The sequence below is a fragment of the Aquarana catesbeiana genome, linkage group LG11, assembly GCF_042186555.1.
Source record: "Aquarana catesbeiana isolate 2022-GZ linkage group LG11, ASM4218655v1, whole genome shotgun sequence".
NCBI lineage: Eukaryota > Metazoa > Chordata > Amphibia > Anura > Ranidae > Aquarana > Aquarana catesbeiana.
The window spans coordinates 109,004,481-109,148,659 of record NC_133334.1 but is presented as its reverse complement, the minus strand read 5'-3'; the positions used below and the strand labels follow the sequence as shown (position 1 = coordinate 109,148,659).

General features: G+C 44.1%; 1 protein-coding gene across 1 annotated transcript; it reads left to right on the top strand.

Annotated features, from left to right (window-relative positions):
• The first annotated feature begins 51,240 nt into the window (after window positions 1–51,240).
• EHD1 (EH domain containing 1) lies at window positions 51,241–120,499 on the top strand. Its single transcript, XM_073604868.1, has 5 exons — window positions 51,241–51,919; window positions 70,177–70,274; window positions 110,170–110,582; window positions 116,433–116,597; window positions 118,535–120,499. The coding sequence occupies exons 1-5, from the start codon at window positions 51,516–51,518 to the stop codon at window positions 119,057–119,059; spliced, it is 1,605 nt and encodes a 534-aa protein (XP_073460969.1). The 5' UTR covers window positions 51,241–51,515; the 3' UTR covers window positions 119,060–120,499.
• Window positions 120,500–144,179: the final 23,680 nt, after the last annotated feature.

The following is a 144,179-nucleotide window of genomic DNA, read 5'->3' as shown; positions in this document are numbered from 1 at the left end:
TTTAAAAAGTGTGTTTTTTCCCCAAAAAATGCGTTTGAAAAATCGCTGCGCAAATACTGTGTGAAAAAAAAAAAATGAAACACCCACCATTTTAATCTGTAGGGCATTTGCTTTAAAAAAATATATAATGTTTGGGGGTTCAAAGTAATTTTCTTGCAAAAAAAAATAATTTTTTCATGTAATCAAAAAGTGTCAGAAAGGGCTTTGTCTTCAAGTGGTTAGAAGAGTTGGTGATGTGTGACATAAGCTTCTAAATGTTGTGCATAAAATGCCAAGACAGTTCAAACCCCCCCCCAAATGACCCCATTTTGAAAAGTAGACACCCCAAGCTATTTGCTGAGAGGCATGTCGAGTCCATGGAATATTTTATATTGTGACACAAGTTGCGGGAAAGAGACAATTTTTTTTTTTTTTTTTTGCACAAAGTTGTCACTAAATGATATATTGCTCAAACATGCCATGGGAATATGTGAAATTACACCCCAAAATACATTCTGTTGCTTCTCCTGAGTACAGGGATACCACATGTGTGAGACTTTTTGGGAGCTTAGCCGCGTACGGGACCCCGAAAACCAAGCACCGCCTTCAGGCTTTCTAAGGGCGTAAATTTTTGATTTCACTCTTCACTGCCTATCACAGTTTCGAAGGCCATGGAATGCCCAGGTGGCAAAAAAAACCCCCAAATTACCCCATTTTGGAAAGTAGACACCCCAAGCTATTTGCTGAGAGGTATCGTGAGTATTTTGCAGACCTCACTTTTTGTCACAAAGTTTTGAAAATTGAAAAAAGAAAAAAAAATTTTTTTTCTTGTCTTTCTTCATTTTCAAAAACAAATGAGAGCTGCAAAATACTCACCATGCCTCTCAGCAAATAGCTTGGGGTGTCTACTTTCCAAAATGGGGTCATTTGGGGGGTTTGTGCCACCTGGGCATTCCATGGCCTCCGAAACTGTGATAGGCAGTGAAGAGTGAAATCAAAAATGGTCCCCCCCTTCCCCTACGGGGAAGGGGGGGGGCCAGGCCACGTGGAGGTGAGGAGTTAGAGACACCGCACAGCATGTAGTCACTGGTGTCGCTGGACGCCCCCTGCGGGGAGGGGAGCGTGCCAGACCGGAGAGGAGGGATGGAGGAACCATCAGGAAGAAGTAGCAACTAAGCGGAAGAAGACTGGGCAATCGGCTGTTTGTGAGTGGCATATGGACTGTTGATCAAGTGAGTGAAAGCCCAGGGGAGCAATACTACCAGAGGCTGAGGGATGTTGGTACACAAGTCAGTGAGACAGGTGACGATGGCCTGTGACTTTTGGTTCAACAATGCCCCAGGAATCCAATCAGTCAGGCGGGAGGAATTATTCAGAGTAATGTCTTCTTTAGCCAAACTTGGAAGTACTGTACAGACGGGAAGTAGTGGTCAAGAGGCGGAGGTAGAGCTCCGAGCATAAATAGAGATACATATTGTTCTAAAAAGGTCTACGGGTGAAGAAGTTATTCAGAGTGACTTTTTGCTACAACAGCCTATGTATTCTCTAAAGTAAATCTACCAAAGCCTATGGGCAAAGAGTTATTCAGAGTGGCTCTTTGCTATTCACTTTAATTATTCTCAGATGACCATACTACTCCAGTACAATATGGACTGTTTCTATTTCTATGGGCTGCGATGTGCTTGGTGGTAAATGTGATTTACAGGTAGAACACAGAAATAGCAGCTCCTACGGGGGTAGTTCGCTATATATATATCTATATATATATATAGATATATATATAGATCTATCTATATATATATATATAGATAGATCTATATATATATATAGATATAGATATATCTATATCTATATATATATATAGATCTATCTATATATATATATACATACACATGCACACACACACAATACTGTGGAAAAGTTTTAGGCAGGTGTGAAGAAATATAGTAAAACCTTGGATTGCAAGTGTATTTTGTTTCGGAAACGTGCTTGTAATCCAAAGCACTTGTACAGTATCTCTTACAAAACTGAGTACACCCCTCACATTTTTGTAAATATTTTATTATATCTTTTCATGTAACAACACTGAAGAAATGACACTTTGCTACAATGTAAAGTAGTGAGTGTACTGCCCCGAACACACGGTCGGACTTTGTTCGGACATTCCGACAACAAAATCCTAGGATTTTTTCCGACGGATGTTGGCTCAAACTTGTCTTGCATACACACGGTCACACCAAGTTGTCGGAAAATCCGATCGTTCTATACGCGGTGACACGTACGTCGGGACTATAAACGGGGCAGTGGCCAATAGCTTTCATCTCTTTATTTATTCTGAGCATGCGTGGCACTTTGTCCGTCGGATTTGTGTACACACGATCGGAATTTCCGACAACGGATTTTGTTGTCGGAAAATTTTATCTCCTGCTCTCCAACTTTGTGTGTCGGAAAATCCGATGGAAAATGTCCGATGGAGCCTACACACGGTCGGAATTTCCGACAACACGCTCCGATCGGACATTTTCCATCGGAAAATCCGACCGTGTGTACGGGGCATTAAGCTTGTATAACAGTGTAAATTTGCTTTCCCTTCAAAATAAGTCAACACACAGCCATTAATGTCAAAACCGCTGGCAACAAAAGTGAGTATACCCCTAAGTGAAAATGTCCAAAATGGTCCAAGTTTCAATATTTTGTGTGTCTGCCATTATTTTCCAGCACTGCCTTAACCCTCTTGGGCATGGAGTTCACCAGAGCTTCGCAGGTTGCCACTGGAGTCCTCTTCCACTCCTCCATGACAACATCACGGTGCTGGTGGATATTAGAGACCTTGCGCTCCTCCACCTTCCGTTTGAGGATGCCCCACAGATGCTCAATAGGGTTTAGGTCTGGAGACATGCTTGGCCAGTCCATCACCTTTACCCTCAGCTTCTTTAGCAAGGCAGTGGTCATTTTGGAGGTGTGTTTGGGGTTATTATCATGTTGGAATACTGCCCTGCAGCACAATCTCTAAAGGGAGGAGATCATGCTCTGCTTCAGTATGTCATAGTACATGTTGGCATTTATGGTTCCCTCAATGAACTGTAGCTCCTCAGTGCCGGCAGCACTCATGCAGCCCCAGACCATGACACTCCCACCACCATGCTTGACTGTAGGCAAGACACACTTGTCTTTGTACTCCTCCCCTGGTTGCCGCCACACACGCTTGACACCATCTGAACAAATTAAGTTTATCTTGGTCTGGTTCCATGGTTCCAGTCATCCATGTCCTTAGTCGGCTTGTCTTCAGCAAACTGTTTTCAGGCTTTCTTGTGTATCAGCTCTAGAAGAGGTTACCCCACCCCCCACCCCTTCAATCTCTGCAGCAATGCTGGCATCACTAATACGTCTATTTCCCAAAGACAACCTCTGGATATGACGCTGAGCATGTGCACTCAACTTCTTTGGTGACCATGGCGAGGTCTGTTCTGAGTGGAACCTATCCCATTAAACCACTGTATGGTCTTGGCCACCATGCTGAAGCTCAGTTTCAGGGTCTTGGCAATCTTCTTATAGCCTAGGCCATCTTTATGTAGAGCAACAATTCTTTTTTTCAGATCCTCAGAGAGTTCTTTGCCATGAGGTGCCATGTTGAACTTCCAGTGACCAGTATGAGAGAGTGAGAGCGATAACACCAAATTTAACACACCTGCTCCCCATTCACACCTGTGACCTTGTAACACTAATGAGTCACATGATATCGAGGGGGGAAAGTGGCTAATTGGGCCCAAATTTGGACATTTTCACTTAGGGGTGTACTCACTTTTGTTGCCAGTGGTTTAGATATTAATGGATGTGTGTTGAGTTATTTTGAGGGGACAGCAAATTTACACTGTTATACAAGCTGTACACTCACTACTTTACATTGTAGCAAAGTGTAATTTCTTCAGTGTTGTCACATGAAAAGATATAATAAAATATTTACAAAAATGTGAGGGGTGTACTCACTTTTGTGAGGTACTGTATATCAAAGCGAAATTCCCCATAAAAAATAATGGAAACTCAGATGATTTTTACCACAACCATTTGTAACCATATTGCTAAATTTAGAGGCACAAAAACACAGCTTATTGGCGCACTCCAGCTGGGGTTGTTTCTGTTAAAAAGTCCTAATCAGGTGACACAAAGAACAAAAAGAGCAGCACTATCTTAGTGTACTGTAGTATGATCACAGTTTTAATGTAAATAAAGTGGAATGACACTCACAATGTTGAACAAAATATCCAGCGTTAAGGAATCTGGTGCTCATCCACATAAAGCCACTGGTGTATATGTGGCCAGAGGTCCGGGGGCGCTGGTGACTCCCAGCGCTTCCTGGAGAACTCGTTGACACTTGGAGACACTGAGGAATTGTGGACGTCACTTCCGGGTGCTCTGAACGTGCGCTACGCCTGCCCCCGGCTGGGAGTGTCTCAGAGTGTCTCCAAGTTCTCCAGAAAGCGCTGGGTGCCACCAGCGCCCACAGACTTTTGGCCACGTATACACCAGTGGCTTTACATGGATGAGCACCAGACTCCTTAACGCTAGATATTGTTTTTAATATTGTAACTGTCATTCCACATTTTTACATTAAAAATGTGATCATGGTACACTTAGATGGCGCTGCTCGGTGCTACTTGTATTGCAAGACCTATATCAAGTTAAAAAACCTTTTTATATTTTACTCGTCTTGCAAATCACTCGCAGACCAAGTTACTCGCAATCCAAGGATTTACTGTACTGTAAAGTAAGAATGCTTTCAAAAATATATATTCAAAAATATATTTTTTAATTGTTAATTTCGAAAAGCAAACACCACAAGGTATTTTCTAAAATGTATAATGAGTCTTTTGGAAATGTCATTTTTTGCCTTAAGTCTTTCAAAATGCAGGAAAGAAAATGAAATATATTTTATACACAAAGTTGTCAATTAATTTCTAACACACAGTATGGGCATTCTTCGAATTACACCCGAAAACCCATTCTGCTACTCCTTCTGAGTATGGGGATACCACATGTATGAGCCTTTTTTACAGCCTAACCACATAGAGAGGCCCAAAATTCGAAGAGAACTTTCGGACATTCTAGGGGCATAAATTACATACGTAATTTCCTGACTATCTATCACATTTTTGGAGGCCCTGAAGGATCAGGATAGTACAAACACCCACAAAATGACCACATTTTTTAAAGCAATCACCCCACCTAAAGGTATTTTTTAAGAGACATGGTGAAGCTTTTTAAGACATTTTTTTTTGCCACAAAATTTTAAAATTTCATATAAAAAAATGTATTTTAGAAAAAATAATGTTAGAAAATAAATGTCTTTAAATAAAGTTGTAATTTAATTATTTGTTTTTTAAACACAGCATGTGCATACTTTCAATAAAAAAAAATAAATCTTGCACTCAATATTATAAATTATAAGCAAAAAACATAAGAAAACATGTTTCGCTGTTCCTTTAGGTGCACAATTTCACAATAATACAATCTCAGTGCGAGATTCACAACAGCCACAAATGGGACAAATTAAATCGTGATAAACAAACTGTGCACTAACACTAATTAACACGCAAAACAAGTGTCCATCAAAATACAGTGCATCTGGAAAGCATTCACAGCGCTTCACTTTTTCCCCATTTTGTTATGTTACAGCTTTATTCCAAAGTGTAATAAATTCATTATTTTCCTCAAAATTCTATTCTAATAATGACAACGTGAAAGAAGTTTGTTTGAAACCTTTGCAAATTTATTAAAATTAAAAAACGAAAAAAAAATCACATGTACATAAGTATTCACAGCCTTTGCTCAATACTTGAAGCACCTTTTGGCACCAATTACAGCCTCAAGTATTTTTGAGAATAATGCTATAAGCTTGGCACACCTATTTTTGGGCAGTTTCTCCCATTTTTCTTTGCAGGACCTCTCAAGCTCCATCAGGTTGGATGGGGAGAGTTGGTGCACAGCCATTTTCAGATCTCTCCAGACATGTTTAATCGGGTTTAAGTCTGGGCTCTGGATGGGCCACTAAAAGACATTCACAGAGTTGTCCCATAGCCATTCCTTTTTTATCTTGGCTGTGTGCTTAGGGCTGTTGTCCTGTTGGAAGATGAACCTGTGCCCCAGTCTGAAGTCCAGAGCGCTCTGGAGCAGCTTTTCATCAAGGATGTCTCTGTACATTGCTGCATTCATTATTCCCTCAATTCTGACTAGTATCCCAGTTTCTGCCGCTGAAACACATCCCCACAGCATGATGCTGCCACCACCATGCTTCACTGTAGAGATGGTATTGGCCAGTTAATGAGCGGTGTCTGGTTTCCTCCAGACATGACACTTGCCATTCAGGCCAAAGAGTTCAATCTTTGTTTCAACTGACTGATTTTGTTTCACATGGTCTGAGAGTCCTTCAGGTGCCTTTTGGCAAACTTCATTTGGCTGTTATGTGCCTTTTACCGGGGAGTGGCTTCTGTCGGGCTAATCTACCATACAGGCCTGTTTGGTGGAGCGCTGCAGAGACAGTTGTTCTTCTGGAAGGTTCTTCTCTCACAACAGAGAAACTCTGGAACTCTGTCAGAGTGATCGCTCATTTTGTCTGGGCGGCCCGTTCTAGGAAGAGTCCTGGTGGTTCCAAACTTCCATTGACAGATGATGGAGGCCACTGTGCTCATTGGGACCTTCAATGCTGCAGAAACTTTTATGTACACTTCCCCAGATCTGTGCCTCCATACAATCCTGTCTCAGAGGTCTACAGACAATTCCTTGGACTTCATGGCTTGGTTTGTGCTCTTACATGCATTGTTAACTGTGGGACCTTATATAGACCGGTGTGTGCCTTTCCAAATTATGTCCAATCAACTGAATTTACCACAGGTGGACTCCAATCAAGTTATGGAAACATCTCAAGGATGATCAGTGGAAACAAGATGCACCTGAGCTCAATTTTAAGTATAATGGCAAAGACTGTGAATACTTATGTACGTGGGATTTTTTCATTTTTTATTCTTATTAAATTTGCAAAGATTTCAAACAAACTTCTTTCACATTGTCCTTATGGGGTATTGTTTGTAGCATTTTGAGGAAAATATTGAATTTGAATCCATTTTAGAATAAGGCTGTAACATAACAAAATGTGGAAAAAGTGAAGCGCTGTGAATACTTTCCAGATGCACTGTAATGCCCCGTACACACGATCGGATTTTCCTGCGGAAAATGTTCGATGGGACCTTGTTGTCGGAAATTCCGCCCGTGTGTAGGCTCCATCACACATTTTCCATAGCAATTTCCGCTACACAAAATTTGAGATCTGGATCTCAAATTTTCCAACAACAAAATCCGTTGTCGGAAATTCTGATCGTGTGTACACAATTCCGACGCACAAAGTTCCACGCATGCTCGGAATCAAGCAGAAGAGCAGCACTGGCTATTGAATTTCATTTTTCTCGGCTCGTCGTACGTGTTGTATGTCACCGCATTCTTGACGTTCGGAATTTCCGACCAACTAAGTGTGACCGTGTGTATGCAAGACAAGTTTGAGCCAACATCCGTCAGAAAAAATCCATGGATTTTGTTGTCGGAATGTCCGATCGTGTGTATGGGGCATAAGGGTAAAGTCACCCAGAGCTGTGTCACTGCTCAGTGTTAAACTTCGGTGTTCCACCAATCACACACCATGAGAGGTCTTAGAAAGCTTAGATATTATTAGGGCACTGCAAACAATGGCTCAGACGCCGTCTCTGCCACCTAGAGCTCCAATGGATTAATTACTGTAATAATAATAATATATAAAGTGATATCCAGCATAAAGGATACAACAGAGGTACTCCAAAGTGTAGCATACAATTTATTTATAAAAGAAAGGTACTCACATAAAAAAATAAAAGAGACCAGCATATCAAAAGACCACCGCTCGGCCAAATGGGCACATTGACGTCACCACTAAGCTCCAACTGATTGTTACAACAGACTTCCAAGGGCATAGGAGACTCCCAGATCAAACCTGCTCAACTGTAGCAAGCTGTTTAATCCTTCCCCGCTAAGTGTAGGTGTAGATGCAACCTCACTGAGCTGGATTTTTATGAGTGACACAGTGCGCTTCCAGCACAGATGGAAGCCCGTACTAACAATCAGAAACTGGGAGGCCTGATTTCTGATCACCTAATCGCTGTGATAGCCTTTGATTGGCTATCATAGTGATCAGTCACTGTTCAGCCCACCCCTTTGTTTTTATCTCCTATTGAATAAAGAAAAAGATGCATTGGGGGTTCTTTACTAAAGGAAAATCCACTTTGCACTGCAAGTGCACTTGAAAGTGCACTGAAAATGCACCTGGAAGTGCAGTCGCTGTAGATCCGAGGGGGACATGCAAGGAAAGTAAAAAACAGCATTTTAGCTTGCACATGATTGGATGATAAAATCAGCAGAGCTTCCACTCATTTCAGATCTACCTCTTAGATTTAGAGCGACTGCACTTCCAAGTACACTTTCAAGTGCACTTGCAGTGCAAAGTGGATTTGCCTTTCGTAAATAACCCCCATTGCATCTTTTTTCTCCTTTCTAGAGGAGAAAAGTGTAAACAAAGAAGTGTGTGCAAAAACCAAAAAAAAGAAAGAAAAAATAGCTAGATCAGGGTTTGATCTAGGTCAGGGTTAGGGTCAAGGTTAAGGTCAAAGGTAATGGTAAGTGTATTTTAGATAAGATTACAAAAATCAAAAACAAATGTGCACTATTGTTTATGGGCCCTGCTATGGGTACAAACAACAAATCACATACACCTGTGTGGTGTTGCTGCGGTTGTCAGGAGCAGGGGAATTTAACTGGGGTTGTTTTTGGTAGGTTATTGGAAATGAAAGACATACACAGCTAAATTTAAAAAATATATATATTTTTTACTGTTTTGTGGCAGCTTTCCTTTGATAATAATAATTAAAAAATCAGGAGATACAGTGTCTATTACCATTTACCACCAAATGAAAACCCAATTTGTCCTGAAAACAAAACAAGGTATAATTAACCAGTAGTTGCGATGATATGTACAGTTTTACTAACACATGTCAAAATTACAAAACTGTGCTCAGGTGTTAGGATTTGTTTTACCTTCCGTCATGAAGGAGTTAAAGAAAGAAAAAAGATAACATATAAAGGGAGAGAACTAGGTCCCTCAATAGACCCATTGAGGGACCCAAAAAGCGACCCAAACAGAGGGGCTGGCACATCACAAGAAACACAGAGGAACCAGCACAACAAGTGAAAAGCCAAGGCAAAAGAAAAGCCAAGGGCGATAAACAGCCATTCTTCAACCAAAACTATTATCTTCTGAGGCAGACACATCGACCCTAAAGAACTTAGAAAATGTATGTACAGAAGACAAGGCTGCAGTCCTACAAGCCTTATGATGGAAAACACAAGAAGCACTTAGTGCAGTGGGCTTAAAGGGGAAAAGAGACACTTATCTCACAATTCATAGATTTGCACAACATCCTGTTGAAACCATTTGGAAATAGTAGATCTGGAAGCTGGGAAAATCTTTTCGGATTTTCTGGAATATCAAACAGGGAATAAATTTGCCTAAAAAAGCAATGACCAAGGAATTAACTCTGAATGTCTTCACCTCATCCAGGCAATCTATGGTGAGAGATCTCTTTGGGGTAAACCAGTGCCCGCCACAAGAAAGTTAATAATATACTAATTAAGGTGGAAGGGAGGACCACTGTAAGACTCAAACCAATCTTGTCTCTGTATAAGATCAAATTAGGCTATTTACATGACAATGCTGATAACTCAGAAACACTGACCTATGTAGTGGCCACAAATGCTACCTGGGATATAGTAAACAAAATGGTAAAAATCACCACTTCAATAACCACATGCTGAAATAGAGGATCACTAAATACATGGAATCATCCATGTATCCTGGACCCAGCCGGTGTCTTGGGTCCTGATTAGATAAATTGATAGCAGCGCACCCATTGATGCCCGCTGCTGTCAATCAAATTCAATGACACGTGAGCCAGGGGGTGGGGCCGAGTTTTGCTGTCTGTGTCAATAGACGCAGCAGCAGGCCACGGGAGCATGCCCACATGAGTGCCCCGAGGGAGAGCGGCTCTCCAATGGGGCATTCGAGAACAAGAGGAGCCAGGAGCGCCGCTGAGGGACCCCAGAAGAAGAGGATCGGGGCCCCTTTGTGACAAACCAACTGGACAGAGGAGGTAAATATGATATTTTTTTTTGTTTGTTTTTTAAACCGAACCTTTAGTTACCCTTTAAAAGAAAAATAAATACTTTATTGAAAACAATGTAGCAAAAAGTAACATTAAGATAAAAATACCACACTACCACCAGTGTAAAAGATAAAAAAGACGTTGTCAATGTGGGTATATAGAGCTGCTAGCAGCACTCCTCAATCATGCATATCTTTCATTCACACCACCAGGACATGGGGAAAAGGGATTAAACTTCAATGGAGCTGAACGGTGTAAAGCACATATTGCACAATGAAGATTGCAAGATAGATAATCACTGCTATGAAGCCGTGTATAGGCTGCTGTTCATGGATCTGTCATTGAATGGTCACCCCAAGGACAGGAAGTGCCCGTAATTCAAGGTGGGTGTCACAGAAAGCTGAAGCTTGGATGGATTACTGCTGCAGGATCAGCGATGTGACTGTGCAATGAAAAGGCTGGAACTGCACTAAGATAGATGATACAGACAATGAAATCCTCCCCAGAGAGACTCAACTGTCTCTTGGAACGGGGAATATATGTCCAGATCAGGTGTCAGTTGTCAGTAAGTCCACTTAGTGAAGACAGGAGGAGGTATAAGAGAACCATCTTTGCCAAACCTTGGAAGGTAAGATCTTTACTCACTGTCAGTGATATGACACCTCTGCTTTCTCTATGTCTGTCAGTCCCGTATTAATGCAGATAGTCCAGCCAAAGAAACAGTTCGTTGTTTCCCGGCTAGTGTAGATCCTTATCCAATGGCTATAATATCAGCATGGGTGTCTGTATAAGCAGCTCTCCAACCATGGTGATGATGTCACGCTGACATGTTTGGCCTGCCAATGAGTGCGAGCTTTTTCAGAGCCTCCAGGCTTCAACTTTCTGTGACACCAACCTAGAATTACGGGCACTTCCTGTCCTTGGGGTGACCATTCAATGACAGATCCATGAACAACAACCTATACGTGGCTTCCTAGCAGTGGTTACCTATTTGCAATCTTCATGATGCAATCCGTGTCTCTATAGAAGGTTACTGTGAGGATCTGTTATCCTCAACTTTTTTCTACCTGGGATAGTAGCATCAAATTGATATCATATATACACACGACCGGTTTAGCCGTCGGAATAAACTCTGAAGGTTTCTCCGACGGAACTCCGACGGAATTACATTCCAGCGGTCTTGCCTACACATGGTCAACCCAAAGTCTGACCAAAGTCCGACCGTCCAGAACGTGGTGACGTACAACACATACGACGGGACTAGAAAAAGGAAGTTCAATAGCCAGTAGCCAATAGCTTCCGTCTCATACTTGCTTCTCAATATGCGTTGTTTTTGGTCCGTCGGAACAGCATACAGACGACTGGTTTGGGATTGAAGGTAGAAAACTCTACCTTCAATCCCATTGCAACACTTCTGGAGCCACCTTCTTCTGGATGATTTTTCAATGTTCAGAATGCATTGGAAGTTCCCCAGCAAGGTCAGGGATGTCTGTTCTCACAGCAGCAGATTGTTTAGGCATCTAATGTCTGGAATGCCTCTGAAACAAAGAGGACCTGGTGTGATTATAGACTCTCTTGAATCTGAGGTAAAGCCAAGGGGAATAACCAAGAGTGGTTGTCACATACAGCAAAGCAAAGACTTGTGAAGACCTAGAAAGATAGAAATCTGTATATACACATCTCTTTTGATGATGAATGTAAAGCACGATGAAGGGAGACGATAACTGACAATCAAATAGTTTCCACTTGAAATTTTGAGGGTGTACGAAGGCATTGAGAGGCTTTACATCCAAAATGGGTCTTTGAGTTTTGGAACTATAAAACAGGTTTAAATAAAAACACCGAAACTTTTCGTTTTGGGAAATGGATCTGATAACACCCTGGAACAGCAGTCTCTAAAGGACTGAAAAAAATGTCCTATTTTACTGAGACACTGGGAGATGCAAAGCAAAAAATCAAGGTAGGGGATGAAGGTTTTGTTATATTTGATACCACCTCCCACACCTATGAGTTGGCTATGTGAAATTCCCGAATCTCTGTAAAAACAACCTTCATGTTCGTCCCCACTTCTAATGGAACGGGTGGGGACGGACATTTATGCGGTAGCAGATTTATCCATAGGCTTGGATCCCTAATATTGCCGTGGATGCTTAAAATCCTCTGAGCTTGAGTGCATGGAAGAGGACTCATGGGTTTAGGCAGGGCTGCTGTTAGAAACCACAGGGCCCTGTACAGTCTATCTGATGCTGTTGAGGGTGATTTCGTGAAATTCCAGGGGTTTAAATAGACCCCTGAAATTTCACTTTTGAGACATAGAAAGGAATTGAGGACATAGATCCCCAATACTTTCTTTGCAGCCTATGTACAGAGACTCCTGTTCATTTATACACTGAAGTTATAGTAAACAATGTTTACAATGCTCCAGTTATGAATGAACACAGTGAGTGATCGGTACTGATCACTCACTGTGTTCATTCAGAAAAAGAAGGAGCTGGTAAATATGACATATTTCGAGCCCCCAGCTCTCCATCCTGAAATTATCCCCCTACGTGTCCACAGCAGCCTGAGGGATGCAGAGGAGGGGAAGCTAGCAGTGCTGTAAGGTAAAAATGCACACGGGGGATCGAGGCAGCAGGGGGAATAGGATCATGGAAGGGGGGTGGTGATCGGTGTTGCGCGGTGGGGGGCAATTACAGGAACTGATCCCCTGTGTGGCTCTCCTACAGCAGCTGAAAGCTTGCAGGAGGGAGAAGAGGAGAAGCTGGCTTTCAGCTGCTACAGGATAAGCCACACAAGAGATTGGTTCCTGTAACTACCCCCCCCTCCAATTACCCCCCATCCATGGTCTCATTCCCCCTGCTGCCTGGGCCCCCCTGATAGAGTGATGGGGCCCAGACCCTGTACAGGAGGCTTGGCTGTAGCCCCTTATCAGCGGCCCTTGGTCTGGGAACTGGAATCTGAAGAATTGAATTAACATTTTGATGCCCTGCGTTGTTGATACTTGGCTTTGTGTAATTGGGACAAGTGAGTAGTCTTACCCTCCTGTCATAACTTTAAAAATGTTGTCCAGCGATGTTATGCTTTGCGTCAAGTGAAGAGCCAAAAGGACAGTCTCCCATGAAGGGTAGGTGTAACAAGACCTTCGTACACTGTTATTCTACATATCCGTTTTGACTATTGTAAAATGTCTTTCACCCATCTCTTTATTTACTCTATGGATCCACACTTAAAGTAGTTGTGGTAAAGTGGTTGTAAACCTGGAAAACATAAAATAATTTGAGCAAACAATTAAAGGAGAAGTACAGCCAAAGCTCGCGTGGCTGTACTTCTCCTTTGGATCACAGCAGTGCATATTGTTTGCACTCCTGTGACCCATTTTCAGCGTACAGCAGGCTGAAGTCGGATGTCTGCTGACATCTCTGAGCCGGTCTAGGCTCAGGCAAGATCGCGACTATAAAGTCAGGATCTGCCCATGTGCCTGGACCGAGCCACTGAGAGCCTGAGCCGGCCGCTCCCCTCCCCTCCATAGCCCAGGGCTTCAGTGAGCGCAGGGGGGCAGAGCAGAGAGCTGTGATGACAGTCACCAGATCTCTGCTCAGGGAGCAGAACGCTCGGTTGTCAGTGATAGAGACGGCTGGAGGACAGATGCAGCATCAGACTGATGCTGTACCCAGTTAGGTAAGTATGATTTAAAAAAAAAACGGATTGCTATACGTCTCTTTTAAATAAAGTTTATCTGCAATAAGTGCTTGAACTTAGTTTTACTTGGAGAAGCACTCCCATTCTCATCCCTTACCTTCGCTTGTGATTGACAGATTGTGCACACATACAGTCGTTGGGGAGCTGTACTATGCTGTACCATCAGCCAGTTTTGCTAAAGAGTGAATATAGCTGGGTAGGGATGAGCTTGAGGTTTGAGTGGAGCGTACAGTAAGTTCGACTCAAACATCGGTTGTTCGCCCGTTCGCCGAACAGTGAGTATTATGGGGCGTTTGCGGGAAATTCAAGCGCCGCGGAACACCCCATAATGCACTGTGAGATTACAGTGCATTGATGTCTGATGGCCAATCACAGCGCGCTCTGCTGTGAGAACAAAAAGGCAGGGTTCCTTTGGCCAATCATGGCTTGGGGGGACTAAGTTCAAGCCCCACACTATATAAGGCTGCTTACATAGCCCGGTGGTTGTGGGGGTCTGCGGGCGGGGGGCCCCCAGATCCCAGCCCCCCCTATGTGAATGTACGAAAAATGGCAAAAAAGTAAAAACGACAGAAGAGGAGAGTTTTTGACAATTCCTTTATTAAAAAAAAAAGAAAGGAAAAAAGTGTCCCGCTATGTCAATCCATCTTCAATCACGGCGCCCGGACACGAAAAATATAAAAAAAAAATCTCCACCTCAATGGGAGGCGTCCTGCCGACTGCTGTCTCTTGGCTGTGAGAGCTGTTATATAGGCAAGGGCAGGGCCCCCTGGCGACATAACCGGGGGACCCCGCCCCCCTTCTGACGTCATGTAAGCTCTTTTTCTTTTTTCCAGGTCCGTTGGACGCTGTGATTGAAGATTTTTTTTTTAATAAAGGAATTGTCAAAAACTGTCTCCTCTCGTTTTTACTTTTTTGACACTTTTTTTGGCGAATGGGTAGGGGTACAATTTACCCCATACCCATTCACATGGGGGGGCAGGATCTGGGGACCCCTTGTTAAAGAGGGAATCCAGATTCCGAAAAGCCCCCCTGCCCACAACCCCCCACAACCACCGGGCAAGGGTTGTGGGGACGAGGCCCTTGTCCCCATCAGCATGGGGACAAGGTGCTTTGGGGAGGACCCCAAAGCACCCTCCCCATGTTGAGGGCAAGAGGCGTGGTATGGTTCAGGAAGGGGTGTGCTCGCTCATCCCCCCCCCCCCCGCTTTCCTGGCCTGCCATGGCTACTTGCTCAGATAAGGGTCTGGTATGGATTTCAGGGGAGGCCTCACACCATTTTTTTTTTCAATTTTGGCGCGGAGTTCCCCTTAATATCCATAACAGTCCAAACCAAAATACCAAGCACCTGATATGAACTGGGGGGAGGGGAACCCACGCTGATTTTTTCATTGATTTTTAGCTATATTGCCGGGGTTCGGCAATACATTACAGCCACAAGCAATTTTATATGACTACTTTTCCTTTGGAAATGTCATTTTGCTGCGAGACACATGAACACATGAAAAAGATGGCCACTTTACAGGCAGACCAATGGGACCCCCCAGGCACAATATTTAAAGGAATATTTAATTTTTATTGTTCCACTTTAAGCATTATTAAATCACTGCTCCTGAAAAAATGGCCATTTTAAAAATTTACTGATGTTTGCACAAATTTTTTGTCTGTTTGCATGTTCTTGTGCGAACCAAACCTGGGGGGGGGGGTTCGGCTCATCCCTATAGTAGCTGGGGGGGAATGTGTGACATGTCTCTGCTTCCCAAGTCTCCAGTCCTAAGCTACATTCACATATTGGCGGTTTTAGGAGGGTTGTGACACGCTAAGGTTGCATTTTTAAGATGTATTTACAATGTGATTTGTGTTATTACAGTAATAACTATTAAATGGTGCTAGAGATTGTACTTTTTTTTGGATGTAGGTTTACAACCAATTTAAATTTTAAACCTCAAATGCATGTCGAACACAAGAAACAACACCAGTCAACGTGAGGCTGAATACTTGCAGGGGATAAGCAGGGAAGCAGCCACTTGAAGGTAAAGTATACTGTATTTTCTCTCCTGAAAATGGTAGTTGCCTAGCTGTCATTCTGATGCCTTGTCTTTAGTAATTAGAATCAATGATCCACAGAAAGTATGCAGATAAGGACTTTTATTCAACTTTCCTTTATTTTGTTACTGGTCAGAAAAACTACCAGAAAACTTGCATTTTCAGCAGGAGGTCAATGGGAGCCACAATATTTCTCTCATGACAAGTTTACTTTAAGCCTGCGATTGAATTTTTTTTTAATCCAGCAATAGATCACCACACTGTGCTATGCTTTGCTTAAGTTGCTTATTTTTGTAACCACCTGTGTTAACTGCAGGGGTGTAAAACCCCTTTTAGAAAATAAGTGTTTCCCAAAATCAGTTTTGAGCATGCATGGAATTCTGTGTCTACAATACGCATTGGGGGTTATTTACGAAAGGCAAATCCACTTTGCACTGCAAGTGCACTTGAAAGTGCAGTCGCTCTAAATCTAAGGGGTAGATCTGAAATTAGTGGAAGCTCTGCTGATTTTATCATTCAATCATGTGCAAACTAAAATGCTGTTTTTTATTTTCCTTGTGTGTCCCCCTCAAATCCACAGCGACTTTACTTCTAAGTACACTTTTAGTGCACTTTCAAGTGCAAAGTGGATTTTCCTTTAGTAAATAACCCCCATTGCATCCATCTGTAAATCCTTTGTACAATATACATTGCAGCCATCTTTTTTTTAGTAGCGCATTTTCCTCTTAAAGTGAGAGTAAACCGCAGTTGATGGGAAAAAAAAATCCCCTGCAAGGCAATGTCATATTGTGCTAGTATGCATCGCACACTAGCACATTATGAGAGACTTACCTTAGACCAAAGCCCTCCAGCACCGTACTGTCACCTCTGAGAGGGTTGATATCTTCCCCTGGTCTTCCTTTGGGGTTTGTGTCCTCCGGCTACATGAGTGGCTAGGGGCACAATTATGTCACTCCCACACATGCACACGGGAGCCGCCACTTACGATACGGGCTCTGAAGGTCCGGCACTATATGCCGGACCTTCAGAGTGCATTCGTCGGTGACGTCGGCGGCGGCGTGCACTCTGTTTTTCTCCTAAACTGTGCAAGTTTATGAGTTATTCACAGTACCTACAGGTAAGTCTTACTAGAGGCTTGCCTGTAGGTACAAGTGGTAGAACAGAGTTTACTACCACTTTAAAGAGACCCTGTCACCAGATCATTCATTTCAACAACAACCTTCCCATAAGAATATATGTGCATTTAGCATATTTTAGGCATGTTAAAGCCTCCCTTGTGTACAGTAGACATCCAAAAACCCTAAAACTGCTTCTGGGCACCACCATCTTGTATATTTATTTCAACAGCTTAAGCACACTCAGAGCTGTTACTCAAGTGACAAACTATAGTATTTCCCTTTGCTCCTCTCCTGGGTGCAATAAAAAAGGTTATGTAGAGCGGTGAGGGGAGAGGCAGAGGAGCTGGGCCAGCACAAACAGTAACTACAAAGCCAGTAGCAGTAACAGTAGTTACAAACCCATCCACAACTCTGCCCCCAGCTACATCACTAGCCTAGTCTCAAAATACCAACCTAATCGCCCTCTCCGTTCCACCCAGGACCTCCTGCTCTCTAGCTCCCCCATCACCTCCTCCCATATCAGCCTCCAGGACTTCTCCCGAGCCTCGCCCATCCTCTGGAATTCCCTACCCCAATCTGTCAGACTGTCTCCAAATGTATCCACTTTTAGGTGATCCCTGAAACTTTCCTCTTCAGAGAAGCCTATCCTGCCTCCATCTAACAACTGCACTATTTTCTCCATTAGATCATCCCCCACAGCTATTACCCTTTTGTATAACTTGACCCTCCCTCCTAGATTGTAAGCTCTAACGAGCAGGGCCCTCTGATTCCTCCTGTATTGAATTGTATTGTACTTGTACTGTCCTCCCTAATGTTGTAAAGCGCTGCGTAAACTGTTGGCGCTATATAAATCCTGTATAATAATAATAACAATAACTAGACATTCCCAGAGGAGAAAATGTGTTATGATTGTAGTAGGTGATTGGTTCTCTTTAAAGTGAAGAGAAAGGGAAAACTCATAATTTTTATTCATATGTGCAAAGTTTACACATATGTACCAGCTAAAACAGGGAAAAAATTCCCTGAAATTGCTTAATGCTTAAATACAAGTTCCTTGAAATTCATAAAGACTGGCACAGACCCATTTTGCGAAAGTGTCTCACGGTTGTTCTAAAGGTAGTGCAGCATGCACCAAATTCATGTACCTGTGTAGAACTTATACTTAAATTTGGCACAATGCTTTTACAATTGTTGTTAATTAAATTGGAACTAATTTTAAAATTAGAACTAATTAGTCCTAACTAAACAAATTTGAACTGACTGAATTTCATGCACAAGTCACTTGCAAAACAGATGTTTCCTGAATTAGGTGCGACCTTTAAACAAGCAATCGGCACCAGAAAAATGGTGCAGCAGGTTTACTGAATTCCCCCCATTTTGAGAAATTAGTTCCATTTTTACCGAAATAAAAAACACTACAAGCAATACATTTGAAATATTAGATTTTTTTGTGCTTTTACCTGCAATTATTTGAGTAAGTGACTGGTTCTCTTTAAAGTGAATTATAGGGTAAAAACACACAATTGTCAACTGTTAATTATGCATAAGCAGTACTCTGAAAGTGTCCCTTCTCAAAAATTCCCCTTGGAAAAATAGCGGTGCACTTCTTTGTATGTGAATGTGCCTAGGCACTTCTGTCCCTACAAACAAAGCAAGAGAAGGAACACAAGCACTCTAGTGTAAAGACATTTATTGACTGGATGATTAAAACCAGCATCCAATGCACTCACATTTAGTTGGATGGTATAGGCACATAAATGCTTTCCTTGCCACCTCCATGAAATGGTCACACTTGGCAGTCCGTGGGGGAGATGTCCAATCAGATGGTAACAGACGGCTGCTGGCACACAGCCTCAAACCTACATCCACCACTGCCACACAACAGAGCGTGAGTGGCCTAGTGTGTGGCCGAGATACAGGCTGGCACCTTATGGAGACACACTATGGAAGCTGCCAGCAAAGCAGGAGTAAAATATGTGTGTGGTTGCTATGACTATGTGTTTCTGAGGCGTGGCCTCCTTTTTCATGTCCCTATAGTCAAGGGACCTCTGTCCCTACAGCCTCATAAAACTATATCTGCAGTATGACATCTAATGCACTACTGTCTCTTACTGCCAACTCTTTGAGATCTGGAGTGAGATTTGGTGATGTCAGTACTTTGCTCTTCATTGTTCTCCTTGCTGGAAGCTCTGACAGGTCGCCTGACTGGATCACTGCATGAGCACCTTCACACATGCATAGTCCTGCTATTAGCATTGAGCATGTCCGCATGCTCATCTTACGGCTTCTGCTTGGGCATGTGTGCATGCTCACTGTGTATTGTGGTGCTAAGCGGGCTATTTAGGTTTGACCAAGTATAAACAGAAAAAAGGAGAGAAAGTGTCACTACCGTATAGAATTTATTAAAACATATTGGTAAAATGAAAAACAATAAGTATGCACTCACGTTTAAAAGACATTAAAGCGGGGGTTCACCCACACCGCCAAAAAAAAAAAATATTAAAAGCCAGCAGCTACAAATACTGCAGCTGCTGACTTTTAATACATGGCCACTTACCTGTCCCAGGGTCCAGCGATGTCGGCAGGGGACGCCGAGAACCCGCTCGGTTCTCGGCAGCTGCCGCCGCCATCCTAGGTGAGGGAATCAGGAAGTGAGGCGTTGCGGCTTCACTTCCCGGTTCCCTACTGCGCATGCGTGAGTCGCGCTGCGCGTCCCAAGTGGTCCCCGTTCTCTCCTGGGAGCTGTGTGTTCCCAGCAGACAGCGCAGTGGGGACGGGAAGAGGCATAGACTCCCATGGGAGTCTATGCCGAAAGTGGGTGCAAATACCTGTCTTAGACAGGTATCTGCACCCCCCTCCCCCCTGAAAGGTGCCAAATGTGACACCGGAGGGGGGGAGGGTTCCGAAAAGCGGAAGTTCCATTTTTGTGTGGAACTCCGCTTTAAAAAGTGTATCAATAGGTTTCCAGCAGGTGGCAACCTTCTTTTCAATGGTGCTTAATGGTGAGAAAGCCCCTCCACGTGGATGTAATGTAAGGTGCTTGGAACCAGGAAGTTGACCAGGGGGGCACCAGGAAGAGCAGCAGAGTGTGTACTGTATATCACATGGATAAGAACCACTGTGGACAGCAGTGAAGTGTGGCAGGCCCACAAAATGGCCATGATGATGTCATGTGTGAAAATGATGGGCGTGGTTATGCATTTCAGGGTGTGGCCCCTTTGTCAAAAACCTCTAGGTTTTTCAGGTCTGACACCCAAAGCACACCTAGTCTACTGTACTGCATTGACCCCGGTTTGCTCACGATCATGACTTCTGCCCGTCACCCTGGTATTTCACAGGCTCACGAGTTGCTGATCCAGTCTGTCCCTGACTGCTGTATTGGTACAATCTAACCAGACTGTTGCTGACCATGGCTCGTTTCTGGACTCTTCTTACCTGTGACATACATCTCCTTTCACCTTCAGCCACAAAAAGACAGCCATGCATTGCAGTGTCCTCATCATCCACTGGCACTTGTGCTACTCCTTTGTCCCTTTCACTCTTTGCCTGGGTACACATGGGGTGAAAATCAACCAAAAACGGTTGGTTCGGCAGGTACTGGCTGACTTTCAGTCCATGTGTACAGCTCCCTGGCCTATAAAAGCTGGTCTCGGGGCGTGGCCTGGACATGGCAAGGTGAGGACGCTTCTCCTTTGAGCTCCCGACCCCGTCCCGGCTGACCGAGCCAACTATGCTCTAAAACACACCCGATGATCGAGGCATGTACTCTAAGAGGAGGAGGACAGGGGGGAGAGCCAAACCAGCAAAATCAAAAGACTCAGGAGGAACTTTAGACCACTTCTTGACTCAGCCCCGGACTCCCCCTTTGGAATCTAAGATGGCGGAGACACGTGGAGTGGTGAGTGGGACTCGGGGGAGCCACCCGGCGTCCCCGGCTGCATCAATGGACTCAGACTCCTATTCAGATGTCCCGGCCGCCCTGCAGTCTGGTTCGGGGACCCCCCCCTATTGGGCTCAGGGGGTGCCGAGGGAAATGCGGAGATATGGGCACTTCTTAGAGCACTCCCCACTAAAGCGGACATTGAATCCCTTATTGACCGCTTAGAAGCACAACACCGTAAGGATATGCAGAAAGTGAACGGAGAACTGAGCTCACTTTCCACAAGACTGACAGCGGGCGAGACCTCAGTGACAGACCTAGAACGCAGGGTCTCAGAGTTGGAACACCTCCAGGAAGCCCATGTGGATGCCGCTACAATGCTCCAATTGCACCAGGAGGAAATGGAGGACCGAAGCAGACGCAACAATCTCCGTCTGCGCGGCCTCCCAGAAGCGACAGGACAGGAAGATCTAGCCGCCACTGCAGTGGCCATTTTCAGTAAGCTTCCGGGAGACCCGCTCCCGCAAAATATGGAGTTCGATCGAATACACCGAGCGCTGGGTCCAAAATCGCAGGATCCTAACAGACCGAGGGATGTTATCTGCCGCCTCCATCATTACTCCCATAAGGAAACGATCATCCGCCGAGCATGGGAGGCGGGGGACATAGACTTTGACGGAGCAATAATCAAAATCCTACCAGATGTTTCCCGAGCCACCCTGCAGAGAAGAGCCGTGCTCCGCCCGGTACTGGAGACAGCCCGCCGGCAGGGGGCCACATACCGATGGGGATATCCTCTGTCAGTGCTTTTTAAAAAAGGGCAACAATCATTCCAACTTCGCTCCCCGAGAGACTTACCAGCCCTCTCTGCGTTCCTGGAGACATCCCCCTTCCAGATCCCGAACTGGCTGACATTCCTTCCACAAACAAGAGGACGATCCGGCCCACAGTCTTCGCAGAGGAATCTCCAACCAAGACCGCAAAGACAACGACGGAGATCCCGACCGCCTACTCCGGATGGGACACGTGAGTCATGAGGGATTATTCCCTTCCCCTGATATCAGCGATTTCATATCACTACATGGCTCTGCCTTGCTGAGGTCCCCCCCCCCCTTTTTTTTTTTTTTCTCCCCCCGGACCCCTTGTGAACCCCACTGCCAGAACTCTGGAAGGATCAGTCCAGCACCAAGACACCTCACGAGTTGGAGGGGGTGATTTCTCACTATCCTACCACCACCTCTAGAGGCGATAGACTCCAGATGTGTCTCACCCGGGATACGGTTACTGGCTACACATTGGGAACAATTATGGTTGCTGATAAGACTTCCTCCCCCCCATGGATATCTATGACTGTAGATCCTGAATAGACGGGGAACCTTTCCGATGTGGGACCCGGGAGATGGGGGACCCCCCTCCCCCCCTCTTTTCTCTGCTTTCAGGGACACTCTATGCACGGTATAAGGACGCTACTGTTCCAATTTTGATTTGTTGTTTTTTTTTTTTTCTTTACTTGTTTATAAGGATACTATATATCTGCCATACAGTGGATTATACAGTTTATGTTAAACAAGGTTACAGGTGCGTAGGGGATATGCAGGTTATTGACTAACCCTTAGCTTATGACTCCCTACGCTTTGTCATGACACACCGGCTCTCTCTCACACCAACATACCAAACGCAGATAACTTCAATTTATAGAGGGGCTCCAAATGGAGACCATGGGTGAGAGACTTCAGTCCCTCCTTCTCCTTTCCGCCCTCCCTACGGGCCCCTCCTAATGGGGGCGGCTGCGGGGGTCCGGGTGGGGGGGATGAGGGGGGACGTTTTAACGCTGCTCCTAGGGCTCGGGCTGGGCGGGATGGGTCGGGAGCACCTCCCCTTCGCCTTCTCCAGTTACTCCCCCACATAGGCCAGCACGTCACGTGTCTGTTATAGACAGAGACGTGCAACGCAAGCATTTTGCTTGCTGTAGTAGTTTACCCCCCCCCCCCTTTTTTTCGTTTTCCTACTGTACCACATCTTATTGTTTGTCTTTCCCCCCTGCTCTCTCTATACCAATACACTGCAATAACTGCAGTTTCCCAGATATAAGAAATCGTTTCAGAGGTCACTTTTAGATCAATCTACAGCAGGTCCCCCCTTCCCCCTCCTCTTTTACCTTTCCCTCCCTTGCTCTGGTTGAGGATGGACAATCTACAGATATTTTCGGTTAATGCGAAAGGCCTTAACAAGCCGGAAAAACTACGTATTTTGATGACTGACTTGAGACGGGCCCAGGCCGACATAGCCTTCATTCAGGAAACCCATTTTAAGGAGGACAAATTGCCAGTCCTTAAGAATAGATTCTTTCCTCTCACCTACCATTCTACCAACAAGACTAAATCCAGAGGAACATCCATCCTCCTATCAAGTAAAATACAATGGTCCCTCCGCGATATTTTAGTAGATAAAGAGGGCAGATATACATTCATTAAAGGTCTTATTGGAGAAGTACTCCTGACGTTAGCGACCATATACGCCCCGAATGACGGCCAAGATACTTTTATGCAACAAACTTTATCCAAACTAGCTAACTTCCAAGAAGGCCAACTGATATTAGGGGGAGATTTTAACACACCCTTAGCCCCATCAATAGACACCTCCTCGGGATCATCCTCTATTTCGATTAAAGCCCGCAAACGCATCACCAAAACCTTACATGAAAATCAACTGATCGACGTGTGGCGTCTTCAACATCCGGGCGAACGGGACTATACGTTTTATTCCCCCCCCCCACAAACTTCATACAAGGATAGATTATTTCCTTATCCCCCATGGCCAATTGCATGCGGTTAGGGAATCGGCTATAGGCCAAAGGACATGGTCGGATCATGCTCCTATAACTCTGACCTATGTGCTATGCAATACTCCCACAAATAAAACTCCTTTTTGGCGACTAAATGAAAGCCTTTTACAAAGACCGGAAGTCCTTGAGGAGGTGAATAGGGAACTAAAATACTATTTTTCCACAAACAAGACAGCAGACTGCGCCCCAGGATCGGTGTGGGAAACCCACAAGGCGGTGATCAGGGGGATATTCATAAAACACGGGGCATGGATAAAGAGAGAGAATAGGAAACAGTTAGAATTACTCCTCAACAAACTCCACATCACTGCGTCACAACATAAAATCTCACCTGACCCTCTAGTGGAGGCTGAACTTAATACCATCCGCAGTCAAATAAATGACATCCTCGGATATAAAGCAAAAGCAGCGTTGCAAAGATGTCGCCTCATTTCTTATGAATCAGGAGACAAATGCAGTCGGATCCTTGCTAGGGCAGTTAAAGACCTGAGGATGCAGACATACATTCCCCATATTAAAACGACCACAGGCACGAAAGTCAGTCTACCACGTCAGATAGCCAACTCTTTCAAAGACTATTACAAAACCCTGTACAATTTACCAACCCTCCCAAATGCACAATCCCGGATTGAGGCATATTTGTCATCCAGCCAGATACCTACCTTAACACCAGAAAAAGTAGCGGAATTAGAGACTCCAATAACGCCAGAAGAACTGACAGTAGCTCTTAAGTCGGCCAAACCTGGTAAAGCCCCTGGACCAGATGGCCTTACCCTTATATACTACGAAACACTATTCCCGTCCCTCAGCCAACACATGGTATCCTTTTTTAATGAAATAGGACAGAAGGCAGCCTTTGCAAACGACACCACACGGGCACATATCACGGTCATACCCAAAGATGGCAAGGATCCCCTACTCTGTAATAGTTATAGACCCATCTCCCTATTAAACACAGACCTCAAGTTGTTTACTAAGATTCTAGCGACCCGCTTAGCCCAGCATGTGCAGTCCCTAGTACACTTAGATCAAGTGGGCTTCATCCCCACTAGGGAAGCTAGAGACAGTACCACTAAAGTCCTAAACCTGATACATGTAGCCAACCAGACCCATACACCCTCAGTGTTTATAAACACGGACGCAGAAAAGGTATTTGATAGGGTCAACTGGGGGTATATGTTTGCAGTCCTCAGGCATCTAGGACTGGGAGAGAAAATGTTGGGATGGATTACCCAAATATACCAGACCCCCTCCGCTCAGGTTAAAGTGAACGGAATCCTATCAGACCCTTTCCAAATTACAAATGGGACGAGACAGGGGTGCCCACTGTCCCCCCTCCTTTTTGCCCTCTCACTAGAACCTTTTTTGTGCAAAATTAGAAATAACCCAGACATACAAGGCCTAACGGTTGGGGATACCCAGTACAAGGTCTCAGCTTATGCTGATGACATGATGTTTTCCCTCTCAAACCCAGCTATATCTCTCCCAAACCTCCTCAGGGAATTCGAGGAATACGGTAATATCTTCAATCTTAGAATCAACTACAGCAAATCTGAGGCCATGAGTATAGAGGTTTTGCAACAGACACTGCAAACACTCCACTCCAGTTTCAATTTTAAATGGACATCTACAGCCCTAACATACCTAGGAACCTTAGTCCCAATGAACCTCAACCTTATCTTTAAGTTGAATTTCCCTCCCTTATTATCCAAAACACGGAACCTAATGACATCTTGGGGTAAGAGTCTTCATTCCTGGTTTGGGAGATGCAACCTTGTCAAGATGTGCATCCTACCTAAATTCCTCTATCTGCTACAGGCACTTCCAATAACGATTCCCACATCATTTTTTAGAAAAGTACACAGTCAATTCAACAAATTCATATGGGCAAATAAGAAGCCGAGACTATCTCAAACTCTCCTCTCTTTACCTAAAGTCTCTGGAGGTCTGGCTATTCCAGATGTGAAAAAATATTACCAAGCAGTTCACCTTGGTAGAATTATAGATTGGTGCCGTCATCGGGACCTTAAATTATGGACACATCTCGAACAAGCCCAAATGCAAATACCTCTACAAGGAGCTTTATGGTGTTATGAACACCTTCGGGCACAAGACAAAAGGCACCCATTGATAGGGACGACGTTTAGGGTGGGGTCACAAACCTACCTCTCACAATCATTATCCACGTATAATTCTCCGCTATATCCCATTATAGGAAATCCACAATTTCCTCCAGGCCTAGACCCTCAAGTTAAGAATGTCCTCATTAGCCTAAAACGTACACAAGCGCGACACTTCCTAATAAATGATTCCTGGCCTTCAGTAGAGACACTAAGCAATCCAACGGGTCCCTTTCGGTTATCATTCTGGACATCCGTACAGTTGAGACATTTTCTCGCGACTATACCTAACCCACAGGGTTTCGCCAAACCCCTGACTATGTTTGAGGACTATTGTTCTGGGGAGGATGTACTCGCGAGAACGCTGTCCGTAATGTATAACCTTTTGATCACCCCGACGGATGATACACATCTAACCTTTTTAGGTAAATGGGAGAGGGACCTGAACTGCACGTTCACTTTGAGCCAGGCTCAGCGTATGGTAACTTTTGCATTAAAATCCTCCATCTGTACAAAACTACAGGAAACTAATTACAAACTCCTAACGAGGTGGTATCTAACCCCTCAGGCGCTGCATACCTTCTACCCAAACACCTCAGCACTTTGCTGGAGATGCCGAGTAGAGAGAGGTACGCTGTTACATGTATTTTGGTCCTGCTCGAAGTTATCACATTTCTGGTCCACTATCAGGGTAACCATCCAAAGGTTCACGGAATACAACATCCCAGATGACCCGGCTTTCTTCCTTTTACATTTAAATACAATATCAATTAAAAAATATAAAAAATCCATCGTACGCCATTTGGTTAATGCCGCTAAATCATGCATTCCACTTCATTGGAAGAGCCAAATTCCACCAACGGTGGCGGAGTGGGTTCGGAGAGTGGAGGAGATTGGTAGAATGGAAGACCTGGTGCTCACTGCGAGACACCAACAGGAACAATATCAAAAAACCTGGGCAATGTGGAATCAATTTATTTTATCCTCAGAGGGCATCGCCCTTAGAACTACTTGATGAGTTTAATTTACCAGTTACCATAATACGTGGAGTTGTCCTGAATCAACCAGAGCCCCCCCCCCCCCACCTCACTCCTGTCTCATTTCCCTCTCTTTCTTTCTCCCCCCCCCTCCTTCCCATATGTATTGTCTAGATCTGTCTGATGCCCCCCCCCCCCCCAGGCATTGAGGTTTGGCCTGGGTGGGATGGGAGGTGATCGGGGGTTGGTGGAGGGGAGAGGGGTGTGAGGATATTCTATGTTCGCCCCTTACTGATAGAAATTATCCGATACATGCTAATAATTTTGAAATGGAGGTGTGCTCCCCTTCCCTATCCTCCCCATGATGGTCGAGTGTGCCCCTCCCCCCCCCCCCCTTCCCTCCCTAGTCAATCCTATTGTGTGTATGTATTGTACTGTAATGTTTTGTTCAAGCCCAGGTTGGGCATGCTGAAAAAATAAATAAAAGCTATATTTGAAAAAAAAAAAAAAAGCTGGTCTCACCATCTGTACGTTTATTTTCATTCAGCCCACTGGGTTAAATGAAAAAAAAACCTTATAGTGTGTACCCATCTTTTGTCTCACTACTCAGGGGTGCTTGGACTGGAGCTGTAAGGGAGGCTCCCCTCGTTGACTTAGGCTCCCATTAAGGAATGTGACACATGCAAGCAAAACCCTGCCTCTACCAAGATGGCCTCCTCCACAAAGAAACACGGTACTGAACAACGCATGATAAGTCAGTAATTGGAAAAAGATCACCCATCAGGAGACCACAGAAAATACTAATGACTAGTCCTTTGCACTCTGACTACCTATTTATAGGCACAGCTTTCAGTGTTTACTTCCTCTTTAAACCAAAGATGTTGTTTGTATTATTCTTATACTGTATATCACTAACTTATTTTCTCTAGGCAAAAGTGCCCTGTAAATTTTATTAGAGTTTGTATTGCATTTTCCATGTATTGCTGAAACAGTATATGCTGTATAATGGTCATGTGCGTGTTGGGCCTAAAATAAACGAATCCATGAGAAAAAGCTCCCAAAAACTCCAACAGAACTTGAGTCAGCTGAATCTCAATGTTATTTTCCATTACAGTTCTGCTTTAACAGCCATACCATGGCCTATTCATATGCACATCAGCAGAAATATTTGTTCATTCATGCTGATTTATGAAAATTTTTCAATAGATACATCCTTCACACTAGTTTTTTTTAGACTGCGTGACCTTAACACACAGAGCATGGTCTGAATTTATAAGATGACCAAAACATTCCCATTGTTAATCAATCAGCTACATTTCCTCATTAAAAACAAATAACAGAAATGTTATTATTATGTGGAAATGCTACACATCTGTACCAACTAAAACAGGGGAAAATTCCCCTGAAATTGCAAAATGCCTAAATACAAGTGCCCAAAGACATTCCTTGAAATTTATAAAGATTGGCGTAGACAGATTTTGCGAAAGTGTCTTGTGGGTGTTCTAAAAGTGGTGCAGAATGCACCAAATTCACGTACCTGTCTCTAGCTTATGCCTCATGCACACAGGACTTTGCAAATTCTCTTAAAAGGCTTTTCCACCTGGTAGCAGCGTTTTGCCAGAAAAAAAACGCCTGACGCCTGTAAAAGTGTGTAGCTCGTCAAGGCATGTTTACAGGCGTCAAGCTCTTGGGCATTAATTAATTTAATTGGCCAGAATAATAATTTATCCTGGCCACTGAAACTGCACTGGCAGTGTTTTTTTTTTAGATGAAACAAATCCTCCTACATAAGTAGTATCTATCTGCATTGTTCTCTTGTTTACATCCATTCAAAGACTTTATAAAGCTTGTCTGAGAGTTCAGAAAAAAGGGGATGGAGAGCTGAAATTACATTCTGCAGTTTTCAGTGAGGAGAGCTCTGAGAGCTGATTGGAGGGAAGAGACACACCCCGTTCACACAGCACACATGAACAGAGCTGAGGCTGTCAATCAGCTGGAGCTCCCTCCCCATCACCATTTTTCTACTGTTGTCAGGAAAACTTGTTAGAAGTGATTTATGCTGATAGCAGAGGAACAAAGCAGCAGACAGAAATGACACTTAGTGCTCCTAATTTAGACAAGTACACACTATATGCTTATGCATATATTATGTGTGAGGTTTACAACCACTTTAAATTTGGCGCAATGCTTTTACAATTGTTGTTAATTAAATTGAAACTAATTTGAGAATTAGAACTACCCAAATTTTACGCACAAGTCACTGTCAAAGCTGTTGCAGATGTGTCTTGAATTAGGTGAAACCTATAAACAAGAGCAATTAGCGCCAGAAAAGTGGTGCATGCGTTATTGAATTCCCCCCATTGTACAAATGAGTCTGCTTAGAATCTTAAAGCCCACTAATAACAGAAAGAACTTCATGTTAAGTCAGTAATAGATGGATCGAATTTCGGTCAGTTAAGAATGGACCAGCTGAGATTCGATTCATGTATGGGCAGGCTGGTTGTACTGAAGTCAATCAATTAAAGTGATTGTAAAGTCTTGTTTTTTTTTTTTTTAAATAAGAAACATGTTATACTTACCTGCTCAATGCAGTGGATTTGCACAGGGCAGCCTGGATCCTCCTCTTCTTGGGTCCCTCTTCGCTGCTCCTGGCTCAGGTAAGTATTAGGGAGGCTGAGAAGGGCTGCTGCACACAGTAGGCTTTTTATCTTAATGCATAGAATGCAGTAAAGTGGATGTAAACCCACTGTCCTTTCTAAACTACTGCCATAGTGGTTATCTATAAGGATATACATGCCTCCTGTATGTATCCTTACCTGTCAAATGGCTCCCCTCTGTCTGTTATGAGACCCAAAAAACTGCATATTCTGTGTGTGGGTCTGTTGTCCGGAGCTCAGTCGGTGGTGTCGCGATGTCAATAGACTCCCCGCCCACCTCTACACTCTCCTTGTCAACATGCATTTTCTCCTGTGTATTTCTAACACTGAAAGGGGTTGTAAAGGTAAAAATTTTTTCACCTTAATGCATTCTATGCATTAAGGTGAAAAAACTTTTGACAGTACCGCCGCCCCCAGCCCCCCCCGTTTTACTTACCTGACGCCTCGAATCTTCGCTGCACGTTCTTGTCATCTTCGCTGCAGCTCAGCCTGGTCGCTGATTGGCTGCAGTGGATGGATTGAAAGCAGCGCAGCCATTGGCTCGCGCTGCTGTCAATCACATCCGATGACGCGGCGCGCCGGGGGGCGGGGCCGAGTGATACAGCGAGCGGCTATAGCCGCCGGCTGTATCACGGGAGCGCGCCCGCAAGCACTCACCACCATGCGAGGGAGCTCGCATTAAGGTGGTGAATGCTTGCGGGGAGGAGCTGAAACAGCCGCCGAGGGACCCCAGAAGACTAGGTTCGGGGCCACTCTGTGCAGAACGAGCTGCACAGTGAAGGTAAGTATGATATGTTTGTTATTTTTTTTTAAAAAAAAAATTACCTTTACAACCGCTTGAAGTTCTGCTATGATCACTGACATTCAGTCAAAACCCAGAAAAGTCACCACATGACTTCAGCATGCCCAATCATGCTGAGGTGTGGAGCAGCCAATCCTGGGAGAGCTGGAGAAGAGAGGAGGAGCGGTACACAGAATGTCTCACTCAGGCTCCTGCATGAGATATGTAAATCACCTGTCACTCGCAGCAAGGGGGAGAAATTGACTCCTATTTCTCTTTCTGATCATTTTTATCTCACTGAAAAAAGATAAGGACTGCTCAGAGCTGGATTAACTCTTTGTGGCAAGACTGGGCACAGATGACATTAAATCCTATACTGTACAAGGTGCAAGCCTTAATTAAAACTTTTTTTGGGGTTTACATCCACTTTAAGATAAAAAAACCTGCTTTTACAACCCCTTTAATCGATGGACTGCTGTCAGGAAGGGCATACCAGTAAGCAAGATGGTCCCTCTGGGTGGATTCCTATGTGCTGTCACAGGCCAGTTCAATGCCCTTCACATTCACTTAGAAATTGTGCGCCTGGACATGTGGGCCCATCATTGTGTGCATGCAAGTGCATCTGTTACCTATAGTGGCGCCAAATGGGCTATTTAAACTAACCCAGCACTCTTCTCCAGTGCTGTCTCATCCAGTACCTGCATCTTTTTCCAGTTACTGACCGGGCTTGTCTTGACCATTCCTTGAACTCCGCCTGCACCGACCCTGGCTTGTCTCCTGACCTCTGCTTCTGCCTGCCCCCTTTGCCCCTGCATCGATGATCTGTTACCGAGTCTAGCCTGTACCCTGACTACGCTCCTGCTTGAGCACTTACATCTGATACGACTACCAGTATCTGATCTGGTTTGCCTGCCTTCGCTACTGTTATATCTGCTGCTGGTCCTCCACTGCAAGCATTTGTCTGCTACCTGTCAAGTGCCTACTCATCACCTGTCTGCTACCAGTTGGTGCCTCACCACAGTCTGCTGCCGCCAGTGCCAACCTGTTCCTGCCTACTGTTGACCTGCCACTGTCTACCTAACCTACTGCACTGTGGTCCACCGTCGGCTTCCTGTTGCTTGTCCTGGATATCCTATCAGCTCCGCTGCTAGCAAGCCCAACAGGCACTCATGCAACTCTGCGCTGCTGCGCCACCTGCCTACCCTATCCGAGGCCCGGAGCCAGAAGTGTAAGAGAGGCCTTCTTGAGACCACCAGGCTCTTCCACCAGGTTCGTGACAGCTGTCTATGACCAACCCATAGTAGAGTGACCTGATTTTTAAAATAATTTCCCATTCACTTGTTGTCAGGGCTGGGCTCAGCCCTTCCTTCTCTAAGCTGGCCGCTCAGCTGTTGGCTAATTGCCAGCTCCCATCTCTCTCCACAGTTACCTAGCTGTTGTTGATTCTGCTTGTCAGTCCTGCCTACTTAAAGTCGTCCAGCTCACTTGATCTCTGCCTTCGCCTTTGACAACATCACAGAGACTTTCTCCTGCGTTCCTGTTGAAGACTTCTCGGCTGACGTTCCTTCTGGCTCCTGATCCTGCTTGCTGTACTGCTATGTTTATCTCTGGCTCTCTGACATTTGCTTGGCTGACTACCGGTTACTGAACTCTGGCTTGTTTTGACTATGCTTACTCTGTTTACCTTATTATTATATTATTAAACAAGTGTGATTTAACTATACTTCTGTCTCCATCTGATTCATGGTTCCTGTTACTTGTATAGCAAAATCTGACAGATTTGCATGTTTGGCTAAAAAGTCTACATTTATTTTGAAGATGACTAGGGGCAAAGTTTTTCTTTATACAAAGGTTGAATCTCAGAAGAGATGCGAAATCTGTAGGGGTATGATCATATGTGTTGGGCTGCATTGATCAGCATTGATCAGCATCATTTAATGCAAGGACACAGAGAAAACAATTGTTTTCTGTGTGCCCTGTTCACACATGCAGGTGTGTTGGCATGTGTTTTTAGGCAGTGCAACACACAACAAAGCTGCATGTCACAATGCACTGTTGTGCATAAAGTTGAATCATGCAACACACACCAGCTTGTTTGCATTACACAAAGTATAATACTCATGGGTTGCTCTGAATGGGCCATAATGGTTTTAAAGTGGTCGTAAACCCCATTCATGAAATCTGACCTGGGCACATATATCTGTAGTGTTTACTTATCTCTCTCAAAATCTCTGAGTCAAATTTCTTTCTGCTGCTTTCTTCTTCTGCTATCAGATTGATAACGTCTGACAAGTTCTCCGACACACAAGATGAAAGCAGCTGGAAATTTGTGTCGGGAAGGGTGCTTAGAGATCGATAAGCAGAGAGTTGGTCTATTCACAGTACAGCTTTGCAAGTTTCTTTGTTCCTCTGCCTATGTAGGGGGGGGGGGTGCCTTTTCTCCAATCAGCTGTCACACAGTGTATGCCCAGACTCCACACCCAGGTATTTCTAAACACACCCATAGACCAGCACTGAAATTTTCAAACCCAATGGAACTTCTTCTTTAAAGTGTCATTAAACCCACATCATTAAAATATATCAATAAATGCAGTGATACATGCTGTTCATACTCACTCAGTTACTATGGGATTTGCTTTCTGGATTCTGCAAAAAACCTGGTTGAACCTGCTGCTCTCTGTCTCCCCCTCCTGTCCATGTCCCCACGAAAGTTGGGGATTTTTCAGAGCAGTGTTGGCAGCCAGTGCACATGCTCATTTTTCAGTGTATTTTTTACCCTGAGTATTTCCTTCCTATTACATCTGAGCAGCAGAGGTGGGGGACTCGAGTCACATGACTTGACTCGAGTCGGACTCGAGTCACCTGTTTGAGGACTTGCGACTTGCTTGACAAAATTAAATAAATGACTCGACTTGACTTTGACTTGCCACTAATGACTTGCGACTTGACTTTGACTTGGGCTATTTGACTTGCAATGACTTGCAATGACTTGGCACCACCAGTGCTGTGTCAAGAAAAAAGCACTAAGCAGTTTTGTTAATGTTGAAAATGAAACAAAACCTTTCCTGAAAACTGACTTTTAACTAATTTTAAGGATGGAAATGGGGTAGATCAGTATTTTGACTTAATTTGTGACTTGACCAAAATAAATGACTTGACTTGACTTGCTTGACTTCTAGCAGGGACTCGACTTGACTTGCTTGCTTTTCGCCACAGTAACTTGGGACTTGCTTATGACTTGAAGGTTAAGACTTGAGACTTGCTTGTGACTTGCACATGTGTGACTTACCCCCATGTCTGCTGAGCAGCCCATGTGACTATAGAGTCACACATGTGGGGGTATACACAGTGGTAAGTGACAGCCCACTCCCTCCCTCCTCCTCCTCCATGCCCACTAACCAGCTAAACACAATAGGGTGGGATATTACATCTTGATTGATGAAGGCTTCTCCTCCCTGTTTTTCAAAGACTGACAGAAATCTGCCTACACTATGTTATTGCCAAAAAATAATAAAGATTTGATTTCAAATATGCAAAATGTATTTGTATGACAATTTAAAACAGTTTATTGATATTAATGATTTATTTTACTCTGCATTCCAAAGGCTGTTTTTTTAACATGTGACCATCAGCAGTGAACTAGAAGCTCCTCCTGCCACTGTTTACTTGCAGATGGGCTGTGTAAGAGTCGGGTCATGTGACAGCTGTATATCAATTAGGAGAGAAGGTACTTAGATTTTTTTTCATTAAAATAATTACAGTGCCATCATCCACATGCAGAAAGAGAAGAGATAATGTATATTAAACAGTGTGTGTTTAGTACTGTATCACTTTAAGGAGGTATTATTCAGCTTTAGAACTGAGCAAATGGTGGGATTTGGAAGCCCGCAACAGATGCTTATAGAATTTTGAGGCTAGCTGTCAAGCTTGCAACCCAGTGAGACCCACAAGCTTGAAATTCTAAAATTCCTGACCATCCCCATGCCACTGCCTTTGCCATAGCATTCCCTTAGGATAACAGCAAAATGCTGTAATAAAACACGTCTCAAACGTGAAAGCCTGCTGAGTTAAGCAATATATAATTTTAAATATACTATATTTTTGGTATAGAAAAGGTAAATCTACAGATTGGTAGCCCTTCAAAATAAAGAAGTAGACCAAATGGTTATAAACTAAAAAGGTATAGAAATGATTCTTAGCAAAACTCGTGCACAGGAAATCTTCAAAAGATTGTAGTCACTTCTCATTTTCTGACTTTCAATTTAGCAACATTTTTCATCATATGTGCAAAGAGACAGTGATACTTCAGACTTGGGGAGAAAAAAAAAACAGTATTGTGGTATGAATTCTTATTACGGAAACCACAACTTGTCATCTGACTTGTCTTTTAACCTATTATTATTGCTGTTTATGTGTACTACACCCTTGGCAGTCTCTGAAGCATAACGTACACAATCATATGGGTATAATGAGATAACCTGAGTGTACATGGGCAGACTCTAATGCCTTGTGCACAGGATGAGATTATCAAACGAATGATCGCCCATTTTTTTTTTGCATGCATCTCATATTGCAAATGAAGAGGTTACCAAAGTTAGGGAAATTCGTGTACGACAGAATTAAAATTTGGAAGTGATGTAATGTATTGCATTGTATCTGTATTGTATTTTCGGACGAAAACTGTACTGATTAAACCAAAATTGTATGATCTGGTATCGTACAAAAAAATTTTTTGTGCTTGTCCCATCGGGTAATATCGGATGAACTCTCATGATGGACTCTCTTGAAAGCTGTGTACGAACGATCAGATTATTGTATGATCGCTTTAAAAGCGGTATTTTTCATAAATTTTCTGATCGTGTGTACGGGCCATTAGACCCATGTCACACTGGCAACTCTGTAGTAGAGATGTGCAGCACCTACACTGATTATTTTTGTTGCAATTTGTAGCTAGTTATATCATTACTCGTGAAGCTAAATACATGCCTATACAGTTGCAAACATTTCGTTTGCAAAAATATTGTATCATAAACATCTATTTGTTTTTTTGTTTCTTTTCTTAGAAAATACTTTTATTGCTTATTTTCATACTTTTTTGTACCTCAATACTGCTAATCTCCTGTAACCTTTTTACAACCATAAGCATCATTAGAGCGACTTTTTGTCTCTGCTGGAAGTACCTGTGAAAGGATGACAATACAGATGAGTAATTAAGAGACCGGAACAGAGCTTCCTCACCCTAGAACTGGAAGTGCCTGAACAAGGCCATATACAACAGGATTACCAGGTATTATTTTCATAAAATCTGTACATGTATAGAAATGTAAAATTACGATTGTTAAAATTGCATTAACATGTTAAAGATTATATGAGATTTTAGTCACTGGATTCAGACCTAATATAAGTACTATTAGCAGTCTTAAAATAGGTGTATGCCAACAATATTTCATGTAAGCAAATCACGTTAGTTTATTGCACATGCTGTCATTCCTTTTCTCCTAATGACATAGGAAAACATCTACAATTGTGCTTGAGAAGGACATTTCTGTGTCAGAGGTCATGCCTAAGGGAAGCAGGATCAGGAATAAGGCCCCATACACACTATTAGATTTTCAGATTTTTGTCTTCAGATTTACCAAAACCATGTAGTGCAAGGGCCTGCCTGATTCCATACAAATTGAAACTCTTAAGGTTTGACCTCATATTATATGGTTTTGGTAAATCTGAAGACAAAAATCTGCAGAAAATCTAATAGTGTGTATGGGGCTTAAAAGGGGAAGCAACAAGTGGTGTAACCACATCAATTTCTGCCACCAGAAATGGGAAGTGGTTTTCTAGAAATGAGTAACCGCATGGAGTTTATACAATACAGAGAAAAAGGACACAACACCAGACTGGCACAAACCAAATAGATCATGTTACTTTGGATAATACCCTAAAATATTTATTTAAATACAGGGCACAAATAAAAATGTCCACCACGTACAAAGGAGCGGGAGGTTCACCCCATGTTTTCTCCTGTCAGCTACAAATTAGCATATCAGGTCATTCAATTAAAGATGGGATTTCATGGTGCTAAATCTGGAAAAAGCACAGTATGCAGGTGAGAGTAAGGCAAGCCATATATGAATCAATTTTCTTAATATCCACCACAGGTGGGTGCCTCCAACAGCGCTATTTTATTCTGCCAGACGGTTCACAGGAAACCTTTCTAGCCAGTAGAATACAATGATTACTGCTAGTGGCTATAATCGCTTGTAGAAAAATCAAACAGGCTGGTTGTACCCAAGTCAATCAATGTATCGACTTGGATTCAATCAGCCTGCCCATATATGGATCGAAATTCGTCCGGTCCCTGTTGAACTGGACGAATTTCAACCCACGTTAATGTAGCGCTGGTAGATTTTTTTAATCTACCGTTTATATGTAAATTTAGTGGGTCATCTGTTCTGTGCATAGTTCAGATTCAATCTATTGTTAAATTAGCCTCTGTTCCAGTTTGGCTGTGTTGCATGCAGTTCCACATTGTGCCTGCGGGTGTAGTTGTCACCGTAGGTTGGTGTTGGAAAGCAACAAGCTGAAGTATATGACTGCTCTTCTTTCTCACAAGTAATTCGGCAGAGGTTGTCCCCTGCGGTGCATTCTGGGAAGAGGTATTTAAGGGACAGACGCCATATTTCTTGGTCTCTTTTCTTTCTACCTGCTGGCCCTCCTGGCCGACAGGTATGTGCTAGGAGTCCTACCTCGTGGTCCTCCGGGCTGGAGGACTGCGTTGCTGCAGCGTGTGGGTGGGCCCAGAAGTCTGTCTGGGGCCTACTACAACTGCTGCAGAGCTGGTCCTGTGCTGTCTGTCCTGCGGGAAGAAGCCGGACAATTGGGAAGAATCCAGGGGAGGACCCGTCTTGGAAGGATCATGCGGAGCGCTAGTCTGGAGAGGGGCCTGGTGACTTAATTGGAGGACGCATCTTAAGTTAACCTACCACATAGTACTGCCGGGTCGGCTTACAGGTTCTGGTACTGTGTTGCTGTTCTTCTAAAACTACTACCTCCTGTGGCAGAGGATCGTACAGTTTTGTTCTACCCAGGTCTGTGGCAGAGACTTTTTGTTCGTGCTGCGCTCCGGCTGCTAGGTTAGTGAGAGAGACCTACATGGGCGGGCAAAGATTTAATCCTGAACTGAAGATACATTCATCCCTGAGATTGCAATTCCTTAGTGCTACACTAAGAAAAGGTATTTGAACTTCCCTGCAACTCTTCTTCTACCTCTTTCCTGCTACTTCTTCCAGTTATCTACCATTAAAGCATTGGAAAAAGTACTAAAGTGACTGGTGCCTGCATTGTCAGATAATAAGCTCAAAGTGGACTCTAAGTCTGGTATTGGTGAAACTACAGGTAAAAAGGTGACGGCAACAGCCTGCTTTAAATCAGCAGCTCCACTGTGAGTTATTGCTACATTAATAACATGCAAGGGCTCATACACTTGAACGAAATTAAATCACTTAAATCCACGCAGGATCTTGCTGTAAGAGCATGGCAGAAAGATTTCAATTTACACACCAATGTATATATGCATGTAACCACATTACATATAATATTTGAATTCTACTTGTACTTTGAAGTACACCTGCCATTCCCCTGTCACTGGATGTTGGACATGGACATAATAATGGTTGCCTCACTCCAGGGTTGAGACAGAACCACCTTGTCCATGTAAATGAGGTGCCCATAATACAACTCTATAAACAACAGTGGAACTTCTTAGTAAACAGCAGATCCCTTTCCCTGGTCCACTGAGAATCATAAGTAGTCTCATAAATTTTAGGGTGCTCCATTTCCAAGTATTTCAACACAGCCTCTGGGATATAGGAGAACTCCAAGCCAGAAAATTTCTGGAACCTACTGTACAAAAACATTATGGATCCGGGAGCTTCCCTCAACCCCATTACATTCTGGGGCACTCAACAGCATACAAGCCGACTCCTTCTGAGGCTCTGCAGCTGTCAACGCTTGCCTTGGGGTGTCCCACAATGCTCCCAGCCATTCCTCAGGCTCAGCTGTACTATGCAGATGGAACTAATTCCTCCTTCCTTGGACCCGGAGGGAGCAAAGCCGGTGGCTCTGTCTCTTGCTCTGCTGATGTAGCTGTGGGGCAGGACTTGGCTGCTGACTTACCCTTCTCTTCTGAGAGTCAAGTAGTCGACAGCTGGCAAAAGAGTAGCTGTTTCACATTCCTTCTCCCAAGGTTCTCAGTAAACCAGCTCAACCTGCTGCCCTTGGGGGAGCTCTGGTGTGGAAGGCCCTCCTCCCACAGCACCAGGTTGGGAGAGCCCAGATGCACCTCCTCCGGCTGCTGCATGGAGTCTTTTGAGTCTCTGAAAATCTCCCAAATGGCATCTTCCTTCCATGGCACCCATTGCTCACATGGAGAGTCACTGGCCGGGAGCACCTTAAAGAGGAATGCACGGCATCCTCCGCAATGGGCCCAAGATGCCAGAACAGATGTTAGTCCCTGACCCCCGACCGACTTACAGCATAGCCTTGCCTAACATCACTCGTAGCCCAAGGTCCACTGTAATGTCCTTGATACGCAAGGATAAGAAGCATTGCACATCAAAGCCTGCATCTTTACAGCTATCCACACTGCCACTCACAATTTCAAGCATATGCAGCAGACCATTTCCAATCCCTTGCTCTCCTTGTCTCGCTCCACCTTCCAGCTCTACTCCAACCAGGTAGTCCAAAACATACCCACACGCGGTGAAGTATTCCATCCTGCTGACTAGGCCAAGTCAAAGGGTCCCTGATTGGACAGCTGTTTGCACCATGCTGACTCTAGACCCACCTCACTTCTTCTTGAAAGGAATAGTCACCTACCCGTTGTTTGGAGATACTCTGCCATGTTGTGTCACTCACATTTCCCTAGCTTGAAACTCACTCACTTACATATTCCCAGCATAAGTCCAATTACCCAGAATAAAAAAGAATGTGCAGTGACAGTCCAAAAACCTTTACAGGGCTTTACTGCAACATTTGTGCAATACACGCTGCCAAAATGAAACTTCTTCTTTACAAGACAATAAACAGTTGACAACTTCCTGACAGCAGTCTCTGTTGCAGAACACCATACCTCATTACATTACTTCCTGACAGCAGTCCCTTTAGTGCATAACACTCTGAATCATCTTAGTGTGTCAACTTAGCCATTTTCAACAGATGTTACCGTCTCCTTTCATAGATGTTTCACACACACAGGGTGTACTTTCCCTCACACAAAGGTACTGTAGATCCTCACATAGGCCCTGAGGCCATCCTAAACCAAGCCAGAGGATCTTCTAGAAGGGGCAAGGGTGGCAAGATTTCTCCCCAATGTCTCCTCCTCTGAATACCCCAGTGGTTCAGCCCCATAGAGGACCCTCTCTCTTTCCTTCAGTATTGCTCTACATCATGCTGGTCAGTGGTATCCTGCTCAATACCCCATCTCCACTGGGCCCCACCCACAACTGGCGTATAAGGGGCACTAATTCTACTTACTACATCACTACAGGAGGGGCTGCAGATAAAGGGACAAATGTTTATATGTGTACATGCCTAAAATACTGACAAGAGTCACGGATGTTTCTATTTTAATACTACCGATCTTAATACAGCACACGTTTATGGATATAAATGCAGCAAGTGCATTGGTCATAGCACATAATATACTTGGGTTCAGATCTGTAAAAAAAAACATTGAACTGATGAAAATGCAGCATTTTTCTATGGCTGTGTGAGGTTTTTTTTCTTCTACTGAAAGGGCTATGTATCCCATAAACCATAGACAAACTCATCTATGTATGCTTAGTGCTAAGTGAAATTAATCAGAAGAGGGTGTGGGATGGAGTCTTTCTTTTTGTCTATACATTGTAGCATTTATCAGACAACAGCTGAAATGACATGACTTCTTGCTGATAAGTGACAGGTCTGTCTGGAATTTCCACCTGTTTGATGTAGCTCCAAACTAGAGCAATGGAATGTGTCTTTATATATATTTATATCTCATATGCTTCTTGACACACTTGATTAGTTTTAGCAATGTATACCACACACTGAGCTATTTACATCAGCCCCTGTCCTCAAAAGAGTCTGAAGGCTAGAGTTCCTACCAAATTTACACACATTAGGATCACACAACTTGGTCTGGACCCCACATTGCAGAACCACACATTGTGCTTAAAGCTTAGCTCCGGGCACCTTTTTTTTTTCTTTGATCCTCCCAGTGCAAGACTGGTTCATTTCTGAGCAGGAAGGCTGAGTGAATATAAGGAAATATAGAACTTCCACTAGGAGCTAGTTTGCATATCTTTCTACTTAAGACAATTACAAAAATATAATATAAAAAGCATTTATAAATGTGAAATTCAAAATAAAGCCCAAGCCCGCTGTCAATTTTTTAAACAGCATGGCTGTGCACACTTCGCCCGCACACACAGCTGCATCATTCATTTACAGAGATCTGCAAATAAATCAATGAACTACAAAGTCCTGTCTTTCACCGTGGCAGATGGATTGTAGCTCTCGGTGAGCTATGAAAGAGCTAATGAGCACCCCCGTAATTCATTCCTGCAGTTCAGTCATTATCTGCCTGTATGAATGTATGGGCAGACAGTTGTACTGAGTGTCTGCAGGAGCCTGGCAAAATAAAAAAAATAATAAATGAAAATTTTTTTCACTTGAAAAATCATATGCTTTTATTATGTTCCTTTAAAAGGTGAACTGCTTTGTAGCCCTCTTTTGAGGGGCAAGGATTTCAAAGCAGACTGGGGTTTCAAGATGTGCTGTTCAAGTTCTTTTGAAGAAGCACTAAGAAACGGGCAGCGGTGAGGGCCGTAGACGCAGTGGTCATCCAAGGAAACCTAATGCAGCAGATAAAAGACACATCATGCTTAATTCTCTTTGACATCAGAAGATGTCCAGCAGTGCCATCAGCACAGAAGTGGCAGAAACCAGTGGGACCCAGGTACACACAACTACTGTCCAGAGAAGGTTGACCAGAAGTGATCTTCATGGAAGAAACTGTGGCCAAAAAGCCATACCACCAACGTAGAAACAAAGCTAAGGGACTCAACAATGTACGAAAACATAGTAAGGAAGGTGCAGAAAAATGGCAGCAGATGCTCTGGACTGATAAGTCAAAATTTGAAATATTGGCTGTAGCAGGAGGCAGTTTGTTTACCAAAGGGCTAAAGAGTGGTACAATAATGAGCGTCTGCAGGCAGCAGTGAAGCAAGGTGGAAGTTCCTTGCAAGTTTGGGGCTGCATTTCTGCAAATGGTGTTGGAGATTTGGTCAGGATCAATGGTGTCCTCAATGCTGAGAAATACAGGTAGATACTGTAATGATCCATTATGTCATACCATCAGGGAGGTGTGTGATTGGCTCCAAATTTATTCTGCAGCAGGACAAGGACCCCAAACATACAGCCAATGTCATTAAGAACTATCTTCAGAGTAAACCAGAGGAATTCTGGAAGTTAGAGTTTGGACCCCACAGAGCCCTGATATTAACATCATTGAGTCTGTCTGGGATTACATGAAGAGACAGAAGGATTTGAGGCAGCCTACATCCACAGAAGATCTGTAGTTAGTTCTCCAAGTTTTTGGGACAGACTGCAGAGTTCCTTCAAAAACTGGGTGCAAGTGTACCTAGAAGAAATCATGCTGTTTTGAAGGCAAATGGTGGTCATGCCAGATATCAATTTGATTTGGATTTCACTTCTGTTCACTTTCCATTTTGTTCATCGATAAGAATAAACTATCATCACTTTTATTTCTGAAAGCATTCCTAATTTACAGCGTTTTTTCACACTTGCCCATAACTTTGCACAGTAGTAAATATATATACAACCAGAAGCTATGGGCAACAATAGTAAACGATTACACATAGAAACACTTGCCTTACAATCTTTGGTTATGGCCTGCATTAGTAGCAGCTCCTTCCTAGTAAGACGTGTGGTCTCAGACCCTCTATCTCTATTTATTTCCTCTCTCTGGGGTTTCTAACCCAACTAGCAGGGACAAGACAGATCTGTTTATAACTCTGTGATAATTAACAAGCAACAGGTATTTACAAATACAGAGGGCAGCAGATCCCTACAGCTGAACTCCAGGAATTCAGCCACTTTAAAAATGTGCTGGATTACTATGGGTTAAGTCCAACATGGTGCATGCCACCTGGAAGACTCATCTCTGTAATTTACAATTTACATTTTTACTAAGTGTAGCTTAGTAAGTGGAGCATAGCTATACTTTTGTGCTCTGACGCTGGCCCCTATGGTCCCAGCTCCGACAGCTGCAGAGTTGCATTCAGCTGCTCTGCTTGTCCCTTCCATCCTCCTACCCAATCACAGAGCACTTTGTATTATGTGGAGATAGCCAGCCTAGCTGAAGAACAAGCTGGCTGGTATCCCCAAAGACAAGAGGGCTGCCTGTAAGAACCCTCAGCCATTGTGATACCAGATCACATGTTGTTCAGCATTCGGGGCGATTTGAGATGGGTTCTCCAAAACAGGAATGTCCATCCCAAAACAATAATGTCCAAAAGAGCATCAGCATGGAGGAGGGCTGAATGTACCACTTACCTGCCCTTCATGGGGGACAATAGTTAGTCACTGCCTCCTTGGTGAACTGGAGAAAAAAAGCATGCTGTTTTTTTATGTGTTTTAATGTATTAAAATAAATATTCTAGAAATGTTGAACCTGTTTTTAAAGCTTGGGTTTAGTACTCCATAGGCAATATTTGGACATCCATTATAAAATGCAAATACATTTGAAATCTCGGCCTCTTGAATTTCATTTTCAAATGTATTTAGTGAAAGTTTGGTAAATATCCAGGGAAGGTAATGTTCTCCTTATGTACACTAGGAGCAAAAAAAAATGCAAACACCTCTGACAGAAAAAGCGACATAAAAAATGCTCATGGTACCTCATTTTGCACAGGAGTTTAGGAGAGTTTATGGGCATTTGCTTTTACAAGCTTTTTTTTTTTTTATAAAACTTTGCCTTCTGCTCATTTTTCAAAGTACACTTGAAAACGCAAATGCTTCTAAATGCCACATTTAGGAGCGTTAATGCGTTTTTTTGTGGGTGAATGTATGCCAAATGTCCAGATGAATCCTTTACAATTATACACTTTACACTGGCTTCACACCTATTTATTTTACAGAGTATTACCACAACACATGGAGCTACGTATGGGCATTGCACAGTGTAGCTGTGCGAAACTAGTCCACCTCTGTTCCGGCCTCTGCAACCGGTGTGTGTGTCATTGTTTGCATAGAATATTCAATAAATGGGTTTGCACCCGTGTGAGGAGTCTTACACTATTCATTGTGCCTGGAGTCTCTCACCTGGAGCTGCGATTTTCCTTTGCTGTCTACTTCATGGGCATTGCACTGCCATTCATTTAAACACAGATGCAATAGCTGCCAATGAATGCTGCAGATGTGGTTCATTTCATGCATTCGAGTCCACTGCCAGCCCATTCAAAATGAAAGGGCTGCCTTAACGCAGTGCACCTAATAATACCTATACTTAAACCTACTCCCACCCCTCATTCCAAGCCCTATTCTAACTTCCATGTAGAGCAGTGATCTCCAAACTGCAGCCCTTTGCTTGCCTTTTTCTGGCCCTTGGGGCACTGTTCCTCCCACTGATACAAGGCACTATTTCTCCCACTGACAACCAATGATGAGGCACCATTCCTTCCACTGACAGCAACGACGAGGCACCATTCCTTCCACTGACACCAACAGTGGGGCGTACTACCTCCAACTGACACCAGCGATTGGGAAATATTCCTCCCACCTCCCTCCACTGTACACAGGCATTATGTATTTTTTTTTTTTACTCCCACTGTCGCTGGCCATTTTCTACTACCACTGGGTACAGTCCGGCCCCCCTAAACTCTGAAGGACAGTAAACTGGCCCTTTGTTTAAAAAGTTTGGAGAACCCTTTTGTGGAGGAAAGATGCCTATACTTACCTATTCTGAGGGTGCTCCGGTCTGGTCACATGATCGTCTCCCAGCGCTGGCTTAAGTGTAGAGGAGGGACAGCCGAAATGGATGATCCATAGTAAGGCTAAGGGCATAGGTGTGCACATCCTATTGCATTAGGATGTGCACCCCAAAGCTCAAACACACATGTGCGTGTATGTATGTATGTATGTGTATGTATATTACATATACACACACACACACACTCTTATGGCAGAGCCAATGCAGTGAAAGAAAGGTATGGTAGCACTTTATTAATGTCAGAACTGAGCAGAGGGAGATATTTCCCATCTCCCCGCCAGCACACAGAGTGATAATGCTAATGTGCTTGGGGTGATTAGGGTGTGCCCAGGCACACCTGGCACACCTCCTGCACACGCCTATGGCTAAGGGTGACGTCTCTGCACAGGCTTTGCAGCCATTGTTGGAGATCTCTCCTGTATATTGAAGCTTGCTGCTGGGAAGATCATTCGACCGGACCACTCTCAGAATAGGTACGTACAGACTAGTTAGACTAGGCTTAGAATGGGGGGTGGGAGCAGATTTAAGTATAGTTAATATTTAAGTGGACTTCTACTTTAAGGCACTAAAATTTGTGCATTGTGTGCATTCGTTTTTTGGATACGGAAGTGCGAATGAGCCCACAATGTTTATTTATTGAGAGTTTGTGCCGGTGGTTATAAATTAGCTCCCTATATGTCTGTAGGCATTAGTAAATTCATGTTTTGTTTATTGCTGCATCAAATGTCTTTATGGGCAATGCTTAGGTGTGTTTTGCATTACTTACCTTTTAGTAGCAGGCAAGTTTTATTTTCTGCTGTTGAAATGTAAAAGGTACTTTGCCAGACAGTACATCTAAAAATAAAAAACAAAATCAGTACATTTCAATTTGCTCCACTTGCTAATTGTGTCTGAATGCAGCACTTTATTTTTAGTTCACTAGGAATTTTCATAAAGCAAAAAGATTGCCCCTCCAACCTCTCAAATCTGTAACAAGACACCCACCCTAGTAGAACTCACCGGTGCTGGCTCTGCACAAGCTTGAGGAAAGAAAAGGATCTTGGACGGAATGGAATGTTCACTTACAATGGGGCCCAACAATGTAACAGATACAAGCAATCATTCCAATGGTAACTTTACTAATAGCAATATGAATTGGAAGTCAGTATTGGACATGACCACACACACACACATATATATATATATATATATATATATATATATATATATATAAAAATAACAAACATTTTATACTTACAAATCCATTGCACAGAGCAGTCCCAATCCTCTTCTTCTGGGGCCTCCCGCCAGTGCTCCTGGCCCCTCCTGCCTTCCAAGTACCCCCATAGCAAGGTGTTTGCTATGGGAGCACTCTTGCTGGCTCAATCCTGAGCTGCACTGTGTGCGTCTATTGACACACACAGGGGTGGATTTACTAAAGGTAAAATAGTCTGTGCACCCGCAAGTGCAGTTGCTCTAGATCTAAGGGGAGCATGCAAGGAAAATAAAAAAATGCATTTTTGCTTGCACATGATTGGATGGCAGAGCTTCCCCTCATTTCAGAGCTTCCCCTCAGATAGAGAGCACCTAGTGCACAGTATATTTGCCTTTAGTAAATCAACCTCACAGTGCGGCTTGGCCCTGTCCCGCTCCTTCATCACTGGATTTTTTTTACATAAGCAGGAGCCAGTGGACCCCGCTGCTCTCACTGAGTCCAGTGAGCAGGAACAGAGAGAGTAAGCCACTGCTCTCGGGCAAAGTGCTAGATCGAGATAGGTAAATATTTACGGGGAGCTGGGGAGAGCTGCACTAAAGTTTTTTTCTTTTAAATCTAAATGCAGAGAATGCATTAAAGCGGTAGTAAATCCAGTGAGCACAGTAAAGAAATTGGCCCACCTGCAGGTTTTAGCCATACTGTACTACTGTACTTCTACTACTGTACTACTGTACTGCACTGCATACTAGCATATTATGACACACTTACCAACAAACAGAGCCCTCAAGCACTGCGTTGTCACGGCTTCCCAACGCTTTCATGTTTGCCCGTACTTCTTTTCAGGCTTTGTATCTTCGGCCACTTGAATGGACCGGCTAGGGTGGTGTAACTTCAACGCATGTGTACTGGAGTCACATTGTCATTACACAGAGAGCGGGCCATAAATGTGGTCTGAGCTGCGCATGCGCAGCTCAGTCACATTACTCGCTGTCAAGCAGGGGGTACATTTATTACAGAAGAGACCTCTAGGGTCTCTTCTGTTATAAAAACCCTGCCTGTCAGTGGTTTTTCGAATTCATGACTTACTACCACTTTAAGGTAAAAACCTTTCCAATCACTCTAACCTACCAAACAGATAAGTTTCAGTTCACTTTGGGGCCTGCAATGTTAGGCCAGCTGCTAATCAAACTATAAAATAATACACTGTGTATCTTCTATTGTCCAGTAACAGCACCTGAATGGTATTATCTTTTTAAAATGAAGGTTCTTAATTAGGCTTTGTTCCTAAATGTAATTAACCCACAATAGCCTATTGTTCTTCACTATAACTCTAGTTAAAAAAAGAGAAATTGCATTAGCTGATCTAGTATAGTGAATTTCCCGGCAAGAATAATCATAGAGTACAGTCAGTTGGCATAATGGAGCAGTGGTAGCTATTTTTAATCATGCCAGTTTCACTTTGGTTCCTACTGGCAATGAAAAAAATGGGTGTTTTTGGACCGTCTCATGTGACTGCTGACCAATTGTTGCTGAATCAGATGCTGGAGCTGGGGGAGTCCAAGAACTGTGTTTACCTGCTGTATGCATACAGGTGTTAAAGCACTCTGTGAATCCCCTGACCCCTGAGCTCTACCATCAGCTAGAATCTGAGCTTTGAACAGAGTGATTCCGGGTTCTGACTATTGACCTCTGAGTCACTTACTACTAACCCCTGAACTCACTTCCTTTACTACAGACCACTGAACTCGCTTCACTTACTACTGACCCCTGAACTCGCTTCATTTACTACTGACCCCTGAACTCACTTCCTTTACTACTGACCACTGAACTCACTTCCTTTACTACTGACCACTGAACTCACTTCACTTATTACTGACCCCTGAACTCACTTCACTTATTACTGACCCCTGAACTCACTTCCTTTACTACTGACCCCTGAACTCGCTTCCTTTACTACTGACCCCTGAACTCACTTCACTTACTACTGACCCCTGAACTCACTTCCTTTACTACTGACCACTGAACTCACTTCACTTACTACTGACCCCTGAACTCACTTCCTTTACTACTGACCACTGAACTCACTTCACTTACTACTGACCCCTGAACTCACTTCCTTTACTACTGACCACTGAACTCACTTCACTTACTACTGACCCCTGAACTCGCTTCCTTTACTACTGACCCCTGAACTCACTTCACTTACTACTGACCCCTGAACTCACTTCACTTACTACTGACCCCTGAACTCGCTTCACTTACTACTGACCCCTGAACTCACTTCACTTACTGCTGACCCCTGAACTGACCCCTGAACACGCTTCACTTACTACTAACCCCTGAACTCACTTCATTTACTACTAACCCCTGAACTCGCTTCCTTTACTACTGACCCCTGAACTCGTTTCACTAACTACTGACCTCTGAATTTACTTCACTTACTACTGACCCCTGAACTCGCTTCACTTACTAATGACCCCTAAACTCGCTTCACTTACTACTGACCTCACTTCACTTACTACTGACCCCTGAACTCGCTTCACTTACTACTGATCCCTGAACTCGCTTCACTTACTACTGACCCCTGAACTCGCTTCACTTACTACTGACCTCTGAACTCGCTTCACTTACTACTGACCCCTGAACTCGCTTCACTTACTACTGACCCCTGAACTCGCTTCACTTACTACTGACTTCTGAACTCGCTTCACTTACTACTGAACCCTGAACTCGCTTCACTTACTACTGACTTCTGAACTCACTTCAGTTACTACTGACTCCTGAACTGGCTTCACTTACTACTGACCCCTGAACTCACTTCACTTACTACTGACCCCTGAACTGGCTTCACTTAATACTGACCCCTGAACTTGCTTCACTTACTAATTACCCCTGAACTTGCTTCACTTACTACTGACCTCTTAACTCGCTTCACTTACTAGCGACCCCTGAACTCGCTTCACTTATTAATGACTTCTGAACTCGCTTCACTTACTACTGACCCCTGAACTCGCTTCACTTACTACTGACCTCTGAACTCGCTTCACTTACTACTGACCTCTGAACTCGCTTCACTTACTACTGACCCCCGAACTCGCTTCACTTACTACTGACCCCTGAACTCACTTCACTTACTACTGACCCCTGAGCTCGATTCACTTACTACTGACCTCTCAACTCGCTCACTTACTACTGACCCCTGAACTCACTTCACTTACTACTGACCCCCGAACTCGCTTCACTTACTACTGACCCCTGAACTCACTTCACTTACTACTGACCCCTGAACTCGCTTTACTTGCTACTGACCTCTGAACTCGCTTCACTTACTACTGACCCCTGAACTCACTTCACTTACTACTGACCCCTGAACTCACTTCACTTACTACTGACCCCTGAACTCACTTCACTTACTACTGACCCCTGAACTCGCTTCACTTGCTACTGACCTCTGAACTCGCTTCACTTACTACTGACCTCTGAACTTGCTTCACTTACTACTGACCTCTGAACTCGCTTCACTTACTAGCGACCCCTGAACTCGCTTCACTTATTAATGACTTCTGAACTCGCTTCACTTACTACTGACCCCTGAACTCGCTTCACTTACTACTGACCTCTGAACTCGCTTCACTTACTACTGACCTCTGAACTCGCTTCACTTACTACTGACCCCCGAACTCGCTTCACTTACTACTGACCCCCGAACTCGCTTCACTTACTACTGACCCCTGAACTCACTTCACTTACTACTGACCCCTGAACTCGATTCACTTACTACTGACCTCTCAACTCGCTCGCTTACTACTGACCCCTGAACTCACTTCACTTACTACTGACCCCCGAACTCGCTTCACTTACTACTGACCCCTGAACTCACTTCACTTACTACTGACCCCTGAACTCACTTCACTTACTACTGACCCCTGAACTCGCTTCACTTGCTACTGACCTCTGAACTCGCTTCACTTACTACTGACCTCTGAACTCGCTTCACTTACTACTGACCCCTGAACTCGCTTCACTTACTACTGACCTCTGAACTCTCTTCACTTACTACTGACCCCTGAACTCACTTCACTTACTACTGACCTCTGAACTCGCTTTACTTACTACTGACCTCTGAACTTGATTCACTTACTACTGACCTCTGAACTTGCTTCACTTACTACTGACCCCTGAACTCACTTCACTTACTACTGACCCCTGAACTCGCTTCACTTACTACTGACCTCTGAACTCGCTTTACTTACTACTGACCTCTGAACTCGCTTCACTTACTACTGACCTCTGAACTCGCTTCACTTACTACTGACCTCTGAACTCGCTTCACTTACTACTGACCCCTGAACTCGCTTCACTTATTACTGACCCCTGAACTCGCTTCACTTACTACTGACCCCTGAACTCGCTTCACTTACTACTGACCTCTGAACTCGCTTTACTTACTACTGACCCCTGAACTCACTTCACTTACTACTGACCTCTGAACTCACTTCACTTACTACTGCCCTCTGAACTCGCTTTACTTACTACTGACCCCTGAACTCACTTCACTTACTACTGACCCCTGAACTCTCTTCACTTACTACTGACCCCTGAACTCGCTTCACTTACTACTGACCCCTGAACTCGCTTCACTTACTACTGACCTCTGAACTCGCTTCACTTATTACTAACCCCTGAACTCGCTTCACTTACTACTGACCCCTGAACTCACTTCACTTACTACTGACCCCTGAACTCACTTCACTTACTACTGACCCCTGAACTCACTTCACTTACTACAGACCTCTGAACTCACTTCACTTACTACTGACCTCTGAACTCACTTCACTTACTACTGACCTTTGAACTCGCTTCACTTACTACTGACCCCTGAACTCTCTTCACTTACTACTGACCCCTGAACTCACTTCACTTACTACAGACCTCTGAACTCACTTCACTTACTACTGACCTCTGAACTCACTTCACTTACTACTGACCTTTGAACTCGCTTCACTTACTACTGACCCCTGAACTCTCTTCACTTACTACTGACCCCTGAACTCACTTCACTTACTACTGACCTCTGAACTCTCTTCACTTACTACTGACCCCTGAACTCTCTTCACTTACTACTGACCCCTGAACTCACTTCACTTACTACTGACCTCTGAACTCTCTTCACTTACTACTGACCCCTGAACTCACTTCACTTACTACAGACCTCTGAACTCACTTCACTTACTACTGACCCCTGAACTCTCTTCACTTACTACTGACCCCTGAACTCTCTTCACTTACTACTGACCCCTGCCTCAATGTTTGTTTTTCTGGGGCAGGAGGGCCCAACTTATGATCTTACACACAGGCCCACTGCTTTCACAAAATACCCTGAAGACAATGTTGGACTCCATGGACTAGTAGTTTCAGAACTAGTGTTAGGGATATAAAATGTGATTTTTGCCCCTCTTCCTGGTCAGGCCCCCCGGGTACTCTGGCTGGGAGTAGACATGATGATGATGATGATGAGAGTTGTGTTCTGTAGAAGGTTCCAGTCATCACATATAATGAGACAGATTAGTAGTGACGTCACACATCCTGTGAACAGAGGGCTCTGACTTCTCCCCCCACGTGTCACCATGAGTCAGGGGCGGGGTGGGGAATCCTTCCGATGATGTCATGGCTGAGGAAGGTATTGGGTGGTCCCCTCTACTCCCTGCTGACGTTCCGTGGCTCAGCGCTAATCACTGACTGGACTCTGAAGGAACCCGGCCAGTGTGCGCGCCGCTCTCCGCTCTATTCTCTCCATACCAAGGCGCGCTCCCGAGGTGTCCCTGCGCGCCCCGCACCACGCCCAGCCCGTACCCCGCCCCTCCCCCTGAACCCAGAGCCGGGTCCGTTAGAGAGAGCCGTTCGTTCCTCCGTCCGTCCGCCCGGTGTGCGCAGCCATGTTCAGCTGGGTCAGTAAAGACGCCCGCAGGAAAAAGGAGCCCGAACTCTTCCAGACGGTGGCCGGAGGGCTCTGCAAACTCTACCAGCAGAAGCTATTCCCCCTGGAGGACACTTACCGCTTCCATGACTTTCACTCACCGGCCCTGGAGGATGCCGACTTCCATAACAAGCCCATGGTGCTTCTGGTGGGCCAATATAGTACGGGGAAGACCACCTTCATCCGACACCTCATGGAGCAAGACTTCCCCGGTATGAGGATCGGCCCCGAGCCCACCACAGACTCCTTCATCGCCGTCATGCACGGCCCCGTGGAGGGGGTCTTACCCGGGAACGCGCTTGTGGTGGACCCCAAGAAACCCTTCAGGAAGCTCAGCGCCTTCGGGAACGCCTTCCTCAACAGGTCAGTGTGGGGGGACTACAAGTCCTGGACTACCTCAGGGACTACAGGTCCCAGCATTCCCCATCACTGAGGCATTACAGGTCCCAGCACTCCCCTATCTGAGGGACTACAGGTCCCAGCATTCTCCATATCAGGGTCTACAGGTCCCAGCATTCCCCATCACTAAGGGACTACAGGTCCCAGCATTCCCCATCACTGAGGGACTACAGGTCCCAGCATTCCCCCATCGGAGGCACTACAGGTCCCAGCATTCCCCCATCGGAGGCACTAAAGGTCCCAGCATTCCCCCACGTCTGAGGCACTACAGGTCCCAGCATTCCCCCATCTGAGGCACTACAGGTCCCGGCATTCCCCCATCTGAGGCACTACAGGTCTCGGCATTCCCCCATCTGAGGCACTACAGGTCTCGGCATTCCCCCCTGTCTGAGGCACTACAGGTCTCGGCGTTCCCCCTGTCTAACCTCCACAAGAGGGGGGAGTGTCAGAAATCTCTTCTAACCATGGTCCTTGTCTGAGTGCAGACTTCCTCCTAGGTTCTGATTTGTACCTTTTGTATAACTGGGGTTTTTCATTAGAGAGGTCCCTGCCTGACCTCACACAATGAAGGAGACCTCTCAGGTATCCATATGAATGCCTCACAGACCATCACATTGAAGAATTACTGCAAGTCACAAACCTCCATCTGATTAATATCGGTGAGTGTTCAAACAATTTTGACAATGACAAGTTGATCGGCTGTGGCAGAATTGTATAATTTCTGACTGATCAGATGAATATCTGTGTGTCAGACAGCCAATCGTAACACAGATTGATGAAATAATATTTTTTCATAGATCATTTCTAATTGGTCATGTTTTCAATTTGATACCGTATGCGTTTGATTATTTAATCAATGATGAATCACTTGTTTGGCATCACTCATGCTTGGATTGATCACATCTCAGTACATGGCAGCCAACTTTAGGATAGGTTATGTATGTAGTGCAACTTGATGAGATTTAGACACGACTTTTATGTCTTGCTGTCCTTGTGTTTTTTGTGTACTGAGGCTGTGAGAGTATTCCAGTCCTCAAAGTATATGCGGGCAATCTGCAGCCAGGATCTATCTCCCTTGACCTGGTCCGTGCTGTCAAATCTATGGCTGCTGATGAATCTCCCTAATGGACACAGGCAGTAACACAAGCTGACAAGAATTCCAATCCCTTTCCACTCTATCCAACATTTAAAATATAAATCACCTTTAGTGACACTTGAAGACTGCGTTGTTTGGGGAATGGAGTGAAATCTAAGTTATCTTGCCATCTTATGCTGGGAACACTGCTGCACGTTCTTCACTCTGCCTGCTTGACTGCAGTCCTAGGATAATGATTTAAAGTGATTGTGAAGGATCGTTTTTTTTTTTTGTTTTTTTTCTTCTTACAATAACAAACATGTCATACTTACCCCTGAGTGGCCCCCAAACATCCTCTTCTGGGGTTCCCCAGCAGCTATCGCAGCTCCTCCCCCTCATCAGATAACCCCCTAGGAGAAGCGTTCTCCCGAGGGGGTTACCTTACAGGCACGCTCCCGAGTCCAGCATTTTGCCTCCACAGACACGAATGCTGGACTCAGCAGCGGGAGCCAATGGCTGCTATCAATCTATCCAATGAAGCTGGTACCCCGTGGAGAGAGGGACAGCGCATCCCCGTCGAAGAGATGAAGGGGCTCAGGTAAGTAAAACGGAGGGGCTGGTGACTGCCAGATGTTTCACCTTAAAGTGGTACTAACGGATTGTTTTTTTAAATAACAAACATATCATACTTGCCTCCACTGTGCTGCTCGTTTTGCACAGAGTGGCCCCGAACATCCATTTCTGCGGCCCGCATTAGATAACCCCCTTGGAGAAGCGCTCTCCCCAGGACGCTGCCTTGCGGGCGCGCTTCCGAATCCAGCATTCGGTGTCAATAGAGGCCGAATGCAGGACTCAGCCCTGGCATCATTGGGTTTGATTGACAGCAGCGGGAGCCAATGGCTGCGCTGCTATCAATCTATCCAATCAAGAGCTGGGAGCCCATTGAGAGGGGGACGGCGGGTACGCACCGCCGGAAATTCGGACCTCAGGTAAGTAAAAGGGGGGGAGGGGGGGGGTTTCTAGGGGGGCGGCGACTGCAAGGTGTTTTTACAACCCTTGGAAGTAGTTGTCCTAATAAAAGTCAAATATGGGATTTACCCAGCACAAGAAACCATGGAGGAAAGTTCCCCTTTAAGGTATTAGGACTTGCCTTAGTTTGGCTTCTAATCTATTTGTGGACAGGTTTGGTTTAGGTGTAGCAACTTCTATTGGGCAATCAGGTTCCATCTTCAGCAGAGTGAATGTTTACTAGTTGCTATGGTTATATTATTTAAAGGGGAAGTACAACCAAAACTCATTTGGCTATCTTTCTCCTTTGGATCACAGGAGTGCAGTTATTATTATTCAGGATTTATATAGTGACAACAGTTTACGCAGCGCTTTACAATATAAAAGGGAGACAATACAGTTATAATAAAATACAAGAGGATTAAGAGGGCCCTGCTCAGAAGAGCTTACAATCTAATAGGGTGGGGCAGGTGGTACAAAAGGTTGTAACTGTGGGGAATGAGCTGTTGGAACTGGTAGGAGATTAGTTGGAGACGTGATAGGCTTTCCTGAAGAGATGAGTTTTCAGGGATCGCCTGAAGGTAGCAAGAGTAGGGGATAGCCGGATAGATGGAGGTAGCGAGTTCCAGAGGATGGGAGAGGCTCTGGAGAAATCCTGGAGACGAGCATGGGAAGAGGAGATGAGAGAGCTTGAAAGTAGGAGGTCTTGAGAAGAGTGGAGAGGATGATTTGGGTGATATTTGGAGACAAGATTAGTTATGTAGCTCGGGGCAGAGTTGTGAATGGCTTTGTATGTTGTGGTTAGTATTTTGAATTTAATTCGCTGGGTGATTGGGAGCCAGTGTAGGGATTGGAGTAGAGGGTTGGCAGACACTGAGCGGTTGGTAAGGTGGATAAGTCTGGCAGCAGCATTCATGATAGACTGAAGAGGGGATAGCCTATGGAGAGGTAAGCCAATGAGAAGGGAGTTGCAATAGTCAAGGCGAGAGATAACAAGGGAGCGAATGAGGAGCTTGGTGGTTTCATTTGTTAAAAAGGGGCGAATTTTAGAGATGTTACGGAGGTGAATTCTACAAACTTTTGACAACGATTGGATTTGAGGCTGAAATGACAAGTCAGAGTCTAGGATTACACCTAGTACCCTGGCGTGAGGGGAGGGACTGATGGTTGCATTGTTGATTTTGATGGAAAAGTCGTGGAGGGGGGCACGGGCGGGGGGGGAATATTTATAGCTCAGTTTTAGAGAGATTTAGTTTAAGGAAGTGGTGCGACATCCAAGCTGATATGTCAGTTAGTAAGTTAGTAATGCGAGAGGAGACTGAAGGAGTGAGGTGAGGAGTAGACCGATAGATTTCGGTGTCATCAGCGTATAGGTGGTATTGGAAGTTGTGGGCGGTTATTAAGTGACCGAGGGAGGAGGTGTAGATAGAGAAGAGAAGGGGTCCAAGAACTGAGCCTTGGGGGACCCCCACAGAAAGGGGCAATGGAGAGGAGGAGACAGAGTTGTAGGTGACACTGAAGGCGCGCTGTAATAAATAGGCAGAGAACCAGGATACAGCAGAATCTCGGAGGCCAAGGGAATGTAGTTTATTGAGAAGGAGCGGGTGGTCAGTGGGTGGGTGGGCAGTTTGTTCTACACTCCTGTGATCCGTTTTCAGCAGGCTGTAGCCCACTTTCAGAGACGATTCAGGCTCGGGCAAGATCGTGACAATGAAGTCGGGATCCGCCCACATGCCTGAACAGGCCACTGAGAGCCTGAGCCAACCATTCCTGCCCCTTCCAGAGTCCAGCACTCCAGTGAGTGAGGAGGGGCAGAGCAGAGAGCCAATGACTGACAGTCACCGGCTCTCTGCTAAGGGAGCTGTGAGAACTAAGCAATCAGCGATGTTCGATTGCTCGGTTCTCAGTGTTAGAGGCTCCAGGGGACAGATTCAGCATTGGACCAATGCTGCATCCACCTTTTTTGAAAGCCTAACTTTAGCTTTGCTATCACTTTAAATAGGCCCAATTGAACGCTTACTAATACATGAGGCCGCTGTGAGCATTGTGTAAACTGTATGACATCAAGCATACTATACTCAGCAGTGATAAAGGGACCACCCTGCATATTCCTGGAACAATATAGAGTTGGGCAGACTGCTGTGAGCGGTGCTCAGTCAAGGCAGTGACGCTTCATCTGGGTATGCAGAAATACTGAATATTGTACTTGTAATAGTTCCTCTGCAATCACTGAGATTGGGTAGGTCTCCTCACCATTTATAAGATCGACCTGTCTGTGGCATTCTATAAAATATATACAGTGTTGTGGGGTTTTAGTATTGTAATTCTGCAGCAGCTGGAGGGACACATGTTGAGCCATTGTCGGTAATGTCAGCAGCTGACTTTGTGAATATATAATTCAAGCATTCATTTCACAGATAACCATTAACTTCCTATTAGTGGCAATTCTTGGCTGTTTCTTGACACACTGTATACAATGTGTGCAATGATTTAACTGTAAGGGACATCATTCAGGCCAGTGAAGTGAGCACTTGCCCTGTGTAAACACAGATCACACATAAAGATTTCCCAGCTATTTAACAAAAGTTCTCCACAGGGGACTCTGTGTACAGTCACTCTTAGCTGTTGGTGATGTGCAATGCTATGAGGATCAGCTCAAGATGAAGGGCATGTAGCTATTCAGTAGAAGGCAGGCTTTAAAGTGGTTCTAATTAAAAAAAACAAACCTGTCATACTTACCTGGTCTGTGCAATGGCTTTGCATAGGGCAGCCCCCTTCCCCTAAATGGCTGCAGCACCGATACCAGCTGTAGCTGTCCCCCACTGGCTCTACCCTGAGAATTAAGTGATCAAATGCCGCTGATCGCTCAGGTCTCCCCCTCTTCTATGAGCAGAGAGCTGTGACTGTCAGTCTCCAGCTCTCTGCCCTGCTCTGCACCTCCAGCACTCACTGGAGTGCTGAACTGTGGCGGGAGGCAGGTGGGGCTGGCTTAGGCTCTTAATGGCCCTCTGTCAGCTAAAAGTGTGTCACCGGGATGCAGAACAAACTGCACTCCTGTGATCCATAGAAGTATGGCCCAAAAAGCTTTGGCTGTACTTCTCCTTTTAAGGCCCCATCCACACCTAAGCATTTTGTAGCTCGAAGCTACAAAATGCTGAACCTGGAAAATCCCATTGCTTTAAATGATGCCTATTCACACCTAGGCACTTGGATGCCTGTCGCTTACAAAGAGCTTCTTTTTAAGCAGATTTGGTTATTTTGGGCCGCGTAGATTTCAGTGGGAGCTCCTGGAAATTGCGCAAAAATGTGTGATCCTGTCCTATAGATGCTCTTATATGGCACATTACTCCTAAAAGCGGAGTTCCACCCAAAAGTGGAACTTCCACTTTAAGCATTCCTCACCCCCCTACATGCCATGTTTGGCATGTCATTTTTTTTTTTTTTTTTGGGTGGGAGGTGGGGAGTGGGTGCCTGGTTTTGATTAGGACTTCCTGTCCCACTTCCTGCTTCCGAGTACAGGCCGCCTAGGCAACTCCGCCTCTCCCCCTAGGCATCCCCTCCCTCTCGGCAATCTTCTGGGGCACGTCGCAGGTCCCAGAAGATTGCCTGTCCAATCGGAGAGCGCAACTCGTGCCGTGCGCGCCTGGCTGTGAAGCCACAAGCTGTCAGGGCCGGGTGCCCACAGTTTCAATGGAGGCGCCTCGGAGAGGTGGGGGAGAGGAGCAAGGCTGGACCGTGGGACAGGTAAGTGGCTGTTTCTTAAAAGTCAGCAGCTAAACTTTTTGTAGCTGCTGACTTTTAATAAACAAAAAAAAAAAAGCCTGGAATTCTGCTTTAAACACAAAAAAAATGTGCAAACACAATAAAGCTAAACACTGGGCCATTGCAGAGAGCAGGTGAATTATGACATGTTTGTTATTTGAAAAAAAAAAGTCTTAATATCACTTTAACTGCTTTAAAGAAATCTTTTTCTATTTGCCCGGAATATCACTAGAAGAACCGTTATTTATTTTTATTTTTTATTTTTTTGGAACATTGATGCTTATTGCTTTGCCTATTCATTTTTATTGGGCAGTCTGTCAAAAACTTCCCTATTTTGTCTGTGTTTGAACTATTTGTATTATCATTGCTTGTCCAGCTGAAGGATGTTATTTTATCGTTCAAACCTGTCTTCAGGATATCCTTACATGAATAAAGCAGGAACTGTATGGACACATTTTTCAGTGTGTAAAAAAAAAAAAAAAAAAAAAAAAAAAAAAAATTTTTTTGAGGGGAAGTGTATGTCATTCTTTTTAAACTATTGCTTACTCAGGTTTTTTTTAATACAGCCCCATTGTGCAAAACGGCCATGTACAAGAATGAAGAATTGTAGTTAAAAACAAAGTGAATGGGCACACTCCTAATCCATGATATTGGATAACACACACTCATATCCTCTGACAGCCACAGCATTCCCTGAGTTACCGCTATAACCGCACCCTCTTGGTGTGGTTTTTGTTTTTTCACAAGCCATTTATCCCAACTTTTCTCACTTCAAAAGCCAGGGAGCGTTTAGTTAGTGCGCACAATAAACCTGTGATCAAGGCCTTGGCAAATGCATGACAAGGGGATCTACTTTCTGTAACGCATATTATGTCTTTTCTTCTTGCTAATGTGGACTCTAATATAGTGAATGGGGGAAAAAAAGGAGGCACATCAACCCATGAAGTTCTTCTTGCTGACTCTTTATAAACCTTGCAAAAATGTTTACCCAGCTGCTATATTGTGTTTATATATATATATATATATATATATATATATATATATATATAATGCAACTGTAATTGTCATCAGTTACTTTATTTGGTTTGTTCTCTTTCTGTGGCTGTGTCGTAAGCATGTTTACTGGAAAAAAAGCAGTTATTGCTGATATACAAAGATAGATTCCATGTATAAAAGAAGCTAAAGTATAGTTTCCCTGTTCTTGTTTTGCTGACTGTACCCACAGATTAGACAGTCTGAAGTATTTTGAGAAAGCATAATTTGGGGATCTCCAGCATTGCTATCACACTGTGTTCTGTTCTGAGTCATGGGATTTTTTTTTTCTGGGAATGCCCTTAAATTCTTTACAATGTGTACTTGAAGGAGCTATTGTTTGTGGAATATAGAACCAGCGGTAAGCTGGACTTAAAGTGTTTAACACAGGAAAAAAAAAAAAAAAAAGATATCCTGGTCCCTTAAAGCAGATTAAACAGCAGAGTGCTTGTCCTATGTAATCTGCTCCCCTCTAAACTGTAAATAAATGTGGCTGAACCTGCCACTTCCTGTATCCCCCTCTCTCTGTACTCACCACGAAAATCTGGGCTACTGAGCCCTGACCACCATGGTCAGCGTATGTCCTGTCATCCGCAGCCCTGCTATCAGCTCTCTTCTATCTTCCCCTCACCCCCTCCTCCCTGCCTGTCGGCTCAGTGTTTGTCTCCTCACCCCCAAAATCCCCGCCACTATTTCTACAAATAAAATTGTATATATAAACAATACAAGTAAACATACACTACAAACAGCGCTATTGTTGAGAAAAAAAATATATATATAAATATCATGCGGCCAACTACGCACAAAAGTGATTACACAGAGAGGTACAGAGTCTGTGAGGTGATCAGGAAAATGTCCATAAGTGATAATACAGCTGAATCGCAGTGTGCACCTTCCACCGGTCAGTAGGATTTCACCCTGTGTTGACACTCTCTCCCTAGGGGGTCAAACTCACCAGAACTGCAAGTTAAATAAGCCTCCAAGAGAAGAAGATCTCCTAATCACATCTCTCTCAGCACCACTCCAGGGGGTTCAGGGGGGGGTCACAAATATTACAATGGCAGCTGGTGTTGCTACACAACAGCTTCTTTTTTTTGGGCAAAGTCCCACATCAGTACTTCTGGCTTTGGAGGTCTTGCTGCTAATACAGTGACATTGTTTTTTTGGGGCAGCAAAAGCCAGAAGTACTGATGTGGGACTTTGCCCAAAAAAAAGAAGCTGTTGTGTACCAACACCAGCTGCCATTGTAATATTTGTGACCCCCCCCTGAACCCCCTGGAGTGGTGCTGAGAGAGATGTGATTAGGAGATCTTCTTCTCTTGGAGGCTTATTTAACTTGCAGTTCTGGTGAGTTTGACCCCCTAGGGGGAGAGTGTCAACACAGGGTGAAATCCTACTGACCGGTGGAAGGTGCACACTGCGATTCAGCTGTATTATCACTTATGGACATTTTCCTGATCACCTCACAGACTCTGTACCTCTCTGTGTAATCACTTTTGTGCGTAGTTGGCCGCATGATATTTATATATATATTTTTTTTTTTTTGCTCAACAATAGCGCTGTTTGTAGTGTATGTTTACTTGTATTGTTTATATATATATACTATTATTTTGCAATTTTATGATCTTTAAAACGGCTGCTGTCTCTTTGGTCACTCAGTGTAGAAACTGAGTGTTTTTACCTCCCTCATTCTCTAGTTCTGCTCTCTTAACTTTGGACGCTGACCTATCCTTCTGGCGCTGAGTGGTGTGCTGCAGGCCCGAGCAGACCTCTTCCTTGTTTACCAAAATTGTATATATGGTCACTGCCAGCCCCTTTTATTATAGTTAGGCATAGCACACCGTATAAATCTTTTATAAAAACGAGGCTTGTAAATACCGTTTTTAGTGCGATCTTCAGGCCTCGTGACTCTTGACCGGTTTCCAGGGCTACTGCAGGAGAGGCTGAGCGACCATGTGACCTCACCGGCTGACGTCAGAGGGAGATCTCGGCCCCTCCTGCAGAAGCCATGTATCGGAGGTATACAGCGGCCGCGAGTCATGTGACCGGCCTGAAGATGGCTCTAAATCAGTATTTACAAGCCTCGTTTTTATAAAAGATTTATACAGTGTGCTATGCCTAACTATAATAGAGGGTCTGGCAGTGACCATATATACAATTTTATTTGTAGAAATAGTGGCGGGGATTGGGTGGCCATAGACATTAGACTAGAGCAGGGATATGCAGTTAGCGGACCTCCAGCTGTTGTAAAACTACAAGTTCCATCATGCCCCTGCCTCTGGGTGTCATGCTTGTGGCTGTCAGTCTTGCTATGCCTCATGGGACTTGTAGTTCTGCAACAGCTGGAGGTCCACTAATTGCATATCCCTGGACTAGAGTATGGTGAGATGTCTGCACATCACAGCTTTTATTACTAACAGGAACCCAAGTGTTCCCTTTGTCCCAGTGGAGAGGGACAGGTGTGCTCCCTACAGACATTCCAGAGTCGGTTTATCTTGGGGGAATGGTAACCATCATACAAGACTGTCTGAGGTTTCCAGACTGAGCATTTTAACCACAGGTGACATACACAGTAGTTGGTCATTGAGCATGCAAGTTTTTATATACAGAAGGAGCTGAGCGAGTAGAACCTTATTGGTGCTGGTCTATTGTGTGCTTCCAGCAGTGATCACAGCAGGTAATCACTGGCAGGATGGACAGCCACGGATAGCTGCGGCTATCGCCGAACTGTCATTGAAGTTTACGTGACTTGGTGGCAGTAGCTATCGGCTCAAATGTGGATGAAACATTTGCAGGAATTTGTAGATTCCAGCTTCTTCCATTTGCTCCGGTGCAACTTTTCTGTGCAAATGTAGCTTTGAAATGTCACGTACGTTAAATGTCTGAAACAATAAATACAACACCCCTCTCCCGACTTAAATTTCTATTGTAGTAATTTAATTCAAATCATCCTCTTGTAAAAACAGACTGCTGTTCCTGTTCATAGATAAAACTGGGGGCAGTTGCAATATGCCTTATCTGCTTACAGTGGCATCTTAAAATCTGTTATTTTCTTTTGCTGAATGTTGTGAAAATGGAAGGTTGGAACATACATTTGCTTTTGAAAAAGTATGACTTGTTTCTTCCACATTACCCTATGCATTGGCCTCTACATTTCCCTTGCCCTCAGATGATTTTCCTTTGCTGCTCCCACCCTAGAGAAACATGTGTGAATCACCAGTAGGGACCAGGGCCAATAATGACTGTTTTAGCACACCCTATCTTGAAGACCAAATTGCAGCTATTTCTTTTCAAAGAATATATTGATTTTCTTTAAATTGAACCCTGCAGTACACAGCACCTAAATGCTATATTGTAGCATCCCCTTCTATATTGCAAGTTGTTAAAAAAAAAACAAAAAAAAAAAAACAATCCGGCCTACATGCATGATCCTGGGAAAGGATCCTTGGCTTTTTCAGTATCCTGTCCTGTGTTAATTACGTTAATGCATTGCCTTAATGCATTCTATTCTGCTGCAGGATGCCCCTCGACCCTCTCTTATTCTTACCTGAGCCAGATCCAGTAACGTGTACTGTCGCTGCTCATTGGGCAGATTGATGGCAGCGTAAGCCACTGTCAATCAACTCTAGTGACGAGGGGGCAGGGGCTGAGTGATTGTGTGTGTGTGTGTGTAGGTTTCCTATTGGGGACACCAGCAAGGGAGGAGGAGCCAGAAGCTCCACTGGGGGACTCGAGCAGAGGATGATTTGGGCCTCTCTGCAATTCTATTGCACAGGGCAGGTAAGTATAGACATGTTTGTTGTTTTTAAAAAAACAAAAAAAAAATGCCTTTACGACCACTTTAAAAAGGTTCATTTTTATTTATTTTAAATAACAAACATGTCATACTTACCACCTTTTGTGCGAGGGTTTTGCAGAGTGGCCCTGATCCTCCTCTTCTGGGGTCCCTTAGCGGCACTCCTGGCTGCTCCTCCTCGAGTGCCCCCACGGAGAGTCGCATTTCATGGGGGCGCTCGTGCGGGCGCCAGTGTTAATTTTGGCAGCAAATTTCGATTTAGTTTTTCGTCTTAGGACTAAAATGCCATTTTAGTTTTTAGTCCCATTTTAGTCATATTTTAGTCAACTAAGATCTCCAGTACATTTTAGTCAACTAAAATTGAATGTGCACAATACACAGCCCCCCCAAAATACACAGCCCCCCCCCTGCACTGTTTCCTGGGACAGCACTGCCAGCATACTCTAAAGTTAAGAATAAATCACTGCCAGCCCTTTCTCATACACAGCTCCCAGAGGGAGGAAGATTGAGGTCTTTTCTCCCACAGTTTGCAGCAGTCACCTCAAGTCCATTCATCCTGGACCCAGTGACCAATGGGTACAGGCTGGAATTTTCTTGCCAGCCACCAGAGCGATTATTGGTCACCTTCCCTCCCCAAGATCGGGTAAAAGCGAGGGCCCTGGGTCCCCAAATTGGAGACTTGTTAGATCAAAAGGTCCTGATTCCGGTTCCCCGGTTGGATCAGGGCAAGGGATTTTACTCCCATATATTTGTCATCAGAAAGCTGTCAAGAAAATATCAGCTTATCCTGAACCTCCGGTCTCTAAAACGTTTGATCAGGTACAAGCACTTTCGTATGGAGACGGTGTCTCAATCAAAAGCCTGCTTTACCCAAACTGCTTCATGGCCCCTTTGGATTTGAGGGATGCCTATCTGCACATCCCTATCCTTCCAGCTTTCCACAGATTCTTGAGACTAGTGGTCAAGATGGGAACAAAGATTCAGCACTTTCAATTTCAAGCCCTCCCCTTCGGTCTGTCCTCAGCCCCACGCACCTTTTTAACAAAGGTGTTGGGGCAGGCGCTGGCTCCGCTAAGGTTAAAGGCGATAACCATTATCCCTTATCTGGATGACCTCCTAGTGGTGGCGGAGTCATACCAAAAGTTATTAACGGTTCTCCAGACTGTACAGGACTTCCTTCCATCTCTAGGCTGGTTAAAAAACAAAGAGAAGTTCCTTAATTCCGGCCCAGAAAGTGACATATCTGGGGTACGAATTTTGCTTAGTAGACCAAAAAAAGTTTTTCTCCCCAGGAAAGGGTCTCAAAAATTATGCGAACAATGTCAGCCTTACAGACCAATCAGTCGATCTCACTGAGCGTGGTTTCAAGAGCAGTGGGTCTGATAACCTCTTGCTTTCCCACAGTGCCGCGGGCAAGATTTCATCAACGCCCATTACAGCTGTTTCTACTAAGGAACTGGGATGGAGATGCAAGTTCCCTGGAATCAAGGCTCTTGTTACCCTGCAGGGTAAAAAGAAGCTTGTGGAGGACACACCTGCACCTAAGAGGTCTACCATGGTCCATTCCTATATCCCAGAGGATCACAATGGATGCGAGTTCCTGGGGATGGGGAGCCCACGTCAGCAACACAATGGCACAGGGAGAATAGTCCTCAAGGGAAGCAAGAGCTTTATCGAATCAGAGAAAGCTTCTAGCGGTTCAGAGAGCCTTGCAAGCGTTTCAGACGGAAATCAGGGGTCACAATCTCCAGATTCTATTCGACAATATTACTACGGTTGCGTACCTCAACAAACAGGGAGGTACGAAGAGTCGGATACTTCAATCTGTCGCCCAGGCGATTTTTTCATAAGCAGAAGGGAATCTAGCCTCAGTTACAGCAATGCACCTGAAGGGGACACAAAACTATCTGGCAAATTATCTCAGCCGCTACCGGGTATGTCGCGACATACGTCCCGAAATCTTTGCTGGTTTCACCGACAGATGGGGATGTCCCGAAGCAGACCTGTTCGCAGAACAATCGCAAGACCGAGAAGTTCTTTTCTTTGAACCCAGCGGATCGATCATTAGGGATTGATGCTCTGGCGAATCTGTGGCCATTCAGCCTCTGTTACACCTTCCCGCCCATCAGGCTAATTCCGGACGTTTCTTCTAGAAGAAACAGATCTTAACAAAATAGCCCCTTTCTGACCCAAGAGGCCATGGTTTTCCCTGTTACAGACTCTGGTCTCGGAGCCTCCACTGAATCTTCCAAAGAGAGAAGACTTATTATTGCAGGGTCCAGTGTCGCACCCACAGGTGGTTTCCTTAAGCTTGACGGCCTTGTATCTGAAGAAAAGTTACTAGGCGCCCCCAGGGGTTCTCTGACAAAGTAGTCAAGACCCTGGTAAATTGCAGAAAACCAGTCACTAGAGCCATATATTCCAAGGTTTGGAAGAAATTTAACTTGTGGTTATCTGAAAATCAAAGATTAAGACAAAGGTCTTTCAGTTAGTGCCTTAGAGGTACAGGCGGCAGCTATCAATGTTTTTCTCCAATTTTCTCTCTTAGAAAATCCCACTATAGCTAGATTCTTCAAATTCATTTCTAGGTCCAGGCCAGTAGTGGTTAGAAGTTGTCCAACCTGGGACCTGTCTCTGGTGCTTCAAACTCTGGTAGAATTCCCTTTTGAGCCCCTAGAGGATATTTCAGTTAAGTTACTTACCTTAACTATTTTTCTTGTGGCAATTACCTCAGCTCGTAGGGTAAGTGAGTTACAGGCCCTATCAGTGAGGGAGCCTTTCCTCACAATTTTTGAGGGTCGGGTTGTTTTGAAAACTGATCCAGGATTTCTGCCTAAAGTGGCCTCAGGACATTGTACTGCCAAACTTTTGTAGTTCGCCAAAGGGCGACCAAGGAATAAAATTTTACTTTTTTAGACATGAGAAGAATTCTTCTCGTCTGCCTTGAGGTCACCAAGACCTTTAGAATAACGGACGCCTTGTTTGTCCGCTCTTCGGGAGCACACAAGGGAAAGAATGCATCTAAAGCCTCCTTGGCTAGATGGATAAAGCAAGTGTAGCAATAACTCTCGGTGGAGCTGCTGGTTTAAGCGGGCTTGTTACCTTCACTCTCCTTCCCTCTGTTTCACCGGCACCGGGTCTAGGGTTCCGTTGAGTTTACCTCCGGACGATACAAGCACCAACGCTTGAGTACGTTTTCAATGCTTTATTGAACAATTAACGAAGGAAGTAGCAGGAAAGAGGCAGAAGGGAAACTGCAGGGAAAGCTCAAATACCTTTCTGTAGGTTCTTGACAAATGTCCTTTAGAGTTGAGTATCACAATAGAATATGTTCCCCTCGTGGGACACACTCTTTGCTCGCCTGGATAGGCCTCTCTCACTTGCCTAGCAGCCAGTATGTAGCACGAACAAAAGTCTCTGCCACAGACTTGTTTGGGATGAACCCGTACGATCCTCTGCCACAGGATGTATTGGTTTTGTGGTGAATGTCAGTCACAGTGCTTGAACCTTTAAGCCAAACCCGGCAACACTATGCTGTGAAGTTATTTTAGGATACGTCCTCCAACCGAGTCACCAGGCCCCTCTCCAGACCAGCATTCTGCGTGATCCTTCCATGACGGGTCCTCCCCCGGGATCTCCTCGGTTGTCCAGCTTCTTCACTCTGGATAGACAGCTCAGGACCATTCCTCGGCTGCTGTGGTAGGCCCCAGACAAGCTTCTGGGCCCACCCATGCGCCGCAGCGGCACGGGCCTCCGGATCGGAGGACCACGAGGTAGCACTCTAAGGCATACCTGTCGGCCAGGAGGGCCAGCAGGTGGCTGTAAAACGAACCCCAAAATATGGCGTCTGTCCCATAAATACCCTCTTCCAGAATGCAACTCGGAGGACCACCTCCACCGAGTCGTCTCCGGTACAGAGCTTTTAAATAACTTGGATAGACAAAGAAGAGAGACAGTGGAAAGACATTATAAGACATACATCTACAAAACATTATGTTCACGTCCGTAAACAAAACCATCCTATGACTGTACATAACCTCACTATCTATCTAGCTGAAAAGCCTCCCAGCTTGATAGGAGATCCAATAGTTCCTGAAAAGGAAAACGTATTAAACACACACATATACACTGTACAATTTCAGGAGCAAAGTCTCATTTTAAAAAAAATGAGCCTCTCTTTCCATCATCTAGTATCAAAAAGAATCTTAAGGAACCATCCCTGTATAATAAAATGTTTTTCAAATGAAAGAAATCCGACTAGCAAAAAGAAGTCCTTGGATTTGAACAGAACTGAACAGAATATGCAGATCTTGATCACGAAGATCTCTTTATACTGACACTAACTAACTATCTAACTTCAAAGTTCTTTTGTCCATAGTTACCAATAAAACCAGGGATCTGGCAAGGTCAGTGTCTTTCCCGTTTTATCCACTGTGGTAATGAAATAGACAATGTCATCTTTTCCGGGCCTGCAGATGACTACTTTGTCAGCATAGATGTGCCGACCGAAGTTCCAGTGCATAAAACATCCACTAAAACGTTCATCCATTTTAACAGACCATCCAGTCTTTCGGAAAGGCTTAGGCACAGACAAATAGTCCCAAATAGCTTCACTGTACCAAAGTTCCCGGTTAAGTTCAATCACTTGCATTATATCCTGGGGCACATAGGGGAACTCCAAACCATACTCTGCAGCCACACGCTTGTTTAACATTCTCTGCAAACGTGCAATTTTGGGCAAAGATCTGTCTTTCCCTATACCAGGAGGCACACAGGAATCCAATGATTTGCTCACCATAGACCCAGCCAGTGTCTGTAGTGAACTAGCAACTTTCGATAAATTCTCAGTAACAGTACTGTGCAGCTCCACACAGGGTGACGTCTTCCCAGAACTCAGGGCTGTCCATTCAGGGAAAGTCATAGCAGAGGCAACGTCTTTGCCTTGTGACCACAACAGCTCTTGTGACATAGTCTCAAATAAGTCATCATCACCGGAAAGATCCGGCATGGATTCTATTTCCAAATCTCCCAACTCTTCCGCTGCAGATATTCATTTACAGTCCCAGATACATTCCCCATCAGTGGCTTACCCGTTCCTGACGTGGACTTTGGTAGCTCCGTTTCAGGTAACCTCTGAGGTAGGCCTCGACCACGGCCCCGGGAAGCCTTCACATATCCCACCTTCCTTTGAACAGGTACAACAGGTGTAGGTGTAGTGGACGCAGAAATCAAAGTAATGTCCCCTGATGAGACGGCGACAGCAGTGTCTCTCTCTGGAACATTGCCAGCAACAACAGGCAAAGTGGTGGCCTGCCGTTCTCTCTCTGTAGTAGTAGTAGCAGCTTCTACTGTGGCGACACCTGTTGCCCAATCCATCCGATAAGCAAGGGGCGGCGTGGTAGGTTGCTCCACCACAAACAAGTACTCTCCACATTGCGGAAATCGGCCAAATGGACGAAGATGCATGGCCAGTCCTTCACATCGATGGCAGATCATGCCCAGTCCCTCAGTATCTCCTGAGGTATACAGAACAAACCTCCCCTGCGGCTTCAAACGAACTCCAGTATCCGTAAGCAGGGTTCCGGTCAGCATAGTATTCAACAAGGTGTTTGCAGGGAACAATCTCGGTCCCACAATTGGCTGCATCGCCAGAAAAGACATGGCCACACTCTGATCTTCTCAGCACGATCATGGGGCTTCTCTTTTCCTCTGGCGCCAAACACATACACGGCTCCTCCCACTTGTTCCTCTGGTCACGTAGTTCCCGGGCTTTCACAAGTGCCCGCCGCCTACGCACTCAAAAATAAAGTCCTGCAGCTTTAACCCCTTCTCTTCCTGCAAAATTTTAACAAAGTCCAGCTCTCATCGTAAACTCCCAGTGAAACACTTCTCTGGGTTGCGAGAATTGACAGTCAACAAATCCCGGACGACGCCCCCACATGTAGCAATAACTCTCGGTGGAGCTGCTGGTTTAAGCGGGCTTGTTACCTTCACTCTCCTTCCTTCTGTTTCAACGGCACTGGGTCTAGGGTTCCGTTGAGTTTACCTCCGGACGATACAAGCACCAACAATTGAGTACGTTTTCAATGCTTTATTGAACAATTAACGAAGGAAGTAGCAGGAAAGAGGCAGAAGGGAAACTGCAGGGAAAGCTCAAATATCTTTCTGTAGGTTCTTGACAAATGTCCTTTAGAGTTGAGTATTACAGTAGAATGCGCTCCCCTCGTGGGACACACCCTCCCCTCGTGGGAACCCAAAAATATGGCGTCTGGCCCATAAATACCCTCTCCCAGAATGCAACTCGGAGGACCACCTCCACCGAGTCGTCCCCCCGGGACAGAGGAGCACCCATACGCTTTGACACGTTGCCTTTCCAACACTAGCCAGTAGTAACAGCGACACCCACCGGCTCAGTATGGAAACACACACAACGTCAGCCAAGCTGTAACAGAGGCAAATCTAACTTCTCTAATGAACAAATTACTAAATTTACCTATCAGATGGTAGATCGCAAATCTACCAGCGCTACACAAGCTATTTCTGAAACTTACAGAATTATGGAAGTTTCTCCGCCTTTTGTCACTGCGCACTCAACAAGCGCCTTGTTCTGCATCTTGGGCTGAGAGGGCTGGAGCCTCACCAGAACAAATTTGCAGGGCTGCCACATGGTCCAGTTTTTCGACCTTCATTAAACATTATCGCCTGGATCTCCTATCAGCTCAAGAAGAGGCGTTTGGTCGCAAGGTCCTTCAGGCAGTTGTCCCTCCCTAGACTGGTAAGTTCTGGCTCATTGTCTCATGGGCTGTCCTGGAAGACGCTTAGAGAAAAGCTGAGTTAGACTTGCGTAACTCGTTTTCTGAGAGTCTTCCAGGACAGCCGGGTTCCCACCCGGTTTTGTCTTGAAGTTATGTGTATTATGCATATGTTTTACAGGGATGTCCTACGGTTCTCGAATACTGACATGGGGCCTGGAGGACCGCCCTCTTATCTGGTGGGGGTTAATGTGTTTCCTGTCCTGGTAGGAGGTGGGACGAGGGCGAGAGGATGTCCGTGATAGGCTGAACAGTGACTCACTACTGGGAAACCGAGTGTTCCGCCTATCACGGACGAGGAGGAGGCGTGGCTTTTGTATACTGGATGGCCGCCATCTGACTGCATGACACGGTGTGATCAGGTGTGCAGATCGGCACAGTGAGGCGTGCAGTGGGCACAGTGAGGCTGCAAATGGGCATTGTTGACCCTCTTTTCCACTTACAGTAGCTGCTGCATTTCCTACCCTAGGCTTATACTTGAGTCAATAAGTTTTCCCATTTTTTTTGTGGTAAAATTAGGTGCCTTGGCTTATATTCGGGTCAGCTTATACTCGAGTATATACTGTACATGTTTATACCTCCCAGCCATTTATAAATATTTCTTTACGCAGTATGTACATTTGATTACTAATTTGCCTTGTCCAGTACCTTGTGTGCTAAGTGTTTTGGATCAATAATGCTTTATTATTTATTTATTTTTTTTTTTTCTTTGTTTTTTCTATTTTTCATTTTCTAGGTTCATGTGTGCACAACTGCCTAATCCTGTCCTAGAGAGCATTAGCATTATAGACACGCCAGGCATATTGTCTGGGGAGAAGCAGCGGATCAGCCGAGGTACGTGTTAATGCCCAATGTTTAGTTTAGATATTTTGTCAGAGGTTTACTTGTGTTCTTCTGTTTAATTATTTTTAACCTTTGCCAGCACTCACTTGATCCGATTCATGCTTGCAAGTACCACTACTTTCTCATATTTTAGAACAGAAAATGTTTACCTCCAAAGTTACTGCAGATTTTATGGGGATCCTGTCAGCATTATGCATGAAATGAGGTCAAGTCTGCCACTTTGCTGAAATCTATTTTTGTCTTTTTTTTTTTTTTTTTTGCAGTTTTGCATTACTAGTTTCCCAGTTTGTTTTCTGCCTTCACTGCGTGTATTGAACTTGTGTGTTCGGGTGCCATTCTCAATGAGCTTGACATAAATTTTTTTTTTTTTTTTTTTTTTTTTTTTTAGCTGTTTGTAACGCTTTAGAGAGACTTCTCATTTCCTTTACCAGGGTACACCATATGACAGGATATTTTAAATAGGGGAAATTCTCTTTTTGAGAGCTATATCCTCAGTGGAAAATTTCCTTTTACTTTTTTATTTTGGGGACAACTGTAAAATTTTGAAATTCTTACCTTCTGTCTCAGAGACAGAGCGGGAGTATCTCAGCAGGGACAGGAACATCAATAAAAAGCCAACAGGGGTTTTTACCCATCGCTACTTTATCCAAAAGTTTTTGGCTTTAGAAACACTTAAAATATCAGGACATCAGTTCATGTGACCACTTTTAATGAATACATTGGCCACCGTGGACAGAACACATACCAGCAGATTCACTGCTTTGTGGTCTGGTGTGGGTAAGCATTTTTTAGTTTGTACTGCCAAGCCTGGAAAAACAAGGGCCTAAATGTGAAAGATCCATATTTTCATTACTTTGAATCTGACAAGTATTGTGCTCAGTCTACAGGATTAACCCTTTCCCTGATATTTTCCATTTGTCTTGGGATTAAAAAGCTTAAAATGAGCTCACAGCTGACACAGATTGCAAATATATTTAAAGGATAAGTTCATGTTCCCACTGCTGCAGCTGCCGCCCCCTGCTCATCTTCCCTATGGCAGCAGTACCCCGTACTAGTTGTCACTTTAAAAACAGCGCGCTCCACCCACATGGTAGCGTCATTCATACACAGAGCTCTGTGTATGAACTACAAGTCCCGACATCCTTTGCGGCTGACGGCTTGAAGTTTTCAATTAACTACCACGGCGCTGTGGTAGTTCATTGATTCTTCCTGTCAGAATGTATCGGCTATCTTGTACAAGGTACAAGCAAGCAGATGCACTGACAGGTCTGCAGGAGACCTGCATGGCATCAGCGATCTGCTGATTGCTGGTGCAATGCTTTACTGGCTCCTGCAACTACAATAAAAGTAAACTTCTCCTTTTTAACCTTCTACCCTCTGTGGAGTAAATCAGGAACTGCTTTGCTCTGAACACTTCCAAGTTCAGAGCTGTCAAACCCCAGTGGCTCTGGCTGGGAAAACAAGCAAATTGAGCACAGATTTTGCTGAATTTGCTAGAACAGAGGGTGGTCTCATTAACCACTTCAATACCGGGCCTAGTCTGGCACTTCTCTCCTACATGTAAAAATCATCATTTTTTTTTTTGCTAGAAAATTACTCAGAACCCACAAACATTATATATGTTTTTTAGCAGACACCCTAGGGAATAAAATGGCGGTCATTGCAACTTTTTATCTTGCACGGTATTTGCGCAATAATTTTTCAAACGCATTTTTTTTTTGGAAAAAAAAACTGTTTCATGAATTAAAAAATAACAAAACAGTAAAGTTAGCCCAATTTTTTTGTATAATGTGAAAGATGATGTTACGCCGAGTAAATAGATACCTAACATGTCTCGCTTTAAAATTGCGCACACTCGTGGAATGGCGCCAAACTTCGGTACTTAAAAATCTCCATAGGCGACGCTTTGAAAATTTTTACAGGTTACCAGTTTAGAGTTACAGAGATGGTCTAGTGCTAGAATTATTGCATACGCTCTAATGAACGCGGCGATACGTCACATGTGTGGTTTGAGCGGCGTTTACATATGTGAGTGGGGCTTACATGTGCATTCGCTTCTGAACGCGAGCTACCAGGGACGGGCGGTTACATTTTTTTTTTTTTTTTTTTTTTACATTTATTTATTTTTTCTTTTTGATCACAAACATCCCTCGTAATAGGAATCTATTGTGACAGGTCCTCTTTTTATGGAGAGAGGCGGGGTCAATAAGACCCCACATCTCTCCTCCAGGCTGGAAAGCATGAGATCGGAAAAAAAAATCTCATACTGATCGCGGCTTTGTTTATTTTCGGGAACCCGGGCGTGATGTCATAATGTCACGCCCGGGCCTCCGACGGTCATAGAGATGATTGGTGACCATCTGGTCACCGGACATCTCTATCGTCATCATTCGGCGCCAGTCGCTTCTTTCTCCGAGCCCCCTATAATCCCTATAATAACAATCAAGCGGTGGAACTGGATGGAAAGTATGATATCTGGATGATGCCTGTAGCTGCAGGCATCATTCAGATATCCCCTAACAAATGAAAGGACGTCATATGACGCCCTTGGTATTGAAGTGGTTAAAGAGAGCCTCACACTTTCCCAATGCTATCACATAGGAGGCTTGTTGGTATCTTTGTGATAGCAATTCATGTAAGTGAAAATTTTGAAGTGTTTTTAAATAATAAAAAAAGGAACCCCACCTCCCCACAAATGCACAATCCATACGCTCGCCTAGGAGGTCTGTTCCTAAGTGAGCAGTGATCATGCTACACATTGGGTATATCCATGTACACTGTAGTGAGTGGAATAATTCCAAGCTCATGACAGTGCCCGCCCCTCGTGCTACTGAAATTACTGTTATTTTCATACCATCCGCTCTGTGTGTGTGAGCTCGGCGCTCACGTCTCCTCCACTCCTCCTCTTGTCCCGCCTGACGTCAGTGGGGGAATCTCGGCCTCGCCCACTGCAACTGTTAGATGGGGAGAAGAGAGAGCCGGCTCACGTGAGCGCCGAGTAGCGCTCTGAAATGAGGTATTATCAGCATTTTTTTTATAAATCACACACACAGGGGGACACCGCATTAGGACACAGAGCGGATGATATGAATTAGTCAGAGTAGCTTAACAACCACTTTAAGTCACACCCCTGCATGTACTTGTTGGGAACAGGTGCGAGAGTTTGTCAGAGGAGTTGGCCGGCACTGGAGGTCAGAGTGTATGCCCGACAGGGAAGGTTTTTTCATAACTCATTAGCCAACTTGCCTATTGGGTAGTGATGTCAAGAACTGTTTGCATGTATACACAGGGATTTTTTGACCATTTATTATGCCTGAAAAATCCTAATGGTTCTGGCCATATACAGTTAAAATATTGCAAAGAAGACTCTTTCTTTTCTTTGTATACAATAAACAATTAGACAAAACTGAGACAGATCTGCAAAATGCAGCTGAACGACCTTGCCTTGATCTTTATCGAAGTTTGTTGGTTCTGTCCTTCAGGTTTTAGAATACATATAAACACTGAAATCTCTTTGGCATTTTTCATTATGCTGAGGGTGTTAAGGCGTGCTGTGTATAGGACGGTATTCCAAGTTTATAAAGACAGCTATTCAATCAAAGGGGTTTTCTTTCCAAGAAAGCATTCCCTTCCCCGGAATGCCTGGGATAACTGTACTGTGCCAGGCAGTACCATTTTAAAAATCCTGCTCGTGCTTGTGATATTTAAACATTGCAGTCTTGCATAACCATTTATTTGACTTTTTTTTTTTTTTTTTCGGACTTCGTAGTAGGGCTGTTGAATTTCATTGTTAAAATGTCTCTAAAGATAGTGGCATAATGTGGAACAATATTTATGCAGAACTCTGAGAAAATATCTCCCGAGATGGAATAAAGGCTTCAGTAACTTTGTAGAGTTCTACTTCTTAAATGTTTTTAATGTCTGCAAAAAGACAATATATATGAATCTAATTGTGTTATGTGGCAACAGTGTCATATTCTCCTTGCTTTAGAGCAGAGACTATAAACTTCCTAAACAAAGGGCAGTTTACTGTCCTTTAGATTTTACAGGACCAGACTGGTCAGTGGGAATTAAGCGGTGCCCCATATGGATAAAGGCAAGCAAAGGGTCTCGTCCATCTCCCCCATACCCCCCCCCCCCCCCAAGCTGCAGTTTAGAGGCTCTGGAGCAGCGATGGCGAACCAACTGGCACGCAACCTAAGTAACAGAATCACTAACCCCGGCAGCCAATCCTCGGAAAGGAGCGCACACTGACTGGCCATCACCAGTGCGCATGCTCGGAAATGAGTCGCAGCTAGTCCAGGGACATCATCGCGCCTGATGCCACACTCAAAGCCATGCCGCATTCCAGAGTCTATGTTCAGGAGGGGGAGCATAGGTGAGAGGGGAGGGCGGAGACTCCTAAAGGGGCCATTACTGTAGCAGACCGTGTGATTTCCCAGGGATTGTACATATGGTGGGGTGAGCAGAGTTCTGTCCTCCAGGCTGTTTTTGGATGTCTGGTTGTAGTGATTATTGGAGATCAGGTTGCTTTCTTCCATTGTAGAAGTGATCTTTAGTGACATTGATTATTCCCCGCCCCAATATATCAGAAGGAGTGATGACTGTTCTACATACACCTGTCCTCTGAACGCAAGCACATGACCTCTGACACACCGCTCTGTACACCTGTTGAAGTTTGGGCACTCAAGCTCAAAAAGGTTCATCACCATCACTGCTCTAGAGGCAGCTGTAGACCTGCATTGGAAGCATCTCCCTGCTGCTTTTATTATGGATCTGTACATGTGCTTTTCTCCGCTTCTCTTGCTGTTTCTTGATCATTACCCCAACCAGTCATCGGGGAGGCCAACTTGATATCAGGTTTGTAAAGCTCTGCTCCTTTACAGATTTGACCATCTCCACACAGATACTTTAAGTAGCAATGCATGGTAAGCCAGTCTTGGAGAAAAGATCTGCTGTAGAAAGCCTTCAGACAATACTGGGTACTAGTCATTTGTCATCTGTTTGCCATTTTTTGGGCATGGCTTCTACAGTATAAGTTCTTTTTAGGCACAAAGATAAGCCAAGTAGCTTTGTCCTGATTCATGGCCATGCACAGGACATATAGATGCCTATGGGAATTTCTCATCTAATGGATGGCAACAATGAATTGCATTACTATGTGTAGAACTTATTCTGCATAGCATCTAGAATCAGAAAAGCTCTGGAGGTAAAAAAGCACCAAATTCCACCCACAAAACACATAACCTAGCCAAACTATTTTTATAAGATGCTCTAAAATTTTGCAAATTCTTAAGGTAGAAGTGAATTGGCATATACTGCGTTTTAAAAAGGATTGTGAAAGTACATTGTTGGGGGTTTACATACAATTTAAGGCAGGGGTGCTCTGCTTTTTGAAACGCGAGGACCACTTAGGTGATTTGGTAGCCTGTCGTGAGCCACAATGGACTATAGGGTTTTACCGCCCCCCAAACTGCAAATGTAAACAAGTCCTTTACACTCCTCAGCCCCGGCTACCTGCGGCTTTCCTGCACACCAAACCTGCAGGATCTAATGGAAGTCTATGACAAAAAACAGCAACACTCACAAGGAGTGTAATTCCTCTAATGGGACTTTCAGGAGGGTCACTCAAAGTGAAAGTACAAAAGTACAAATTTCATTTAAATATTCTTCCTACTTTTTGTACTTTCACTTTGAGTGACCCTCCTGAAAGTCCCATTAGAGGAATTACACTCCTTGTGAGTGTTGCTGTTTTTTGTCATTTATATAGGGATGTGGGTTCATTCTCAAATTTAAAACTCATATTGGGGTGACACCTTTTTACTCATAATAGAAGTCCTATGGGCTTGCTGAGGTCTTGGGCCACATCAAAGGGCCAGGGGTTGAGCATTTCTGCTTTTAAAGGCCTCATTCACACATGCATGCAACTCTTTCGGGACGCAGCAGATTTACAGACTCAGCCACTCATTCTAATTTGGCAGGCACGCACACTGCTTCAGAGCTGCTCACTCACCCCTGCATGCCTGTCAAATTAGGAAGCGTGGCTGTTGCCCTATAGCTGCTGCCTTCATAGAGTTGCATTTTAGTGGCGCCAGCCGCATAAGCAGCCAATTTAAGCTGTGTGAGCCACTGCACCCATGTGAATGAGGCCTAATTGTTAAAGGGGTTGTAAAGTTGTTTTTTTTTTTTTTTTTAAATAACAAACATGTTATACTTACCTTCACTGTGCAGCTCGTTCTGCACAGAGTGGCCCCGAACCTGGTCTTCTGGGGTCCCTCGGCGGCTGTTTCAGCTCCTTCCCGCAAGCATTTACCACCTTCATGCGAGCTCCCTCGCACGGTGGTGAGTGCTTGCGGGCGCGCTCCCGTGATACAGCTGGCGGCTATAGCCGCTCGCTGTATCACTCGGCCCCGCCCCCCGGCGCGCCGCGTCATCGGATGTGATTGACAGCAGCGCGAGCCAATGGCTGCGCTGCTTTCAATCCATCCACTGCAGCCAATCAGCGACCAGGCTGAGCTGCAATGAAGCTGACGAGGACGAGGAGCGAAGATTCGAGGCGTCAGGTAAGTAAAACGGGGGGGCTGGGGGCGGCGGTACTGTCAAAAGTTTTTTCACCTTAATGCATAGAATGCATTAAGGTGAAAAAATTTTTACCTTTACAACCCCTTTAAGATCTCTTTCACATAGAAAGTGAATTGTTTCAGTGGGTTGGCAGATCAGGAGCAGTAAAAACACAACTGTGCAGCACCTAATCATGCGATGCCTCCATGTGTAAGCAAATCTGGCTACTCCTGTACATATATAATTACAATGCAAGTTGAAATTGTAAAATATATATAGAGTGTGTGTGTGTAAACACTCACTGATTCACTAGGTTTGCGAACTTTTGTTTAAAACCTGGCCAAATGCTTGTGATATTCTTTTAACTAATGTTTGATAAATAGACCCCACAGACTGTTTCTCAAAAAGTGGACCCTCCCAAACTGAAGGATAGTATACATGCTGGAGTTTAAAACTCCAGCATGTATACTGGTACTTATTTACCATCCTTCAGTTTGGGAGGGTCCACTTTTTGAGAAACAGTCTGTGGGAGTCTATTTATCAAACATTAGTTAGAAGACTATAGAAAGTGTTTTGGCCAGGCTGTAGGACGTTTCCCTGTATTTTTTTCTGATTTCCTTTGATCGTCTGCTCCGTACAGTGGCCAGAATGTGATCTATCTTTCTGTAATACCTTATAGCGACGTCAAATTACACAGTACTTTTCGTATATATTGAACATTCACATCAGTCCCTGCCCTCAATGAGCTTGCAATCTAAGGTGCCTAACTCACATTTATACACATACTGGGGCCAATTGACCTACCAGTGTGGGAGTTAAACCAGTGTATCCGGATGAAAACCCACACCGTCACGGGGAAAACATGCAAACTCCAGGCAGGTAGTGTCACGGTTAGGATTCAAACCAATGACTCTAGTGCTGCTAGGTGGACATGTTAACCACTGTGCGGTGCCAAATACTTCAGTCAGAAAATATACCACATTGTGGCCACTAGATGATGAAGCTGACAATCATGGGACGTCATAGTGATAGGAAAAGAAAATAATTAACTGCCGGTTCACACAGGGGCGACTTGTCAGGCGACCTAGAGGGAAGTCGCCTCCCGTTCTGTACTATGGAACCGTTCTAATAGGAGTGACGCAAGTCGCTCCGACTTAGAAAAAGGTTCCTGTACTACTTTGGGGGCGACTTGCATAGACTTCTATACAGAAGTTGTTTTGCAAGTCGCCGTGGAAGTCGTGTGCAGGTCGCCTCGGTGAGGCGACCTGCAAGTCGTGCCGCCCCTGTGTGAACCGGGGTTTATGCAGCCTGGACAAATGCTTGTGACATTTATGCAACAAATGTTTTATAACTAGACCCTAAGTGTGTTCAGAGCTGAAGTACCATTGTCCCGAGCATATGCAGAGCCCTTGTTTCGCAAACTAAATCTATGATGCGCTAAAATCTAATGAATGCTTAACCTTTCTGCCAAACAGTCCCCAACATGCTGCAAGTTTTATTTCATTTTTTTCATTCGTTCAACCCAGCAGGTTTAAAGAAAAAAAAAAAAAAATTGACCGATTTGTCATACCAGCGATGTTGATGCCACAATCTCCCCTGCACTGCTATTGTATTTTGACAGGGGGACTCCCACTAATTAGATGCTGGTTTTCCAGCATGTCCCTTTGATTCTGTCGGAAAGGGGACAGGTGTATTATGCCTGCCTTTTAGTTACACAAAGCTTCAGATTGCCTCATTGTGCACCATTACAACCTTCCCCATCAGGTAATGCCTCCCAATGATCTGCGCATGCGCAGGACACAACGTCACTCCAGCTATGTTGATCAGCTGGCGTGGCGTCAGCACTGCGCATTATCTGACGATCTGCAAAGGGAGAATGTAATTGTCAGATTCTGCCTGCCTCTCTGCTCATGTGGGAGAATCGATCAATGGCGTGACAGACGGATTTTAGTGTGTTGCATGATTACATTCTCCCTTTGCAGATCCATGGATAATGCCTGCGATCTGCGTATGTGCAGCGTTGGCGTCACACCAACTGATCAACATATCAGCTTGAGTGACGTGTCCTCCGCATGCGCACAATGTCTGAGGTTTTATCCGACGGGATGCACTTTTCGATAGAACATTGGCATCCCAACAACCAATGACCTCAACAGTTGCTAAGGAGGACCTTGGGAACGTGCACAGCATCCTTGTTTGCCTCTCCCTGCCCCTCTCTGTCAGCTCTGGGGTCACATTAACTGCATAAGGGAGAGAAACAGAAGTGAAACAGTGGAATATTGGTGCCAGTGTGCAAAGGTGTATTTGCTTAGAATACAATCACCTCTAGCATTGGGTTGGGTGTTCTACACATCTGGATGTTGCTGCGTTATGTAAAACGTTTAGTTTCATTTTTAGAATGGGGTGCTGCAGAATTTTAAAGAGTGCCTTCACTGAAAAAAGTTGAGAAGCTCTGGCCTAGACAGTCATTACACTAGATCAGCTTGGATGCTTTGTGTCAGAAAGGATCTTTTGTGGGGGAAGGGGAGGTGAAAGCATTTTTCTCCTATGTACACAGCCACTGTGATGACTTTGGCAGCTGTCTCTTCACAATTGTTACCCACATTAATTTTCCACAAACTAACCACATCTCTATTGGTTGTTCCTGTATTTGTTTCACTCTTCCCCGCCTGCCTCAGTAGCCCCTTCATGCAGCGTACAGGAAGCATTGTGTGGGGGGTAGATAAGGGACCAGTAACCAATATAGTAAGCTAAACCAAGGAAGTTTCCTGAAACAATGCAGTAATCTCCTAAGAATGAAGGGTGTACACTGATTTCTTTTATTTGCATTCATGTTTAAGGATCTGACACGCATGTTTACTGTGGTGATTCTCCTTAGCTTTCTTTTGGGAATAAATTTGGCTAGATAGAATCTTTTTGGGATTTTATATTTGGATTTTTCTCTTTGGCACATTTCTGCTTTATTTTTTTTCCCCAGTCCATTGGCAAATAGCACTAAATGAGTAGAAATGACGTGGCTAAACGCGGCATGTAAATGCGGCAAAATGGACTTTTTTAAACGTCGGTTACTATCTGTCAAGTTAAATCGTTCAGGAAGTTTAGAAGCAGTTGGGCATTTTTTTTTTTCAGCTGCCCATAAACTCTCCTCGGTTTTCTTATAACATTTGTCCCTGCCTCCAAAAATAAAATGACGACCCTCTAAAATGTTTTTACATGTCTACCTGTTGTAGGAATTCTTTATATGTGTAATGGGTGGGTTATTATGTCCTAACTGTAGATGTGGTGTATATACAACCCCGATTCCAAAAAAGTTGGGATAGTGTGTACAGTCTACATAAAAACAGAATGCAATGATTTAGAAATTTCATGAACCCATATTTTTTTCACAATAGACAACGTAGCAAATGTTTTAAAATTTACAATTTTAAGAAAAAGATAAGGTAACTTTGAAATTGATGGTAGCAACACATCTCAAAAAGTTGGGACAGGGCCACGTTTACTACGGTGTAGCATCCCCCTATTCTTATAACACTCTGTAAATGTTTAGGAACTGAGGAGACCAGTTGCTGGAGTTTTGGGAGAGGAATGTTGTCCCATTCTTGCCTGATGTAGGATTCAAACTGCTCGGCAGTCCTAGGCTGTCTTTGTTTTTTTTTTTTTTTTGTTTTTTTTTGTTTTTCTTTTTTATATTTCCAATTGGTGAAAGATCTGGACTGCAGGCATGCCAGTTGGGCACCTGGACTCTTCTACAAAGCTACGCTGTTATAGATGCAGTTTAGCAATTTTTTTATTTGTTAAAAAAAAAAAAGAAGGGATCCTTAGGCCCCTTTCACATTTGTGCGACCTGAAAGTCGCGTGATTTTTGCCTCGACTTTGGATGTCAAGTTGTGAATTATTTTTTTACCATAATGGAGGCAGTGCATTGTGGTAAAGTTGTAACTTTAGAACCACTTTAATTGCCGATTCACACCAACGTGATTTCAGTGCCAGGTCCCGCATCTCTGCGGGTGTCAGTAGAGCGTTGACACCCCCAGATCGGTTTGCATATCGCAGTGTGAACTGTCAAATGGTTCAGGAATTGGATCACCTGGATCTGATTCCTTGAACACCCTTGCGATCCGATTCCAGTGCGAACCAAAAAAGGTTCCTGCACCATTTTGGTGCGAATGCAATGTGAATTCAGCCATACAATATGTATGTATGGCTGAATTCGCATTGCACAGACATAGCATGTGATCTGCACAGCAGTGCGGTGTGAATCACATGCGATGTCTAAGGATTCACCAGAGTGAACCCAGCCTAAAACACACTATTAAAATAAGCACAGCAGCAGCCAGATGGTTTTAAAGGGATATTTAAAGTTTCTGTAATCAAAAAAAAAAAATAAAATCTTTTAAAAAAAAATAAACAAGTTATACTTATTTGCTCTGTGCAGTGATTTTGCACAAAGCAGCCCAGATCCTCCTATTTTTGGGTCCCTTGCTGGTGTTCCTGGCCCATCCCTCCTGCTGAGTGCTACCACAGCAAGCACTTTTACTATGGGGGCACCCGAGTCACTGCTGTGTCAATTCAGACACGGAGCCGTGGCTTGGCCTCGCCCCCTCTCTCCCCTTATTGGCTCACTGACTTTAACAGCAGCGGGAGCCAATGGCCATTTAGGAGGGAGAGTCCCCAGACTTCGTGGCTCTCGTACAACATTGCTGGATCGAGAGGGAGCTCAGGTAACGGGGTTGCTGCACACAGGGTTTTATATCTTCATGCATAGAATGTCTTTAGAACCACTTTAAGCCTTTGTAGCAATGTCACTGGCTGCCTAAAAGAGTGTACATCTGTGATGTACAGTATCTCACAAAAGTGAGTACACCCCCCACATTTTTGTAAATATTTTATTGTATCTTTTTATGTGACAGCACTGAAGAAATGACACTTTGCTACAATGTAAGTAGTAAGTGTACAGCTTGTATAAGGGTCCTTTCACACTGGGGCGGTTTGCAGGCGCTATTGCGCTAATAATAGCGCCTGCAAACCGACCCGAAAGTGCCGCTGCTTTGATTCCAGTGTGAAAGCCCCGAGGGCTTTCACACTGGAGCGGTGCGCTAGCAGGACGGGAAAAAAAGTCCTGCTAGCAGCATCTTCGGAGCAGTGAAGGAGCGGAGTGTATACCGCTCCTGCCCATTGAAATACCGCCGGCAAAGATCCTCTGCAGAGGCGCTTCACGGTGGTTTTTAACCCTTTCTCGGCCGCTAGCGGGGGGGTATAATAGTGGTGCTTTACCGCCGACCCCGCCCCAGTGTAAAAGGGCCCTAACAGTGTAAATTTGCTGTCCCCTCAAAATAACTCAACACACAGCCATTAATGTTTAAACCGCTGGCAACAAAAGTGAGTACACCCCTAAGCGAAAATGTCTGCATTGGGCCCAAAGTGTCAATATTTTGTGTGGCCACCATTATTTTCCAGCACTGCCTTGACCCTCTTGGGCATGGAGTTCACCAGAGCTTCACAGGTTGCCACTGGAATCCTCTTCCACTCCTCCATTACATCACAGAGCTGGTGGATGTTAGAGACCTTGTGCTCCTCCACCTTCCATTTGAGGATGCCCCACAGATGCTCAATAGGGTTTAGGTCTGGAGACATGCTTGGCCAGTCCACCACATTTACCCTCAGCTTCTTGGAGGGGTGTTTGGGGTCGTTATGTTTGAATACTGCCCTTCGGTCCAGTCTCCAAAGGGAGGGGATCATGCTCTGCTTCAGTATGTCATAGTACATGTTGGCATTCATGGTTTCCTCATTGAACTGTTTAGACATTAACAGTTCTGTTTTTTATTTTGTTTTTAGAGGGGACCGCAAATGTACGCTGTTATACAAGCTATACGCTCACTACTTTTGTTGTCACATGGAAAGAATGTAATAAAATATTTATAAAAATGTGAGGGGTGTACTTACTTTTGTGAGCTACTGTATATAATAGGTCTTTGGTAGACAAAGGATGGTTCTAAAGTCAAAATGTTTTTCACCTTAATGCATTCTATGCATTAAGGTAAACGCTCCACTATCTTTACCAGACCTAAAAATGGATACAGCGCTGTTCCAGCTGTAGCTCCACTCCTCCACTTCCTGGTCTCACAGGAGACATAAGCAGCAGTGGGAGCAATAAGCCCCTGTTGCTGTCAGACTCCTGTGAGGAGAGAGTGGGGGCATGGCTTACAGGAACTGTGTGTGTCTATGGACGTACACAGCCCAACTTGTGAGTGTGCCCACATGGGTGCCCCCTTAGCACAGGTTTGCTGAGGGGGCATTTTGAAGGAAGGAGTCGCAGACAGCACCATAAGAGGACTCCAGAAGAGGTGGTAAGGGACCGCTCTGTGCAATGTTGTTGCACAGAGCAGGTAAGTAGAACATCGTTTTTTATTAAAAAAAAAAAAATCCAAAAAAATATCCTTTTAGTATCACTTTAATATCCCTGAAATATAATCTCCACTTATTCTTGATCCTACCGCCATGTAGGAGTAAATTTAAAAAAATTAAAAATTGCCTTTTACTACAGCTTCTGTCAATGAAGCCTAAGGAAGGGTGATGTTGCAGACCTTCAGGCTGGGTTCACACTATTGCCAATTGGATGCGGAATCCCCTAAAATCGGCTTTCTATGGAGCCGATTTTACATATCTCCGATGCGGCTCCGGTGTGAATTTGCACAGGAGCCCTGTGCATCTTTTGGTCTAAATTCGGGCTGAAAGCGGATCTGAAACGGCGAACCAGGACGCTGGGAGCCGCATCAGCATTAGGTGTGAACCAAGCCTTAAGTGATTTGTAAAGGTTCGATTTTTTTTTATAACAAACCTGTCATACTTGCCTTCACCGTACGAGGGTTTAGCCCCGATCCTCCTTTTCTGGGGTCCCCCTGGTGGCGCTCCTGGCTCCTCCTCCGCATCAAGTGCCCCCAGAGAGAACCGCACCCGTGCGGGAGCGCTGCCGAGTCCTGCTGCTGCGTCCTTTGACACAGACAGCCAGACTTGGCCCCGCCCTCTGGCTCCGGTGTCACTGGATTTGTTTGACGGCAGCGGTAGCCAATGGCTCCCGCTGCTATCAATCTATCCAATGAGGACCCAAGACAGTGACTGGAGCTGCTTTGCTCGTTCTCGTCGCTGGAAAGATCGGGTTCAGGTAAGTAAAAGGGGGGCTCTGGGGCTGCTGCATCACAGGAGGTTTTTCACCTTAATACATTAAGGTGAAAAACCACAAGACTTTACAGCTTCTTTAACATCGTGGGAAAGCTGAGAATCCCAAATCTGGTGAGAAGACACCCTATAGCATGTGTGTATCTTCTCAAAGAGTTAGATATGTCTACTATTCCATTATCTTGCTCCTGACATCACTCTCACCTAGGTGTAGCAAGCAGAAGCCAGGGTGTAAATTTTTATTTCATTTTATTTAATTTTATTTTTCTGCATTAGTGTGTGTGCGTGTGTTTTTCCTTAATGCCGCATTTTTACAAGGGTGGGGGAGGGAGTCTTAATAAGTGGACTTTGATGCAAGCTTTACTTTAATCATATTCATTTCATCATAATCTGTGTTTCTAATAATGTTGCTATGCTAACTACAAACAAGTTAAGTGCCAACAATTTTCGAGATTAAAATGAGAGGAAACTTAGTTTAGCGTGTAATAAAAGCATCAATGGGCCAGATGTTGGCGAGATGTTTGATAACGGGTTTATTACCTTTCTCCATTGCATTGGTATTTGAACAGGAAACTGAAGTCAGCAGGAACAGGCAAGCTATTGTGTCGATTGCACCCTGGGACATCTCTACTTGAAATACAAACTTCTTCCACTTCACTGCATGGAAGATTCATTGTGGGGAGGAGGTTTATGTAATGCCAGAGTTATGAGAGCAAGGAAAAGTGTCTTGCCTGTTTTAATATGGACTAGATTAGCAATATAATGTATGTATGCTATAACTGCCGTAAATTTTTTTAAAAAAAGAGAGAAATTTTGAGACAAATACAATGCATATCTAGTATGTATTAGTGAATTTAACACACTTATTATCTTGGTGGAAAATATAAAATTGTATTCAAAAGTAAAGCTTGGCCATACATGGAGTCATTGATCAATTTGATAACTTCCCAATTGTCTGCGTAATACATTCCTTCTGTTTTATGCTACATTGTATATTGCAGAGCCCTTGTCTTGCCTATTGCTTTAATTGAATATGTACAACATAGGTGCATTTCTAAAGCCAGCCATACAATGATCAAAATTCAGCCAGTTCAGCAGGGACTAGCCAAATCTCAGTCCATGTATGGGCACTGTGGTTAAACAGAATTCGATCTTCTGGATCAGCATCCTCAATAACTGAAAATGGATATTGCCAGGAAGATTTTAAATTATTATGAGGGAAGGGTGGGGGCTACCTGTTCTCATGTATAGTTGAAATGTTCTTAACCTATACAGTCCTTGTTCCATTTGTAGTTTTTAAAAAAAAAAAAAAAACTGTTTTAAAAAGAAAATTTTTGTTTATTTACTGAATAAGCTGTACTTTTTATTTCAAAGCGTAGTACTTTTTATATACGCTGCATTTCACCTTTCTGGGTGTAATAGAATGACTTTCAGTTTGTAAAACCACTCCACACTGAATTTTATTTTATATTTTACTTTTCCCGAACATTTCCATTTTTTTCTGGGGGGGGGGGGGGCTTTTTTTTTTTTTTTTTTTTCACATGGCTTCAAAAAGAAACGTGTAATTTTTTTTTTTTTTTTTACCTCTCCTTGAAATATTGGTTGCCTGGCTATCATGCTGAATGATACTTTAGATACTGATTTACTTTGAGTCATTGATGTAAAACAAGTATGCAGCTCAGGATTTCTGTCTGGGTGCTACCTCCAGGTCATGGACTCAGACCACTAAAGCCAATAAGCAGCATTAGAGACAAATTAAATATTATTATTATACAGAATTTATATTGCGCCAACAGTTTGTGCAGCGCTTTACAACATGAGGACAGACAGTACAGTTACATTACAATTCAATACAGGAGGAATCAGAGGGTCATGCTTGTTAGAGCTTACAATTTAATATAGTGCATGTGTAGGCCAAATTGCATTTTTTAGTTCAGTGGGCTTAATATCCCTTTATTTTTTTGCTGATTTTGTCCAATTGGAAAGATTTCCCTTCACTTCCTTTCCCAGAGATGCAACAGTGAGTGAGAGGAGATCTCTACAAAGCTAGGGGAAATCTCCTCCTAGCCAGTTGTCATTGGATTTTTCTGGATTGAAAGGTTTGCACTTTTTCTGGCACTTTCTGATTACATGTAGTAATCCATATTTTTTGCTGCAAAATTTCTTAGAACCCCAAACATTATATATTTTTATGAACAAGAGGCCCTAAAGAATAAATTGGTGGGTGTTGCAATTTTTTATGTCACACGGTATTTGCGCAGTGTTTTTTCAAACGCAATTGTTTTGGAAAAAATAATTTTTTGTATTTTAATGCAAAAAAACACCAACATGAGCCTATTTTTTTTTTTTTTTTGTAAAATATAAAAGATGTTACATCGAGTAAACATGTCATGCTTTAAATCTACGTACGGTGACAAATGGCGTAAATAGCACTTTCCATAGGCGACCCTTTAAAAGCCTTTGTAGGTCACCATTTTAGATTTACACAAGAGGTCTGGTGCTAGAATTACTGCCCATGATCTGATGATTCCTCACGTGTAGGACGATCACTGTGTGCATTCGGGACCTGCACGTGTGTTCGCCTTTGTGCGGGGGGGGGGGGGGATGAGGCAGGGGCACTTGTGACAGGTACTCTTAGTGGAGAGATCTGGGGTCTATAAGACCCTTAAAAGCATTTGATCACACCTAGATTAGTGTGATAATGTGATTTTCATTTTTAAAAATGGTGCCATTGCTTCTAGTTCCCTATATCCTAGAGACGAACAAAGCGATTTTCTGGTCAGTCTACGGTTTTATGATTAGCCAGCAGTAGCGCCGACTGGTCAATCAGGTGTCCCAGTGGGATGAGACGGCCCAATGAAGCAGTGAAAGTAGACGGGGGGCATCCGCTAGGATTGCTTTTACAAGAGAGACAACCGTCAGCTCTAAAAAAAAAAAAAAAAAAAAAAAAAAAAAAAAAAAAGATGTCTGCAGGCGGCATCCTGGTATAACCACTTGAAGTCCAGCGACGTATCTGTACATTTCTGGTTGTCGAGTGGTTATGTCTTATGTGATGAAATCTATTTGGACTAACTAATGACGAGAACACAGCATTTCTTAATTTTTCTTCTAGGTAATGGGTTTTTGTAAACTGACAACAGTTGTTGGGAAATCCTTGACTGACCTGCTTACACCGTCCATCTGTAATGTCTTTTTAAAGGGAAACTCGAATGGCTTTGGGGCAATTTTTATTATTTTTATTTATTTATTTTTTTGACTTTAAAACATAACTAAAGGCGCTTTTTTTTTTTTTTTTTTATATAGTTTTTGACTAGAGTGAAGAAGGATTAGATCACCTGTCTGTGCTTTTGTTAAACGCTGAAAGTAAGAAAAAAAAAAAAAAAAAATCCCAAATTTTGGGTTGTCCCCAGAAAAGTAATAGAGGGGAAATCTTCCAATGTGAACACTATATCTGGTGACCTGGGGGTCCCCAAGGAATTCCCTTAATTTGCAGGGATTTCTTCTCACTTCCTTTTTGGCTTTTCAATGGAACACAGATGGTGAAATAAAACTGCGCTAAATCCGTTATTATAAAAACTATAAGCAGCAACTCCCCTGCAAGACATGGGTAAAGCTCAAGAAATTGGTAAACATAGAGTTGCACTAATACACAAATAATAAATATAATAAAAATAATTTATATTGAAAACCTTATAATAATTGTCCACAAGTGAAGTAGTATTAAATCCTATTTGCAAATGTTGGTATTCTTGATGTACAACTCAGCCATCCAACACCATGGAAAGTGATTCGTGCAACAAAGCCACCACCAAAGGAAAAAATGGCTGCTTACCAGCTCCAAATGACCTCTCGCTACAAGAGGTAATACATGCTTGTGGCAATAGCCCAGCCAAAGCCTTTACTGGTTCCTGGAGCTCTCCTATCCTCTGCGGACTCCTTGCCCAGTAAGAGTAGGCCCATTTTCAACAAAATACAGAAAACCTCCACATAGTGTGAAATCTTTAAAAGATTTTATTTATGCATAAAATCACACCTACAGAATTTAGATTTTAAAATTGTCTTGTGTTTGGTGCGTCGGCCTGCACACATCCAAACATCCCGTCCTTCTGGGACTAGAGGGTATCTGTGATGTCGGCGCTATCCATGGTCTTGGAAGGCTGAGGGGTTATGACCCTCCTTTTGTGATTGGTGATAGTGGTAGGGGGCGCTAGTGAGTTAAACAACTGTCAAACAACTCACTAGCTCCCCCTACCACTATCACCAATCACAAAGCTAGTTTTGTCTACACTTTGAGGGGAGCAGCTTATATATAATTTAAAACTTTTTTTTCACATAATTGGATGTAATACTATCAAATTCACTTAAATCCATAGCTCGATGTCTACATAAAATTATAACTCTCCCTTACCATTTGCAAAATGAAAATTTTAACTTTTTTTAATATTTAAATCTTTATTCTACAAATAAGCATTTGTCAATTTGAAAGGATCAGTGAGGAGAGATAGTAGGTGGGCAGCTGAAGGGGGGAAGCATTAAAGTAATATTAAACTCGTCGATAAAATGTCTCATCTGAAAGCTAACATAAAATTGGGAGCCCTGTCAAAAGAGCTTCCACACCCACTAGTGCGGAATGTTCTTCCATGTCTGAACATAGCCCTAAGGTCATACACATGTCAGCAAATTCAAAAGAAAAGCACTGCGTATGGGTATTCCTTCTTTTCACCGTGTTGTCATGTCATTGCTGTGAGTGGTGGTGCAGGTACCGACGCAGCATCTCTTGATCCCAAAATAGATCTGATTTACTGACCTGTTAGAAAGAAGAGCATTTCCAAAAGAAAGTATTTACTACTTTGAATGATATTTTTAGATTTGTTTCTTTTTACTTTTGTAGAAAAAGGTTAGAATATCTGTCAGCTTCTTGCTTTCATTTTCAGAGCTGAACAAGCAGAAGATGCACAGCTGCTCCACATTCTGGCTACTTCAGCCCCCATATTATGTCTTTTCAATAGGAAACCTAGCAGTTTGCACTTTTTAAGGCCCCTTTCACACAAGGGGTCCGATTGGGTCCGCCTTTCTTTTGTCAGGCAGACTCGATTGGACCCTCCATTCGTTATCTGTTTACACCCGGTTACCTCCAATCTGCTAAAAACAAATAGAAGGGGATACATTCCCCTCCATCTGGCCAGATTGGATGGCAGTCGGATGTAAACGTACAGCTGGTCCGTCTACATCTGACTGCCCATTGGGCAGACTGGCCTGTGTGCATGTCCGCTCTGCAAAAGCTTAATACTGGAATGAGCCATTTCTTCCCCTCAGTTTTGTGTGTAAACTTTACACATGTTCAGATACAGGGGCGTTTTTATGAGCTTTTCAAAAACTCATAGTCCAAAGCAGTACAAAATAGGTGTGGTAAGAATGTTTTGAGAGTTACAGTAAAATGGCATTGGGCCAGATGGAGGCAAAAGTGGCACTGCTTTGTTGCCATACTGTGTAAGACCTCTCCTGACTCACCTCATCTGCCTGTTTCTTTCATGGTGCAAGACCAGATTACATGGGCAGTTTACCAATCACTGGGTACTGACAGCCTGCTCTGTATCAGACTGCTGTGTTCTCCTGATAGACAGTGAAAGGCTTCCATGGAGCTACAAAGTAGAGTTGTGCTGTCCCTGTGTACTCTACAGGACTGAGCCATCAGTGTGATGTAGAATTGTAGACCACTGTTACTCTATATACGTTATATCTCCACATGCTTTACACATTTAGGAGTCATTTTGGGATCATTATTGTACTATAATACTAATCTAAAAAGTAGCATTTTTTTGTTTTCATTTTGCTTTTTTTCTTGATGTTATAAATCATTTTATGGTTTTGCGTACCTGTGATTTTTATGGTTTTGCCAAGATAGAAGATATTAAAACCCCATTCTGAGCAAAGTCTACATTAAGTAGACTGTTAGGCCGATATATACAGTGTAATGATGTTGGCTCCATTTAACTCTTAACTGCTGCATATTCATCTGTTCTTCCAGAAAAGTCATCCTTCATCCTGTCCAGGGGCCTGGACGCTCTTGCCTGCTGTATGTGATTTAGAAGGACTGGTCCTCTCACTGCTTCCTGTAGTTCCATCTCCTCTAGGCCTTATGTAACCAAATCAAACAGCTTTGGGTGGGTTTAATAAAACTAGGCAGCTTTTGGCTGTTCCACCCACTGCGGACCTCCAAGCCTCTCTACATAGCTCCCCCTCAGTGTTTTGGTGCACACTCAGCTACACCTTCCCCAATGTTGAGTGTCCTGATATACTATATAATGCTCAGCAGCTTAGCACAGTGACAGATGTAAGCAGGACATAGGACTCCTACTAACTGCCTCTCTACTTGTGCCTCCTGGACTTTTCTCCACTGTACAGGAAACTGCAGCTACAAAATGCTGTTCAGAATAGAATAGCTGCTGTTCTCTTGATGTTCTGCCTCTGTGTCCCACTGCACTATTACCCAGTACACATGAACAAATAAAAAACAAAAAATATCCACACCAGTCCACACAAAATTATTAAATATGTGCAAAGCAGCCACTGTACAATTGTGGTACAAATTGTGGAATGCTAAAGAATACACATGAACTAGCAGCTGCTGAATGGCACTGTGCAGCTAGTAGTATCAGTTTAGTGGAGGATAGCACTGTGTACATTGTGTAGTGGGTAATGGCATGCAATGGGCAGAACATCCAGAGAACAGCAGCTATTCTGTGCAGAATAGTATTTTACAGTTGCTGTATTCTGTATAGTGGAGAATGGCACAGAGAAGAACATAAGCATAGGCAGGACATATAGCTCTTCTCTGCTAAACAGCATTCTGCAGTTGCTGTCGTGTGAGGAGTGGAGAATAGCATATGGGATTCAAACCAAAAAAGATTGTCAAGCAAATGTGTACTGCAAGTAGAAGAGTCTGATGAACTACCCAATCAGTGTCTGGAACTGCTAGCCAACATCCAACACCAGATTGTTTAGCAGTGATTTGGGGGGGGGGGGGGACTGGATGGGATTACTCTACTGACTATGCCCAAGTAACGCTCAACTAGGAAACTAACAACCCGATGCATTCTGGGATATGTAGTTTCATGGGGTGGAGGAGGGAGAGGGGGAAGTTGCAGCACTAAATTTTGCCCACCCACATACACTGAGGAGATAAGAAAGATGGATTTTTATGAAGTCACAGGTACCTAATACATTTTTTTTTTTTTTCTCAGGCTTTGGCACTTTGATGAATAAAAAGGGTTCACATTTTGGTATTGGGAGACCTTTAAGCTGGCCACAGATGAATTGAAATCGGCAGCTTTAGCAGGGACCAAATTCGATCAGTGTGCGGCTGTCCCTATTCGATAGAAGTCTATTGTTCGATCAACTTCTGTTGAACTGACCAGTTGCAAAAAAATTTTTGATCAGCACTGGGTCCTGCTGTCAGAATACAGTGTTCTGATGGGAGAACGCCTCTATCCACCACGCTTGTGTGGATGGAGGAATCCTTTTTTTTGTTTGTTTTTCATTCAGCCTGACAGCTGAATGCAAAAAAACTGCCCATCTCTGCCCAGCTATAGGAGTGTTCTTTTTCTTTGTTAAATTGATTCCAGAATTGGGCTTAAAATTCATTCAGACTTCTTTACCCATAAATATAGTTTAAGGGTGCCTTCAGAGGGGTGATCGGATCTGTCATTCCAACCTAAGCTGCTGTCTGCTGCATGTGAATCCACCTCGGACCTGCATGCAGGCAGCCCACAGAAGTGAATGCACAGGCAGCGACTGCCCAGACACAATCGCATGTCCAAATTTTGGGTCAAAATTTGACATGCGATTGTGTCGCTGTGTGTTCATCCATTTCAATGGGCTGCCTGCAGGTAGGTCCAAGGTGGATGTAAGTACACACCGTAGACAGAGGCTCAGGGTCTGATCGACTGTCTAAAAAAGCCCTTATGTGTTCCATTTAGAAATGATTTTTGCATGGAAAAATTGGGCGAGGCAAAAAAAAATTAAATTGGGCGAGGCAGATAGAGTGTGTGTGTTTGTTTTGTATAGCACAAGTCCTACAGATTTTAAAATTATGCATAATTTAGAGCCTCAGTGGAATCATAAGACTACTGCTTGCAGTGCATTTACAAGGAGGGTTTCTGTTTATAAATAGTGACTGTTTTGTTTGCAGCCTTATAAGGGAAACTGAATTTGACCATCAACCTCTGGCACTTTTCTCATCCCATAGGATTCTAGTAGTTCCATTTAAAAAAAAAAAAAAAAACTGCAGATGAAGGAATGCTCTCCAACTGGAGAGACTGGGAAGCCCTCTCTAAGTCCACATGCTTGTTTCTGTTCATTTTGTCAAGTCTGAACTTTCAAATTTTCATTTTGGGTAAGAAGTAGGCAGTTCTGCAAAGAATGTAAGCCTAAATTCATTATGCTTAAATGCATTCTTATGACAAATTAGTGCCACTCACCTGTGCAAATTCAGCAAACTGCAACATGGAAATGATCCCAAAATTGATTTTTTACTGTTTTTTTTTTTTGCTATTTTTTTATTAAAGTGGAATTTTACCCATAACAGTAAACTGTCTTCAGCATTGTTTCTGTTTCGTCTTGCTGGAGGCTGCCATTTTCTTGAAGCCCAGTGCAGTCACTTCCTTTCTGAGAACTCTCCCCCTCTCCTTGGTCTCAAAAACTGTATGTCACTTTCTTCAATTAAAATACGTATATTTCCAACCTTGATAGTATATTAACATTCGGGAGGACGGATGACAGAAGCTTTAGCCCTCTTTCACACGGCCGGGTAGCTGCTGCTGCAAGGATTAGTAAATTCTTTCTGCTGGAATGACCGGGTTATGTGATCAGCAGCTGTTCACATGTAGCCACACACAGAGCAGTTAGCTGATCTCAGCGCGATGTTAAAGCCGCACTAGTGTGAACCAGAGCTAACACTTTTTTTGTCTCTGGCAGCAGTGTTTGTCACCCCTCCTGATTTTCTTTTCTCCCTCCCTAATCTATGTTCCCTATGCACATTGCACAGTCTGTCGTTCCTGTTGCTTTATTCCCCGTTCAGCAACAGTAAATCTTAAAGTTGTCATCTGTAGGCCTCTAGTGGCTCTGATTTTAGCCAGAGTGCTGAAAATGGAGAGCAACTGAGCATGTGCAGGGGAGGCAGTGTATTACTGGATTTTAAATCGTATAGGCACTTATTTGTAATGTTTTACATAGCCATACCTGCAAAAGGGGCCAGCCTAAAGTTATCCAGCAGGACGTGATTTTTTTTTTTTTTTTTGCCTAAAGTTCCACTTTAATCATTGAAATTTCATATAGTGAGTATTCTATACAATTACCCAAAATAAATAAAATATGTCAATCTCCATCAGTAGGTAGAACTGTGCTGGAAATGGTTATTTCATGTACAGAAAAGTTTTGGCGTCAGTTGGCAAACCCCCCCCCCCCCGCCCAACCACTCCCAGCCCCTCCGCAGTACACAGTGAAAAGTAAAAGTTGCATACCTAGCTGAGTGAATCATCATAGACTTGGCTAAAGGCAACGTCAGGAGAAGTGATCTTGTGTTTCAAAAATATCCACCCTTGAAAATTCACCCTCCTTTCTGGATATGTCCTGTCATCCCACGACACTAGTCACTGTGTTAAGAAGTTTAGCTGGTGCAGCTGAGACCACATATCCTTATATTTGTACATATTGGCTATCTTCTGTATGGTAACATTAGGATGTATGCGTTTTGAGCACTTTGATTTTTCAGACTGTTGGCTGCTCATAGTCTGCTGCCCATTTTTTTTTTTTGTTCAGCCAGCAGGTTGAACAAATTCCTCTCATCCACACCAAAAAGGAGGGGGATGAGGGTATATTCTGACAGGTGCTGTCAGAATATACTGATCAAAGGCTGTAGATGCTGATCAGCAAAAGTTTTTCAACTTGTCCATTCAACCAAACCACTTTAATAAAATTTGTGATTTCAAGTATATTAGTCACTTTTTTTTTTTTTTTTTTTATAAAAACTTAAATAGTGTTGCATGAAAACTATCCTCAAACCATGCCATAAAATCTGTGAATACCTTAGCTATTTTTGCAAAGGCTTTTATTTCATGTTATAGTCTTAAGACAATTGGAGGGTCATAATTTTCATATTCATATACCCTGTACCTGAAAGCATTGCTTTAATATTAGCATAATCGGGTTTTCATCAAAATAAGATTTATTGGGAGGAAAATTGATTTGTTTTTTTGGAACAAGCATTTAAACAGATTTATTTTCCACCAATCAAATGTGACTAACTATTCAAACTTGTCACTGGACAACCTGGATTCATGCAGTTCAAAATGTCAAAGTAGAACCAAAGGCAAAAGGTGTTTTTTTTTTTTTTTTTTTTATTTTTTTTTTTTCCTCTATTTTGGATATAGTAATGGAGGGTTTTAACTCCTGTCAGTGTGTTTTTTTTTTTTTTTGTTTTTTTTTTTTTTTAATCTCCATCTGTGTTCCGTTGGGGAGCTTCCTCTTCACTTCCTGCCAAAATAGGAAGTTAAAGGAAATCCCTCCAAGTGAGGGAATCCCAGGGTGTCACAAGGGTCACCAGAGGTGTCCCCAATTGAAGACTTTCCTTCCTTTCCTGTTTTGGTTACAACCCAAAATGTTAGATTTTCTTTTACTTTCACTCTTGGTGATCTAATATCGGTTATATAATGTAATGGTACCCAATTTCCATTGTGTCCTATTATCTCAGTTAGCACAGTTCTGCTTGATGCCCCCTTCTAGCTGAAAGGTGTGCATGCAAAGGTGGATGACCTATTGGAGAGTTGGCCTCATGCTCGTCCAAAGAGTTTGGAGATTAATGCTTTCATGTCCACTGCCTGTGGGCCATGATTTTTGTTTGGTTATGCTATGGTTCCCATGTACGAAGATCTGTTGGCTAGGAGCGTTAATGCAGTCCACATGAGGTGGCCAGTCTCTTGGTGAGGCATAAACGAACATCCCTAAAAGAGCAAACAAATCTGCTGTATTCACGGGAAGGTTTCCGCAGCCAATGGTCTTCCACCAACATCTGTATGTGCGAATATGCTCGCATGAGCATATTACAGCAAAACTGACACTGGGGGACATCTGACAACATACAATTAGTAAAAATTTCCACAACAATGAGATGAGCACAGAAAAGTACTTGCATAAAAATGCCTTACCATCATTCATACATCCTAGAAGGTCCAAATTGCAGATTCCTGCAGCAAGAATCAGTGGATTCTTGTGGCTGGAATCAGACTGTCCACAGCCACCTGTGATACCAGCCACAAGAATCTGCTGATTCTTGCCGCAAGAGTCTGTCTGGACCCTATTGGTGTGAGAATGAGACCTTTGTCTGCCTTTTAGTTGCCTCCTTTTGCTGTGCTGCAAACATACCATTCTTTTCCACTTTTTTGATGCTTTTGGGAATGTCTGAGGCTCTGTGTGCTGTGGCTGCATCCCCTCCCTGGCCCTAATAGTCCTGGGAGCAGCTGGGGAAGCCTCACACGATGTGCAAATCGCACAAGGCTTCCCCAGCTGCTGCCAGGACCTTGACGCAGTTATACAAGTTCTTTTCTTTGGCATGCATGGGGTTTTGACAGGGTCTCTTTAAAGCCATCAGTTTTTAAAACTGCTAATAAAGTTCAAAACTAAAAACAATAGAAAAAATATGAGTAAATTAAATTCCTGGGTATAATGGATCATTGTCTTGCCATACTTTTACAAAGATGTAATGTTAGTAGGATTGATGGTCCTTGTATATACCGCAGTGAAAATAAACCACCAGTTTTTATATCCCTAAAATATTCAATAATTCTAAAATTAAGTCTTTCTTTTTCATGCATCATGGGACACAAAATTAGGCTAATATTCATTACCCGCTGGGTTATCTCCAGGGGAATGGACACTAGTAGACCAAAGGTCTGTAGACAGGAAGTTATCCCCTATATAACCCCTCCCATACAGGAAGTACTTCAGTTTTTTACCAGTGTCTGCAAGGTGGATGGCGCGGTTGTTTGAGCTCTCTGAGCTCCAGGTCTCTAGTCCCACAAACGGTTCTTAAATCAAGGGATTGACCGATCGGATCCATTTCACACAGGCTTTATATGCTTAAATGGTACCCGAGCCTCGCAAAGAAGACGCAAGATCCTGCCTGTGATGCGGCCTCCGGGCGCTGGATCCTGCAAAGTGGAATCCTGGACACTACAGCTCTAAGGCATTCCTGCAGGGTGCTGTACATGTCCAAGGGAGTGGACCCTAAACATGAAAAGGGTACCCAGTCCTTTGAAGGTCCTCAAGTGACAGGAACCCGCCGTGATGGGTGAAGATTGGGCTCTTAGTTTCTAAGCTGCCTGGGCAGTAACCCCTTTATTATTATTATTATTGTGGGGTGTCCCAGTGATTGTAACAATCAGTCAAGCTAGCTAGAGGCTGGACACCTGTGTGCGGTGACCATACAGGGGAGTTTTGGGCTAGCTGTGGGTGTTTGCAAAGTGTACCCTTTTTTTTTTTTTTTCCTTGTGTCTGGCTGTTTTTTACCTGTATGATGGCACACAATGCTGCACCATTTTGCTTGGTTTGCCGTGGCGCACATGCGTTCGCAAGAGCGGCGCTGGGCTCAGCAGTTTGTTTGGTGGCCATGGCATGCGCGATAGCCTTTATCTGGGTGCACGATGATTTGCGTCATACACAAATACAGCCATGCCCGTTCGCCGGGACCATGCACGTTCCGGCGCACAGCCAGCTTATTTAAGCTGTGTATTCCAAGCATGCGGTGCTTCCAGAAGGCAGCTGTGGGACACAGAGCAGGCTCTGAAACAGGCACTTGCAGCGGTTCATTTCTCCTTACCCGGGTCACGTGAGTCGCCAGGTATTGCTTGGCAGGCTAAAGGTGCTTAGCAGGATTGTTGCATAGGGGCTTGGTAAGCCCTATTAACCACTTCAGCCCCGGAAGGATTTACCCCCTTCCTGACCAGAGCACTTTTTCCAATTTGGCACTGCGTCGCTTTAACTGCTAATTGCGCGGTCATGCAATGCTGTACCCAAACGAAATTTGCGTCCTTTTCTTCCCACAAATAGAGCTTTCTTTTGATGGTATTTGATCACCTCTGCCGTTTTTATTTTTTGCGCTATACACGGAAAAAGACCGAAAATGTTGAAAAAAAATGATATTTTCTACTTTTTGTTCTAAAAAAAAACCCAATAAACTCAATTTTAGTCATACATTTAGGCCAAAATGTATTTGGCCACATGTCTTTGGTAAAAAAAATGTCAATAAGTGTATGTATATTGGTTTGCGCAAAAGTTATAGCGCCTACAAACTAGGGTACATTTTCTGGAATTTACACAGCCTTTAATTTATGACTGCCTATGTCGTTTCTTGAGGTGCTAAAATGGCAGGGCAGTACAAACCCCCCCCAAATTACCCCATTTTGGAAAGTAGACACCCCAAGGAAATTGCTGAGAGGCATGTTGAGCCCATTGAATATTCATTTTTTTTTGTCCCAAGTGATTGAATAATGACAAAAAAAAAAAAATTACAAAAAGTTGTCACTAAATGATATATTGCTCACACAGGCCATGGGCATATGTGGAATTGCACCCCAAAATACATTTAGCTGCTTCTCCTGAGTGTGGGGATACCACATGTGTGGGACTTTTTGGGAGCCTAGCCGCATACGGGGCCCCGAAAACCAATCACTGCCTTCAGGATTTCTAAGGGCGTACATTTTTGATTTTACTCCTCACTACCTATCACAGTTTTGAAGGCCATAAAATGCCCAGATGGCACAAACCCCCCCAAACGACCCCATTTTGGAAAGTAGACACCCCAAGCTATTTGCTGAGAGGCATGTTGAGTCCATGGAATATTTTATATTTTGACACAAGTTGCGGGAAAGTGACTATTTATTTATTTATTTTTTTTTTTGCACAAAGTTGTACTAAATGATCAATTGCTCACACAGGTCATGGGCATATGTGGAATTGCACCCCAAAATACATTCTGCTGCTTCTCTTGAGTACGGGGATACCACATGTGTGGGACTTTTTAGGAGCCTAGCCGCGTACGGGGCCCCGAAAACCAATCACCGCCTTCAGGATTTCTAAGGGTGTACATTTTTGATTTCACTCTTCACTGCCTATCACAGTTTCGGAGGTCATGGAATGCCCAGGTGGCACAAACCCCCCCCCAAATGACCCCATTTTGGAAAGTAGACACCCCAAGCTATTTGCTGAGAGGCATGGTGAGTATTTTGCAGCTCTCATTTGTTTTTGAAAATGAAGAAAGACAAAAAAAAAATTTTTTTTTTTTTAATTTTCAAAACTTTGTGACAAAAAGTGAGGTCTGCAAAATACTCACTATACCGCTCAGCAAATAGCTTTGGGTGTCTACTTTCCAAAATGGGGTCATTTGGGGGGGGTTTGTGCCACCTGGGCATTCCATGGCCTCCGAGACTGTGATAGGCAGTGAAGAGTGAAATCAAAAATTTACGCCCTTAGAAAGCCTGAAGGCGGTGCTTGGTTTTCGGGGTCCCATACGCGGCTAGGCTCCCAAAAAGTCTCACACATGTGGTATCCCCGTACTCAGGAGAAGCAACAGAATGTATTTTGGGGTGTAATTTCACATATTCCCATGGCATGTTTGAGCAATATATCATTTAATGACAACTTTGTGCAAAAAAAAAAAAAAAAAAAATTTGTCTCTTTCCCGCAACTTGTGTCACAATATAAAATATTCCATGGACTCGACATGCCTCTCAGCAAATAGCTTGGGGTGTCTACTTTCCAAAATGGGGTCATTTGGGGGGGGGTTTGAACTGTCCTGGCATTTTATGCACAACATTTAGAAGCTTATGTCACACATCACCCACTCTTCTAACCACTTGAAGACAAAGCCCTTTCTGACACTTTTTGATTACATGAAAAAATTATTTTTTTTTGCAAGAAAATTACTTTGAACCCCCACACATTATATATTTTTTAAAGCAAATGCCCTACAGATTAAAATGGTGAGTGTTTCATTTTTTTTTTCACACAGTATTTGCGCAGCGATTTGGGGAAAAAACACACTTTTTTACATTTTAATGCACTAAAACACACTATATTGCCCAAATGATTGATGAAATAAAAAAGATGATCTTAGGCCGAGTACATGGATACCAAACATGACATGCTTTACAATTGCGCACAAACGTGCAGTGGCAACAAAATAAATACATTTTTAAAAGCCTTTAAAAGCCTTTACAGGTTACCACTTTAGATTTACAGAGGAGGTCTACTGCTAAAATTACTGCCCTCGATCTGACCGTCGCGGTGATACCTCACATGCATGGTGCAATTGCTGTTTACATTTGACGCCAGACCGACGCTTGCGTTCGCCTTAGCGCGAGAGCAGGGGGGACAGGGGTGCTTTTTTTTTTTTTTTTTTTTTTTTTCTTTATTATTTTTTTGCTTTTTTATCTTATTTTAAAACTGTTCCTTTCATTTTTTTTTTTTTTTTTTTTTTTAATCATTTTTATTGTTATCTCAGGGAATGTAAATATCCCCTATGATAGCAATAGGTAGTGACAGGTACTCTTTTTTGAAAAAATTGGTGTGATAAAATGCTTCCCCAATTTCCCAATGGCGCTATTTACATCCGGCGAAATCTAAGTCATAAAATGCTCGTAGCTTCCGGTTTCTTAGGCCATAGAGATGTTTGGAGCCACTCTGGTCTCTGATCAGCTCTATGGTCAGCTGGCTGAATCACCGGCTGCATTCTCAGTTGAGACAGGAGAGCCAGAGAAAAACACGGAAGACGGTGGGGGGGGGGGGGCATTCTCTCCCACTGCTTGTAAAAGCAGTCTAGAGGCTAATTAGCCGCTAGGATTGCTTTTACATGAAAGCCGACCGCTGGCTGAAAAGAATGATACCAAGATGATACCTAAACCTGCAAGCATCATTCTGGTATAACCACTCAAAGTCGTGAATGGTGTACCTGAAGACAAAAAAAGGTTAACAATAAAGCACAGTAAACGGTAAAGTATAAAAAATTGCATACCTGAAAAGCAAACATGATAAAACATAATAACAATAAAACATTGCAGAATAGAATACAGTAAAAAAGAGCAGAACAAGAGAGAGAATAGAGAGAGAACAATAAAACGACAACTATTATTTTTTATTTTATATTTTTGTTTGTGTTTTTTTTTTTTTTTTTACACTTTTTTTGTAACTGTAACTTTTATAACTGTAACCGGTTCCAGGTTCGGGTCTCTCAAAATGCGATGGCATCTTGGGAGACCCTGTGAAAGTGTGTCTAGTCTGTGCAATGCTGTACCCTACGCTAATACTCAACTAGTGAATGGTAGCGTTCAAAACATTCACCAATGCAAAGACCAGGATTGACAGGAGGGACAATAATAGCGGGTGTCACGCCTATATCCGCGTTTGCTGCAGACACAACATCTTTTTGGGGGGGTTCGTTGGGTAGGGGTACTCGGGAGGACATAAAAATGCCTCTCATGCAGCCGACTGCATTTGGTTGGGGATGTGAATGGGGGAAGTACGGGCGCTGCAGAAGTGGTGGGTTCCCAATTAGGATTGGCGAATGCAGCAGGAAGGGCACTATGGGCACGACGGGCCTGTGTTTGTCTTTTTGATGGCAGCGGGACACTATTTGTGCTTGCCACCTCACCAGCTTGAACTGCACTTATGGGACTCGCCACGTCACCAAGTGTTACTGCAGTGCTGGTTTGACTACGACCGGGGTGTACTAGGCCGCTGGCGCTTGCCAGTTCACCAAAACGCTACCAAAAAAACTGTTAACGATCGCAGGGATCAGGCCTGACTCTGTGAACGCTGCAGTTATGCGTTTAGTGTTTTGTAAGTGACAGTGATCGATCGATACTACACTTAGGTGGGCTGGGCTGGGTCAGGCGGAGGGGCAAAACGCAGGTGCTAGCAGGTATCTGGGCTGATCCCACTAACACTGCGTTTTTGGGAACCCTAAACTGCTGGGGACGCTAGTATAGATCTGAACGGATCAGATATTGATGCGATCAGATACTATACCACTAAGGGAGGCGTATGCTGCGTGCGTGGGTGTTAGCGGTACTGGCGCTAATCTGACGCTGCCTGGGGCGACGCATATCACCGCGGGGCGATCAGGGGGCTAAACCTTTATTCGGTAATAAACGGCGGGTGCCCTGACACTATAAAAAATAAACGAACTAACCAGCGTCACCTGTAACGGTTATACGGTGATCAGTGGTGAAAGGGTTAACTAGGGGGCAATCAAGGGGTTAAAACATTTATTAGATAGTATATGGGGGTCCATGTCGCTATAAAACGCTGACGGCGAACCTAAATATTTACGTCCCTAACTAGCGTCACCAGCGACACTAATACAGCGATCAGAAAAATGATCGCTTAGCGACACTGGTGACGGGGTGATCAAGGGGTTAAAACTTTATTAGGGGGGGTTAGGGGGGTATCCTAGACCTAAAGGGGGCTAACACTCACTGCCCTAACACTGTAACTGTCACAAACTGACACCAATACAGTAATCAGAAAAAAAAAAAAAAAAAAAAAACCTGCTTGGTGTCAGTTTGTGACGGGGGGGGGGGGGTGATTGGGGGGGGATCGGGGGGGGGGGGAGGGAATCGGGGTGTTTTGTGTGCCTGGCATGTTCTACTGTGTTGTGTAGTGTTGGTGCACTCACATACCTGTCTTCTCTCCTCGGGCCGGAACGGAAATTACCGAGCCGAGGAGAGATGACATCATTTCCTCTGCCTCTGTGTACAATACAGAGGCAGGGAAATGATCCCATTGGCTGGGAGCGATCGCGAGGGGGGGGCCACGAATGGATGGCCTCCCCCCTCACCACCGATCGCTGGGGGAGATTTGCCGACCGCCGCAGGCACCGGGGGGGGGTCCGATCGGACCCCCCACCCGCGGGCAGGCAAGGACGTACCTGTAAGTCCTTTTGCCTGCCCGTGCCGCTCTGTCGACGTACATCGTCGTGCGGCGGTCGGCAACTGGTTAAAGGGTCTCCCTTCTGAGGTGTGTTAATACTACACCCAGATACTCCCGTTTTGTGGCTAGTAAATGTCTTCAAAAAAGCCTTTTTTTTTTTTTTTTTTTACCAAAATGGTTCGTTCTGCCTTTAACCACTTCAATACCAGGCACTTAGACACCTTCCCGCCCAGCCCAATTTTCACCTTTCAGCGCTGTTGCAATTTGAATGACAATTGCGCAATCATGCTACACTGTACCCAAACAAATTTTTTATCATTTTGTTCCCACAAATAGAGCTTTCTTTTGGTGGTATTTGATCACCTCTGCGGTTTTTATTTTTTGCGCAACAAATAAAAAAAGACTGAAAATTTCGAAAAAAAAACACGTTTTTCTTTGTTTCTGTTAAATTTTTTTGTAAATAAGTACGCTTTCTCCTTCAATAATGGGCACTGATACGGCGGCACTGATGGGCACTGATACGGCGGCACTGATGGGCACCGATGAGGTGGCACTAACGGGCACTGATGATGGGCACTGATAGGCAGCACTGATGGGCACTGATAGGTGGCACTGATGGGCACTGATAGGTGGCACTGGTATGCGGCACTGATGGGCACTCATAGGCGGCACTGATGGGCACTCGTAGGTGGCATTTATTGGTATATATGGGTGGCACTGATGGGTACTTATGTGTGGCACTGATGTGTGGCACTGATAGGTGGGCACAGATGGGCACTGACAGGTGGCACAGATGGGCACTGACAGGTGGCACAGATGGGCACTGACAGGTGGCACAGATGGAGCATTGCTGGGCAGATCTGGGCATTGCTGGGCAGATCATGGACATAATAGTGCCAATCACTGCCCATTTGTGGGCACTGATTGGCACAGATTGGGCACATGTGGATGGCCATGGGGTACATACCTGGCCATCCATGTTGCCCCTTCCCTGGTGGTCCTAGTGGCATCCCTGGTAGTCCAGTGGGGTGATCTGAGGGGGGGCTGCGCTGATAAACAATCAACGCAGACCCCCCCTGCCAGGAGAGCCGCCGATCGGCTCTCCTCTACTTGCGTCTGTCAGACGCGAGTGAGGAAGAGCCGATCAACGGCTCTTCCTATTGACAGCGTGATCAGCCGTGATTGGACATGGCTGATCACGTGGTAAAGAGCCTCCGCCGGAGGCTTTTTACCAAGATCAGTGTAGCGGTGTGTCAGACTGACACACCGCTCCACCGATCGCTGCGATGCGCGCCATGTTATCCTGCTGGACGTCATATGACGTCCAGTCAGGATAACAGAACCACTTCCCGGACGTCAATCCGCTATAGGGCGGGCGGGAAGTGGTTAAATTGCTTCTTGCAGAGGTTATTGAGCCTCCCTGGTCCTCTTTGAGATCCCTGAGGCCTCTTCAGGCCACACAGGCTTTCCCCTTACACCCTCTGTTGGAACAGGCGGCGTATGCTGTTGGGAACATCCTGGCAGGATTTTTGTTCCTCATAAGAGGTTTTCCCTTTTGTTTCCCGTGGATGAAAAGTTCAAGTGGAGCATGCCAGCCATAGTTGCAGCAGTCTCTTCCTTAACCACTTCCAGCCCACGGACGTCATATGACGTCCTGGGCTTTGGGCGGGTATATCTGAATGATGCCTGTAGTTACAGACATCATTCAGATATTGCCGGTTTCAGCCGGCGAATCTCTACACCATAGGAAGGATCATAGCGGCCGTTCTGCCGCTTGATCGTTCCTATGGGAGGCGAGATGGGACGTCCCCCCCCCCCCCTCCCGCCGCCCTCCGGTGCTTGCTCCGACTCACCGTTCTGATCGGTGAGGCGGAGAGTGGATCCGCCGGCGCCGGATGTAGATCATAGAGATTTCCGGCGGACCAGATGGTCCCCGGAGTCTCTATGATCGTCGGAGGCCAGGCGCGATGTTATGACGTCACGCCCGGCCTCTCCATTAAAAAAAAACGGCGCCGCTTCGGCTGGGAAGCGGCGATCGTTTTATTTTTATTTTTTTTATTTCAGGCTTCCCAGCCTAGTGGTGAGATATGGGGTCTTATTGACCCCATATCTCACTATTAAGAGCACCTGACATGTCATATTGCTATTACAAGGGATGTTTACATTCCTTGTAATAGGAATAAAAGTGATCAATTTTTTTTTTTTTTCAAAAAAGTGTCAAAATAAAAAAAAATTAAATATAATTAACAATAAAAAAAAAAAAAAAAATTTTTTTAAAGCGCCGCTGTCCCCGTGTGCTCGCACGCAGAAGCGAACACATACGTAAGTCCCGCCCGCATATGAAAACGGTGTTCAAACCATACATGTGAGGCATCGCCGCGAACGTTGGAGCGAGAGCAATAATTTTGGCCCTAGACCTCCTCTGTAACTCAAAACATGTAACCAGTAAAAAAATTTCAAGCGTCGCCTATGGGGATTTTTAAGTACCGAACATTGGCGCCATTCCACGAGCGTGTGCAATTTTGAAGCGTGACATGTTAGGTATCTATTTACTCGGCGTAACTTCATCTTTCACAAAATGCAAAAACATTGGGCTAACTTTACTGTTTTTTTTTTTTTTTTTTTTTTTTTTTTTTTTTAAACACAAAACAGTTTTTTTCCCCATAAAAACGCGTTCGAAAAATTCCTGCGCAAATACTGTGTGAGATAAAAAGTTGTAACAACCGCCATTGTATTCTCTAGGGTCTTTGCTAAAAAAAACATATATAATGTTTGGAGGTTCTATGTAATTTTCTAGCAAAAAAATGTTTTTTACATGTAGGAGCAAAGTGTCAGAATTGGCCCGGTATTGAAGTGGTTAAACAAGAACTTGACTTGTCCAGTAGATAACGCACAGGGCTTGAAAGACCCTGTTGACAAGAAATTGGAATCATTATTAAAGGCTTTCTTTTCTTTGGCCAGTTCAGCTATTCAACCAGCTGTTGCAGCAATTGGTATCTGCTATTCCGTAAAGGATCAGATCAGATGGCCTGACAGATCTAACCAGGAGGATGATCTTCCTGAAAATGAGGCAGATATTCCTGAGTGCTATGTTTGGCTGTTGAAGCCTTAGGATTCAATACAGCAGGTTTTTCGTTTGGCTCTTTTGTCTGTACATATGCGCAGACTTTTGTGGCTTAAGAACTGGTCAGCCGAGCTTCCTTGTAAAAAGTTATTGGTAGGTTTCCCCTTTCAGGGGAAACGTTTATTTGGTGATGATTTGGACAAATATATGCAAAAGGTTTCCGGAGGGAAGAGTTCTCTACTTCATGTGAAGAAAAGCACCAGGCATCCCTCGTTTAAAGCCTCAGGCACTGCTTCCTCAAATGTCTCAGCGCCAAGGCAGTTCTGCCGCAAACAGGACGCTAGGGCCAGGGGCAAGGCCAGGCCCAACAAAAGCCCTGGGTCCAAAATTCTTCTAAACCCAGCACCAAGCCCTCCTTTTGAGGGGACACCCCCACTCCATCGGGTGAGGGGAAGGTTGCGGCACTTTGCAGACATTTGGAGTACAATAGTTCAGGACGAAGTGGGTCACCTCAACTAAATCCCGCGGTTACAAGCTGGAATTGTGGGGGGGTTCCCCCTCAGAGGTTTTTAAGATCCAGCGTTCCCTCGGATCCTCCAAAAAGAGACTTATTGCTTCAGGCACTACATCATTTAGTAACAAATAGTATCTACTCTTTGGCCAAAAAAATAATGTCCACGGCAGTCAGCACTAAAGGTTAGGATCATAGAACCACTAAAACAAATACAAAAGGTGCAGCGCCAGTCAAAGGAAGGTTGCAGTAGAAGACACGGTGGTGATTTATGGCAGGACTGTTCATCACAAACGATAGATGGCTACATCATTTAGTGCATCAAGGAGTGATTGTAGAGGTTCCTGTACCCGAAAGTGGTGCAGGGTTTTACTCAAACCTATTTACGGTTCAAAAACCAAATGGGGACACAAGGCCCATTTTGGACCTAAGATCCCTGAACCAGTATCTACTGATCCAGTCCTTTCGGATGGAGTCTGTCCAGTAGCCTCACTCCAGATGGGAGACTTTCTAGCCTCCAATATAAAGGATGCGTATTTACATGTACCTATCTTTCAGCCTCATGAGAGGTTCCTGTGATTTGCAGTAGAGGAACATCATTTTCAGTTTGTGGCTATACCCTTCAGGCTTGCTACAGCTCCCCGGGTGTTCACAAAGGTCCTAGCACCAGTACTGGGTCTTTTAAGGGTCCAAGGGATCCTGGTGCTCGGGTATCTGGACGACCTCCTGCTCAGAGATCACTCACTACAGGCTCTAGAACATAACATGTACAGTGTGGTGTTTGGAAAGCTTCGGCTGGATCATAAATACTGAAACGTCAACCTTGAGACCAGCTCAAAGTCTAAAGTATTTAGGTCTGATCCTAGATACAGTCCAAGCCAGAGTATTCTTGCCACAGCAAGGCTCTGTGCCCTGAAGGATCAGGTGCGTCAGATAAGGGGCCCCAGACAACCCTCCATTCTGCTCTGTATGAGTCTTCAAGGGAGGATAGTATCATCCTTCGAGGCGGTGCCCTATTCCCAGTTCCATTCCAGGCCTCTACAAGACATCTTGTTGGTTTGGAACAGGAGAGGACAAGCCCTGGATTATCCAATGTTCTTATCTCCTTGGGCACGCTTAAGCCTAAACTGGTGGTTGCGGGATCAGAACCTGCGAAAGGGAAGATCCTTCTTCTTCCCGGTAACTTGGAGAGTACTGACTACAGATGCCAGTCTCTCAGACTAGGGAGCGACCCTAGAGGGGCTCACAGCTCAAGGGAAATGGTCAAGGACAGAACAGATCCTGCCCATCAACGTCCTGGAATTACGGGCAGTACGACTGGCCCTACGGTCATGGACGGTGGAGCTTCAGGACTGCCCTATCGGGGTTCAGTCTGGCAACAATGTCATTGCAGTGGCCTATATAAACCAACAAAGCGTTACCAGGAGTCGTTCAGCTCTGGAGGAGGAGAACCACATACTAGCCTGGGCAGAGGGACATGCCGATTCTTTCGGCAGTCCATATCCGAGGAGTAGAGAACTGGAAGGCAGATTATCTCACCCGCCAGCAGATCTGCCCGGGGGAATGGTCCTTACACCCAGGGGTGTTCCAGGAAATTTGCCAACGTTGGGGATGGCCAGAGGTGGACTTACTGGCATCCAGGTTCAACAACAAGCTACAGCAGTTTGTGTCCCGAACAAGAGATCCTCTGGCAATTGGAGCAGATGCTCTGGTAGTTCCATTGAGCCAGTACTCCCTGGTTTATGCTTTCCCTCCAATCCCTGTCCTTCCACATTTGTTGCGCAGGATTCGGAGAGAGGGAGTTCCAGTCATTCTGGTGGCACCAGCCTGGCCCAGATGGCCCTGGTTCCCAGAGATTGTGAGACTGACAATAGATGGGCCATGGACGCTTCCATGGCACTCCGATCTACTGTCTCAAGGTCCTATATTCCACCCCAATTTACAGTCTCTAAATTTGACGGGATGGCTATTGAAGCCACTGTGTTAAAAGATCGTGGCTCCTCGGGACCAGTGGTGTCTACCCTAGTGAATGCTAGAAAAGCTGTCACTAGGAAGATTTAGCATAAGGTCTGGAAGACTTTTTTATAGTGCTTGGTGTGATAGCCAAAAAATGGCATCCTTTGAAATATGTGATTGGGAGAATTCTCTTTTTAACAGTCAGAGGTCAAGTTTCGGCCCTATCGGTATTCTTACAAAGGCCCTTAGCCTCCCATTCACTGGTCCGAACCTTTATGCAGGGGGCAACTCACTTTCTTCCCCCCCATTAGGTCACCTATGTGTCCTTGGGACTTGAATTTGGTGCTGTCTGTATTACAGAAACAACCATTTAAACCTATCAGGGAAATTCCATTAGACTTGCTGTCACACAAGCTAGGCTTCCTGGTGGCTATCACCTCGGCTAGAAGAGTGTCGGATTTGGCAGCCCTTTCACGCAGGGAACCATACTTGATACTCCACCACGACAGGGTCGTGTTACGACCTATTCCATCCTTCTTGCCAAAAGTGGTATCGGCCTTTCATTTAAATCAGGACATTATTTTGCCTTTTTTCTGTCAGCCTCGTTCGGCGGAAGAGAGACTTTGGATGTTGTCTGGGCAGTCAAGGTTTATTTGTCTAGATCTGTGGAGATCTGAGGATCAGACTCCCTTTTTTTTTTAACCAAAAGGACCCAAGAAGGGGCAGGCAGCTTTCAAAGCTTCCATTGCCAGTTGGGTCCATCAATTGGTCATTCAGGCCTCTGGTCTGAAACGTAAAGCTCCTCCCTTTAGGGTAAGAGCTCATTCTACCAGCGGTGTAGGAACCTCCTGGGATTTACGCCATCAGGTATCTGTGGCTCAGATTTGTAACGCTGCTACCTGGTCTTCATTACATACGTTCACAAAATTTTTATCAAGTGGATGTTCGAGCAGCCGAGGATTTGGCTTTCAGCCACAAGGTCTGATTGCTATTGTTTGGCAGGGTGTCTCCCTCCCCTCAAGGCTATTGCTCTGGGACGTCCTACCAGGTAATGAATATTAGCCTAACTCTGTGTCCCATGATGTATGAAAAAGAAAATTAGGATTTTTTTCATCATGCTTACCTATAAAAAAACTTTTCTTTGAGTACATCATGGGACACAGAGGTCCGTCCCCTCTTTTTGAGGATTTAGTACTTTCTACAAAACTGAAGTACTTCCTGTATGGGAGGGGTTATATAGGGGATCACTTCCTGTCTAAATACCTTTTGGTCTATCAATGTCCATTCACCTGGAGAGGAAGTATAACCCAGCAGGTAATGAATATTAGCCTAACTCTGTGTCCCATGATGTACTCAAAGAAAAGGATTTTATGGGTAAGTTTGATTAAAAAATCCTATTTTTTCTTAAGATAAGCATGGCCATAGCTTATTTAGCCATACTATTTCTGTGTGTTACTTAAATGCACTAAGTTCTACACTTGACAGGCTAAAGTCCTCTGTTGGCTGACATCACAGAGCCGGTCCAGGCTCTGCAAGGATCCCAACAATAATGTTGGGATCTGCCCAGATGCTTGACTGGCAGCTGGCTCAGCCTATCAGTATGTTGCTGAGAGCCTGAGCCAGCTGTTCCCTCCCCTCCACAGCCTGGCGCTCCAGTGAGTGCTGGAGGGGCAAAACAGAGAGCCAGCGACCGACACTGGATCGATGCTGCATCATCTGAGTATGTATGTTTTTTTTGTTTTTTTATTCCTGTGTTTCTCTTTTAATATCTTATAGTTAGCAATTCCATTTTACTATGGCCACACAGTAGTTTAGGAAGAAATGTAGATATCTTTGATTTAGGACATTAAATCTGCAATCAGAATTTGTTTTTTAGTGGTTTGACTACAGTAAACTAAATTCTGATGAGGAAATCTATCGATCAGCCATAACATTATGACCACCCACCATAACTCATCAAGGCATGGACAACATCTCAAACTCATTTCTCAATCCATTCTAGAATTCATGAGATCAGGCTACCTTTTTCCATTGCTCTGTGGTCAGCTCTAATGCCCACGTGCCCCTTGTAGAGGCTATTGACTGTGGACACAGGTCGCTATGGGCATTCTTGACCAGTGCGCGGCTACACAGCCCCATACACCATAAACTGCAATGTACTGTGTGTTCTGACACTTTTTTTATATTAGAAACCAGCATTAACGTTTTCAGTAAGCTGAACTACAGTAGCTCTTCTATTGGATTGAACTACATGGCTAGTCCTTCACTTTCCATGTGCATCAGTGACCCTTGGCCGCCCATGACCCTGTTGTCGGTTCCCCAATTTTATTTTCGTGGACCACATTTGTAGGTCCTGACCACTGCAGACAGGGAACATCCCAAGAGCAGCAGTTTTTGTTGCTCCAACCCAGTCTTCTAGCCATTACAATCTGGCCCTTGTCAAAGCATCTCAAATCCTTGACCTTCTTTTTTTTTTTTTTTTCCTGCTTTTAAACACCTGTTCACGTGCTGCCTAAATATCCCACCCACTTTCAGAGTTATTCACTTTACCTGTCAGTGACCTTAATGTTATGATGATATAGATATAGATAGATAATTTTTTTCATGTAACCTGAATCTTCTTTCTGTTCTGACAGGCTATGACTTCGCTGCAGTCCTGGAGTGGTTCGCAGAGCGCGTTGATCGTATCATTCTGCTCTTTGATGCCCACAAGCTGGATATATCAGATGAGTTTTCTGAAGTTATCAAAGCACTCAAAAACCATGAAGATAAAATCCGTGTTGTACTTAACAAGGCAGATCAAATTGAAACCCAGCAGCTTATGAGAGTATATGGGGCCCTCATGTGGTCATTGGGCAAGATCATCAACACTCCAGAGGTGGTGCGTGTGTACATTGGTTCATTCTGGTCCCATCCACTGCTCATACCAGACAATCGTAAACTGTTTGAAGCAGAGGAACAAGACTTGTTCAAGGACATTCAGTCTCTACCAAGGAATGCTGCTCTTCGCAAGCTAAATGACCTCATTAAAAGAGCTAGGCTTGCCAAGGTGAGAAAAGGGTGTAACATTTTTATATTTATGTAACAACTCCATTGTCCTTTTTATGTTTTAAGGTATATATTTAACGCTCGAGCTACAGTAAAGGTGTTCAGATGTATTTTTTTTTTTTTGTTTGTTTGGAAAAGACAAAAATATTCCCATCTGGGTAATCGATGTACATTGCAGTTTGAAAAGGAAAGATATTTATTTAAATAACATTAAATTACAAAATGGCTTGTGTAGCGATTTTATATGCTATATTAATTTTATTTTATTTGCTGTATTTTTGCACAAAATTGGAAGTTATCCTTTAAAGAGGAAGTAAACCCTCTTTAAAGGATAAACACCCTGCAGGACAAAGGCATAATGAGCTAGTATGCATAGCAAGCCTTAATCCAGGCTTACCTGTAGGTTAAAGTGGTCTGTAAGGGTTTACAACCATTTTAATATTTTAAAGTATATTTACACTCTTACAGTCAAATTATAGGAAACCTCACTATGTTTGGGCTCTTAGTTAGCATACCTAAAGTGATCAGTGCGGGCAGTTAAAAGTAGGGATGCACCGAATGGGTTTCTTGGTGCCGAAACCGATACCGAAAATAAATCTTCCTTGATCCCGAAAACTGAAACAACACCGATACCGAAAGTGACTGTTTTTTAAAAATATTTTTATACAGGAGATGGTCCGAGACTGGGGACATGGTACAGGAGATGGTCAGAGACTGGGGACATGGTACAGGAGATGGTCAGAGACTGGAGACATGGTACAGGAGATGGTCAGAGACTGGGGACATGGTACAGGAGATGGTCAGAGACTGGGGACATGGTACAGGAGATGGTCAGAGACTGGGGACATGGTACAGGAGATGGTCAGAGACTGGGGACATGGTACAGGAGATCAATGCAGCCTCACCAGTGCCTGTCAGATGCAGCCAGCCAGTGTCCCCGGTAGTGCAGCCTGTGCCCCATTGCAGCTAGTGAAGGGAGAGCCGCCGCCGCTGGTTTGATTACAGCGCCAGGAACATCACAGCTTTCATTTCAATAGCTGTGTGTTCACTGCTGCACGCCTTCACATACAGCCCCTCCCCCTTGTCCGGGTACGTTGATAGACAGATCACCCATCCAATGGGACGGGTGATCTGTCTATCAATCAAAGTGCCCGGACAAGGGGGAGGGGCTGTAGTCCTGGGCAGTGGTTCTAAAGGCTGCTCTGTGCAAAACCATTACACAGAGCAGGTAAGTATAACATGTTGTATAAAAAAAAAAAAATCACTTTTACCACTTCAGCCCTGGAAGGATTCACCCCATTCCTGACCAAGCTCTTTTTTGCTATACGGCACTGCGTCGATTTAACTGACAATTGCGCAGTTGTGCGATGTTATACCCAAACAAAATTGATGTCCTTTTTCCCCACAAATAGAGCTTTCTTTTGGTGGTATTTTATCACCTCTGCGGTTTTTATTTTTTGCGCCATATACAAAAAAATAGCGACAATTTTGAAAAAAATATTGCCTTTTTTCAAAATAGTTTTGTACTTTTTGCTATAATATCTCCAAAAAATATATTAAACAATTTCTTCCATAGTTTAGGTCAATATGTATTATTCTACATATTATTTTATTTTATTTTTTTTTTGGCGTGATTGCTGTGGACAGATCAGACACTTTTGACATTATTTTGGGACCATTGGCATTTTATACAGCGATCAGTGCTATAAAAATGCACTGATTACTATGTAAATGTCACTGGCAGGGAAGGGGTTAAACACTAGGGGGCGATCAAGGGGTTAACTGTGTCCCCTCGGCATGTTCTAACTGTAGGGGGGGGGGGTGGGCTCACTAAAACATGAGAGATCACTGCTCCCAATCACTGGGAGCAGTAGATCTGTCATGTTGCTAGGCAGAACAGGGAAATGCCTTGTTTACATATCCCCGTTCTGCCTCTCCGTGCCACGATCGCAGGCATGCTCCTGCGGTGGGCGTGCACGCACCTGCTAGCCGCGGATGATGCAGTGATGTACGGGTATGTCGTTTTGCACACCCATGCTACTTTGCCGACGTATGTCAGTGTGAGCCAGTCGGCAAGTGGTTAACCACTTCCTTACCAGGCCAATTCTGACACTTCTCTCCTACATGTAAAAATCATCATTTTTTTGCTAGAAAATTACATAGAACCCCTACATAGAATTTTTCTAACGCGTTTTTTTGGGGAAAAAAACTGTTTTGTGTTTAAAAAAAAAAAAAAACAGTAAAGTTAGCCCAATGTTTTTGCATTTTGTGAAAGATGAAGTTACGCCGAGTAAATAGATACCTAACATGTCACGCTTCAAAATTGCACACGCTCGTAGAATGGCGCCAATGTTCGGTACTTAAAAATCCCCATAGTCGACGCTTGAAATTTTTTTACTGGTTACATGTTTTGCGTTACAGAGGAGGTCTAGTGACAAAATGATTGCTCTTGCTCCAACGTTCGCAGCGATACCTCACATGTATGGTTTGAACACCGTTTTCATATGTGGGCAGGACTTACGTATGCGTTCGCTTCTGCGTGCAAGCACACGGGGACAGCAGCGCTTTAAAGATTTTTTTTTTTTTTAATTGATAATTATATTTTGTTTTTTTTATTTTGACACTTTTTTGAAAAAAACATTTTTGATCACTTTTATTCCTATTACAAGGAATGTAAACATTCCTTGTAATAGGAATATAACATGACAGGTCCTCTTAATGAGATATGGGGTCAATAAGACAATAAGACTAGGCTGGGAAGCCTGAAATAAAAACAAAAATAAAACGATCACCGCTTCCCAGCCGAAGCGGCGCCGTTTTTTTTGAATGGAGAGGCCGGGCGTGACGTCATAACATTGCGCCCGGCCTCCGATGATCATAGAGACTCCGGCGACCATCTGGTCCGCCGGAAATCTCCTATGATCTACATCTGGCGCCGGCAGATCCGCTCTCCGCCTCACCGATCGTAACGGTGAGTCGAAGCAAGCACCGGAGGGAGGGGGGGGGGGGGCGTCCCCTCTCGCCTCCCATAGGAATGATCAAGCGGCGGAACGGCCGCTATGAACGTTCCTATGGTGTAGAGATTGGACGGCTGAAACCGGCAATATCTGAATGATGTCTGTAACTACAGGCATCATTCAAATATACCCGCCCAAAGCCCAGGACGTCATATGATGTGGGCGGGCGGGAAGTGGTTAAAGACACTGTGGGGAAGATCAGCATCAGAACCCAGAGAAGGTGGAGGCTGATATACTGGAGGTAATAGAAGGCATTACAAATACATTTAAAGTAAACTTTTATTAGTGTGCATTATAATTTAAAATCATATCCATGGAAAAAAAGTCTCAGCTTTTAGTACTACTTTAATATACAGTGGGGACGGAAAGTATTCAGACCCCCTTAAATTTTTCACTCTTTGTTATATTGCAGCCATTTGCTAAAATCATTTAAGTTCATATTTTTTTTTTCCTCATTAATCTACACACAGCACCCCATATTGACAGAAAAACACAGAATTGTTGACATTTTTGCAGATTTATTAAAAAAGAAAAACTGAAATATCACATGGTCCTAAGTATTCAGACCCCTTGCTCAGTATTTAGTAGAAGCACCCTTTTGATCTAATACAGCCATGAGTCTTTTTGGGAAAGATGCAACAAGTTTTTCACACCTGGATTTGGGGATCCTCTGCCATTCCTCCTTGCAGATCCTCTCCAGTTCTGTCGGGTTGGATGGTAAACGTTGGTGGACAGCCATTTTTAGGTCTCTCCAGAGATGCTTCGGCCCAGTCTGAGGTCCTGAACGCTCTGGAGAAGGTTTTCGTCCAGGATATCCCTGTACTTGGCCGCATGGCTGCAATATAACAAAGAGTGAAATATTTAGGGAGGTCTGAATACTTTCCGTCCCCACTGTAAAAGATTTATAGTTCACTTCCCCCCTTCATATAGCTTCATGTCTGACTCCTATTTAAAATGCCCATATATCCTACTTCTGGGTGTATTTATTATAAAAAGCAAACTGCATAGGTGTGAACCGAGCCTTATGCTATATTCATACGAAAAATCTTTGTACATTCGCTGAATGAAAAGAATGTTGTTTAAAAATGTCACTTGCTTTTATCATTCATTTTTAAAATCAATGTAATTTCTGAACGAAAACCACATACAGTGGGGAAAAAAAGTATTTAGTCAGCCACCAATTGTGCAAGTTCTCCCACTTAAAAAGATGAGAGAGGCCTGTAATTGTCATCATAGGTATACCTCAACTATGACAAAATGTGGAAACAAATCCAGACAATCACATTGTCTGATTTTTGAAAGAATGTATTTGCAAATTATGGTGGAAAATAAGTATTTTGTCGATATCAAAAGTTCATCTGAATACTTTGTTATATATCCTTTGTTGGCAATGACAGAGGTCAAACATTTTCTGTAAGTCTTCACAAGGTTGTCACACACTGTTGCTGGTATGTTGGCCCATTCCTCCATGCAGATCTCCTCTAGAGCAGTGATGTTTTGGGGCTGTCGCTGGGCAACACGGACTTTCAACTCCCTCCAAAGTTTTTCTATGGGGTTGAGATCTGGAGACTGGCTAGGCCACTCCAGGACCTTGAAATGCTTTGTAAGAAATGCTTCTTACGAAACCACTCCTTCATTGCCCGGATGGTGTGTTTGGGATCATTGTCATGCTGAAAGACCCAGCCACATTTCATCTTCAATGCCCTTGCTGATGGGAGGAGGTTTGCACTCAAAATCTCACGATACATAGCCCCATTCATTCACTTTTTTGCCCCACTGTATGCTGTTTGAAAATTTCTTTGACCAAGAAGTTTTCTATTCTGACCCTAATTTTCCCATCACTGTGGTCGAAGACTAACGTCGATTTGACCCCAGTAACTATTAGAAAATCGTAAAATTAGATTTTTTTTTTTCTTTTCTTTTCTTTCAAAAAAAAAAAAAAAAAAGACATTATTTTTGTATGCCCAGCATATAATATATTAGTTCTATCTGAAAATCGCCAAAAACAGTCTTTAATTGTTTTTTTATTTTGAGTCTGATATTTACTTGATTCATATATATTCATATATACAGTATATCTCCTCTGTTCTTCTCAGAGTGGATTAGAGATTTTGCTCCCTAACCATATAGTTGGTTATTTTATATTTACCGCTGCATATAGATATCTAATAATTAAATTGCCTTTTTTTTTTTAACTTTTCATACGGTATTAACTAAATTATACACTACATTTTTTTGAGGTTATTCAATCAATCAAAACAATCGCCAAACTAATCGATTATGAAAATAATCCCTAGTTGCAGCCCTAATTAGCACTTTTCCTTCCAGTTGTCTTTGCAGCTTGCTCTAGCAAAGGTTTGCTTACAGTGGGAGAAGATATGTATTATGTGATATGTATTATGCTAAAAAAAAAACCTTATGCATGCAGCTCCCCCCTTTGTACTTACCAAAGCCCGTTCTCAATCCAGTGATGTGCATGAGAGCATCTATCAGCTCTCTCCCTCCTTATTGGCTCAGACGCCGCAGCGGGACCCATTGGCTCCTGCTGCAGTCAATCACAACTAGTAAGAAGGGGGCTGGGCTGAGCCATTCTCTGTGTGACAGAGGGGGGCTTGGGAGCGAGCACACACAAGTACCCCGATAGCAGGTGGACTGCTATTGGGGCACTCGTGGGAGAAGGGGATAAACCAGGAGCATGGGTGGGGTACCCAAGAAAAGGGGTTTCGGGGGTGCTTTGTGCAAAACCATACTTACCTGTATGACATGTTTTGTAAACTCCTAATTTTTTAAAATTAAAACAATCACTTTTTAATTGTTAATTTTGCTTGTTTCAGGTTCATGCCTATATTATTAGCTCATTAAAAAAAGAAATGCCAAATGTATTTGGGAAAGACAATAAAAAGAAGGAGCTTATTAACAACCTGGCTGAAATCTACATGAAAATTGAAAAAGAACATCAGATTTCTCCCGGAGATTTTCCAAATCTTAAGAAAATGCAGGTGAGAACTGAGATCACTGAATGAAATCCTCAGTCATGTAGGTCAAGGACTTCCTTTCTGAAATTCTGATGAGAGATTCTCTGCACAGATGTTACACTTCATATGTTTCAGAAATTAGTTTGCATTCTGATCACAGCAGTTTAAATGGTTAGCGGTTTACTGCACAAAGAAAGCTTCAGTATAGGTGGTTGGGGAATTCAGTTAAACAGTTATATGTAGTATATACGTTACCTAAAAGAAAACGTTTATTCTGCTTATAGTTTAGTTATATGTAGTATATAAATTACCTAAAAGCAAATGTTTATTTTGCTTATAGTTTGGAATTCTGTGCTTCTCTTTGCACTGTGTAAAGAAAAAAAAAGCACAATTTTTTTTATTTTTTTTTACATTTTTTTTTTAAACAATAGAGAAATCACAAGCAGCTGTGTATTGAATCATAGCAGCAGGCTAAACAAGATGTTTTCAGCACATATTTCCCTTTTGCCATTATGTAGATCATGTGTATTAGAATGTGCGAAAATGACTTTCCTCTGTCATGTCAGATGCAGGTTGGCGTGGAATGCTGCCTCTTAACCCAATTATTAGAGTAGTATTGTATTACCTTTTCCAACTCCTCTTTGCTAGAAGCCTGTTATTCTTGTTTTTTATTCTTAATAGAAATTGCTGTTTTTTAAAATCTCATTTTAAATATAATTTTGATAAGCATTTTGTATTATGGCACTTTTATTCACAAATAGAATAGATCTAAGTGGTATTAAACTTCAAAATAAAAAAAGCTGACTGGCAGAGTTTTTTTTTGGCGGAAAAGACTCTTCTGCCATAAATACTTAGGCCCCTTTCACACTGGGCGGTAGGGGGCGTCGGCGGTAAAACAGCGCTATTTTTAGCGCTGTTTTACCGCGGTATTCGGCCGCTAGCGGTGCGGTTTTAACCCCCCGCTGGCGGCCGAAAAAGGGTTAAAACCACTCGTATAGCGCGGGTATAGCCGCGCTGTCCCATTGATTTCAATGGGCAGGAGCGGTTTAGGAGCGGTGAATACACCGCTCCTTCACTGCTCCAAAGATGCGGCTGACAGGAGATTTTTTCTTCTCCTGCCAGCGCACCGCTTCAGTGTGAAAGCCCTCGGGCTTTCACACTGAACAAACAGCGGAGGCTGTTTTGGGGCGGTTTGCAGGCGGTATTTTTAGCGCAATAACGCCTGCAAACCGCCCCAGTGTGAAAGGGGCCTTACTCCTGCTTGTCAGTGGTAATGTACACTGAGCTGCACATGCACAGCTCCGAGTACATTACAGCACCCACTCTGTGCGTGGTGATGTCGTCATAGCGTGGCCGTTTAAAGCAACTGAATGGAGCGAACCCTGAAGGAAGACCAGGAAGGTGGAAGTACCACCACTCTGACGGCGCAGCACTGGATGTCTTCCTTTGACAGGTAAGCATGTCATAATATGCTAGTATGCGATGAATACTACACTATGGCATAAAGCTGCAGGGGACCTGGATAAGAAAAAAAAAAAGTTTAATACTGCTTTACGAATAAATTGATTTAATAGTATAGATCAGGTATATGCAATTAGCGGACCTCCAGCTGTTGCAAAACTACAAGTCCCATCATGCCTCTGCTTCTTGGTGTCATGCTTGTGGCTCTGTCTTGCTATGCCTCATGGGACTTGTAGTTCTGCAACAGCTGGAGGTCCGCTAATTGCATATCCCTGGTATATATAATACTAATCAGAAAAGGGTGGGTAAAAAATTAAAACTTTTTTTTTTTTTTTGTCTGACAGCAAAAAGGGTAAGAGAAAGTTCCTATCCCTACTATTGGGTACAAATTTAAATCTGGTAAAACTTTATAACACGTGTGCTCAATTGAAATACACAATCAACTTCCTTTTAAATTGCAGAAAAAAACTTTTGTGTTTAATTTTTTTTTTTTTTTTTAGGAAGTTCTAATGACACAGGATTTCACCAAATTCCAGTCCTTAAAGCCAAAATTGCTGGACACAGTAGATGACATGTTGGCCAATGACATTGCACGGCTTATGGTCCTGGTTCGGCAGGAAGAATCCCAAATGACAAACCAGGTTGTTAAAGGTGGTGCATTTGAAGGAACCATGAATGGTCCATTTGGCCATGGCTATGGTGAGGGAGCTGGAGAAGGTATCGATGACCTAGAGTGGGTAGTAGCCAAAGATAAACCAACGTATGATGAAATCTTCTACACTCTTTCACCTGTCAATGGAAAGATCACCGGAGCTAGTGCCAAGAAGGAAATGGTGAAGTCCAAACTCCCCAACACAGTGCTAGGTAAAATCTGGAAGTTGGCAGATGTGGACCACGATGGGCTTCTTGATGATGAAGAATTTGCCTTAGCAAATCACTTAATAAAAGTAAAGCTAGAAGGGCATGAATTACCAGCTGAGCTACCTTCACATTTAGTTCCACCTTCAAAACGTAGAGGGGAATGAACACTGTTCTGCCTTTACTTTCTCTTCTCCTACAGTCTTCCACACGTATCTTCTTGAATGCTTCCCTCACAAAGAACTCCAGCATTGGGAGGGGAAGTATGGGACTTAATCTAACACAGCTTTAATAAAATAAATTAAACAGGACTGGGTTTTGAAGAAACTGAGTCATGTGTAAGCAGTGAAATTCATTTGTTAGATTTGTTTAGCAGCCTGTGAAATAGAATTGGTTTAATTACACCTTCTCTCTTAGGTATTTTGTGTTTTGAAGAAAGGTCAACCATTTTTAATGGAGCACAACAAGCTATGCTTTGAGCCACTCTACATGCCTAGATTTTGATTGAACAAAACAAACTCCCTTCCATCAGGTGTCCTCCTCTATATGTTCTACAGCTTTCTGCAACTATTTTGTGAACCTCCGTAACATAGCTGCATTGACAAGCAGTATCTTACTGCCTCTCTGGATACTGAAAAAGGCTACCAAGGATACATTTGAACTTTCCAAATGGACTCTGCAGTCCTTGATAACATGTTTACTTTTATGTATTTAAAGTGTAGCTTCACTTAAAAGATAATATGGGGAAGCACCCAGATGTTTTTACTGCTATCCAGGCCTCTGGCAGAGGGATCTCCCTTCCCTTTTTGTCACAATGACAGTGATTTCCTCAGACAAAGTGAGGAAAAATATGCAACACAGATGGAAATAAAATGGTTAAGGAGGTTCTAATCTTCTCCTATACTTGCAAAAAGATTTTTGTTTGTTTTACAGATTTTTTCCTCAATTCCTCTTGGATCCAACAGGTAATGGGAGAGTGAGGGGAAATCTCTCTAATGGAGCCCCGGATAGCATTATAAGCCTGACTGGTTCTGAACCAACACCACTTTATTCCATACTAAACAAAACACAACATTTTTTTTTGGTGGAAATACACTTTAATCAGGGCCTCCTATTTTATTGTGGTTGTCTTGCACAACAAAATTGTGCAGTTGCTAAAAAGTTTAACACTCTGTATTTAATGCCAAGAAATGTCTTTATGCTAAGATTATCCTCATCAAATTCTTCCCACCAGCTTGATTTGTGAGCTGTCTCTGGTAATGAACATATTAACTTGGTGATTTCTGGTGTATCGATCCAGCTTCTTGTTTCTCATTCCACCATAATGTCAGTATTAAACAGTGCTGAGCTTAGTTTTCTTACAGCGCTTCCAAAACAATTGAAGTGTAATAATCTGCTGTTCACTACGTGGTACAAAATAATTTTTTTATAGAATAATTGTGTTTATTTGTAAGAAAGCAGTTAATCTATATTTACAGAATGTACATCTAAACACCAACCGGTGCCTTTTCACCCATACTTCATTTTTTCATCACATATTTCTGTAATATAAATCAATTTTTTGTTTTTTAACAAAGCTTTTATAAACTATTTCTTGGTAAACTGAAGTCTTTGCTTTAAAATTTTTGAATAATTTGGTGGTATGGCCCCGTGTGTTGGGTCCTTTTGAAAAATGTAAAGATTATTTGTAGATTTACACTGACATGTGGTCAAAGTATTGACGACTTCCTTTAAACGCACATGAACTTTAATGGTATCCCAGTCTTAGTCTGTAGGGTTCAGTATTGAGTTGGCCCACCCTTTGCAGCTATAACGGCTCAAATTCTTCTGCGGAAGGCTGTCCACAATGTTTAGGAGTGTGTTTATGGGAATGTTTGATCATTCTTCCAGAAGCGCATTTGTGTGGTCAAGCCCTTATGTTGAACGAGAAGGCCTGGCTTACATTCTCTGCTCTAATTCATTGAGTGGGCCAACTCAATATTGAACCCTACAGACTAAGACTGGGATACCATTAAAATTCATGTGCGTGTAAAAGCAGCCGTCCCAATACTTTTGACAGTATAGAGTAAATTAGGAGTTCATACGCCTGTGCAGCATTATGACATCTGGAAGTTTTGTCTTTTAATAATTAATAAAAAAAACAGAGGCAGGCATAGGACAAAGGACTAGTTATCCCACCTTTTCCCAAATAATAGCTTACATTCTATACCTTTTTTTTTTTTTCTGCAATGTCTTGGAGGTGCTGAGTAGGCCTTTATCTTGGTAGAGGCACAGGGGTTATTTACGAAGGGCAAATCCACTTTGCACAAAGTGCTTGTGGAAGTGCAGTCGCTGTAGATCCGAGTGGGACATTCAGGGAAAATAAAAAACAGCATTTTAACTTGCACATGATTGGATGATAAAATCAGCAGAGCTTCCCCTCATTTCAGCTCTACCCCTCAGATTTACAGTGACTGCACTTCCAAGTGCAATTTCAAGTGTAGTTTGCGCTTGTAGTGCAAAGTGGATTTGCCTTTTTCTTTTTGTAAATAACCCCCAATGTACTTGCTTGCTCTGTGCAATTGTTTGTGTGGGCTCGATCCTGAACCGGACTGTGTGTCTATTCAGACTCACAGCGCAGCTTGTCCCCATCCCATTCGTTTTGGTTTTTACTGACCGCACCAGGAGCCAATTAAATATCAGTGAGGGAGAAATCCGTAATGGCATTCTCATTGATCTTCTCATGGGTTCACTTTACTGACAGAAGTACAGCGGATAGACACGTGTTGGGGCCTATTTGTCTATGCGTCTGAAAAAAAGATTTGTTCTTATTGCTAATAAGAACTAGACAGATTTCCCATATTGAGTGAAAACAAAAGGGTTATTCCTGTTTGAGGCATTGAGGTTTATTTAAAAGACTAAAATGCTGCTTAGTTAGCAATGCAGATATTGATGAAAAAGGTAACCCTGAATTCACATGGAATACGCAAATGCCTAAGGGGAGTAAACAGGTCTTTAAAAATGAACACGTTATACTTACTACCATTGATTTTGCCATGTAAGCAGCCTTCTACTCCCTTAGTAAGTTGATGCCATAGTCTTCCCTCATATATAGGTATACTTTTTTTTTAATCAGCTACAGTGGAGACGGAAAGTATTCAGACCCCCTTAAATTTTTCACTCTTTGTTATATTGCAGTCATTTGCTAAAATCTTACAGAACAAGGCTCTCCTGCCTTGAGCCTGGACAAGGCTAGCCATCTAAATCTATATACACCCAATACACAGTTTATCTACATGCTATACAGTGGGGATGGAAAGTATTCAGACACCCTTAAATTTTTCACTCTTTGTTATATTGCAGCCATTTGCTAAAATCATTTAAGTTCATTTTTTTTCCTCATTAATGTACACACAGCACCCCATATTGACAGAAAAACACAGAATAGTTGACATTTTTGCAGATTCAATAAAAAAGAAAAACTGACATATCACATGGTTCTAAGTATTCAGACCCTTTGCTCAGTATTTTAGTAGAAGCACCCTTTTGATCTAATACAGCCATGAGTCTTTTTGGGAAAGACGCAACAAGTTTTTCACACCTGGATTTGGGGATCCTCTGCCATTCCTCCTTGCAGATCCTCTCCAGTTCTGTCAGGTTAGATGGTAAACGTTGGTGGACAGCCATTTTTAGGTCTCTCCAGAGATGCTCAATTGGGTTTGAGTCAGGGCTCTGGCTAGGCCATTCAAGAACAGTCACTGAGTTGTTGTGAAGCCAGTCCTTCGTTATTTTAGCTGTGTGCTGAGGTCCTGAGCACTCTGGAGGAGGTTTTTGTCCAGGCTATCCCTGTACTTGGCCGCATTCATCTTTCCCTCGATTGTAACTAGTCATCCTGTCCCTGCAGCTGAAAAACACCCCCACAGCATGATGCTGCCACCACCATGCTTCACTGTATTGGACAGGTGATGAGCAATGCCTGGTTTTCTCCACACATACCTCTTAGAATTAATTCCAAAAAGTTCTATCTTGGTCTCATCAGACCAAAGAATCTTATTTCTCACCATTTTGGAGTCCTTCAGGTGTTTTTTCAGCAAACTCCATGCGGGCTTTCATGTGTCTTGCACTGAGGAGAGGCTTCCGTCTGGCAACTCTGCCATAGAGCCCCGACTGGTGGAGGGCTGCAGGGATGGTTGACGTTCTACAACTTTCTCCCATCTCCATCTCTGGAGCTCAGCCACAGTGATCTTTGGGTTCTTCTTTACCGCTCTCACAAAGGCTCTTCTCCCCCGATAGCTCAGTTTGGCTAGACGGCCAGCTCTAGGAAGGGTTCTGGTCGTTCCAAACATCTTCCATTTAAGGATTATAGAGGCCACTGTGCTCTTAGGAACCTTAAGTGCAGCAGACATTTTTTGTAACCTTGGCCAGATCTGTGCCTTGCCACAATTCTGTCTCTGAGCTCTTCAGGCAGTTCCTTTGACCTCATGATTCTCATTTGCTCTGACATGCACTGTGAGCTGTAAGGTCTCATATAGACAGGTGTGTGGCTTTCCTAATCAAGTCCAATTACTATAATCAAACACAGCTGGACTCAAATGAAGGTGTAGTGTAGAACCATCTCAAGGATGATCAGAAGAAATGGGCAGCACCTGAGTTAAATATGAGTGTCACAGCAAAAGGTCTGAATACTTAGGACCATGTGATATTTCAGTTTTTCTTTTTTATTGAATCTGCAAAAATGTCAACAATTCTGTGTTTTTCTGTCAATATGGGGTGCTGTGTGTACATTAATGAGGAAAAAAATGAACTTAAATGATTTTAGCAAATGGCTGCAATATAACAAAGAGTGAAAAATTTAAGGGGGTCTGAATACTTTCCATCCCCACTCTATAGCATGTAGATAAACTGTGTATTGGGTGTATACAGATTTAAATGGCTAGCCTTGTCCAGGCTCAAGGCAGGAGAGCCTTGTTCTGTAAGTAGAATGCATCGCCATGCCTATGAAGAATGTCGAAATGGGAAAACAACGTAGACGTCAAGTGGTCCAAAGGCTTTCTTTACAAGCTCTGGGAAGTATAGGGCCATATTGGACCAATATAATGTGTTTCCTTATGTTTTCTGGACAGTGTTAGCAGTGGCTCTTGCATCTTTTTATATATACTGTGAGGAGTGATACCTTGCTGTCTAGTATCTTACTATCCAAGCATAACCTGTAAAATATATATATATATATATATATATATATATATATATATATATACATTTAATATGTGGCTATGCTTATTTGTTCACTTTAGTGAAGCAGAATTCTGTTACTATGGTGCACAGAGAATGGATTCCATAGACCTTCTTTTGCCAGACTCCAATTATGTGTAATGCAGTGATTACACAGCATATAAAGTTTTATGTGAAGGATACTCGTGAACAGCGCTCTATGGACAGACTATAAGGTGGTGAAAAAAATAAAAATCAATCAAGCCATGAATAAAAGCAAGGTTGTATTCCATCAATAACCAAGGTCATAGATAAACAATTAAAATGAAAATTAAAATAAGATAAAAAGAGCCAACGATACCACTGTGAATTCAAAGGGCATTGAAGGGTTAACACCATCTGGGGGGCCAGCTGGTGAAGCATTGAGGGGCGCCAATGTCCATGCTATGAGAGATGGGACCTGTTTCGGGGGAAAGGAACCTAATTGCTGGAAGCAGAGGCCTAGGCGTGTGCGGGGGTTGCGCTACTGCAAATGTAGGATGGTGTGTTGCAATCCGGGAACCCAACTGGGCGATCCAGTATCGCTGCCTGTGGGGATGTCTTGCCAATCGTGATGGAGGGGTTGAGCCAATGGGAAGCAAAGCCAGAAACCAGGGGAGTTGAACCAAGGTGACAGGTGCTCCTGGGTGATGCGTATCACCAACTGAATGTGTAGAGGATGGAAGCCCGTGAACCAGCCTGGAATGCAGGCTCATCTGATGCCATGACGATGCATTTGATAAAACACATGTGTGTGAAATGTGTTGTCATGGCAACAGACAAGCCTGCATTCCACGCTAGTTCACGGGCTTCCACCCTCTCTACACATTCAGTTGCTGCATCCATCTTCTCCCGTCTTCCTTCCGGGGCTGCGGACTCCGGCTGTGTGACTGGCCGAAGCCGCGTGGCATCACTCCCACGCATGCATGCGGGAGCCGCCTGTTGCAGCACTGTCTTCTGAAGAAACTGCACGGGTAGCCATTTCTTCAGAGCGCATACGCAGATGACGACATAATCGGTGCATATTTAGGAAATATTTACAGTATCTATAGGTAAGCCTTATTGTAGGCTTGCCTATAAGCACAAATTTCCCATGGAGGGTTACTCTAGTTTACCCATAATCCCATGTTTTTCTCACACAGTTAAGAGGGAGAATGAGAATCTGCTGCTGAAAAGGTACTGTTTTAATCAAGCTAAATCATATATTATTATGCTATGTTATAACACGACCTTGTTTTCTCCCATCTTTGCACCCCCTACAACCTAACCTTTCCTCTCTTTGACCACAACCTCATTACTTTCAAAATGTGCTTGTCTCCAACCACCTGTCCCACCAAGCAGAAAACGATTACCCGCAGAAACCTTCGCCACTTTATTCCTTCTCTTTTCTACTCTGCAAGTGACCACCTCCATGGCAAAATCTCACCCCTGTCTTGCCCCGACCTGGCCACCTCTATCTACAAAAGTTCACTTTCCTCCTCACTGGACTCTCTTGCGCCTCTCACCACACAAAATGTCAGGCCCTGACTATTACAACCTTGGCAGACCAAGAACACCAGAAACTTTAAGAGACCTGGCCGAGCACTGGAGTGAACCAACTCCCAGCATGCATTCACCCAATATAAATCTGCCTTCTTAGCCACTAGCCGACCAGCCGCCATCAATCTACGGCAGCAGGTCAGCTCTCCTTTGCAAATCGCCATAGCTGTACGTTGGCCCTTCAAGCAGCTGTAGCAGGCACACCCGCTACACGGCCAGGGACCCGATGCACATGGCCGGGTGCGATCGCGGCCATGAGAGTCAGAACCTGTGTGTGAGTAAACACACAAATCCTCATTCTGTCAGGAGAGACAGATAGTCTGTTCCTACTAGCTAGGAACAGTGATCTGGCTCTTCCTATAGTCAGTCACATCCTCCCACAGTTAGAAACACACATGAGGGAACACATTTAATCCCTTGATCGCCACCCAGTGTTAACCCCTTTCCTGCCAGTGACATTCACACAGTAATCAATACATTTTTATAGCACTGATCTCTGTATAAATGTCAATGGTCCCAAAAATGTGTCAAGTGTCCAATCTGTCCACCGCAATGTTGCAGTCCTGCTAAAAATCGCAGATCGCCGCCATTACTAGTAAAAAAAAAAAAAATTATATTACAAATGCCATAACTATAGCCCCTATTTTGTAGATGCTATAACTTTTTAGCAAAATTTTTTTTTTTCTACCAAAAATATGTAGAAGAATATATATCGGTCTAAGCTGAGGAAGAATTTATTTTTCATATTTTATTGGGGGGGTATTTCTTATAGCAAAAAGTAAAAAATATTGCTTTTTTTTTTCAAAATTGTTGCTTTTTTTTGTTTATAGCGCAAAAGATAAAAAACGCAGAGGTGATCAAATACCACCAAAAGAAAGCTCTATTTGTGGGGGAAAAAAATACGTCAATTTTGTTTGGGGACAGCGTGGCACGCTCGCGCAACTGTCAGTTAAATCGATGCAATGCCATATCGCAAAAAAATGGCCTGGTCATTTGAGGGGGCAAATCCTTCCGGGGCAGAAGTGGTTAAAATATAATTCTTCCCTCCATACTGCCAAATAAACCTACTTTGTCACCCTCATTAATACTCTGTCCTCCAGTCCTTGTCATCTCTTCTCTACTTTTAACTCTCTTTCTCCACCACCATCTCCACCCAGTAACTCGCTCACAAGATCGCCAATCACTTCAAAAACAAAATTGATGCAATTCGTGGGGACATCTCCACTGCACAGACATCTAACCCACTTAACATACCTTGTACTAATCCACACTCAACACTCCTCTTTTGACCTTGCTACTACCGTAGAGGTCTCTAACGTTTTCTCAGAAGCCCGTCTTACCACCTGTCCCCTGGATCCTGTTCCCTCACATCTACTACAATCACCCTCTTCTTCTATCTTATGCTCCCTCACTCACATCTTCAATCTCCCCCTCTCTACTGGCAAATTCCCCTCCCCTCTAAAACATGCCCTGATCACCCCCATACTTAAATAGCCCTCAATGGATCCCACCAGCCTGAACAACTTGCAACCCATCTCTTTGGTCCCGTTTGCGTCAAAACTTTTAGAACGCTTAGGCCCCTTTCACACGGGTGGCTGTTTTGCCGCTGTTAAAAGCATGTTTTGTTAATTTGAAATTCAGAGAATCCTGGCACAGCGTTCACTTGCAGTTGTACATTGCGATTAGCTGCATTTACATGCGACTGCGTTTAGCTGCGTTGGAACATTCTTGCCATTTCTGATGTGCTTCCTGTTGTTGCCACTGCTATCTGCAGCTGAAATGGTACACTGCGATTACCTGCAGTTCTGTGCAGATAGCTGCAATAAATCGGTCATGGACGCAGTCAAATTAATTTTTTCTAACCGCACCAAACCCCATGTAACAAAACCGTTGCTAAATGCAGTGTGTGAATAGGGCCATAGGAAAGCATTGTCTGAGTTCAGCTGCGGTAAATAACTTGATCTATCCGCAGATAGCTGAATTCTATGCACCCGTGTGAAAGGGGCCTCAGTCTACAACCATCTTAGCTCCTACCTCACTGACAACAACCTTCTTGACCCCTTACAGTCTGGCTGCCGCTTGCTACAATCCACTGATACTATCCTACTGAAACTCACTAATGACCTACTAACTGCTAAAACCAATGGCCACTACTCCATACTCATACCGCTTGACCTCTGTGCAGCCTTTGATACTGTTGACCATCCCCTCCTCCTCAAAAAACTACACTCTCTTGGCCTTCAAGACTCTTCTCTTTCCTGCCTCCTACCTCTCACAGCGCTCCTTCAGTGTGACCTATAACTCTGTTTCCTCCTCTCCACTTCCTCTTTCTGTAGGGGTACCGCAAGGTTCTGTCCTCGGACCCCTTCTCTTCTCCATTTACATCTCCTCCCTTGGTCTGTTGTTAAACTCCTATGGCTTCCAGTACCACCTCTATGCTGAGGACACACAAATCTATCTCTCTACTCCTCACCTCACTCCTTGTCTCCTCTTGCATTACTAACTGACATATCAACATGGATGTCACACCAAAGTTTTTCCTCCAGCCCGTGCCCCTCCCTCTGACTTCTCCATCAAGATCAATAATACAACCATCAGCCCCTCTCCTCATGCCAAGGTACTAGGTGTAATCCTAGACTCTGACCTGTCCTTTCAGTCCAAGATCCAATCACTGTCCAGATCATCCAGACTTCACCTCTGAAACATCTCCAAAATACGCCCCTTTCTAACCGTTGAGACCACTAAGCAACTTATTCACTCCTTCGTTATCTCTCGCCTTGACTATTGTCACTCCCTCATTGGCCTACCTCTCCGCAAGCTATCTCCTCTTCAGTCTATCATGAATGCCACTGCCAGACTCATCCACCTTACCAACTGTTCAGTGTTCGCTACTCCTCTCTGCCAATCCCTCCACTGGCTTCCCATTGCCCAACTAATAAAATTCAAAACACTAACAACGTACAAAGCCATTCAAAATTCTACCCCGAGCTACATCACCAATCTGATCTCCAAATATCACCTGAACCGTCCTCTCCGCTCCTCCCAAGACCTTCTGCTCTCTAGCTCCCTTGTCTCCTTCTTCCATGCTCGTCTCCAGGACTTCTCCAAAGCCTCTCCCATCCTCTGGAACTCACTATCCCATTCTGTCCAGCTATTTCCTACTCTTTAGGGTGGCCTATCCTGCCTCCAGCTAACAACCAAATCTTCTACTCCCCTCATCAGTTCATCCCTTACAGTCCCTACCTCTTGTTTCATCAGTCCCTCCCTCTTCGATTGTAAGCTCGCAGGAGCAGGGCTCCTCTAACCCTCTTGTTTTGAATTGTATGGTTGGTGTAATGTATCCCTTCATTGTAAAGCGCTGCGCAAACTTGTCGCTATATAAATCCTGTATAATAGTTAATAATATATATCTATTTACTGTGAAATTATTGGTTTGAAGTTACAACTTCAAGCTTCAGTAATTTTGTCCGTTAAGCCACCTGCTTGAGTACAGTTTTTGAAAATTACATTACCTTAAAAACAATATATAATATTTATTGTATAATACTTATGGTAATTAACCATTTGCCACCCAGGCCAATTCTGACACTCCTCCGATCAGATCGGACCCCACCGGTGCCTGCGGCGGTCGGAATAGCTTCAGGAGCGATCCGTGCTGAGGGGGAGGCCACTGATTCATGGCCACCCCCTCGCGATCGCTCCTGGCGAATAGAATGCTTCCTCTGCTTCTGAACTGTAAACAGAAGCAGAGGAAGTGATGTCAGCGCTCCTCGTGAAGCTTTTTCGTTCCGGCTTCCGAGGAGAGAAGACATCCAAGTAAGTGCACCAACACTACACTTACAATAGAACATGCAGGCACACTAATCACTCCCCGATCACCCCCCCTGAACCCCCTGTCACAGTGACACCAAAAGCAGGGTTTTTTTTTTTTTACTGCATTGGTGTCATTTGTGACTGTTATTAGTGGTAGGGCAGTTAGTGGTAGGTCCCTTTAGGTCTAGGGTACCCCTCTAACCCCCATAATAGAAGGTTTAACCCCTTGATCACCCCCCCGCCAGTGTCACTAAGCGATCTTTTTTCTGATCACCGTATTAGTGTCACAGGTGACGCTAGTTAGCCGGGTAAGTATTTAGGTTCAGCGTCAGGTTTTTATAGCGTCAGGTACCCCCATATACTACCAAGTAAAGGTTTTAACCCCCTGATTACCCCCTAGTTAACCCTTTTACCATTGATCACCATATAACTTTTACGGGTGACGCTGGTTAGTTAGTTTATTTTATTTTTTTAAATTGTACTTTTATTACATTTTTTTTTTTTCCAGAACAAAGTTTATTGTCAGTAAAAGTCATGTTATACATTAACATTGCATATTGATGGTACAAAAGAAGTAATATAGCGTTTTGGTGTAGCATATGCATCACAATGAGCATCTATTCAATACTATACACCATGTTTAGCTTATCTATTAATGAACAGAAGTATGAAATAATCGTAAGTAATCATAAACCCGAATTAAACATTCAAACAAGGGTATCCATGCCCAGAATTGGTTCAGTGAATATGTTTTCCGTTTTATGTGTTGTTTTTTTTTTTTTTGTTTTTTTTCCTTTTTGTTGGAACCCTTATAGGTCTTCGTATTGTTTGTGTGGTAACCTTACACTTTGTATGGTTGATCCCTTCGAGGTTATTGTGAGTTATTGGGTTTCTCTAGAAGGCATCTTTTTAATGGTGTAAGGAATAATAAGAGGCCTTCAAGTAAAATCAAGGGAATATATATGTTCGAATAATGTTAGTTCCTGTAGTACTAATTCGTTTGGGGTCCTGGGGGTTTCTATATATGTAGTGTTACTATTTATTGTATATTGTCTCTGGATATGACAGTGCGTGGTAGGATTGCGGTCACCGGACCACTAGCAATCCTACGATTAGATGGTCAGGAAGGGTTGGATGTCTGTATCACGGGGTAAGGGGTAAGGTGATCAGAGATTTGGAAATAATAGGTTTCCTAGGAAGGAGGGTTGTGGTTATGTGGTAACGAGCATGTCAGAGATATCAGTGAATCGAATCCTAAGTAGGAAGGTGATGGTTGTAAGGCAGGATAAGGCGAAAGGTGGGAAGGGAGGAAATGATTTAGAGGGATAGACTAGACAATAACTAGTCCTCCTCCGACAAGGACTCAAATGACCGTGTACGATCTCAGGACATTAGATCTACATATTCGGCTGTCGTTTGGAAATCTTGCCAGCACGACCAAATATTCCTGAATTTGGAGGGCGTATCTTTGGCTTGGTGAATCAGTTCCTCCATTTCGGCTATTTTAGTTATTCGTTTGAGCCAGTCAGCTATAGTAGGGGGCTTGGAGGATTTCCAGAGAGTCGGGATGCACATTTTTGCCGCATTAATCATATGTAGGGCAAGAGAGCGATGGTAGTCTTTTTTTGGGATGGAGGAGTGATGTAGCAGCATTTGGGCAGGGGTGAATTCAATCTGATAGGTGGTAATTTTGGTGATAATACGTTGGACTTCTTTCCAGTAGGGTTGGATGAGTGGACAGGACCACCATATGTGGATCATGGAGCCTTCTTCCTCTGAGCATCTCCAGCAGGTGGAAGGGATGGAGGGGGAAAATTTATGAAGTTTAAGTGGAGTTTTGTACCATTTAGAGAAGATCTTGAAACTGTTTTCTTGTGTTGACAAGTTAACTGAACCTTTGTGGATGTATGAGTATATGTTTTCCCATTCTTGGTCTGACAGGTCTAATAATAAGTCTCTTTCCCAACTACGAGTGGCTATATTGGATTTGGGAGTGTGGTCAGAGAAAAGAAGAGCGTAAATTTCTGAGATCACATGTCTCTGCGGTTCCGACTTGGAACACAGTACTTCAAAAGGTGTGAGATGTCTGGAATATTCTGTTTTCTTGGGAGGGTGGTTAAGAAAGTGACTTATTTGATTGTATGTCCATGGTGGAAAGGGTCTTCCGGACGTATGTGTGGGCAAGTTAGTAATAGAAATGAAGGTGTTTCCGGAAAAGAAATGTTTTGCACGTATATCTTCATGGGGCCAATATCCCTCAAGGAATGTGGTGGATACACCCGGTGGGAAATCTGGATTATTTCGTATCGGTGTCATGGGGCCTGGGGCAGAGGATATGTGATGTTTTTGGCATGTTATCTTAAATGAGGAAAGTGTGGAGGAGATCAAGGGATGTTGTGTGCATGCCAGAGGTATCTGTTTTGAGGGGATTCAAGGCAATTGTTTAACTGGGATCGATGAAAATTCATTTTCAATTTGCGTCCAGGCTTTAGTGTGTGAATGGACATTCCAGTCAACTATTCTCGACAATTGGCATGCCCTGTGATATTTGGCGATGTCGGGGAGCGCTATTCCACCTTTTAATTTGGGCAGTGAGAGTCTATCAAAGCTGAGTCTAGGGCGGTTCGTACCCCAAATAAATTCGCTGCATGCCCTGCGGTACGAAGCAAAAAAGGCTTGCGGTAATCTTATGGGGACAGTTTGCAGGACATAAAGTATTCTAGGGAGAATGTTCATTTTAATTATCGATGCCCTTCCAAACCAAGAAAAGAGTCCTGTTGACCAGGACTTAAGGTCTTTTTGAATTTGTTGGAGGATCGGTATATAATTTTTGAGATAGAGGTCAGATAGGTGGGCCGGTAGGCGGATCCCGAGGTATGTAATCACATCTCGGGCCCACTTGAAGGGGAAATTAGATTGACAGGATTCAAGTGTTTCCTTCTTTAAGGATATGTTTAGGGCTTCGGATTTTGTGAAGTTGATTTGTAAGTTGGTTAGGAAGTTAAAAGTGTCAAGATCTTTAAGTAGATTGGGTAATGTAATGTGGGGGTCAGTCGGGAACAAGAGGATGTCGTCCGCGAAGGCTGATAGCTTATATGTAGTCTCAGAGACGGAGACTCCTTTGATGTCTGGATTAGATCGTATGCGTTGAAGAAGTGGTTCTAAGGTAAGGACAAATATTAACGGTGAAAGCGGGCATCCCTGGCGTGTCCCATTCGACATGGAGAAGGCATTCGACAGGCGGCCATTGACACGGACCTGTGCAGTAGGAGAGGCATAGAGGGCCATTATAAATTGTAACATACGGTCTCGTATACCGATCATTTTAAGTACTGCTGACATATAGTCCCACGCCACCCTGTCGAATGCCTTCTCCGCATCCAAAGACGAAAAGAAACCTTGCTGTTGGGTGGAAGTTAACCACTTGTGAATATTGATCGCCTTGGTTGTGTTGTCTCTAGCCTCTCTGCCTGGTATAAAACCCACCTGGTCTAGTGAGACGAGGTTAGGCAGGAGGGGCAAAAGACGGTTAGCCAAGATCTTGGCATATATTTTGAGATCAACATTCAGTAATGATATTGGGCGGTAGTTTGACACTTTTGATGCATCCTTATTGGGTTTAGGTATTACAGCTATGTGTGCTGTCAGCAGGTCTCTAGGTGGGGGATTGTCAGAGGACAAGGAGTTGAATGCAGCCAGGAAATGCGGTTTGAGGGTATCAATATACGTTTTATAATATCCTGTTGTCAGACCGTCAGGTCCAGGGCTTTTGCCGGCCCTCAATTGTTTGAGAACCACATCCATTTCAGCTGATGATATGGGTCGTTCCAGATCGTCAACTGTTGCAGTAGATATGTGTAAGGGACAGTATTGTGTGAGGAAGTCTTGGATGGCTGTCGTTCTTTGATTGTCTGCCCTTGGTAGGTTGGGGGTATGTATGTTGTACAGCTGAGAGTAATAGTGTGCAAAATGTGCGGCTATTTGGTCATTGGATACTAATTTTGTCCCCGCAGCATCTGTTATTGAGTGGATCGTGGTGTGTGCTTTTTTGGCTCGGAGCGCTCTTGCTAAGATTTTGCCGGACTTATTGCCGTATTCATAGAATACTTTTTGGGAGAGAATATAGTTTTGTTTCATTTGCTTGTTTAGGGCCTCTAAGAGGTCAGTCCTGGCTTGGAGTAGTTCAGGGAGGGACGTCATTGCTTGGAAGGTTTTGTGTGCTCTTTCCAGTGTTTGTATACGTGTAGTCAGTGTAGTCATGTGTTCCTGTCTTTCCTTCCTACGTTTAGCCGAGAGTGCTATTAATTCTCCCCGTATGGTGCTTTTATGTGCTTCCCATCGCATCATAGGTGAGATATCAGGTGAGTCATTGTCATTGAAATATAGCAAGAGGCGTTCTTGTATGGCAGTCATTTGTGGCGGTGTCCGTGAGAAGCGAGGGGTCCAAACGCCAAATTTGGGGGCGGGGGTTAGTGTTTGGGAATTCCAATGTCATGGATATTGGGTGATGGTCCGAAAGATACATGGGGTCAATTGTGGCTATGGATAACATCGATAGGTCCCTTTGAGAAAGGAATAAGTAATCTAGTCTGGAGTGTCGGTTATGTGGAGTTGAATAAAACGTGAAGTCCTTCTCTTTCGGGTGGAGAGTACGCCATGAGTCATGTAATGACAGTTCTTTGAGTTGTGATTTAATTGCACATAACGCGCTATATGGCAGGGTTGTGGAGCCATTCGAGGTGTCATGTAGGGGATATAGGGGGACATTGAAGTCTCCACCTAGGACAAGAAGGCCTTCTTGGAACAGAGTGAGTTTTTGTAAGGTGGACCGGAAAAAGGGGACTTGTTTCGTGTTAGGTGCATATATGTTGGCAAGGGTGATTTGTTTGCCATGTAGTGTACCTTTGACAAAAAGGTATCGTGCTTCTGTGTCTATGCAGGTTTCTTTGATGTGAAACGGGCAATTTTTAGCGAGTAGGATAGAGACTCCTTTAGATTTTGTGGACTTATTAGTAGCGTGGATGAAGGTTGAAAAGTGGTAGTTAGAGAGTTTTGGGGTGGATCCTGTTTTAAAATGGGTTTCTTGAAGAAAGACAATGTCCGCTTTGTTTTTTTGTAAGGAAAGTAGTAGTTGAGAATGTCTTTCGGGGATGTTAAGGCCCCTTATGTTAAGGGATATAAGTTTGATTGTTTTGTTTTTGGTGTGTGGCGTTTGCGGCATATTGGGGGAGTGGATAAAGTTTTAGAGGTGCTGGCACAGGAGTGTAAGAGGTTTTTGTAGTTCTTTGAGTATTCGGAGGAGGAGGAGGAGAGATAGATTAAGGAAACCGGGGAGGTAGAACAGAGAGTCCGTGTCCTGCGGAAGGGAGTGTTAGTAATGTTCAGGTAAAGAGGGTGGGTATGGGGGTAGGGTAGAACGATACTGTTGTATTTCAGTCTGGTGCGTCTGCGAATGGAGATAGTAGGGGGTCTCGTGTAAGTGTGTGATCGTTTCCGGTGAATAGCGAGAGCCCGCTCGCTAATCCGTATAAAGTATATACCTGTAGTTAGGTATGACCGGAGTGAGTCAGCGGCGTGAGGTGAAATCTGGTATATACATCAGAATTAGAGGTTGTACGCGCCACTGGGGTGAGGAGCAGCTGAAATCGGTAGGAAGAGTGGAGGTACAGAGATAGGTAGCTATCCGGTAGACAGGGAGGAGATGTAAGCTAGGTGAGGAGGTTAAAAATGATAATAGTCTATTGCTTATTAGCAACCTGGGGGACGTGTGATTAGGTATTCGGTGTATTTATCACAGAGATCTGTATGAATGGTATGTAGAGGGGGGACAGTGATTTATGTGCAGGGGAGACTCCGTAGTTCGGAGTGAAAGGGTAATCTGTGTGTTCATTCGTTGTACCCCTAAGGTGTGAGGCTAGATTCAGGGTGCCGTCTAGGAGTGAGTTCAACTGAATATTATCTTATCTTCAACACATAATGTTCGGTAACAAGGTGTAATAGAGTAGCATAAACGAACCTTTAGGCTGACCATAAACTTATAAACTGTGGTAAACAAAACTCAATATAGTGATAACCCATATAGGTCAAGCTATAAACTTTGGCTTATCCTTTTTGGGCTGAAGTAGCCATTCCCCTATTTGTTGGGGTAAGTAAGTCAGGGCCCTATGTCATAGCACGCCGTGTGTTGATATGGCTTGAACTGTCTCTGCGGTAGAGAGAGCTGTTGGACCGAGTGATTATTGGGTATGTAGGATTTGGAACTTTGAGGCATGTGGGATCAAGGTCTACCCACAACGTGCGTCAGGGGCTGCTCGTGGGTAATCATTATCGACCGGCTGATGTACAGGTTGGTTGGAGGTCAGTCTTCTACGTTGTCATGGGGGTATTAGACGCTTGCTGATGGTGCTGTAACAATTGTCATCTATCTGCGGTGGGGGCATCAATTAGTAAAGTCTGCTATTCGGAGCCTCAGACACTTGCATTAGTTTGTTAAGGAGTCGCTGCTTAAAGTAAGAGTTGCGTCTGGGGGATCACTCTTATCTAGAGAGGTGAAACTCCCCTTAGAGAGGAAGGAGTCACCCTAATCTGGTGGGGTTAAGCTGGTATGTTTTGGGCAGCGAGCCCCTCAGCCCCCAATGGAGAATATAGTCCTGGGGTGAGAATCTTCAATATAACTGGACCTTGTTTATGAAGTTTCAGAGACACGGGAGATGGTCCAGTCATATCTACAAGATGCACACCCAATAGCGCTTCAGTATGGTATCGATAAATATGGTTATTGTGTAACATCTAGAGTAACCCCCAGCGCGTGTGGGTGTACATTTGATTTGGGAAAACATCTGTCGATATAAAAGTGTAAGCAGTTTATCTGTATTTCAGTAATAGGCCCCCAGCAATTAATCATGTACAGTGAAAATACGCTACATAGTACTATAGGTGGTGAGGATGGTGATCCGCAGGGGCTAACCTCCATTATTGAGAAGCAAGAGATGTGATAGCCGGAACGGTAAATGAGATAAGTGGGTCAATGCGATGAATAATCTCTCATATAGAGAGCTACGTGTTGGTCATTAACCTTAGAGAATTGGGCATTGTTCGCAATGCCGTAAGCGTACGTGTTTGTTCGAATTGTTAGTTACTGTTTGCGTATGTGTGGTAATTTATCGTCTATGAAAATTTTTATGCATTCCCCTGGATCACCACCCCCACCGTCCCCGCACCTTTATGTTTAGAGCCGTGATAGTACTAAGAAAAGAAAAAACGAAATTAAATAGTATAAAATAAACTTAAATGATATAAAAGTTTTGGGAACACCAGGAAAGCAATCACAGGGTATAAAGGCAAGCTATTATAACCGGTCCCCCCCCCCCCAGTCTAGAGTGAGGGGGGAATGGTCACAGATCGAGGAAGGATACGGGGATAGCGTGGACAAGTTCATCAGAGTTGACCAGAGCAGATTAAGCAGAGGTGAAGTTCCTTGTCAGCTTGTGTATCGCCACCTGTGGTAAAGAAATTTTTCGGTCCGTGGCTTTTGTTCTCATGTGATCACAGCGCTCAGTGTTGTAGCGCTCTTACCTTCCTTATCGTGGTGTCTTGTGCAGAGGAGAAAAGACAGTCTCACAATCCTATGGCGTAGGGGCGGCTAGCTGATGACATGTAGGACAAGCGCAACCAGTCCTCACTCAGGGAATATCTTGAAAACAGTCTAAGGAAACCAATGAAACGAAGGATATTGAGGAGAAAGTGTTTCCGAGAAATGTATGAACTGTTGCTGTTATTCAGCGGTCCCGACGTGCTCTCCTGGTTTGCGGGGTGTTCAGTGGGCTGGGGCCGCTCTCGGTGCCTGGAGCTTGTAGACGGTTTCTGGTTTCGGATGGGGAAGCGTTGCCTCCTGTAGCGGTGCGGTTGAGTTTCCATCGGTTCGAGTTCAGGCGGGGTCTTTCTGGGAGCCGGAGGACGGAATTCCACGTACCACTCGGGAACCTCCGTGAACGGTATGTCCAGGGTGTCACAAAAATAACGCAGATCCTCTGGCACTCTGAGCAGTGCGGAGCGACCCTGCGATGAGGCTGACAGGCAGGAGGGAAATTTCCACCTGTATGGAATTCCCTTGGTACGGAGCACTTCCAATAGGGGGCGCAGTTCTCTGCGATGTTGTAGTGTTATTGTAGAGAGGTCTTGGAAGAGGCGAATGTCAGCGCCATTATGTGATAGCTTTGTTGGAGCTCGTTACGTAGGAGCTCCTCTTTCAATTGGTAGTCAATGATATGACAGATCACATCCCTAGGCGGGTCCGCATCTCTCCCCCGTGGACGTAGGGCACGATGAATGCGTTCCATACCTATGGGCGTAGAGGGGGGTCTATCCAGGAGGCTGTTAAAGAAGCAGGACACTTCAGCCAGTAGCCTATCTGCCTCAATTGATTCCGGCAGGCCTCGCACACGTAGATTGTGGCGCCTGCCGCGGTTGTCCAAATCGTCCACGTGTCGGTTTAGATCCCGTAACTGTAGGGTATGTGTATCTAGAACCTGACACGTACAGCAGAGTACAGTGGAGTGGGTTGTAGTCGTCTTCTCTACTTCTTGGACCCTGCCCGCGATAGCTTGTATGTCGATCTTAAGGTCCGTGATTGCGGCTGTTAGAGCCGCCGTAAGGGTGTTTTTTATGTCCATAGCCACGGAGTGAAGATCCTGGAGGCTGGGTTGTGAGTGCGGTGTGAGAATTACCGCTCCAGCATTTGAGGAAGAGATGGCCCCTGCCTCCGGGCCTGCTGTCTGAGGTGAGCCTCGTGTGGGCGCCATATTGCCAGAGTGGGTCCGGAACATTTCTGGGATATTCTGGCTAATCCTACCAGTCAGGTCTCGGGGGGACCTAGATCTGGGTGCGGAGGAGCTGCGGGAAGAAGTCCCCATGTTTTTCAGGTGCTCAGGTGGGGAAAAACCTCAATTGTAGTCAGGTTTACCTCTCTGTCAGCGGGAGCAAGTGAATTAAGCTGCCATCTTCTCCCGAGGTCAGGCCACGCCCCCAGTTAGTTTATTTTTTATAGTGTCAGGGCACCCGCCGTTTATTACCTAATAAAGGTTTACCCCCTGATCGCCCGGCGGGCGATATAAGTTAGGTTTTAGGGTCAGTTAGTGTCTGCGTCGCCCCAGGCAGCTTCAGGTTAGTGCCAGTACCGCTAACACCCACGCACGCAGCATACACGTCCCTTAGTGGTATAGTACCTGAACGGACCAATATATGATCTGATTTGATCAGATCTATACTAGCGTCCCCAGCAGTTTAGGATTCCCAAAAACGCGGTGTTAGCGGGATCAGCCCAGATACCTGCTAGCACCTGCGTTTTGCCCCTCCACCCAGCCCAGCTCAGCCCACCCGATCACTGTCAGTTACAAAACACTAAACACATAACTGCAGCATTCGCAGAGTCAGGCCTGATCCCTGCGATCGCTAACAGTTTTTTTGGTAGCGTTTTGATACAGTCGCTGACAGTCAGGAGCTTTTTATACCTGTGAGTCTCACTACTAGGGATAAGCTTCGAGTTCGAGTCGAACCCATGTTCGACCGTTCGTCGAATTGTGAACGTTATGGGCCGTTCGCGCCAAATTCAAGTGGCGCGTCACGGCCCATAATTCACTGCGGCATCGCAGTGCATTGCTGGCTGATGATTGGCCAAGCATGCACTATGACCCACATGCTTGGCAATCACAGTGCCGTCTGTACAGAGAGCCGTAACTGGCCAAAGCCAGGGTGGCTTTGGCCAATTATGGCTCAGGGGGTTTAGTATATGCCCCACACTATATAAGGCCGCCTGCGTTGCAGCCTTGTGTAGTGTGTTGCGGCAGAGAGAGATAGTGTCATTTAATTTAAGTTAGATGATAGAGTAGGCAGGCGAGTCAGTTAGCTGCACTTAGTGTATTGTGCATATATATGCATCCTAGGTGTTGTGTGTGTGTGTGTGTGTGTGTGTGTGTGTGTGTGTGTATGTATGTATGTATGTATGTATGTATGTGTATATATATATATATATATATATATATATATATATATATACACACACACACACACACTGTATTCAGTTTAGCTAGATACGTTCCTGTTTATTCTCTTCCTACTGACAGGCAGGCATTTTTACAGTATTTACAGCTACCTGAAGAAAATTGCTGGTGTTCTTCTGATCCTATTAGTACCACAGGCAGGCAGCTACAGTATTTACAGTTAGTGTAGTGCATCCTCTGCACAGTGGGCACCTAAAGCTACCTGAAGACAATTGCTGTTGTTCTGATCCTATTAATACCACAGGCAGGCAGCTGCAGTATTTACAGTTAGTGTACTGTGTCCACTGCACAGTGTGAACCTAAAGCTACCTGAAGAAAATTGGTGGTGTTCTTCTGATCCTATCAGTACCACAGGCAGGCAGCTGCGGTATTTACAGTTAGTGTAGTGCGTCCTCTGCACAGTGTGCACCTAAAGCTACCTGAAGAAAATTGGTGGTGTTCTTCTGATCCTTCTGATCCTATTAGTACCATAGGCAGGCAGCTGCAGTATTTACAGTTAGTGTAGCACGTCTTCTGCACAGTGTGCACCTAAAGCTCTATAGAAAAAAATGTAGCGCATAGAGAAACAAAAATGGTGGTACAATGTAGTCACAAACACCGCAAGTCTAGCGACCGGATGTAGTGAATACAACAAATAATAATATTGAGAAATCCATATGCCATAAGGAAAAATAAAGAAAAATAAATCTCCAAATGAATGTGCACATGAAAAGAGTCACTGGCAATGAAGAATGTTCCAAGTGTTAACAGAGGACTTGGTTAGTCGGTACATGGGAACCACATCAACCAACAACGGCATCAAATCGGAGAATGGTAGGCATGAACCCTTACCGGATCCTATTAATACCACAGGCAGGCAGCTGCAGTATTTACAGTTAGTGTACTGCGTCCTCTGCACGGTGTGCACCTAAAGCTACCTGAAAACAATTGCTGTTGTTCTGATCCTATTAATACCACAGGCAGGCAGCTGCAGTATTTACAGTTAGTGTACTGTGTCCTCTGCACAGTGTGCACCTAAAGCTACCTGAAGACAATTGCTGGTGTTCTCATACTAATAATATTACAGGCAGGCAGTTGATTCTGCTAGCTGCAGTATCAGTATATATAGACATCCCAGCTTTGTGCAGCTACATCTCACTGCAGGCCATTAGTATGTCTGGAAGGCCAACAAGGGAGGCAGACAGTCACAAGCCAATAAAAGAGGGCAAGCAGGCTCTGTGTCTAGAGGCAACAGTGCGGGTCGTGGAGACCGTGCATCCTCATCAGCACATGGCACGCTTGTCCTTTTTTTCGGCAGCTGGCCGTGTTGAGCCGCAACATGCCGAAGACTTGGTAGAGTGGATGACCAAGCCGTCCTCATCCTCCTCATCCTCTCTCACCCAGGCTCAGGGTATTTTGTCTGGCAAAGCAGCTGCCAACGCGGCCTCTTCCCTCGGCTCACTCCTTCCCTAGCCCCACCATGTCCTCCTGAGGAGTCCCCCAAACTGTTTGATCACAGTGTTGTATACATGCTCCAGGAGGATGCTCAGCGTTTTGAAGGCTCCGATTATGGTACCCAGCTATAGGAAGGCAGTAACGTGAGCCCAGAGAGAGGCTGTGCCCAAGAAGGACAGCAAGCTGGCAGTCATGTTCCCCCAGCTGCAAAATACTGCCAGCTTTGCTCCAGTGACGAGGAGGGAGGGGATGATGAGGTCACTGACTACGTGGGTGCCTGATAGGAGATAGAAGAGAGGAGGAGGAGGAGGCACATCTCCAATGAGGCAGGATGCCCTCCAGGGGCCAGCTTAAGGGCAGCACACTGACTTCATCACACCACAGAGCTCCACATGTGCAGGGCGCTGCTGTCTCTGCGCGTTATTTCAAAAAGTTCTTTGGTGTGGGCCTTTTTTGAGACGAGTGCATCAGATCCCACTGCTGCTATTTGCAACATATGTCTCAAGTGTATCTCGCGTGGCCAAAACATCACCCGCTTGGGCACCACATGCTTGACCAGACATATGTCGACCTACCATGCAGTTCGTTGGCAAGCGTACCTAAAAGACCCACACCAAAGAACAAAGCGGACCTCTCCTTGCTCCTCATCAGCTGGGATCTCCAACCCCACTATACCTTCAGTCCTCTCTGAAACGTGCACTAAGAAGAATGAAGGTGTAGAATTAGGTGTGTCACAGCCAAGTACTTGCGGGCAATCTGCTATCGGTACACCGACGTCAGATTGTACTAGGCAAATTTCCCTGCCCCAGCTGCTGCGCTGCAAAAAGAAGTTCGCTACCAGCCATCCACATGCCCAGCGGTTGAATGCTAGCTTGGCAAAATTGCTAGCACTTTAACTGTTACCTTTTCAGTTGGTAGACTCTGCCCCCTTCCGTGCATTTGTGTTATGTGCGGTTCCTCAGTGTCAGGTTCCCAAACGCTGCTTTTTCTCACGGAAGGCGATTCCGGCTCTCTACCGGCATGTGGAAGGCAATGTCTTGGCCTCACTGGACAGGGCGGTCAGTGGTAAGGTGCATATTACCGCTGACTCATGGTCCAGCAGGCATGGACAGGGACATTACCTATCTTTCACCGCGCACTGGGAGACTCTTCTGGCAGCTGAGAAGGATGCAGGACAGGGTGCAGTAGTGTTGGAGGTTGTTCCGTCACCACGCCTCCAAAATTCTACTAGTGGTAAAACTGCCACACCTCTCTCCTCCACCCCCTCCTCTTCTTCTTCCTCCATGGCCTCTTCCTGTGCTGATTTGTCCTCGGAACCAGCGGTGCTCCGTAGGTGTTCAAGGGGCTACGCAAGCACGCAGGCAAAAAGATGCCATGCGGTGCTTGAGCTGGTGTGCTTGGGGGACAGGAGCCACACTGGGGCAGAGATTCTGTCAGCTCTGCAGATTCAGAGATGGTTGACGCCACGCCAGCTTAAGCCAGGTATGGTGGTTTGCGACAATGGCACCAACCTCCTCTCCGCCCTCCGACAGGGACAACTGACCCATGTGCCCTGTTTGGCTCACGTCCTTAACTTGGTGGTGCAGCGGTTTTTGGGCAGGTACCCGGGCTTACAGGATGTCCTGAGGCAGGCCAGGAAAGTCTGTGTGCATTTCCGCAGGTCATATAATGCCAGTGCTTGGCTGGCTGACCTCCAAAAGGAATTTAACCTGCCCAAGAACTGCCTAATCTGTGACATGCCCACCAGGTGGAACTCAACGTTGGCCATGCTGCAGCTGCTGCACAGTCAGCAGAGGGCCATCAATGAGTACCTATGCGACTATGGTACCAGGACAGGGTTAGGGGACCTTGTTTTTTTTTCTCCACGCCAGTGGGCTATGATAAGGGATGCATGCACTGTCCTGTCACAATTTGAGGAGGCCACGAGGATGGTGAGCAGTGACAGTGCATGCATCAGTGGCACTGTCCCTCTTGTCCATCTGTTGGAGCACACGCTGCGTGGCATAATGGACAGGGCACTTGAAGCAGAACAGAGGGAGGAAGAGGAGGACTTCCTTACCTCTGAAGGCCCCCTTTTCCCAGACAGTGTTCCTGCGTGCCCACCGATCACACAGGAAGAGGAAGAGGAGGAGGAGGAGGAGGATTGTGTCAGCATGGAGGTGGAGCCTGGCACTCAGCATCAGCAGCAGTCTTCAAGGGATCATTTACATTCCAAAGAAACCCATGGACTTGTACGTGGCTGGGAGGAGGTGGCTGCGGATCATGTCATTCTTAGTGACCCAGAGAACTCGAATGTCTCAGCAAATCTATGCTGCATGGCCTCCCTGATCCTGCAAAGCCTGTGGAAGGATCTTGTATTCGCGGTATCAAGGGGAGGGATGATTACTGGCTGGCAACCCTCCTTGATCCACGTTACAAGGGTAAGGTTGCGGACCTTATCTTGCCGTTGCAGAGGGAGCAGAGGATGAAACATCTTCGGGAGGCCTTGCAGAAAGGTTTGTGCAACGCGTTTCCAGAGCCTGGGAGCAGTGTCGGGACAAAGTCATCTGGTGCCCAGGGCAAAGATGGAAAACTGCGCCCCCCCCGCCGCTGTGAAAGCTACAACGCCTACAGACGATGGGATCTATACTGGGAATTTGTTAAATAATAGTATTGGCGGCGATCAGTGACTTAGGCGCGGTTCACACTGGGGAAACTTGTCACGCCCCATTCAGTACAATGACACCGTTCTAATCGGAGCGACAGGACACAGCACATCAGGGCACAGGTCACAGCACATCAGGGCACAGCACATCAGGGCACAGGTCACAGTACATCAGGGTACAGAGCCCAGCACATCAGGGTACAGCACACCAGGCCACATCAGGGTACAGCACATCAGGGTACAGAGCCCAGCACATCAGGTCACAGTACATCAGGGCACACGACATTAAGGCACAGCACATCGGGGCACAAGGCACATCGGGGCACATAGCACATTAGGGCACATCCGGGCACATAGCACATCAGGGCACGGGGCACATCAGGGCACAACACATCACGGTACAGGGCACAGCACATCAGGGTACAGAGCACATCAGTGCACATAGCATATCAGGGCACAGGGCACGGAGCACATCAGGGCACGGAGCACATCAGGGCACATGGCACATCAGGGCACATGGCACATCAGGGCATATGGCACATCTGGGCATATGGCACATCGGGGCACGGA

What these genes read in the sequence shown, in the direction of transcription:
- EHD1 (XM_073604868.1), top strand. Translation starts at nt 51,516, where the DNA reads ATGTTCAGCTGGGTCAGTAAAGACGCCCGCAGGAAAAAGGAGCCCGAA. An exon ending in AAAGAGCTAGGCTTGCCAAG is followed by an intron (nt 110,583 to 116,432) that starts GTGAGAAAAGGG and finishes TGCTTGTTTCAG; the next exon opens with GTTCATGCCTATATTATTAG. An exon ending in CAAATCTTAAGAAAATGCAG is followed by an intron (nt 116,598 to 118,534) that starts GTGAGAACTGAG and finishes TTTTTTTTTTAG; the next exon opens with GAAGTTCTAATGACACAGGA.